The 143,516-nt window shown below is 48.7% G+C and overlaps 1 protein-coding gene and 1 long non-coding RNA gene across 2 annotated transcripts; one reads left to right on the forward strand and one right to left on the reverse strand.

Moving 5' to 3' along the window:
• Positions 1-30,671: 30,671 nt before the first annotated feature.
• VIPR2 (vasoactive intestinal peptide receptor 2) lies at positions 30,672-97,666 on the reverse strand. Its single transcript, XM_026479249.4, has 13 exons — positions 97,502-97,666; positions 95,343-95,442; positions 74,919-75,026; positions 69,961-70,058; positions 49,758-49,855; positions 44,313-44,454; positions 39,384-39,534; positions 38,656-38,716; positions 37,065-37,134; positions 36,411-36,502; positions 33,283-33,412; positions 33,168-33,209; positions 30,672-32,447 (listed from the first exon to the last, which is right to left on the reverse strand). The coding sequence occupies exons 1-13, from the start codon at positions 97,562-97,564 to the stop codon at positions 32,274-32,276; spliced, it is 1,329 nt and encodes a 442-aa protein (XP_026335034.1). The 5' UTR covers positions 97,565-97,666; the 3' UTR covers positions 30,672-32,273.
• Positions 97,667-97,956: 290 nt separating this feature from the next.
• Positions 97,957-112,913, forward strand: LOC130542070 (uncharacterized). The gene is made up of 3 exons (XR_008956362.1): positions 97,957-98,038; positions 111,248-111,348; positions 112,109-112,913. It is a non-coding gene; the product is annotated as an uncharacterized LOC130542070 (long non-coding RNA).
• Positions 112,914-143,516: the final 30,603 nt, after the last annotated feature.

Here is a 143,516-nt window from a genome sequence, read left to right on the forward strand (position 1 = left end):
CATGGTTACAGCTGCTGCTTGACTACCTGGGGAGGGAATCCAAGCACATGACTGGTAACTTTCACAAAGTTTCATCCTTAACTAGTAACACATATGCACTAGTGTGAGTCATAACTATGAGACACAGATGAAAATGATAAGATTCCTGTGGGTCGGATTTTGGCCCAGGAGCCAAGGTTCCCTTAATCTAGAAGTTTTTATATTAATGTCAAGCCTAGATAGCATATTGAACCATTATTTATTGTAGGAAAATGAACCATTAATAATTTATAGTGGGAAGTAAGTCTACCAAACCCCAACTCACCCTTAAAGAATATAAGTTCTCAAGTTGAGAACATAAAATTGCTGAATGCATAGTCCTGTGAATTAGAATTCCAGGAGCTCACATGCTCTGTGTATGTTGTGTGTGTGTGTGAGTATCTGTACATGATTTGGGGATGGCGGTGGAATGACATTGAGGTGGAAATGTAGAAAATGTGGTCAATGTGGGATTAAGAGAAGAAGTCTACTGAAATATTGAAGGAAATTAACCCAAGAGCCAAGAGGAGCTAGGTGTGTGTTCATGTGTGTGTATCTGTGTGTGTGTGTTTTCCCAGCAATGAGGACCCAGAGGAGAGGTTTTACAAGTATTTTTAAGCCGCGTATGTAAAAGAATAGTTGTAGTAGCCAGGGTAACACTCATTAACAAAACTCAAATCCTCAGCTGGCAGCACGGTGAGTCTCCTTCCTCTCGCGTACCCTAAGTAGGTGGGGCTCCCTCCACGAAGTGACTCAGAGCTCCAGGTGTCCTGCATGTTCAAACACTGCATCTCAACATGTGACTTCCAAGGAAAAGGGGGGCAGATCCGGACACATGCCACTGCCGCCCCCAGCCACTGGCCTGCGCCGGTCCCATGGCTCCAAGCCTGGGACACGGTGCACCCGCGAGGGCATCTCACCCGAGTGTCTATTGGCAGCTGGGTTTGTGCTCTCAGGGTGGGAATTCTGAGGAAGGGTGGGCAGCTAAAGACCCGAGACTGTGTTTTCTGTGACAGCTGAAGATGGTCACATTTTACAAATTCCTGATTTATTACTTGTGACTGTTTTCTAGAAACCTAATACTCTAGAGTTTTTACTTATGGTTTCTCAAAAGCACACTATTCATCCTCTTTTTAAAACTGATTTCCAATATGGGGCACCTGGGTAGGTCAGTCGGTTAAGTGTCCAACTCTTGGTTTCGGCTCAGGTCGTGATCTCGGGGTCGTGAGATCGAGCCCCACGGCAGGCTCCGTGCTCAGCAGGGGGTCTGCTGGAGATTCTCTCCCTCTGCCTCTGCCCCTTCTGCTCATGCTCTTCTCTTTCTCCCTCCAAAATAAATAAAGAAATTTAAAAAAAAGTAATTCCGAATATATTTACAAAACCTGGCATTGCTTTAAATATGCCCACTGACCTGCTGCATTACACTCTTGAGAAGAAAGCTAACGGCTTTCCGACTGCGGAAGCGCCACCAGAGCCCGGGGGCGCCAGGTCTCCTGAGCACCGCGCTGGCTCCTTGCCTTCGCTGGCGTGGGACCAACTATGATTCTCTGCCTTTGTTTTCGCTCTCATGCATTACAGAGAGAGCCGTGGGGCAGAGCAGCCCTTGTGCCTTGATCAAGGCTCCCCCAAGACTCAGGGCCTGGCTTTTGGCAGGTTGCTTAACCTCCCAGGTCAGTTCCGGTGATGTGAAAAGCGCAGGAGAACAAGTGCTCTGTTTGAAATTGCTTTTGACCATCTCGGCTGGGAACAGTCCAGGCTTGTGGCTCATGGGCTGCTGGGCTATGCATGCCTCCGTCAACAAGAACCAACGGATCCACCTTATATATTGGGATTCTTATTCTATTTTATTGAACAAAATATCCCACCAGCTTGGAAACCACTGGGGAGGTCATTAAGGGCCCACCCAACTCTGACCTCTGATTCAGAAACGCACTATTCCTTTAGTTAATGCTGTCTCTTCTTCCTGGTTATCGCCCCATCCCCAGAGACTTAAGATCTCCATAATGAATCTCTATGGCTCTTGGGACAAGGATGTGCTGCGGAGTGATGGTGGCATCCCCATACACCCTGACAGCAACCAACCCTACGGGACAGAGAGTATCATGGAAATCCCAAGGGTGGGATGAGTGCACGGACTGCCCCTCTGGGGACATGAAGGGTGGAGCGGTGAGGCAGGGCTGGGGGCTGGGGAGGGAGGGCAGGCATGGCGGTCCTGGAGCCAAGGCGAGGCTCGAGGCTGCTCGTTAAAGGGCTTTGGAATGATTTTATCACGCAGGTGTGGAAGCAAGGGTCAGGCCCTCAGTGCAGTCCACTGGCAAGAAAGCAGTCCCCTTTCGGAAGGAAAGTCTGTGGTGTCATGGAGAAGGGAAGAGTTGTTTCCAGGGAGACAGGTCTTCCGCATGAATTGTGAGCACAAGGTGAAGGTGTACCCCGAATGATGTCTTCCGTCTAAAATGCAGTCAGTTAACCACGAGGGGGATTAAGTTACATACTGCTTTTTTCGTGTCTTCAAAAAATGAAAACTGTTTATTTGTATCTCAGTACTGTGATGGAATCTGAGGGTTTGAAAGAGGAATTTCTGAAATCAGCTGTTGGCTGGTGCCCGGCTCTATGCTGGGGCCAGCGGGCCTGAGCCCTCCCTCGCTGGAGACAGACGTGGGGAGTCGAGCCTGTGGGCCCCCTCCTCTGCACTGGAGCAGGTCCTGGCCCCTGGAAGCTTCTCGTCCCAGGGCACCCAAGTGACTGTCCCAGTGCACCTTCTCCGGTCTCCGCCCTGCAGCCCCCTCATGGTCGCCACCACCACGATCGGCTTGAAAGCTCACGTCCCTGTCCAGGAGAGTCATGCTGAGATTGCACCGTTTGCTGTTTTGCTCACATGTGACAAGAGTCTCCGATGGGCCCATGTGGTTGCTCTGTCTTCAGAAATCAGGCAAAGTCAGAAAATGTCAAATTTCTGAAAGTTGATGGTGAGGGTGTGTCACAGTGTGAAGCATTAGACGCCTCAGGACATCTGCTCCCTCCATTTGAAAGGTTGGGCTTCATAGGACAATAAGAAAGAAGGCCCCAAAGGCCAGGAATATTTTTCAGAAAAAGCATTTGACCAAACACAACATACTTCCATGGTAAGAATGATCAACGAACTAGGTATAGAAGAAGTTTGACTAATAAAGGCCATATATGGAAAGCTCACAGCTAACGTCCCACTGAACGGTGGGGCATCAAGGTCGGGAAGGAGAGAAGGTGCCTACACTCACCACCCTGTTCCACACAGTGCCGGGAGTCCAAGCTGAGCAAGCAGGCAAGACAAGGAAATCAGAGGTATCCAAACTGGAAAAGAAGTAAAGATGATTCTATACGTAAAAACCCTGAGGACTCCTGTTTGAACTGTTGGAACCGATACATGAATCCAGTAAAGTTGTAGGGTACAGCAGTCCGTTGTGTGGTTCTATACCATCGATGGACCACCTGACCAGGAGATTACGGCAACAGTCGCATTTACAATAGCATCCAAAAGACCAAAATACTTAGGAACTGATGTTTTTATTAGAAATGGAAAAAAAATCCTATAATTCATCTGGACCCAGGAAAGACCTGAATAGCTACAGAGAATCTTGAGAAAGAAGAACACAGCTGGAGGCACCACACACCAGATTTCAAAATACATCAACAGCTTCAGGAACGGACAAGGCTTAACTGGCTGAGCTTCTCTTGGAAGAAGCTAGCTACTGCCCCACGCGGGCAATGTGACAGCCACACCGTTTTCTCTGTGCCCCGATCCTCCTAACTCTTGATGAGGGAACGGCTAATCTTCTGGATTTCTGAGAGTTTACATGTTTGTGAGCTATTTTAACCTCCTGCAAGGGATGAAGGGTGGGATCATGTGTCGACCAAGCCTCCCCTTTAGAGCCAAGCCAGCATTTAGGGGAAAGATTCTGATAGCACTTTGCTCTTCGGACCACCCACAGCTAGATGCTGGGCAGAGGAAAGTCACATTGCTCCTGACAAGGCTGCCGGAGTGCCCAGAGCGGGCCCCTGCTGTCCACAGGCCTCCCCATGGGCCACCCGCATCCAGACGGTGCCTGAGGCTACATCTCTGAGCACCTCCAGGCTCGTGGCTCGAGGAGGTTTGAGGGTTAGGGTTAGTCATTCCTGCCTATTAAATCTCCTGGAGGTCTCCATGTCCTGGAACAAGAGAAGTCGCTGGGACTAACGTGGATAGAGAGAGGAAGAGGACACCCGGATGAGTATCTGGTGGTCAGATTCCAATACCGAGATGTCTTCTGTACCAGGGTGAGGATGTCCAAATTCTCAGTGATGGAGACTGTGCCATTGCAGAACATTCTGCCCTGTCTGCACCTGCCCATAGGATTTGGTCCTACATCCTACAGGCCCCTCTCAACTTCTGAGGCCTACCAGCTTTGGGTCAGAGCCGTCACTTTCTGGATCTGTCTTTGATTTCTGGACTCTTGACGTGGGGCTGTGAGCCCGTGCATGGACCCTGGGAGGTGTGTGCTGGTTAGTGTGGTCCGGCTGTGAGGGCGTTTTTCACTCTGGTGTGCCCAGATGGTTTCTGGAAGCAGCGGGCTGGACCCAGGCCCAGGGTGGACCTCCAGGAACAGGCCCCCGAGCTGGGTCCCTCAGAGTGAGATGCGGCTGGTGATCTCTGTGCCAAGCACCGTGCGTTTCCGTGAGTAAACACTTTGTGCCTCACACGCACATGCAGAACACGCAATTTTCAGGGTCTCGAGTGTCACTTCACCTGTTTGAAAGGCAGCATGAGTGTCAGGAGCTGCCAGCAGGGCTGACCGAGCCTTTGCCCACCAGCTTTCTGACTAAAAACTTAGTGGGACAGGCCGACAGCACCCGCCTACAGCGTCTTGCAGGAGGTAGCCAGTGGAAGCAGAGCAGGCCAGTGTGGGCTGCGAGGAGGCAGTGCCACGCGTCCTTCCAACAGTCCGCAGGCCTCAGAAAGGCCTTGGTGGCAGTGGGAACCTGATCTCCTTGGGTGGTGGGGGGGCAGCCTTCTGAAGTTTCGTGGACCCTTTGGCACTAGGGCCAGATGCCTGTGGGGCCAACGTGCTCTGACAGAATGTGTCTGACAGGCTGAGCTGGTTCAAGACCTTAAAGATTATTTTATAAAGAAAATGTCTTGAGAATGCTCCATTTCAAATCTCACCCAAAGAATATGTTAAGAGGTGATGACACCATGCCATTCCTCTGCCCAGGGACTATGGCCCCGAGGAAGACCGGGGTGAAGGGCAGAGACAGGAGGGGTGCCCTGAGATCAGGCTGGCCCTACCTGGAGCTTCTGGACCCGAGAACAGGCCTGTTCCCCTGGGGCTCACAAGCCCTTAGCCAGTCCCTCTGCAGACCAGGGATCCCTCTGCAGACCAGGGATCCCTCTCCCAGGAGGCCGTTCTGAGGCTCTCAAGAAGTGGCCATCTGTTAAGATGATGTAATTCTCTATCCAGTGCCTTGCTACCCAGTCTGGAACAGTGCAGACAGAAAGTTGAATTTAAAGAATGGCTTCTGTGTTTCGGAGTGTCCTCCCGTATGTCCCAGTTTGACCAGGTGGGCAGGGAAGTTGATAATGTTCCTGTTTAATGGGCCGGTAAACCATGCCAGGTTTCGATGATTTGCTGGGGTCGCACAGGTGGTCATGGGCAAGGCCAGGCGGTTAGCCGTACTGACCAAGTTTCCCAGCCAAAGGAGGGAACCCTTGGTCTGAAGGAAACACCTTTTCTTGTTCTTTACTTATTGAAAAAGTCGTGTTTACGAACGAAACCTCATTTGGTTATGCGTTTCCTGAATCACCTTAATGAAGGCGGCCGCAGCCTCCTGCGTTCAGCCAAGCCCTGCCCTGCCCCGCTCAGGAGCGTGCGAGGCGCGAGCCTGCGCCGGGGAGTCCTTAGCCGCCCGTGGAGAGGGACGGTGGCGTGTCAGGGTGACCAGGAGAGGCATCGGTGGCCGGGCCGGCTTTCTGAGAAGATGGGTACCAACCCTGAACACTCTTTTGGGGCCTCAGCTGGAAGAGTTTGTACCCGTCCCTCCCTTCCCTGGGGGTGGTGGTCACGGTGCAGTTTCTCCTGTGACGTCCTGGCCACCTCTGTTCCAGCGACACAGACGTGACATTATTTCACCTTCTAACTGACGAGGAGCATGACACCCCGTTCAGTTCCGCACTCTCTTCTGGGCGTTGGTGACAGGTGAATGCTCTGTGACTTGCTCTGCTCACCCTCCTTCCACCCTCCTTCCTCCGGCCTGTGAGCTTGCAGGGATGGGGGCGGAGGCGTCCTTCGGCTTAGCGAGGCCTTCCTGCACCTCTGTCCCAGAGAGGCTACATGGAAAATGCCGGAGCGTCTTGTGAGACTAACAGAAACATTGGACCACGGCAGCAAATGTGCAAAGCTGTCAGCACAAAACTGACATGTGTTCTAAAGTCTTCCCCTTTTCTCGCTTCTGCCCCTTGAGCCTGAAATATCCTGGGGGTGGTTTTTTCTTTTATTTGGAATGATTTTGTAGTTGCAAATTGCTGGTCCAGAATTTCCAGGTTTCACTTCTGCTGAGTGAAGAACTGCCTTTTGATTTAATTATAGATGGCTTCCATCTTAGAAAGTTAAGGAGAACAGTCACCCCTAATTCCTGCTCTGCAGGAACTGGCAAGAGGGCCAGCTAGGCACGGGGAGGATCTGACCCGGTGAACCAGCTCCCCAGGGCCAGGGGCTGTGGACAGACATCCGGTCAAAGCCTCACCATGGCCTCAGGGGTCACAGGGCTCTGCCGAAACCACAAAACCTGTTAAAAATTTCCCTCATGCATTTCTCTCTCTTGATGAGAAAATTTGGTACAGGGTTCCCGCCACTCCCGTTCAGCTCGGGTGTCCATGATGTCCGAAGGGCCGGCTGGCTGTGCCCCAGGAGCCACAGTCCCGGGAGACCCCTGACAAGGTGGGTGGAGGGTGAGGAAGGCAGGCGTCCATACTCAGACACAGGAGGTATTTGTTCGTATGTGGTCTGAAACACAATTGGGGTCCAGGTATTTACTAGGACTAGATGTGAGTGCTGTCTTGTGAATTTGAGGGGAGATTTCTAATAGGGAGAGAGTCCTGAGTTTGCTGCAGTTCCCATTGCTGTGGATTGAAAGTGCTCCCAAAGTCCTTTGATCTCTGGTTAGCCTCGTGCTTGAAATCATTGGACAGACCTTCCTGTGGGAGGATTTTCTTCCTCTGTATCTGAACCTCAGAAGGAGGTGGCCTTCCAGGGCCGTTGTCCTTGTCCTCCGCACCTGCCAGCACTCAGCCCGGCAGGGCTCTCGTAACGCCTGCCTGCCCTCAAGCCGCTGAGAGCTCCTGAGGGCAGCTGAAGAGAGTGCATCGAGATTTGGCAGCAGGAGAACTCGGGGAGACACTGAAGCATCAGGAACTGAGAAGGGGGACAGTGACAGGAAGATAATTATCTGCACGAGAGGCCAGGTCTTCCTGGGGCCTGGGGTGGGGTGGGGAGGGAGGAGTGGATGGGGCAGGAGCAACAGCAGGGGTGCCCCCCCAGGGTCCAGGGGGCCAGCCGGCTGGAGCCTGGGACTCTAGTGTATGAGGCTGTGTTGCCCAGTTGTGGCCTCAAGTCTGCGGCCTCTCAGTGTTCTTGGGCCAGGTTAAGGGGGCCGGAATGTTCTGTAAGGGCTCCCGCCAAGGGAGCTGCTCAGTGACTTCTGTCCTGGTGTGGAAGCACCGAGGACATTTCCAGCCAGCGGGGCTGTGTCCCTGCAGAGCTCTTTAGGACGGGTCGTGAGTGACACAGGCGCCAGGCTCAGAAGGGCCTTGGGGTGGGGAGGGTGGCATGTGACAGGCAGGTGGGCAACGTGCTCTGGTCCCGCAGTGCTGGATACTTGAAACGAGGCATCTAAACAGTGAAAGCATCGACGAACAGGCAGTCGGACGGTGTCGACCGCACGGAGAGGGTGGACTAGCCTGTGAGTCCCTCCCTGGCGCTTGGAGTGGATGAGACCCCAGATGCTCGGTACACCTCACCCGTTCTGAGGTCTGAAGAGAACGTTGAGCCCTCTCGGGCCGGGAGGCGGGGTTTCTTCAAGAAGGCGTAGCCTCGTTTCAATAGCCAAAGTAGTACATTTGAGTTTCTTACGGACACATAAAGTTGGTCCCCGACCCTTCGTACTTCCCCAGGTGCGGTCAAGGCAGCATGATCTGTCACATGCAGAAGACACCTGTTGACACGCGTCCCCTGAAGGCAGCCCCCGGTGACCCCAGTCTAACCTGGGGCGTCTACGCTTGGGTAAAAGAGAAGGAGGGGTTTCAGGAGGACAAGTCGCGTGTCTAGGTGTGTGAAGGGTTAGGATCGGGATGGGGGGACAGGGTGGGACGGGTGGAGAGCAGCCTGGCAGCTGCAGTTGGAAAGGGGTGCGTGTGGACCGGATGGAGGTCTACTATCGGTCGGTCAGGAAGCCCCATGTTAAGGCGGTCATCCAGAAATGTGGTAGCCCCTAGGATCCTGGACAGGGCTTCCAGTGTCCATTCCGGGGACCAGCAGGGAAGGGTCTTTCATTGTGTGTGGTTCACAGCACGATTTCGTGTTTTCGATCACGTGTGTGTTTCGCACTGGTCACCATAACTTGGTTGTTGTGATACGTTATTTTGTCTTCGGGTCGGCAAGCCTGGCAGCGGGGTCAGCTCACAGTCCTCCGCGCCTACGTGAAGCCGGCGGTTCCCAGGTGTTGCAGCTGGCCTTTTACCAAACCCGCGTCCCCCGCAGTGGGAGGCCGCAGCTAGCTCGGTGAGCCTGTGGCCTGCGTGCGGTGCGTGGATACCCTTGAGCTCCTGCGTCCCCCTGGAAGAGAGTCACCGGCCCCGACCACGAAGCAGAGCCTTTGACCCCAGCACCTGCTCCTCCCGTGGAGCTGCCCCTGGACCCCACGCCGACTCCGGCCGCCACACTCTTGCTCTGCTACGTTCATGGACCCCACGCCGACTCCGGCCGCCGCGCTCTTGCTCTGCTACATTCATTGTCTCACTCCCAGGCAGATCACGAGAGCACCGCCTGGTTCAGCTCCCGGCTGTGCCTGCTTGCTGGCTGGATACTCCTAGGGGTGCAGGCTGCCCTCTCGGAGCTTTGGTTTCTTTGCCTGTAAAATGGGGGTAATAACAACAACTCCAGCACAGGCTGTGGGATGATGAGTGTCTTTCCTGGCACGTAGATGCCCTGGGGGGTGTGACTGTTGATGCTGTCATTCTCGTGGAGCCCAGCGGACGGTGGACGGTGTACACGTGGCTCTATCCCGAGGAGCCGGCAGTCCCTGGGGCTTCGCACTGTCCAGGACCAGCGAGGGAACAGTACGCAGGCTCATGGTCTGCTGTTGTTCTCTTACCCATTCAGCCAATCCAGATAGACGCCTTCTGTTTGCAAGGCTCTGTTGGAGCACTGAGCGCCAGAGAGGGCAGTGGGCGAGCTCGGAAGCACGGGCTTCGCGGCTGGGAGGAGGGCAGTGTGGGTGTGCCCCTGGTTCTATTTACAAACACTGCTTGCTGCTTCCCTGGCCTTGCTTCTGCTCTGGGTCTCTGCTTCTGCTCCAAGGTCTTCCAGGGGCTGTTTTGAGATCCTAGCAGCAGCTTGCCCTCTTCCCACAACAAACTTTTGTCTTGTTTTGGGATGGAAAATTGTTTCATGCCATTCTATATTTCTCTTCACACTGTGATTTATGGCACAAGCTCAAAGCTTTGGATCATCTAGGCTCTTTGTGCATCTCAAGAAAGCTGTTCTCTTGTAAGAAGCCTGCTCTTGCAATAGAAGCCTTGTATTTCAAGACCAAAAGTCTGAGAGAAGATCTGAAAAACTGATTTAGAAACCTAGTTGGCTTTGGTTCTCAGCTTTAAGCAAGCTCCCCATCCCCCAACCCTCCGCTAGCAAATCCCATGACTCACGGTTGCTGTGGGAAAACAAGAAATTTTCAAGGAAAAATAAATTCTCTTGGTCATTTTGTCATCTGTTCCCATAGTGAACGTTTGCACTTTTGTAAAGAACCTTTGCTTTCTCCTAGGTACTTCCTCATCCAAGAATATGAGAATATGTCTCTGTTCTGAATCTTCCTGTCCTGAAATATTCTGCCAGACACCCAGGTTATGGCTCTTGGAGGTAAGCCTTGTTTCTGGGTGAAGTTCAAGCTCTCCTCCACTGGTCAGTGGCCTATGGCCTGGCCTGCAGAGGGCGGGAGCATTTTAGAGGGCAGTGTCATAGCACATGAGAAACACTTGGGTGGCTTCCTAATGATGGAAATTCCCATCTATTCCCTCCATTGTGATATAGTCAGTCTACGATAGGTCCCAGGAACCCACAGTGTTCTCAAATACTGCGGGTGATTCTTATCTTTGACAGATACTAATGTATCTGGTGATGACTGGCCAACCCCAACAGAGCTTGTCACTTATGGAGTTTGCAGACAGCGGAGTCCCAGAAGCTGAGATGTGGAACTAGGTGTAGATGTCGCCAACAGCGGGGATGAGGGGGGACAGCCTATCAGGCTGCAGAGCCGGTAGAGTAAATGGTAGGAAGGGAAGCAGAGATGATGAGGTCACAGTATGGTAGGGTTCTGGAATTTCCTGTCGGTCCCCACAGCTGCTGCGGGGCTCCCGAGCCCTCCTCGATGCTGGATGGCCCATGAGCCACGTTTGAGCTCCTGTCACACCTGGCTGGTGGCTGTCGAGGTTGCTTCTGCCCTTAATCTCCTTGTCCTTTCAGTGAACCTCTTATGAGACCCTGAGCAGGTGTTTATTCCTTGCCACCAAGGTAGCTCCTAACTCAGAAGTGGACTGAATCTTCTCCATCAGATCCTGTGGCTCCAAGTAACAGGATATAACAACTAGAACCCTTCTAGTTTACTTGCCTAGGGAGGTGTACTTATTCATATGGAAAGAAGTCCAGGAGAAGGTGACTGCAGGCCCTGGCTCAGTGATTTGATGACACCAGGGCCAAATCCCCTTAAGGTTTTCATGATTTCCCCCATGTGATCACAAGTGACTGCTCCAATGCTCACGTCCGTGTCTTAGGCAGGAAGAGACAAGGTCAAGGGGGTATTTTGTAGACTGGGTCAACTTCTCTCATTAGCAGATGTGAAGTCAAGGAAATTATTATCAGTGGTGTGGATGGGCCCCTCTAATCAGTAGAAAGACCTCAAAGCAAACACTGAGGTTTCCTTAAAGAAGACCTTCCTCAGGACAGTAGCATGGATATCTTGCTTCAGTGTTCAGTCTGCTGGCCCAGCCTGTGGATTTTTGGACTTGTTGGTCCCCATAATTGCACGAGCTGATTCCTTGAAATACTCCCTCTGCCACTATAGATGGTAAACACAGCAGGTAAGTAAACGGATCGGGTTCTATCTGCTGGTCGACTTGTGCTCTGCAGCTACGACCAGAGGGTCCACACGTTTCTGACTGTTCTGCCATGATTTGAATGACCCAAAGCCAGACCCCCCATGCTGACCCATCTGCAGAGAGGAGATCCCGAGACTCAGCTTCACACGAAGTCACCTCCAACCCTCCAGCCCCACCCTCATTTGTTGAAGTGGCCAAGGATGGAGCAAGATGACGCACACTGAGAGCTGTAGGAACAGCTACTGTAGCCCCTTGGAAGCAAGACAGGCCCCCCTTTCCGATAAACTGCCCTCTGTGGACCTAGAGAGGTCAGACCTGTGGGGCAAAGAGCTGGACTGCTGGCAGCAATGTTATGAAATGCACTGTTCCAGAAAGTGCTCTGTAAGGCCTGTGTTGAGTGATCTCGTGATTATCAACGCAGCCAAAACCCGTGTGAGCAAATTACTTTATAATTAGTAAATTCTGTGTGATCAAAAAATGATTTATAATCCTTAGAATAGGGCACACTAATACCAAAATCAACACCACAAAATCCTAGGAAAAGTACTCAAATAATACTTGAACAGAATAGAAATCACCTACTTCTAGGGCCAAGCTTTCCTGAGATAAGAAGCAAATGGGTTTGGATGGAGAGACGATAGACTGGGGTGGGTTCGGCAGACGCCATTCCCCCAGATCTGGAGTGACAGAGTAACTTAACCCCTTTCCTTTGGACTTTGTAGGGTCCCCAGAGGGTCCACTCACATTGACATTGAGACGCCCTGTTGGGGAAAGTCTGCATCAATCAGGGAAGAGGTGAACAGGGAGGAAGGAAGCCCGTAGGTGATTCTAATGGACCAGTGTGCAGAACCACCCTTCCAACCAAGGTGCCCGATCCTGGATGCTCACCGAAATCCCTGGGGAGCTTTGACGAATTCTGATGCCCAGGCTGAACCTCAGCCCACCTGCCCGGACTAGTGGAGCATGCTAATGCCACAGGCCCCTACCTCTTGTCTCCGCTCACCCTGCTCCGTAGGTGAGAGGGGAGCTGTGTTCTGCTGTGAGCCCTCAGGCTGGTGGACACCCCTCTGTGTCTGGATCTTTGTGGGGAATAAGGGGTTAATTGGTTGGTCCCTCAGGACCCTCCATGGTAGAATCAGCATAAATTCCTTTCTACTCCTGGAAGACAGTTTTCTTGCTATCACATCCCTGATGATGTTATCGTGGGTGTACCAAAGTTTATCGTGATAAGTTGATAAGTGGTTTTCGGCCGGAGAACATAACAATTAAAAATGAAAAGTAAATTAGGGAAAGATATTTAGTTTCAGATAATAGAATCTGAGCAGTATTTCTCAACTTGTCCTCTGAAATTTTCATTAAAATCCTGCTTCAGAAGTCTCTGTCAGTAGGTGGAGTTTAACACGGGTTGGGCTAAGCAATCTGAGTCGTGGCTATCATGCCATCTCGTCCTTGTGTAGGATTGTATGGGTCTTTTGCTCTGGAAACCTTCTGGGGTCTTCTCCCTTATTTGCCGCAGGAACCTTCCTAACTCTCCTGCCAAGTGCACACGTCTGCCAGCCTGTCAGATTCTGAAGGCTCAGTGAGATGAGCCAGGGCAGGGCCTGTCAGGGCGTCGCTGGGGCCCAGTGTTTGAAGGGGCCGGCTCGGATGTAACCATTTATTCACGGACTCCACTGGAGGGTGGATTCCTACCCTTGTTTCCACAAATGGGCTTTAGGGGATCCGCAGTCTCTTAAGCTGTCCCCACCTACGTGTCCCTTTTTCTGGGGATGCCCTGTATAGGTTATGCCTGCCTTGTCTTCATCAGGGATTTCCGTTTCTTACAATGGCGGGTACTGCTGGAAACGTCCTGGCTCGTGACCTTAGAAAGGGAACACAGATCCGAAGGATGCTGATCCTTTCTGAGTCGGGGCAAGGGTGAGTGGGAAGCTGGGGCAGAGGGAGGTATACATGCATAAGGAAAACACAAGGAAACTTCAGAAAAATCATCGCTCCTCCTCCTCAGGACTTACACATTTTCTTTTTTCTCCAAACTTAGGAGAATCTTTTCCACCCAAATCTTCAAATGTTTCTTTTGCTTCAAATATTTAAATGTATAATTAGTTCAACAAATATTAACAGAGTGTCTACTGTGTGTCAGGCACTCTTATAAATGCCAGGGTAAAGAACAAAGTCCCTGCTCTCACGGAACTTGTATTTGGGTGGGTTTACCAACAAAACACAATTCTTTCATGAGTAAACCAGGTAATGAGTAGGAGTCATTTTTTTTGGTAAATGAAGATGATCTCTCTCTCTCTCTTCTTTCCTTGTTTGTTTTCTTTTTTCATTCCCTTTTTCCTCTTCTCTTCTTTTAGAAATTGACTTAAAATCTATTAACTGAACTCTGGGAGAGAACCCTCCTTTAAATCTATGAAGAAAGCTTGAAAAAGCATTGTTTAGCTCTATTTCTTCACCAAGCTGAGGAGTTTTTGAATTGTCTTGAAGTTTCATGACTTTGGTGGCCGGGCTCCAGTCCTGGGAGGGGATCACGCTGTCCTGGGAAAGGAACAGGCCAGGGAGAAGGCCCTGGGGACTGGGCAGTGTTGGTGGTGCCCCAGCCACTGCGGAGCCACATTTCCTTCTGGAATGATCCGGAGGGAACCGCATCCTCAGGACCTGCCCCTTGTTTGGTTGTGAGGGGTCTTTGGGGAAAACACAGACCAAAGCAGACAAACCCTGCAGTAGAGATGCCCCTGCAGGGCTGCGTTTCCCCGAGAACAGCTTATTTCTTGATTGACAGACTGGTGGAGGCTGCCACCTTTCCCCGCGGGGCCGGAATGGGCGCCTGGCCCCCAGCACTGACTGTCACTCAAGGTCAGATTTCGGCTCGTGCTGCCGTTGCGGAGTCGGGAGTGGTTCGCAGCGGTGGAGGCCCCAGCCCTGCGTGGGAACCGAACGCTTCTGTCCGTCTGCTCTCACCGTCTTCACGCTCGGGTGGGTAGGCGGTGTCCTGCCCCGAAGCAGCGACTGGGAGGAGCCCTTGCACGGAGCAGCTCACGTCAGGGCTGCCAGACTCCAGCACGTTCTCACTCCTCTCCCGCGCCGTTCTCTGCTTTCCGGGGAAGAGGCACGCGGGCAGAAATCGCCCTCTCTCATGCTCTAAAGGGGCGTCTGAGAAGCTAGAATTTACGTTTTTTTCAACAAAGATTAATAATCATTAGATGTTTGGGCTGCCTGAGTGGCTCAGTCGGTTAAGCGTCCGGCTCTTGATTTCGGCTCAGGTCATGATCTCAGGGTCCTGGGATTGAGCCCCTGTGTCGGATTCTGGGCTCCGAGTGGAGTCCGCTTGGGATTCTCTCTCCTTCTCTGTCTGCCTCTCCCCTCCTTCCTCTCTTAAAAAAAAAAAAAAAACAACCATTAGACGCCTAAATAGAGAAATAAAGCACGAAGTAATTAAGTCTCCACTCAAAACTGTTTTCCCAGCCTCTCCCATCAGCGAGAAACTGGCCACACTCTCATATTGTCAGAAGACTAAGTAGGTCAGCCGCTGCGTAAAACCAACCCAAGCTTGGTACTGTCCCTCCCCCTGTTGCTGTCCTCAGCTCTCCTAACTACCAGGCTCACTTCAGCTTTACAAGGGACGGGAGGGAGCCCCCAGGGAGAAATAGAGAGGCCCATAGTCCTTCCAGACAGAAGGGCACAGTGCTCAGACGTCCCATCTGTGAAGCCTTTGGGATGCTGGAGCTGCGGAGGACTGGGACATGGACCTCACTGACGCCCCCCAGTTTGCGCCTGCGGGAAAAAGGCCCTCGGGCACCCACAGTGCGAAACTCCCCTCGGAGGCTCAAGGGCCAGCCCTGCTCCAGCCAGCATGTGTCCACTCTCCCTGGTGCTCAGGACGGCCCAAATCCAGGGGCCCCTTCACATCCAAGAGCGCGTGGGCGTGTCTAAGAGGTGTCGTCCATCAGGCACACAAAAACAGTGATAAATGTCTTTTTCCTCAAAGGACCAATTCCTTCCTGGGTGTAAGCCTCCAGCAACTATCCTTGTGCTTCCTGTACCCCTCCCCCGTTTCTCACACCCTGAATTCCCAGAGCCTCCCCACCCTGACCCTGGCGTCTGTGCTCTCCTCCCCATTCTCCCGCTCAGACTCCTGTGCTGTGTACCTGCTTCGTTTCCCCTCCTCTGCCCTTTGTCTTCCTCTACTGCTCACTGAACCCTTGGATCTGCCTGGATTCCCTCTGGGCTGGGCTTTTGGGGGCGGTGGGAGGGGCTGCAACTCCCCCTCTTGTCACAAGTGGGTTCTCCCTCCTCAGTCAAGCTGCTTGGCAATCAGAAAGTTGCTTCATAAGCATAAAAATGAGGCAGGAAAGCTGGTCTATCACGTTAGACACCTCCCTGCTCCACCCACCACCTCCCTGAATTACTTCTTGAATTTGCCTGTGTACTTTGCCAATATATAAATACGGGGATGTTTTAGTGTCATTTATTTTAGGTGTAAATTTAAAAGTGGCACATGGTTGGAATTTCGTGTTAGGTGCCATCTGAGATTCATCTTCCGACGGAGAAATCACCCTATAAATGACCCAGAATTATGTCTGACTTCAACATTGTTCCATCATTTTAATGAAGACTTGCACACTGCTTCATCCTTTTGGTGTATGAATCGTATTTTCTGTCCTTTAATTTCTCTGTCTTAGAAGCAATATTTACTATATCCAATTCTAACTAGTGATTACTTTTAGTTTTTAAAGACATTTTTTAGCCTATGTTTCCCTAAATGGTAGAGTCAATAGTGAAATGCCATCTCTTGAATCCCCTCTGTTGAAGATGTGTTTTGGAGCGCTCTTTCTCCTCTTTGTGCATGTGCTCTCCATCTTTATACTGCTGCTTGGCATTTATAGTAATACCTACTGTATACATGGTTATTGTTGCTATTTTATAGAATCTTACGTGATACAATTCAATATTTTCTTACGTTTGCATTTAACTTTAAAAGCATAGTGTGATTATTTAGATTGTCTCTATTTCAACGGATTTGTTACAGTTTTTTTTAACACCGTCACTTTCTCAGTCTTGAAATTTTCCATTTTCTTCCTTTGTTCAACGGTTGGCATATGTCTTCGTGAACTGTTGAACCCTACATCACGAACTAATGATGTACTATACGTTGGCTAATTGAAAGTAATAAAAAAGAAAGAAAGAAAAGTAAGAGTCTCTGAGTTTATAAATTCTGAATATTCATCTTGTCCAGTTCACGTATGAAAAGGCTTTGGCTGGGAATAAATCTGACATATAGTTTTGCAAAGAAATACGTCAGGCAGGGTAGGCGGTGCTGTATTCTGGAGGAGCTGAGACTTGTAGCAGCATCGCTCCATTGCAAACGGCAAGAACATCACCTCTGGGCAGTGTGTGCTTTACATGATGGGGAATTGCCTGTAAGCCAGACTTCTAGAAGTTTTATTTCCGCTGTGTTCATCGTATTTTTTCCTTGTCATCACAATACCAGTGTCAGGGGACCTCCATCCCCTGCTGGACACGTTCCTGTGCCCCTGACTTGTAGAGCAATCGTGGACCGCACCTGCTGCGCTCTGTTCTGATTTGCCTCTTACCAGCCATCCTCCCTCCCTGGAATGCAGGTGCTTTGCTCTGCGCACGTCTGGGTTCCCGGTGCCGTAAGAGCCCTGCCTGGTGAAGAGAACGCACTTGACACGCGCTAGCTGAAAGCGAGGAAGCATGAATTTCTGAGCATGAATGAATAGTGCCTCCAAGAGTAGCCACCTTAATATCTTGTGTATTTGTTTTTAGTATTTTTAATGTGTTTTTATATGAATGAAGGATTCTATATACAATTTAAGTGCTGTTTTTTTCCCCACTTAACCTCCTAAGCATTATTTTTTATCATTAAAAGGTCACAAACATCCTTGGTCACATGATACCCCAGTAAACGGGCACACTGGGATCTAGCCATTCCTCCCGTTCCAGCCTGTTCTCCCAGTTCTTGCCTTGTGTGCATCTTTGTACATAAAAATTTGCTTAAAACCGGGTTTATTTGCTTAGGATAAGAAGTGAAACTGGTCGAAGTTTGCAAACATTTTTGAAGTTATTTCTGTATTTACTGAAATGCTTTCTTGATATTTTGGACCAGTTTAGTCCTATTAGTAACATTCTATGTGGAATATTACTTATTTATCTTTACAAATTATTGTAAGTATTGGGAAATAAAAGTACATCACTTTACTTTTTTGTGACATTGAACAATTTTCACATATTTAGTAGGTGTTTTTATTTATGCTTTTTCGCTTGGCTTTTTAAGTAACCTGCTCACTTAGTCATGGCTTCTTGGCAGCTTGCTTATTGACTGAACCTTAGGAATATTTACTCCTTTTCATAGTTCTTGCAAATATCTTTCTATATTGTCATTTGTCTCTTAATTTAGCATATTGGGCTTTTTTTTGATATGCGAAACTTTAAAATGTGGTACAATGTAAGAACTTTTGTGGGGTAAGATGCAGCAATTTTCTTTGAGATTAGGAAGAACTTGCTCAACCTGTGATAGAGAAATTCACCTTCATATTCTTTCAGTATTTTTTGGTTTGGTTTGTAGCATATTAATAACTCCTTCATCCATCTGAGATTCATACGTATCTACAATGCGAAGCACTAACACGTGTTTGTTTTTTCTTTTTTGGGTTTAAAAGTGAACTTGGATTTTGTTTTCCTGAGAAGGAACCTCAGGAAGGCCTGGTGGTGTGAGGCATCCTCAGCACCTGGCTGGTGAAGAGCCACGGGAAGGTCTGTGGCCTCCCCAGGGCTCCGGGGAGCAGCACCATTTCCCTCCACCGCGTGGGGCTCTGGCTTGCACTCCCGGGGGGCTGGTGGGGCCTGGAGTTGCAATTTATGGCAACAGGCAGGAGCAGAGCGGAGTGACCAGGTGAGGAGGACATCTGCAGGGACCGGGCAGCTCAACGCACCTGAGGCTCTCTGGTCCAGGCGGCGTCTCTGACTCCGACCGAACAGCTAACACCCGTTCTCAGCAGCAGGGTCGCTGGATCGCTGGAGGGAAACCTTATGGTCAGACAGCGTGGCTGGGAAATATGTGCTTTATTTGACATTGGCGCCAAACCAGATCTGTCTGCCATTTGAGAACAGAATGATCTTAACGGAAAGATCCCATCAAAACAAACCTAGAAACTTTTTCTCTGAGGAAGAACTCTGAAATTTCTGGATTATTTTTCATTCCATACCGGTTGCTATAGCAACGAGTATCTTGTGCTAAGGCAGATAGGAGCCAAAGTGACTTGCTTGAAAAAAATGAGTCACTTTATTTTAAATTAGGTTTTTTTCTCCCCATAGAATTAAATATTTTCAAATGTATTTCCAAGAAAATGAGCCCAAGGCTTGTGTAGTCCTGGCCTAATCAAGTGTGAGCCACCCACCGACAGCCAGACTGGCCAAAGACCCCTGGTGTCTTTCTATGATGGAACCATCCTTATGGGAAATTTTAATGAAAATCTTGAACCGCCCAGAGCCCCATTTTTCCTTCTTAAGAGCGTATGTGAATGTTAGTAAATCTGCCGTCATCATTCCTGAGCCACGCATGCCGGCGGTCACCATGCCCTTTCTCTGCCGCTTGTTTTCCCGGTTGCTTTGAGGAAGGATGGGTTATCACACAGATCCCCCAGGTGCTCCGTGCAGGGGCCCTGCTGGCCTCTCCTCCAGTCTGACCTCCCCAGGGGGACGTGTGTCCTTTCATCAGGCACAGCCGCCCTGTCCGTAAACTCCCAGGTGCCTCCTCTGTGCACCACCAGGTGCAGAACCAGAAGTATCTGTGTGCGCCATGACTGGACCATTTCTGAAGAACTGGTTCAAAACTGCTGGGATCTATCTTATCTGGAAAGATCTAATGGGGATAGTCTTTAGGAAGTCTATTACTAAGTAAACGTTTTCTACCTCTGAGCAGAGGAAAGCGTCCATGCACATTGCACTTCACTGGAAAGAAAAGAAGCAGGAGGCCCTTGGCCAGTTTGTTTTTGTGCATTCTGAAATATCCACCTCATGAGTTTAAATGTCCCAAGGGAGTGTGTCTGAGAGGGGCTAACTTCCAACTTGGGCCAGATCCCTGCATACTTCTGGAGGCAGCTCGCTGGCCTCCACCATCATCCGCAAATTATTATGGGGCAAGTTAACGGGGACCTGCTTTCTGCAGCGACTTTGCTCAGTGTTGAGGATGCAGAGGTGACCGAGACGTCACTCCTGTCTCAAGAACTCAAGAGTATAGCAGAAAAGGGAGACTAGAACATTCATGGTGAAACTTATCAGGTATGAAGGAGGTATGCAGAGGACATCAGGAGGAAGAGTGGCACAGGATAGGGGTAACGACAAACCAGGAAAAGCGAAGAAAGGCTTCCCAGGAGGCCGATTCCAATTTCGAGAGTAACCTGGCATCTCCTTGTGGAGCAAGTGGAGGATGGCATTCTGGCGGGGGCCAGACCAGCTGTGATGGCGCCAGGAGCGTTGGCTGGTCGGTGTGGTGGGAGCAGAGGACACGTGTGAGCCATTTGCAAGACTCCCATGTTCATGGTGGTGGAGGGCTGCTGAATGCGGTAAGAGCTCTGAGAGGTGTGTGGCTGGAGCGGCAGCGTCGTGTCACCTGCATGCTAGGAAGCAATTTCTGTGCCAATCTGGGGACGGGTTAGTGGCTGGCAAGTTCGGCTGAGACCAGTTAGGAGGCTGCTGGTTCAGCCACTCGCAAATAGGCTACAAAGAGAGGAATTCAGAACAGCGTAAAGGAGCCAACAGGGAGAAGCGGTGGGGTAGCAGTGACAAGACACTTGGGTGTATCGGCTGGATGAGGAAGAATGGAGGAGGACTCCAAGGCTTCTCGTTCGACAGGACAGGAGGGATACGAGACGGGGGAAGAAGTTGTTGATCTGTTCTTCTTGTGAAGTGGAAGCAAAATCATTGATTTTTCTAATTTTCTTTGCTAACATTTGTATTTTAAGTTATAAATTTTCCTCCAAGGGTCGCTTTAGTTGCATCCTACAGATTGTGATGCTCTGTGTTTTTGTTTCCATTTAATTCAAAATATTTTGTAATTTTCCTTGTGATTTCTTCTTTCATCTATTTAGACAGATGTGCTGCTCAACTTAATATTTGATGTTTTCTACTTCTTTTTGTTACTGATTTCTACTTTAATTCCACTGTGGTCAGAGAATCTACCGTGCATGATTGCGCTCATTTGAAGTCTACCGAGACTTGCTTTATGGCTGAGCACACGTGCACGGAAAGACATACACTATGCAGCTGTTGGATGAAGTGCTCCACCCACGTGGCTTAGGCCGAGTTGGTTGATATTGTTCAAATTTTCTATATCCTTACTGATTTTTTAAAAGCTTGTTCTATCAATTACAGACAGAGAAATATGCTAAAATCTCCAGTTGTGATTGTGGATTTGTCTATTTCTACTCTTAATTTTGTCCGTTCTGCTTCATGCCTCTTAAAGCTCATTAGGTGCCTGCACACTTAGGGTTGTTTATGTCTTCTTGACCAATCGACTCTTTATCATTATGAAATGGGAAGAAGATGCTGAGTGTGGGCTGGGATGTCAGGGAGGATATCGGATATTTGAGTCTGGACCTCAGGAAGAGACACCGAGCTGTATGCAAAGACACGCGCTCACCTTCGTTGTACTCAAGACCACCTGTGTTAGACGAGCTGGCCTTTTCCTTTTCCAGTTCATTTGATCAAAAAGTGGCTGTCCACATTTCATCCTTGAATACCCTTGCTAGGTGAGTAATTGGATCACATAATTTGTGTTGCCCTAGTGATGGTTTGCTTGGTAGAGTTAATCGCTACCGGGGTGCACAATGGGGTGTTGCAGGTTGGACCATCCGAGAGAGCCGTCTCGGCAGGAAATGACTCAGGTCACACAGGGTTGTTACTTGTTCCATCTGCTTACTTACAGCCGACTCTTTCCTGTACTTTTGATCTTGTTCAGGAATGCTCAGCCTGTATATTCCTGACTCAGTGTACTTCGCGAAAGCACGTGGCACCCACGTTCCTTGCAGTACCCTCTCCTGGCGTGGGCCTTCGTGTCAGAGTCTTCATTCAATGGTCTAAATCACAACTTATTTAACCATCCTTAAATGACCCGACATTTTTATTGTTTTCAATTCTCTGACTTTGATATTAAAAAATAACGTCGTAATAACCATTTTTGTACATAAATCACTATGCACAACTCTGAATATTTAGTTAGGGGAAACCCCTAGAGATAAAATTACTAACTGGAATGAATATTTTAAAGTTATAACAGGTTTCATGTTTATAGAGGAAATAAATACAGGATAATAATATGCTGTATGGTATAATAGCTATATTGCGTTATGGTAATACTATGGTATATAATAAAACCACCAAATATAAAATTTATAGTATCATACTACATAGTATAACATTAATCTCACATCATCACTGAATAGTGCCATTCTTATAGGCAATTAAGGTATCCAATTTTTTTATTTTACTTATGGGGGCCTATAACTTTTTCCTTCTTCTTTTCGTTTTTACAAATTTTTGATCTTTGATTATCTTTGTTTTTTCTGTTAGTCAATTTTCTAAGTGTTGGTATTTTTCTTTTACATATAAGCTCCTCATGGGGAGATTGACATTCCTTCAATTAAGAAACGAGGAATCGCTAACCCTCGTTTAGCTCTTACTAAGTATCAGGCCTGATTCTAGGGCTTTCCATGGTTAACAAGCCCATCTTCTCAGAAGTCATGAGCTGGTCACAGGTCTGGCAGGAGGGAGGGGGTTTGGGGCTCACACCTGGGCGCTCTGCACCCAGGCTGTGCCGCTCACAGGGGCCCCTCATCCATGCACTTGTAGGGCCTCCTCGTCCTTTGTGGGAACTGCTGGAAGCTCTAGCAGTAGTGTCTGCTGGAAAGTGTTCATTTAAACCCCTCTCTGATTAGCTGCCCCTGGAGGGAGGTGGGTCTCGGGGAGGGCTGAGAGTCAGGGAGGCTGTAAGAACTCCTCGGACAGCGGGGGAGTGAACAGGCTTTGGGGACCTGTTAGATTCCCAGTCATTTGAGGGACAAGCTGTGCTTGGAGCCCACCTGAGAAAATCCCAGAGCTTCTGGTCAAACCGTTTCCTTTCTGCCTCCGGATGACTCTTGTTCTCTGGCGTGTGCCTCCCACAGGGTTCATTTGGCTGAGACAGACTCTGCCTAAGGGCCTTTCTGGAAGGGCGTGGAAGGAGAGAGGGAGCTGCAGGATAGGTTTGGCCAACCCCACAAGACGATGTCCCTCCACTTTGTCTTTGGGTGGGACACCAACAGCTCCCGACGCTGAGGCCATGTGCCAGAATGGGGGCTGGGGTGGTAAACATTAACCGGACCCTGCCGGGACCCGGACCCTTGCCCCATCCAAGGGGTAAGGACAGGAGACTGAGGCTTGGATAAAGTTCTCAGGAACTTTATTCAGATGAACTAAGAGTCAAATGCTTCACTTCTCTGGTTCGTTTTATAAATCAAGCATTCTTTCAACTTGCTCTTATATATATTTTTGTGTTTCTTTTTTTAATTTAAATTCAATTAATTAACATATAGTGTATTATTAGTTTCAGAGGTAGAGCTCAATGATTCATCAGTTGCATGTAACACCCAGTGCTCATTACATCACCTGCCCTCCTTAATGCCCACCACCCAGTTACCCCCCCACCCCACCCACCTCCCCTCCAGCAACGCTCAGTTTGTTTCCTATGATTAAGAGTCTCTTATGGTTTGTCTCCCTTTCTGATTTCATCATGTTTTATTTTTCCCAGGTTTGTTTCTTTTAGGAACCAGAATCGTTGTATGTATTGTTCCTTGATGTGCTTGTTGGAGATGTTCTCAGCCGAGCACACTCCTTTTATCCATTCCACATAAATAGCGTCACTGTTGGGGATGCTTCATTCTTCTGCTATAGTTATGCCCACTTTTGTGCACGAAGTTGAGCACAGGGGCTGGGATTTGAGGGGAAGAGTGTCAGTGTGAGTCCTTGGCAGTCTGAGGTGAAGGCGTGTTGACTCGGCATCGAGCAGGTGGGAGGCAGTGCGTGCTGATTCGGGCAGGACGGAGGCTGGACTGTGGATTTCAGACTCACAGGCCGATGGCATCATGTGTGATGGGGACGTGGCTGGTTTTGCTCATGAATCCCTTTAACTTTTGTTTTCCTGGGAAACTCTAGCTCCTTCTGTTCTGAATGAAAGCCTTGCTGGATAGAGTATTCTTGGCTGTAGATTTTTTCCTTTGAGCACTTGGAATTTATCCCTTCTGGCCTGCAAAGCTTCTGCTGAAAAACCCACCAACGGCCTTATGGGGTTTCCCTCGTATGTAACTGCTTTCCTTCCTCTTGCTTCTTTTAAAATTCTCTCTTTATGACTACTTTTGGCCGTCTTATTCGTGTCTTGGTGTGGACCTCTTTGGGTTGGTCTCGTTGGGAGCTCTCTGTGCCTCCTGGATCTGGATTTCTCTTTCCTTCCCCAGATTCAGGAGGTTTTCAGCTATTATTTCTTCAAATAAATCTTCTTCCACCTTTTCTTGCTCTTCTCCTTCTGGGATCCCTACCGTGTGACTGTTATGCTTGACAGTGTGGCTGTGTTCCCTGGGTCTCTTCTCATTTTGCATGTTTTTCCCCCTCTCATCTGCTCAACTTGATTATTTTCCATTACTCTGTCCTCCAGGTGGCTGATCCATTCTTCTCCTTCCTCTTGTTTGTTATTTATTCCAGGTGGTCTATTTTTATTTTCATTTAGTGAGTTCATTATCTCTAATTGGTTCTTTTTTAGGTCTCTTATCTCTTGGTGGAGGGTCTCATGGAGGTCCTGCACTCCTTTCTCAATTCTAGTGAGTAACTTTATGAGCATTACTTTAAATTCACCATCAGACATACTACTTATCTCCATTTTTTTTAGGTCTCTTGCTATGATTTTGCTCTGCTCTTTCATTTGGGACATATTTCTCTGTCTCATTTTGTCTATTGCTGTGTCTGTTTCTATGTGTTAGGACAGTTAGCTACGTCTCCCACACTTGAAAGTAGTGGCTTTATGAAGAAGAGGTCCTGTAGTGCCCTGCAGTGCAATGTCTCCTTTTCACCAGAAAATGGTGCTTCAGGGGTGTCTTGCTGTTGTAGTGGGGCTGTGTTTGCCTTCAGTCCAGCCCGTGATGGCTCTCTGCCTGTTGTGGGCAGTCTGGGGCCTGCGGTGTTAGCGGGCTAGTCCTGGGCTGCCTTGGGCTTGATTTGAGTAAGACCAGGTGCTTGCTAGAGATGAATTAGCACCAAACTGCGGGCACTTTCCCTGTGTTGTCCCCTGGGAAGCTTCTGTTGGTGGGCGGGGCCTGCAGTTAGATGAGCTGCCTGCCCCCACCCCACTGCTGGGGTCACAGTCAGACTGGTGTGTGGTTATCTTCCCCTCTCCCTGGAGCAGGACTCACTTTGGAGTGGAGAGAGACCCCTTGTCTGGGCTGCGTGCACACTGCCAGGCTTGTGTCACTGTTTCACTGCTTCGATGGGATCTTGCCAAGAGCATATTGGAGTGGGTGGATCCGCTTCACGGTGGCCTCTGGTCAACGTCGGGCTGCGGAGAGTCCATTCGCCGGTCTTTGGGTCACTTTCTGGGTCATTTATGCTGATGTGGGTGTTCTCTAGGTGGCCACACCGCAAGAGGTGAGCCCAGGGTCCTCCCACCCTGCCGTCTTCCCAGCAGCCTCTGCTCCCTCTTATATATATATATTTAAAAAGTCTCTCAAGAGACGCTTCCCTGTGTGCTCCGGGCCCCAGGGGCATCTGGAGGTTATTTTCTCTCTCAGCTCCTCTCCCATGGCCCAAAGCAGTCCCCATGGGCCGTCTGGTGCTGGTCACTTCTGTGCCAGGAAAGCATGCCAGAGCTCCCTTCTGAGCTTTCCCCTAGGGCTCAGCGGCTTCCTGGAGTGAGGGGCTCCCTTCTGTGGCAGCCCCAATGGAGCTGCCCCCCCGGGCCTGCCAAACACCCTCCCCAGACAGGCGTGCTCGTGGGAGCAGGAGTCTTCTCCATTGCTCACGGGGGGTTCCTGGGCATCCCCGCTGGCCCAGACCTGGACCAGCCTCAGGCGGGCGGGAGCTCGGCAGTGACGTGCAGTGATGAGGCCTCAGCTACTCTGGCAAACTAGCCCACGCACATGTCTTCACAGGGAGTTTTGTCCACGTGGGGCAAGGGTGTGGTGGAGGGGCTGGGGCCACATTAATGGTTTTGTGAGGGCCCTTGAAATAGGCAGGAGGGCAGCCAGGAGGCCACAGTCGTGCAGGGAAGATGGCTGAGGTCCAGATTACCCAAGAAATTTACTTCAAACCACCACAAACACGTGTTTCTCCAGAGCAGTCCTGACATTCTGAGAGCGGGAGCACCACCTGATCTCCGCTCTGCTCAAGGGTCCCCAGCACAGACTCCGAAAAAGCTGAAGCCTGTCTCCCTTTCTAATTTCCTCTGCTGGGTGTTCACGTCTAGAGAAATCCTGCATGGAATTCATCCTGGCCAGGGCCCCGAAACAGAAGGGAACTGCATGGGGACCCCAGGAAGACCTTAGCGTGACTTGGCCAGTGTGAGACTGGCTGGGTGGCCACAGGAAGACCGGTGTTTTTATTTATTGCTTTATTGGCATCCATCCCCAAACACATTCAAGGCAGCTTGCAATAGCAAGCACACAGTGGGTAGCCGAGAGCAGGGCCACTGTGGTGCCAGCTCTGGGGGCACATTCACTGCGAGGCCTGAGCAAAGGGCATCCACGGACTGTGCGGACCCAGGGTGGAAAGTGTCCCTCTGTTGCAGGGACGTCATCAGGTGAGATGCCAAGCAGTGAGGCCGGTGAGCCAAGGTCCAGGGGGTACGGAGGATGGGGGGTGGCTTTCTGCACCATCCCCAGTAATCTGCTTTGACCCCTGTAGCAGCTGGTAAACAGGCCAGCTGGGCAAATGTGCTCAGATGTGGACACAGGACATGCGTTCCCTTCTTGCGGAATCAGCTGGGAATCCCTGATCATAGGGCCCTTGACGTGCCCCTAGACCCAGCCTCATGCTTTTCCTCAATAGCACCCAGCTTGGCACAAGGGAGCACAGTGCTGTACCCCCAACCACACGGTGCTGTTCTGAGATGGTTCTGGACCAGCCTGCCTTGTGTTTGAGGCATAACTGTCCTGCTCAAATGCTCCTCCTTCCTGTGGGCCTTGACCCCTTGCCCCCCACCCCCACCCCACCGCTGCCTCTGTCTTGACTTCACTGTTCCCGACATTGGCCTGTCATCTGACCTTAAAATTAGTTACTAAACCTGGAGGGTAATTTTCACTGACACACCCCTCCCCTCACAGCCCCGCATACCCTTAATGCCCCAAATAGGATTCTGGGGTTTGACTTCCATAAAAACACATTTTGACATTGCTTACAGAAGCCTGTGTGTATCTAGCTTGACAGCAGGGTGTGGGTCAGGGAGGGTGGTCCCTTTGGGGCCCCAGGTTTGATTGCGGTCTGTTGGACTGGAGAGCACGTGAAGCCCAGAACTGCTCGCTGGGTTTGACTCAGATTCATTCTAGATGCTCTTTGTTCTGGGCTGGATAGAGCTGAGTAGATTTTCATGCACAGATTTCTTTCTTTTTGGTTTCATAGATCGGCGAAAAGCATATTTAGAATCAGTTTGGTTTGGGGTTGTACGAACTCATGTGATCTCCAGGGTCTCTCCACCGTGTCTCTTACGTTGTAAGTGGGTGTGAGATGCCGTTGTGTCAACATAGCAGAGCAGAGGGAGAGCTCCCCCCGCCCCCCGGCCCTCGGACACCCTCCTAAGAAAAACTTCTATAGGACAGGAAAAACTGAAGGCTGCTCATTCTGTAATCCAGACTAATATTTTAAAAAGCAATGTGTTCATTTTATTCTGAAAGTAAAGTAGAGTCAATGGCATGAACGTGGAGGCCTCTGGCCCACAGCGTGCATCACTGCCATATGGGCATCCGGGGACTCCTCTGCGATCCTGGTGTCACCTCGTAGCTAAACTGTCCTGCCTCAGGTGTGGCTTCCCTTCTCTTGGCCTCGCTAGCCGCTGCCCTCCTCCCCGTCCTGCACAGACCAGGCTCACAGATGCTCCACGACACTTCTCTTTCCCCAGCCGTCAGTGCACGCCTAAAACAGCCTCGGCCACGTCATTTCCCAGCTTCAAAAGCCTCGGAAAGCTCCCAGTTTTCCAAAGAAAGCCCCTTCCCCTGCTAGGAGAATCTGGTGCCTGCCCGTCTGACTTCACTCTTACTGCGTTCCTCGACAGCGCTGCGAGCAGCCCCTCAGCAAGCTGCATGAACTATATCCATCCTATTTTTAAGTCACTTCCTCTTATAACTTCCACGTATCCCCTGTAACCGCATTTCCTCAAAACCCTTCTTACCCTTGCTGAACTCTTGTCTTCTGCAGAGCCATGAGCAGTCACACGGTCAGCTGGACAGACGGACAATGGACATGTGGGTAAAGAGGCACAATGCAGACCAGATCCACTTACTGATCCGTGATCCGTGCTTTCATTCCAGGGAAGTGTGACATGTGATCAAAAGCACAGTCTGTGCATCCAAAGGAATTATGAATAGTTCACGTGTTTTCTTACACCACGGAGGCCCTCGTGGGTTCTGGCAGCTCCTGGTCCCCTTTCTCCCTTTGGTTCTTGCTCTCAGCTTGGAGCTGAGCCTGGGCTGTGTCTGTCAACCCCATCCAGGGGAGGGCCTCTCCAGGTCTTCCTCTCTCCCTTCAGCTCCCCATCTCAAAGCCCCAGAGGCTGTCTCACAAGGAGACACTCTCTTTGGAGGGAGGGAAGAGAAGGGTGTGGGAAGCCAGACAGAGCCCTTTCCAGAGGGCAGTGGGGAGGCAGCCAGGAGTGCGCCCACGTGAACGCATTGTATCCAAGCCTCCGTGTGTGTGCTTCATACATACATATAGAAAAACTAGAATTAAGTTTACAGAGATTGTGTCTTACATACACCCAGCTTCCACAGAGCTAATAATAGATAAGGATTTTTTTCACTGCAGGTTGATAGATATGGGAGACCATAATCTACCCATGCTATGTAAAAATCTGCAGAATTATGAGTCACTTTGTAATGAGACTTTAATGTAGTGTGTGTGTTCAAATCAGAAAGGAATTGTAATTATTTATGTTATGACTTGAAAATAACAAAATTTGCATATTCTAGATTCATAATTATAATTATTTAAACCACAAAAGCTTGTGTTTATAGTGTCTTGAGTTGATAGACTGCTGTCTTTGACTTGATGACCTATGCCCTTCAGCACCCGCGAGGGTATGTGTAACCCGAACCTTACAACGAGATAGTGGTCCTACTTGATGTCATGGTTCTGTAATTCATACCCTACTAGTCTACTTCTCCCAGTGTTTCTTCAGCTCTGGGTGTTGAATAGAAGCAGCTTTAGCGAAGGTCCTGCGCTAGCTCAGGGGTCAGTGTCCATGCTACCACCTGCCGCTCAGGGTTCAGTCTTGGGCACCCCGGCAGACGGAGGGGGGCTCTTTCCATTATTGAGGAACCACCTCTGCCCACTCCACCTCCCCAGGAAACCTTTAGAGAGGATGGAGGACGCAAGAGTCTTTCTTCCCACCTTCCAAAGAACACTTTTCTGTATAAAAGATGCCCTAAATCCTTTGTAAGGTCCGCAAGCTAAGCGGTGCCTCTCTAAGTGCTTGTCAGTCGTGACACATCACCCACGGCCTCTGCTGAGTCTCGTCCCCATTTCCCAGGAATAGAGAAGTCAGTCTGTAAAACTGCAGCAGGACCTGTGTTCAGGTGGGGCGGCTGCCAGGAAGGGCAGGGGGCTGGCCATCTGACCGTGATGTCAGGCTCAGCATTAAATCAGAACCAAGGAAGAGGTGTTCATGTCCCTCGTGCCTCGAGGCAGGCAGATTGGGGCGAGGAAGAGAGGCAATGTTGGTGATGCTGGGGTTGGTGGGTGACGAGCCATCACGGCCGTGCCGAGAGGGGGCTGCCCCTGCCCAGAGATGGCTGTGCGTGGCTGCACCCAGCGTTTCCTGTGCTCGGAGCTTGCTCTGTGGGAATACCTGGGCACAAGCATTTGTGAACAAGTCAAACATCTACCCGCAGGGATGGATGGGATAAACCCAATACCCCCGTGCCGTGGACTATCACGCAGTGTTGAGGATAAGGCACATCTGTGGGTAGTCAGGCAAGAGTCACACAGCCTGTCTTCACTAGAGAAGTAAGTTGCAGAAGCTTCTACACAATATGACCTAATTCCCATGAGGAAGAAGAAGAAGAAAGGGAGAAGGGGAGAGAGGTTGTGTAAACATAGAGGAAAATACTGGGAGTATCAGTTACTCATAATATTTAGCTCTAGAAGGGAGAGGGGCAGATGGAAGATGGGATTCAGAGACTTTTCACATTGTTGGCAATATTTGAACTTTTATAACTCCTCTGTATAATTTCTGTAACCTGAAAACCTGGAAAAAGCCCCTTAAACCTACCTTTTTTGATCAGAAAGAGCACGCCCACTGCTGCTGTGGATGGAGACGAGGGTCTTCTTTGGCATGGCTCCGGCACACGCCCCACCTCTGTCCTCCCTGCTCGAGCTACTCCCTTCAGCGTCTGGACCGTGCTCCTCACTGGACCCCTCCACCTGCCCCCAGCTGCCCCCACTGCCGGAGGCCTGGGGCTGAGGCTGTGCGCTGAGCCTCCTCTCCTTCTTGACTCTTGTTCTGCTCGCGGGAGACTCCCCAGAGGCGGGCCTGGCTCTGGAGGATCTTATTTTCGCAGCGTGCTGTGCTCCTTCTGAAGGGAAGCACTGGGGGAGCACGGAGTGTGTCGGACATTGATTTTATCTGCCTGCGGCACACAGCTTTGGGGTCTGCCCGCAGACACACACTCACACGCATGTGTGCACACGTGTGTCTGCCCTGCACAGCTGACAGGTGCTCAGGTTCTGTGGCTGGTCCCCACCGCTAGGGCTGCCAGAGCTGCCTTATGCCACGGTGACCGCTGACCTGGGTGCTCCAAGGAGGACGACCTGGCAGGCGGCCTAAGTGCCCTGGGGAGAGGTGGCTGTTTCCAGTGGCCTTGAAGGTGCCACGTGCCTTCTCCTTTCCCTCCTCGTCCAGCCCCGCTCTACGTGTGGGGAGCTTTCCTCTGATGGTGACGGCACTCAGCTAACGAGTGTGAGTCTGTCCTCAGTTGGGGACCCTAGGACCGCAGGCTTTGCAGGCCAGAGTGAATCTTCCAGCCTCCAGACAGGAAATCGGGTTTTATTGAAGTGCTCACACACAGTGACTTGTGGACATTTCATACACATTTACAACATTTGAAGACGACATGTTGACTCTTCGACCACCTGCTCCTGCTATTAGTAAACATTCACTTTCCCTCCCTCCTTCCTTTTCCCAGGCAAGACAGACCAGTCCACAGCCCCCTGGACATTGGCGCATGCCCGTGAGGAAGACGCATGACTAACGCCCAAGCACACCCCACGGCCCCACGTCAGCCCTGGTCTGGCTCTCCAGTTGGTCATGGGGATCTGGTTACAGTGTCTCATCTGAGGTGGGCGCCCCGGCTCCGGGTGGCCTCTGAACACAGCCGCTCTGCTGTCCCTGTCTGTCCAGGCTTTTGTCACACACCGTGAGCCATAGGACCTGAGCCTGGTGGCTGCCGCTCTGGCCACCCCTGCCCGCCAGACCTGATCCCGCATGCCGGCCAGGTCCTATGATGCCTCAGGACAAAGACATTATGGCCTCCTTTCTGGGGTATCATAAAAGGGTGGGAGAGCAGCTGCATGGGGTTGGGCAGAACCTCTGTCTGTCCCGTGCTGCAGGGCCGGGCCTGGGACAGGGGTGGGCTCTCTCCTCGCTGGCTTCCTGCTGCCTCTGCCGCTGCTCAGCCACTCAGACCTAGCTCCCAAATCTGCAAACATCAAGGGAACTGGGAACTAGGACCGCTGTTGGCCAATGTTGGCCAGAAGCACTCAACACCTTCTTGTATTTTGTTAGGATAATTCTCCATTTAAGCAGAAATGACTTTAAGATTATTTTCATTAAAAGGAGGATAGGTTTCTGCTCCCCCCAGATAAAAGGTCTGGTGTCTTTTTTGCCCTGACGGCCAGGTCCTACAAGCCTGGCCATAGGTCACCCAACCTTCTCCCCCCTCTCGGGGGAGGAGGCCTGAAGTAGTCTCAGGGGGAGACTTCGATGGCTGAGGGGCCCTCATAAAGTGCAGCTGCCCTCGCAGGGTGACATGCCACTCCTGCTATTATCATCTGACACCCTTCTCTGCACTTGTCCTGGTGGACAAGCAGGAAGGGGAGGTCCTGGGGCAGGGCAGGGAGGAAAAGCAGGGGCACCCGGCAGGGGTGGGTTCTGATGCTTTGTGTCCGTGTCCTGCAGACAAGAGGGCCGCCCTAATGAGGACCAGGTGGGGGGGTGCCGGTGCTGGGGGTCACGCAGAGGGAGCGTCCAGCCCCCAGCTCAGGCCTTTGCCGCCCTGCCCAGAACTGGCACTGAGATCAGAAAACCGCCTTGGTTTCCTTCCATGATGGCTGGACCCAAGTTCTGGGCCACTGTACCTCATTTCAGGGATCATTTCTGTCTCCATATTCTCTTTGAAGACGGGTCCATCTACTTGGCCAGACAACATTTTGAGCAAAATTACCTACGTGCTGGAGTTTAACACGAATCAGATCGAAGTCCCAGTCAGCTACAAAGCAACCCCAGCTGCGCGGATGGGATAAGCAGAGACCAGCTCTATCGTGTCACCGCTGAGTCACCCGCCAGGGCACTCCCGCCCGGGGAGGCCCGCCTTCGAGGGCTCTGGGGAGTCTGTCTGCAGGGTGGCGGGCACTAGATGACCGAGGTCTCTGTCTGCAGGAATGACGGGGCGCGGGAGCCTCGGTGGAACTGCAGGGCGCTCTCCGAGCCGTTCCTCGAGACAGACGAGCTGTGGAGCCTGTAGTCCTGGCCGCAGGGCCGGCTGGGGCACAGGCTCCGCCACTTCCTCTTCAGCTCACTCTGCACCTGGGGTGAGGGCAAGGCAACCAGAAGTGGGAGTCTGCAAACATAAACTCAGGGGCAGGGCTCAGGTCTCAGGCCGAGCCCTCTCCTCTAGGGCTTCTGTAAAAACAGAAGGTGTGGCCCGAGCAGCTCCAGGAGACAGATGACAAGGGGGCAGGAGCCAGGCTTTTCCTGAGTCAGGTGGGGACTTGATACTGGGAGCCCACGAAGGAGGTGAAGGGAAGCAGGCTCGGGAAGGGCATTTGAACTGAGGGGGCAGAGGTGCAGGGCAGGATGCATCAGGGGGCTGTTGGCCCCACAGGGTTGGGCGGGTGAGGGCATGTGGGAAATGAGCAGAACAGGGCAGGGCTCAGAGGGACTCCTGCACGTACATCCTGAAGAGCTGTGGGGCGGGAGCTCAGGCAGCAGGGTTCCCATCGGTGTGTCCGCCCCACCCCACTGGGGTCTGCATGGCCCGGTATCCAGGGTTAAGGAGCAAGGCTGTGACCGTGCCGAGTGGCAGGGTCCCTCTCCACCACCTGGCCGGGGAGCTTTCTTGAGCCGGCCTGTGGGAGGGCGACCAACGTTGCTTGGTGTGGAGAGACGGGCTTTGTGAATGGGGCTGGAAGGGACGGCAGCGGGGTTGCCCGGACAGAAGACCTGAGGTCTCCTTCAGGTCGGGGGGAGCACTTTAGGGAATCCCACGTGCGCTGAATGTTCCCCGAGGTCTGACAAAGCACTTACTTCACTGTTGAGGAAACAGTACAGAACGGCCACCACCAGGCCCTGCAAGTGAGAAAGGGCTGTCAGGGGCCACTCACCAACGCGGGGAGAAGGAACCGTCCCTTCCCACACGTACCTGAAACGATCCGATGCACAGCTCAAACAGGATCTGGTATTTGGAGGAGATGCCGATAGGAAACACGGCAAACACCATGTAGTGAACTCCGAACAGCGGGATGAGCAGTAGCGTGGACTTGGTGAGCCTCCTGCGGCACAGAGAGACGCTGAGCGTTGCCAGGCAGCCCGTGGGCTCTGCAGTCTCGCAGGCTGGCCCAGGCCCAGGGCCTCACCGGGCTGAGCCTTGCTTCTCGAAAACTGAAGTAAAACCAACCTCCCCCGGCCCAACGACGCGCAGAATGTGCCAACGCAGTGATAAAAACGACTGTCCCTCGTAAAGCGGCAACGCTCTGACAAGACACCCCGACAGGGTCCCCAGCAGGGCCACTGGTCTGAGGGCTGTGTCCCGTCACCGGCATTGTCAGGGCAGAGGCAAGTCCGACTTTTCGATCATGAGAGCGGACTCAGCGGGTGCAGCCCCTGAGCACAGCGTGTGGCAGCAGGAGGCAACCTGCGCTCGGGGTCCCACGAGCCCTGTGGAGTTGGGTGACCCGGACCAGGTGTAATTGCTCCGCCCATGAGAGTTACTACCCTCCCTGATCAGAAGGCAGCTTTCCTGCCCGTCACATTCTGTGCTCGAAAGTAAAACAGCTGAGCTCACTTCTAGCTTTCTTGCAGCCGTTCTCCCCGCACCCCCAAACAGTCCCCGTTCTCTACACCAGCGCTTCCCAAGCCTCAGCTGTACCAGGACCACCTGGAGGTCCTGTTAGAAGGCAGACCGCTGGCCCCACCTTCAGACTGCTGGATCTGTGGGTCTGGACTGTGTCTATCAGGTTCCTAGAGACGCTGCAGCTGCTGCCTGGGAGCCCCACTTTGAGAACCACTGCTCTGAGCCCGGGACTCTCATTGCTCCACGTTAGAATCATCAGGGAACTTTTAAAACTCCTCAGTCCAGCCGGCCTCCTCACTCCAATTCGATCGGTCCCTGTGGTGGGACCGGTGCTGGTAGCTCGACATCTTCCTGGGTGATTCCAACATGTGGCCTGATTAGACCCTCGCCACTCCGCATGGACGGGAGCATTGGGGTCGTCTGGGGGCTCGTCAGGAAGGAGGATCTTGGCCGCCAGGCTGAGGCAGGCCACACGGTGACGTGTGTGCACGTCCTAAATGAAGATGCGGTAGCCTCTGCAGTGACCTAGCAGCCTCATCCTGAGGGAACCCAGCAAGGAGGCTCCACTCTGTTTGTTCATTGACCCTACTCAACGCTTAGAGAAAGTCACGAATTCTTGACCTATTTTTGAGGCACCCACCTCAAACCTAGCACTCAGAGCCTGGGCTGTAAGTTCTAGAAATGTGTCCATTTCTCCTGATCTCCCTCGCAACAAAAACCATGTCCTGCGGTGTTTACAACAAGTGGGATGTGCCCTGTTTCAGGCAATGTGCGCACACCCCAGAAACCAGGCCGTTTTGCAGCAGGGCACGACCTGCACCTCGTCGGCTAGGAGACCCGTCAGTGAGCATCTCACGGCTGCCCCCACAGACCCAAACATTTAACCTTACAAGCTGCTGCATTTCATATCCCGTTCGGCGCTCACCTGGTGAACTGAGGGTGGGTTGTGTAGGGAGCTGTGCCCTTTAGTTCAGTGCGAGACAGAGAGTCTGCCTGAATTCCCTTATGTACGTCTGGAATCCGCTGTCATGCTCATTTCTAGAGAAGGATTTCTAGTGAGGCTGGACCTCTGGGACCCTGTTGGGGGTACTTATTACTCTTACAAAGATAGTTCCAGAGAAAAGACATCGAGATACAACCAGAAGGCAGCATCACAGACACACTCTGCTTTTTTGGTCATCCTGGAAAAAGGACAGATTCTATTTTCCTACTTAACTTTGTTTCTAAAATAAAAGCATCTATCTCTAAGACGTACTGAATGAACACTCCCAAAGAATCCAAAGAAAAGGTCAGCATGGAAGCTAAACAACACTAGCCGAAAATCAAAACTTGAGTTTGAAAAGCAGCTGAGAGCTGTCCTGTCCCTGAGCTGCAGGTGCGAGTGGGCTCAGGGACCGGCTCAGGTGCTGTTCAGATGGGGTGACACGGTTCTGTCCTTCGTAGTCTGACGTGGAATCCCATCTCTACGTCTGGCCTTCTGTGCAGCCTCCTTTAGTGGACTGAGCAGAGAAAGGGATGCCTTGGGTTTTATGTACCCCAGGGTTCGGTCAGAGGATCTGTGCACCAGACTTCCCCACAACACTTGCTATAGCTGGCGCTAAATGTCTTTCACATATTAACTGTATCAAGCCCTCCTAACCTGAGAGATAATGATTATTACTTCCACTTTACAGATAAGGACCTGAGGCACAGAGCTGTGAAGACACGTCCCCCAGGCCTCCAGCTGGTGTGTAAGCCCAGCACTGGGCTGCTGGCCACGGGCGATGCTGCCTGTCCAGCTGCCAGGTCTACCCCTGGCCGCAGTAAGGGCACCTGCCCAGGGTCACACAACTCCAGGCGACTGTGATTCCACGGCTGGTCTATCTGAACCCCAGGCTCCCACCGGCTGGAACAACCACCCCACACTGAACTAGTTCTAATAATAAAGTTGTGGGCTTTGCTTTTTCTTTATAAATTCTCAACAGAAATTTATAGAATCTTTAGGTTCTTTTATAGTCTTCAGGTCTTCATTAATTAGCTGGATGATTGTGGCGTGGTACTTAACCTCTGTTCTCTTTCCCACTGAATGGATATCTTCATGTAATCATTCAGCCAATAAACACGAATTATTATTAAGTACAAGGCCTGGTGTTAGGTGCCTGCATGAACCATGTGGTCTACGGGGAGAAAGGAAGTAAGCATAAAATACAAATAATGTGGCCAAGGAGGAAAGTCGGATTACAAAACAGGAAAGGGGGCAGAGCACTCCCGTGAGCAAGCTCACTGGAGGATATCCATGCTGAAACGAGGGGAATGGCCGCCATGGCAGCACCCTCCCTTGGAGGAGACACGGCTGCCTTAGCCACAAGCACAGTCCCGCACCCAAAGGAGGCCAACCTGGGCCTTTGCGCACACCCATGTCCTCCCTGACTGTAGGTTTCCAGGCCAAGGCAGGTTAGTGAGGGCAGCTCGGCTCCCAGACCCAAACACATACTCACTTATACTGTGACTGGTCATTGCCGCCGACATCTGGGGACGTCAACTTCTGTAGTAAAATTCGTATGATACTAACAAAAAGGACAAAATTGACCTGCACAAAGAGAGACCACATGTTTGTCTGTGATTTCCCTGCAGGGAGGTGGGTGTGACCGGGATGTCTGTGGCTCAGCCCTGCCTGAATCGCCTCGCCTCGCCTTGTACAGGGCTCCAGGCGCCTCTGTCACAGAAGCGCGGGAGCCCTGCCCAGCATGGGCTGCCCCCAACGTTGGCGCTGACTGTCCCCCGACAGCACCATGTATCTCATGGCCCCAGGCTACAGCAGTAAGTCAATTCTGAGATGGGAGGTGGACAAATGACAACGTGTTCAGCTCCAACATCGTGTGGTGCGTGGCTGTGACTCCCCTGCAGGGTTCCTCCCTGGGCTGGAGAACACGCATCTCTCTCTCCACTCCCTCCCCCTTCACTGAGCCTTCGTCCTGAAGGGGGACCAAGTCTAGGACTGATGGAAGCAGCTGGGCCTCTGCGTGTGGTTCTTCTCTCAGAAGACCGAGTAGAATGGGGCTATTTATATTTCATACAGGGAAGTGGGCTCCCTCTCTTCCCGAGTGTGCAACCCAATGCATAGCTCATGTTTCAATACAGAAATTACTTACTATAATAGATATTAAAATTGGTGTTCGTATAACCCACCAGGGAACACTGTGGTCGTTGGTATCCCAGCAACTGTGGAAAAGAGAGAAGGAAAATCGTGTTACCTCTGACCCATCCACAAACCACGTGCATGAGGACAAGTGCGCTGCCTGTGGACTCACCCCTCGCACGGTGCAGGCAGCACGAAGCCGGCCCCTCCCACTGCATGCACCGTGCACCCGGGTTGTCACAGGGCCCCGCCGGTGGCCCGTGTGTGCTGCTGTAAGAGCAGAGGTGCTCTGCACTTACAGATCCCGATGCAGTCCGTCCCTGTCCAGTGACTCTGTTTCACTTTATTCTTCCTGACGGGACAGTCTGCTAATGGAGAGGCGAGGCGAAAGCAGAACTGCAGAGGTGGGGGAAGGGGAGACCAAGCCCCGGGAAGGCCCATAACTTGGGAATTGCTTTAGCTCATGTTCACTCCAACAGCAACGAAGGGGAATTTTTCTCCTGAAAACTAATTTCCTCTCTCCTCCCAAATGGTTTGTATTTGTATCTTAACCTGTCTTTGGAGTCACTGAGGCAGGCACAGCTAGGAAGGTCTGCCGAGCAGTGTTTTCACTCCTGGTTTCCGGAGTAAGGGCCGTCTCCAGTAGGAAGCTGGGAGAAGGCACCTACAATGTCTCCATGATTTCCCCCATTACCCACACCCCCACAGTGGGGCCCTGCAGCCCCTCCCAGCAAGGGCAGAGACCAGCCCTCGCCTCTGAATCCTAGCTGGTCTTGGCAATAGGGTGTGGAGCGCCTGGAACCTGCAGGATAGAAAGGAGCCTGCCGGCTGGTGCTGTCTCAGACCTGCCAGCCCTTGGCCAACCCAGCAGGTGCCCACAGTGTGTGAGCAAGCCAGGCCGAGGCGGGAAGACTGCCACGTGAGTCAGCCCAAGCTGCCAGCGCACAGAAACACACCCTATGAACTGCAGTCATTCAAGCCACTGAGCCTTAGGGTGGGTTGTTACCAGTGTAGATAACTGGTAGACCCCGAGAGCCTCTATGAAGCACAACATTCATGGTGGGAACTTGGTGCCTGAGTTTGGGACCGTGATCCAGCTGTCTACATAAAGCAGAAGAGCTTTGGACCCTGCTCAGGCTGCATTTTAAGAACCATCTCAGAGAGCTGTACTCCTGTTGGCCATTTTAACCCGGTCCTCAACTGCTCGCCTCTCCGCACCTGGCTCCAGGCAAACAATGCAGGCATCTTGCTTGGTTCCCTTTTGTAAGTACTGCTTCTCCCACCCAAGGTGCTGATCCCTTCTCTGCCTGGTTTATCCGAATCCCAGCTCTGCTGCAGGACCTGGTTCAGTTCCCATCCCTCACATGGATCTTATCCAAATTCTGGCCCCCCGATTGGTGAATCGTGAAGTTCGAGGTCTTCTCCTGTGTGGGGTGTTCAAAGGCTGCCTGTGTAACTCTTTGCGCGGCTGCAGCCACACATGCACAGATCCCTTGCAACCAGACAGTAAGCTTCCTTCTGGCTTCGCAGACTCCACAGTGCCAGCCCTTAGCCAGGATGGCTCGGTCTCATTTTAAAGGCACAGGCACAGACACAGCACTCACCCTGTGTCTTCTAAGGAGAGCCGGGCTGCAGTCCAGGCCCCTATGCAGACGGTGGGGATGCCTGCAGAGAGACAACCGGTTACCCACAACCCCACGCCAGTGAACAGGGGCGCCCACAGGGACACAGGTGTGCACCCGCATTCACAAGGGTCAGCAAGGACGAGGGCTGTCTGAAGGGAGGATCAAGAGGAAATGCTTCATAACACACACAAGTTCACGCTCACGCCTTACAAAGCAGTGGAGGTAAACGTGTGTTTGGAGCTAAAGTTTCACAGGCCTGCAAGGCGTCACTGTGCATCGGGAGCGCTGTTGCCGGGGTGTGGGAGCATGGCAAGGACTGCAAGGGGTGCCCCTCACTGTGACCCTGGGGGTCCCACTGCCTACGCTCCCTCCAGTGCTGGCCGTTGAAGGTCCTGCTAACAGGCGGGTTACCAGGCCCTCCTGATAGAAGGGCTTCCTGTCCTTCTCCATGCCATTTCTTTCTGACTTTCCCACTACAGGGTATGCCCCGGAATGGGAGTCGGTTCCTGGTTCCTACAAATAGGAGGGTGCTGCCTATAGAAAACTCTAGTTGTGCTAGAAAAGCTCTTCCTAATAGGACCAGAAGTGCATCCTACTGGGGTAGCAAAGAGTTTTTCTGAGCTGAAAGGTCTGCATTTATAGGTGAGAGGGGTGGAAATCGGAAACCTGAAGGGGCATCAGGCCTACGCAGGGGAGGGAGTCCTTACCCCATCCAATCAGGAGATAGGCCGCGAAACGTCGGCTGGGGGAGAATATGGCCACGAGGAGGGTGTGGAGGTACAGCCCCTCCGCCAGGAGCCAGTAGAAGTTCGCCATAATGCAATACTGGAAGAACACCAGGCTCGCCTTGCAGCCGACCTGCACGTCAGAGACACAGCAAGAGGGCACGGCCCCATCGGATAAAACAGCCCACGGCGGGCAGAGCGGCTCTGGGACGAGAGGCGTGCACGCGTCTGTGTAAGGACCCAGGACACCACACGGTGCTGTTCGCTGGAGACGCGCACTGGGTTAGGGTGAGGCCCTTGGATCAGAACTCACTGGAAGATAAGCACGGGCAGGAGGCAGCCACACGCAGCCGCCTCTGACAGCAGCGGGCTGTGGGAACGTGGCGGTTACCACGCCTGCCCCCCTCTCCCTGCCGCTCCACTGTCCGTGACCTCATCCTCAGCCCACCCCACTTTCCTTCTCCGGCCTCGCCACCCACTCAGAGAGAGACAGAAAAATATAGGGCACGACAAGAGAAACCGTCAAGCGCGTTATGTCCCCAGGCATTTTGAAAGAGTTTTCACTGGGAGAAACCAGGTAGTATAGAAACAAATATATTTTAGTCTCTCAGACCCCAGCCTCTGAATAAACACGAACTTGAGCCTCTCATCAGCAAGTTTGTGTGAGTGTGCACAGAACTTCACTTCGGTTCTCCTGTATCTTTGCTGCCCCCCCAAGATACATACGTGCACAGGCAGGTATCCAGCCACACGTACCTGTGGGTCGATGCACCTTCACACGCGTGGGTGTGTTTTTATACATGTACGTGACTAGCTGTGTGTAGCTGTGATATATTTGTATACACGTGGACACGCGTACACGTGTGTATTCACACTCATCTATGCAGGTGGGTACACACGTGGGGGTGCCATATACACACGCATGTATGCACTGTATGCACGTATGCTTCTGCCCGTGTGTGTGGATACACCGACGTGCACATGTGGGGGTGGCTGTGCTGACAGGAGATTCACGGCAGCCCTTCCCAGCCGGCGCCCAGGGCGACAGGGGCTTCGCCAGGCAGCCCACGGAACCTGCCCCCCACCGTGCTCGCCGCACTCCCACCCCGACCTTGTTCCAGGTTTCTCTTTCCTAAGTGGGGCGAGGCCGTTTATCTTTCTAAGGTGCTGCACGGTCACCAGGTACCGTTTACTGAGGCCGAGCGCCCGACGCCCGCCGGGCCGGGAGCAAGGCTGGCACGTGGAAGCCGCCCCCTGAATGTCATGACCGGGCACCCTCAGCGGAGAGCGGCACTGACAACACGGCGACGGGAGCGGCACAGCGAACCACGGTGAACCTGTGACTCATCGCCACTCCTCCGAGCACAAAGCGTGTGCTGGGTGTGGGGGGGGTGCTCGTGCCCACCCGACCCTGAGGCTCTGAAGAAGCCACGGCCGCGCCCCGCACACCGCCAGCCGGGCTGCCGGCGGCTCCGACCTTCGGGAAGCCACGCAGCCATGTTTACTGCAATTGTGAAACACACACCCCTTTCGATGCAACACGCTCTGGTGAGTTCCAGCGGACGGAAACGAGAGCAGTGCGCGGAGATAGAGCGGTGTTTGTGGCGCCCGTGTTCGCTGCGACGGTTAGACACATCACGTCGCAGCCACACGCTAGGCCGTCAAACGAACACACCAGTTGGCGTGGAGGAGTCCACGATGTCCTGAAAACGAGGGAGGAAGAGGCAGACATGGCTGTTAAAGGTGACTCCATTTTCTTGGAAAAACTGTGAAAACACCGTCCGTGCGTGTCTTCCCAGCTGTTCCTTCCCCGTCGGCACACTTGGAGGACAGTTCTGGGGTGGGAAGAGCTCTCCGCTGACTTCCCCTTCTGCTGCTGGTTTCCAACTGCATCCCTCAGGGTCGAGAGCATGGCAGGAGCGCCTCCAGGGCCTGCTGCCGAACAGACGGCCCATGGCGGAGGCCCGGGCCCTGGTCTGGGAGCCTCCCACCGCCGCACGCAGCCAGAGTCAAGGGGATCGAGTTCTGTCTTCAGCTGGGGTCTCCTGCTGAGGGTCGGCTCCCAGGCGGCTACCTGGCCGTGCGTTTTCTCTGGACTAGAATATGCTCTTCCAGGGTCAGAGAAAAGCCAACCAGAGCAGTGCAGGGAAAGACACCAAGTGTGCACAGAGCTGGGCGAGGGTGGGGACCCGGGAGTGGGGTGCTGCCCTGTGTGGTGCTGTGACCTGAGACAAGACACTTGGCTTCGAGGCCCACTCACTCCCGGAAAAGAAGAGGAGAGGCTGCCCCCACCTGTAGGCCGTCAAAGGTAACGGGGAACATAGCCCACACCCTGCAGAAACATGAGGTGTTTCCCTAGTCCCTGGAAGACAGAGGCATCTGTAGCTGTTGATTAAAAACAAAAAACCCAGGCTATTTTGCTTCGATGTGCGAGAACACCACGAAGCAGAGGGCCACAGGACTAAGCACCCGAGCCCTCACCGCACGGCCGTGGGAACGCCCGCCTGTGGGCTTCATGTGCCCTGGGTCCGCACCGGTGCCACGTGTAGCTTTGGGCTGGGTGCCGCCCTTCACTGCGGAGCTCACCGGGAATGCCCCCGCCCGAGCCCTCCCTGGGGTGGGCTGCACTCAGGCTCTCTGGGAGTGCTTCGGAAAGACCCCACATGTCCTCTCTTCTGGTCTCAGTGAGAGTAAACCGCCGGTGTCCCAGCCCCTCTTGGGCAGCCAGGAGGAGACACACTGAGCCCAGGGCTCACTGCTACTTCCAGAGTATGTGGGAAGAGGGGGCCAGTGGAAGTGAGACGTCTTCTCTTGAAAGGAAATAGACTTTGTTGAGTTCTTGGCCTCTCCAAATGTCTTGAGACACAGACCCCTGGACCTATTTGGGGGAGATGCCCCCAGCATTCTGCTTGGGAGAATAATGTTGGTTTGATACCCAGCTGAGAACAAAAATGTCCAAAAAATGCAGCTGTAAGAAAAGATGTTTTCTCTGTTGCTCATGCTGAGGTCTGATTGTCTCTCTAACTTACTCAAAACCTTGCCTTCTCTGGGGACAAGAAGAGGGAAGACCTAGTCCTCCTTCTTTCTCTCCTGCCTCCTTTCCTCCTGCCTTCTGTCCTCATCTTCCACGTGTCCCCCCACCCTTCTTTCCTCTGTTGGTACACATCTTGGGGACATCCTGCTGGAGGGGAGCAGCTGGGCCCCCTCCCCTTGACTCCCATGGCTCTGGGGACCGGGCAGGGAGACTGTGCACAGCTCCCTCCTTCTCACACTTCAGTCCTCACACCTGAATCTTCGGCACACGCACCTGCAGTCTGAACCCTGACCGTAGCTCCATTGGGCCCATCGAGCTGTAGGGCTTTCCTCAGCTCTGTGTCCTTGTTCACAAATGGGCAAACTGCTCTTCTGAAGGTCACTGGACACTCACCAACACGGTCCAGCCTGGCACTGGAAGACCCTCAAGAAATGGCTAGGCGAAGCCCCAACTATGGGGTGGGCAGAAGGGTCAGTGATTTCCAGTGTAGGGGCGGGCGGGGCGGGCATGGCAGGGTGCTTGTTCCCCTGGGTCCCTGTCACTCCTCTGCCCCTCAGCGAGGAGCCTGCCAGGTCTTGTCTGTGTGGCTGGAAGCATGGCCCTGGGTTGGATGGCGGGTGTCTGTGGGCCCACCAGGGTCACTAGCCCTTTAATAAGAAGCTAAGGAAGGAGGGTTTCTTTGAGCAGAGGTTTGAGACCCCCTGCACCCCCACCCCGGAGAAGTGAAAGTTTTCTCAGCAAGAGGAGAACCCAGAGTGGCATTGGGGCTCACCCCTCGTCACCCACATGGGAGACTCCCTCATGGGGCAAGAGCCCCAGGGTCTCTGACTTCCCCTTGGGGGTGGGGGTTTGTGTTACTTTTATTACTACAACAAACTCCTGTATTCATCCAGCGCAAGCCTGTCGTGAGCGGATTATCCCCAGAAATCGCTTCCCTGCAGGCCTATGAAACAGCTGAGGTTCTGTGGTGTTCTGGAAGGCTTTACTATCGTCCAACTGAATTAACTCAAGTCTGTTCAGGCCAGAGCCGCAGTGCCAGCGCGTGACTCCGTCCGCCTGGAGCTCCGGCGGAGAGCAGCCCGCATCCCGGCTCCTGCGGAGACCGGCCGCCCTCAGAGGCCACGGTCAGGTCAAGAGCCCACACGAACCGCAGCCCGGACGGCTGCCAAAGGTCCTGCGGACGCTGTAGCCTGACACGGCGGCAGGGAAAGACCGGGGAGAGTGAGCTGCATGTCGGAGGCGCGGTCAATGTGCGAAACGAACGGAGCACTCCAGGGCCCCTCATGCCACCGGCACAGCCCGGGTGAAGAGCGGCTCCGGCAGCGCCTTCGTAAGAACAATTAGCACGGCTTTTCCTCGTGTCAGAGAGCTGGGCCCACCACAGTCACAGACAGGCAGCGGGGCTCGTTCGCCGCACAGGGGTTTCCTCCCAGCGATCCGCGGGGGCGTCTGTTACCCATAATCTGGGCGATCTGGGGTGAGACGGCGGCATTGTGCACCTCCATCCATGTCAGGACTTTTCAGCCCAGAGCTGCTGCCGCCGATCACTGGGGCAGCGTCCTCGTGTGGCTCTGGCTCTGCCTGGGGTCAGGCCTCAGGGCCCATGACCTCCCAGCCCCTGGAGGCCCTGGGACACCACCCCGGTCTCACCTGCCAACGTGGGCCCGCTGTGAGCCCCAGCCTCTTGACCAGGCCCCTCTGCTCCTCAGGCCTGAGCCTTGCCCTTAGCCCCGTGCACTGGCTGTTGGTCTTCATCCCGGCGCGAGGTGGGGAGAGACGGACGGCCGGGAACGGTAAGCAGGGAGGTGCACGGGGCTGCAGTTCACACGGGCCACCCTCCCTCCGTGAGAGGACCCTGCTCGCAGGGACAGCCTTACCCAGGAGGAGGGCTGGTCGGGGCAGTGCAGCGTGCCCGAGCGGGAGTACAGCACGTCGTCCTTGACCAGCACCGAGACGGCTCGGAGGATGAAGGAGAGGAACAGGTTCAGGTGGATGTAGTTCCTGGTGCAGTGCAGCTTCCTGCGGCGGGGAGAGGGAGGGGTGAGAGGTGGAGGGCGGGGGAGGCAGGGATGACGGATGGGGGAAGGGATGGGGTGAGGTGGGGTGGAGTGGGGGTGGGGAGAGTCAGGGGTGAGAGGTGGGGGAGGAAGGAATGAGAAGGGGAGGGGGCGGGGGGAGACCGGCTGGGGTGGGAGGAGGGATGAACACTTTAATAACGGGATTTAATCTTCGGGCTTTCTTCTTTTTTTATGGAAGTTACTATTCCTTACTCTATATTTAGGATGTTTTCAGGTTTGCATAATGATAACTGTTTTTTGTAGGTAAACCTTTTCCTTTATTTCTGTCTCCTCAGGTTGGAGTCCTGGAACAGGATTTCAGGGTAAGAGTGTAAAGCAAACGACGCTGACTTCCGAGTCTGCAACGGCGTGTGCCCACTTCACAGATGTGAAGACTGAACATCTTTGCAGCAAATTTCCTACAAGACCCATGTCAAATGATCTGCCTTTGACCTTAACTTCATGTGACATCTTGCTTCACTAAAAAGTGCTCGGAGCATTTTGTCTCTAATTCGCTTGTACCACTTAAATTCTGGAGAAGACTTGACTGGTATTTGATTGGACTTGGACCTTTAATTCAGAGCCATCAGGAAACAAGCTCTTCCTCACCAGTGAATGCTAGCTCTTAAAGTTTCGACAAAGTTAGAAAATGTTGACGGACAGTAAAACACATACTGCAGGAGACTTCCACGAGAGGACTCGCAGAGGTAGCTTATCTGACTGCCTCTACGCAAGGGGCCAGCGTGATTTCGACAGCTGCCTAAGGGCTCTGGAGAGCGGCCAGAGCACCGAGACCCCGGCAAGAAGAAGGGCCCCGAGATGTGCCTTCCCTCCACCTTCCTCCTTGGTCTCCTCTTGTGAGGCCACTACTCACACAAGGTGTGCAGTGCTGGGCGGGAGGCTGAGGGACGAAGCCAAAGCAGGGGCTTCGAGAGTGAAATGTCGCTGTGTGACAATGACCGGAATTCAGGGACTGCAAGAGTAGAGGGACACCCGGGCTTTCTCTGAAACCCGTGAAGAGCTGGGACGTAGGAACTATGACGAATCAGAAATAAGCCAAACTTCCCTAGGCCTGAAACACAGCCTCAAGTCAGCTCAACCCCTGCCAGGCTCAGGGTGGTCAGACCATCTTGCCGGAAAACTTAAATCCTCTCTATCATAAGATATTCGCTCAAAGCCTCTAATATTGAATTATTTGTAATTTCAATAATAAATTATTAGGGATGCCAGGAACAGGAGCAAATGATCAAATGCAATTTAAAAAACCCCAGAGAATAGAAAGAGATTCAGATACTGGAATTTTAAGATACAGACTATCTTACTCAGATTAATATATTCAAGAAAATTGATGAAGAGGTGGAGAATTTTATTAAAGAAAGAAATTGATTACAAAAATCAAATGGAAAGTTGAAAACTCAAAAAGAACCCTGAAATTAACAATTAAACTGGCTGAGTCTAACATTAGATACAATAAACGAGAGTATTATGAAATAGAAAACAGATCAGAAGAATACGGATAGACTTTAGTATAGAGAAACAAAATAATGCAAAGTGATGTAGGAAAGATGTTAGGATTTGAAGCCAATGGCCAAGAAAGAATTCTCTAGACGTCTTTGGTGCAAAAAGGTGATTTTATTAAAGCATGGGGACAGGACCTGCGGGCAGAGATGTGCACTGGTGGGCCATATGCTTGGAGGATGATTGCTAACATGTATCTTGAGGGGTTTGCAGATAAAAGAAGTATCCAAAGTAATTTCTATACATTCAAGTAGACTCAGGATCCTGGGTGTTGGGCTAAGATTGCCTTTGCCGTTAGCAAAGTGTTAACATCCAGGCATCCCTAGAGGAATGTCACTGCCTGTTTCAAGGACTTGTCAATGGGCTGTAGGTGGTAAGGAAATTTAGTAATTTTTCTTCTGCCCTGGTTTCCCACATCAGGAAGTATAGAAACAGAGCAGGAAATACATGGGGAGTGGTGAAAACACGGCTGAACACGTGAGAATGGAGTTTCAGAAGGAAAGGAGAGACAATAAGGTAGAAGCGACATTTAGAGAATACTAGCTAAGAATTTTTGGAAATGAATAAAATAATGAGATTAAAGAAATGCCATTAACCCCAAGAAGGACCAAGACAAAGCAAACCCCATCAAGTCACATGATAGTGTCACTGCTGAAAACCAAAGACAACTAAAAAAACTTCTAAGCACCCCAAGAAAAAAGACACCTTCCTTCAGTGGAACAGTGGTGAGACCGGCCACTGACTTTTTTTTTTTAAGATTTTATTTATTTATTTATTTATTTATTTATTTATTTATGAGAGAGAGAGAGAGAGAGAGAGAGAGAGAAAGAGAAAGAGTACAAGCCAGGGAGAGAGGCAGAGGGAGCAGGAGAAGCAGACTCCCGGAAGAAGGAGACTGAGCAGGGAGCCTCATGCGGGGCTTGATCCCAGGACCCTGGGATCATGACCTGGGTCGAAGGCAGACGCTTAACCCACTGAACCACCCCGGCGCCTCAGGCCACTGACTTTTAAAAAGAAAAATGATGTTCATTTTTAGTGCGATGAAAGAAAAACTGCCAACAAAGAATCCAATATTCTCAAAAATATCCTCAAATGAGGCAAAATTAGGATGACTTCAGATGACCAAAAACCATGAGCCTTCATTGTCAGTAGGTCTGTGCTGAAGGAAATCCCACAGGGGGTCTTCATGCAGAAGGAAGACGACCCGATGGAGACACGGGAGGAAGGGAGGGCCTTGGGAAAGATGAACACATGGCATCTCCAAGTAACCACTGACGGTCAAGACAGCTGTAACCCTTATGGCCTGAAAACAGACGTAGGGTTAAAGTGCAGAACAACACCACCAAAGGCATGAGGGGGTAAATGGAATAAAAATGTTGTCACGTCTTGGATTGACTGGGAAGTAGTAAAAATAGTGACTGGAGTTTAACTCCTACGAGACAAGGACGTGTTGCAATTTTGGGAGATGCCTAGAAGAAGAACAGAATGTGTAACTGACAATCTGAAAGGGGAAGAATGGAATAATAAAAGGAAACATGACGTGAGTGTGAAAGCCTGCCCCCTCCCCAGGAAGGCGGTGTCTGCCCCCTCCCCAGGAAGGCGGTGTCTGCCCCCTCCCCAGGAAGGCGGTGTCTGTCCCCACGCGGGCCTCTTCCCACTGCTCCTCACGGTGCCTGCATGCTCACCTCTCAAACACCTCTTCTCTTCTCTCTGCTTTCTCCTTCTCACTCTCTCCCGCCCATGTCTTTCCCCTGAGTGGGGTTTGGGATTTATGGCGGTCACTCAGACGTAAGCACACACTCACTCCAGCTAGCAAGCCATCCAAATAAATTATGTTCGCTGAGTTTCTGAGCTATGCCCTTCATCACTCAGTGCTCGTTGTAAAATCTCACTTCCCAGCATGGATCAGTGCAGGACGACGGACGGAGCTGGAACCGTGGCTTCTGGAAAAGGCACGCTGGAATCTCTGCTCCTTCCTGGCCGCTGGATACGGACACCAATTCCCAAAGGTGAGAATGTGAACGGAGGAAAGGAAAGGTGTGGGTGGTGGCGAATCGGGGCTCGGTTCTCTCCAGCTCCGCGAGCTGTGGTGTGGGGCGCCTCTCCGGGTTGCCCTGCTCTAACTAATACGGGGACAGGAATGGCGCTGACAGGAACGGGGCTGCTGTAGGGACCAGGTTCATAAACCCCTATAAAGTGTGCAGTGCGGAATGTGCTGTTAGCAATCCTGGGCTTGTGGGGACCGGAGCTGTGTTGTCAGGCACCCAGACATCAAAGATGGTGGCGGCAAGGACCGCCCAGCGAGCCCCACGCAAAACCAGGTGGTGTGTTTGTGGTCCAAGTCTATGCTGAGATTTGGACCTGGTCTAAGGGACGAGTTGCTCTGTTCCTCTGTGTGTAAAATAGGAATGTGGTTACTTCATGCTTTCTTAGCTACGGGGCTATTATGGACAGTAGATGTCTCATGATTGTAAAACGTTGTTTTCCGGGAGGAATATCCAGGACGATGGAGAAGTTATTTTCAGGATATGGCGTTTGGAATTGACTCTTGTGGCATCAGACACACAAGCAACAGCTGATGGACGGAGGCAGGAAGGTTAGTGTCTCTGTGGCCCCAGAGGAAGGCAGACCCGCAAACCGCACCCCAGCATGGGCACTGTTTCCAGCAGCCAGGACACACCGAAGCACGGCAGAATGACATCACCGCGGGCATGTCCTTTTTTAACCCCGTGTCACCAGTAGGTGACTAAGGACGTGTGCGTATGGAAGGAAAGCATTTGAGATTCTCTCACAGACCAACATGCACATTTGCAATAATTCCCAAATGCCATTAGCCTGCTAATTAACTATATCCTGCATCGCAAATCTGAGATAAAATGCTGATGTCAAGAACATGGACTGTTCAATATGGGGGCTCTTTAAAAATAAGCCGAAATTTTTCTAGTTCAAGTTACCCTGTGCCAGTTTACCTCCCTAAATTTTTCCTTTATTTTTCCCTCTTCAACAATTGGAAGATTTAAAAATACATAGAAAAATACAGAACGTAGTAGAATAGAATAGGCATTAACGTTGCCCCAGAGCTTCTGCTCTTTTCTTCTCAGAAGTAGAATATGACGGACTGCCCTCACATCTTCCAAAGTACAGTTCTGCGTTACAGACTCTGCCGTACCCTTTCTGAGGGTTCCCACCCTCCTGATGGAGTTGAGATGCCTGGAATGACGTATAACTATTACATTTGAGGGTGTTCTCATCAGCACCTACACTTTGCAGATCACAGGGAGGGTAAGTAATTTGTCTAAGGTCACACAGCAACTAAGAGACTGACCTGGGATTTGAACCCAGGCAGTCTGGCTCCTGCCTTCTACCCTTGAACACATCATAGTGTCTCCTAACACTCTTAACGCCAATGCCCAGAATGTAGGGGCTTTCTGAACGGCAAGGGCAAGACCACTTTGCTTCTGTATTTTCAAGGGGTTTGCATAATGGCTGAGTATTTAGTAAAGAGCAGTTGAACTGAATTCTTATCCAAAGTCAGTATTATCTCTTTACCTAAGAGTATTTAAACAAAAATGTAACCATTAGCACCATATTTCACGCTGGCATTCTCCAAGGGAGTTTTATTGGTTTAAGACAGAGAGAGAGAGGGTTTGGAGACAGTGAGTTTCTTTCCTCCTCTGACGGGCCTACGTGGCTTAAATGGACAATTTCTGGTCTCAGACTGCAGAATTGCTCATTTCTGACACTTACCTGAAGAGGCAAAGAATTATGCTTCCGGTTGTCAGGGAAACCAGAGAGACACTGTAGCCCAGCGTGTAAATGGCCTTCACCAGAACGTAAAACGTAATCTGCAAAGAGGGAACGAAACAGCTGTGAGCCTTCGCTGGCCAGCACTGGACGAAGCAATGCTTCCCTTCACGCGGGGCCCTCGCTGCCCGTCTCGGGGCGCACCAGACAGCATCGGCCCACCTCCATTCTGAACCCAAACATTTTATTCCCCTCGTTAAACGCCCACCTATCTCCTTACAGTTCATTCTGAATGACTTTGCGTGGAGCAGGGAGAGGGAGGACCTGAGGGTGTCCCCAAGTTCGCTGTCTGATCACTATTCTGCTGCTGAAACCAGAGGGGGCTTGGGGGGTGCTTCCCATGAGAGAGCCCCAGAAACCACAGGGACTGGCTGGTTTTGCGAATATGCCCTGACCTAACTGGGTTTATGTTGCACTGGGGCCCAAGAAGAGTGAGGACCCAGGGGACATTCCGCACTGGCTCTGATTTCTCCATAGTCCTGTTCATGCCAGCTTAGTGCCAACTCTAGAGAGGGGGTGGTGCCCACCAGGGATGCACCGAGCCGATCCCTGCCCTGGGGTCAGGGAGCAAACACAGATCCAGGCTGGGGTGGGAGGGGCGGCCCGGCGAGACCCTTGCTCCTGGAGCTTCCTGGGGCTTGGCAGCGTCCGCAGGTCAGTGGACCCTGCTAGCTGGTCCACACCCACCGCCCAGCCCCAGTGTTGTTCTTTACCATTAAGGTGATGCCCTTTTGAGGAGCGCTTCCCCTCTGCATATTACCCTTACTATTGAAGGCTTGATATGGGTAATGATGTAGTTCAGAAGTAAACTGCAAAATCTGGAAAAAATGAGTTTCTAGTTAATATTTAAGGAGAAAATGAAATTAATTGGTATAGCTTCTCAAATAGTTCGGGCAATTAAGGTTAGCATGAAGCTTGACCTAGCAAGCTAATGTATTAATCTGATTTCAGAAGGATTTTTCCTTGTTGAACCTCAAGGCCCTGTTGTCATTCTTTTTAGCTCAAGAAGAGAGGAGATGTCATGCTGACATTCTGAAAACGTCCTTGAAAACTCTAATTTTAAACCTTTGTCCATAGTCTATGTTCTGTTCTGAGTGAGGGATTATAAATAGGACTAGGGCACCCTGAGTGCTTTTCGCCATCTCGTCTTGTGATCAGAACTCACGTTAAATGACTGGGACAGGCAGTACTTCACACCTACCGAACGCGTAGAGAACAGCACAATAATCTATATTTATATCTAATGAGCATGTTCAGATACCTAACGTGCACACGGCATGTAACATGCATCATACACGTCACAACAGATAGTACCCGTAATACTCCTACCGACAACCGCCGGCCAGAAGCACAGCCAAGCAAGACCGCGGGGAGACCCCGTCGCCGCCTCCCTGGCGCCCCGTGACGCCTGCACAGGGCACGGGCACGCGGGGACCCGCGTGTGCACCGTTCCGACCTTTCTGATGACCCCTCTTCTGCGCCTCGACTGCATGTAACTTCGACCGTCCCATCGACGGTGACATTTACTGCCCAGTGTCTGCTTCACCATCTTTAGTCCCTCTGCCTAATTTTACCACTGCTTTAAACAGTCTCTGCTGGGTTCCCATGTTTGTTTATTGATTTTTGCTTACGTCCTTTCTTGATTCTCAGTGCTTTTTCCTGGCTCAGTTTTTTCCCCTGAAGCACATCCCCTGGGCATTTTTAATGAGGGCTTGCTGATTGTGGACCTGTCAGTTTGTTTTGCTGAGATGTCTCTTTCCCTTGCATTTCTGAGTGGACAGTCCTCTTCTCCGAGCCCTGGGAAGGCATCTTCTGTCCGCCCTGAGGCTCTTGCGTGTGTGTGTGGGCCACGGGTCCTTGGTCTGTGGCATCTTCTGGCATCAACACACTGCCTGGCCGTGGGGTTCTCCACGCGTGTGGGACGCTCAGGGTCTCCGAACGCAGGATGGGTGCCTCGCTGAGCTGTCCCCCACTGCATCTCCTCCGGCCAAGCCTGCAGTCACACTGACCTCCTGCCCCCCCAGAGCTGTGCTGTCGCCCGCCCTCCCCTCTCCCTGCTGCAGCCGGTCCTGTGTTCTTGGTGCCCACACTCCCCAACACAGAACCCTGTACCACGTCTGAGCTCCTGTGTAATGTATCTTCTTGACTTTCATTTCTAGGTCTATTTTTTCCCAGATAAGGTCTGGTTAGAGCATCTTGTTCCAGGTTTATATTTTTAATTTCCAGTTTTATAAAAAAAACATTTCAAATGCACTTATTTGCATTCTACGCCTGATAACTCCATTATCCGAAGTTTTGAGGATGTAATCTGTTTGTCCTCTGCTGACTTCCACTCACAGTGGCTTTTTCTTTGTGTGGTTTGTGCATTTGGCATATAAGCTTGTCTTCGGAGTGGACCTATGGAAATCTGTAAGGTCTGGCCAAGACGCTTCCTTCCAGGAGCACCTGTGTTCGCTTCTGCCAGGTACCCCCTCCCCCTGTCCCATTCAGGACGCCTTACACGAATGTCTCAGCTCAGGGCTGCCATCCCACGCGCAAGACACAAATGGGAAAACCCAACCTGCAGGGGGCATGCCTGCGGTGACGGGTTTTTAGGTTTTCCTCCTGGAAAGCAAACGCGGGTAAGAAAACGTTCCCTGTTACCTCCGTGGTCAGAGTTTGGTCTAGCGCTGACCTCCAGTCGCCCAGCACCATCCACACCTGCATGCCGCTCATCCCAGCTCTTCATAAAGAGCCAGCAGCTGCCCCGGGAACCAGCCGTCCCTGCTGCCTGGCACCTGATTCTCAGCTCTTTTACTGAGATTTTTTATTTTCTTGAAATCTCCACTGTGCATTTTAAAGCAACACTGTTATACTCTATTTAGCATTTTTGAGTGATTTGTACTGGGAATTTTTTACCTCCAATTTCTTATAGAAGATTTTTATTTCTTGCTAAACACATTTGGTATTACTGGTTAATTTAATTCATTCTGCTCAACACATTTGCTGAGCATTTAATTGGAACCAGACACTGAGCAAGGCGCCTTGGGACTAGGATGAGTGAGAGAAGGGGTCCGCCCACGAAGAGCTCACAGACGTATTTTCACCCCTGGACTGACTGTCCCAGGAGACAAAGCATGAGCTGGAAATTGAGATAGGTATGAATTAAAACATTCTTTCTGTGTTCACTTAAAAAAAAAAAGTTCACATTTCAGTTTATATTACTTTGCTTAAAGCTGGTTTAGATTTTACATATCTCATGTTTTCAATCATTTAAGAGGGCTTAATCTGGTTATTTGCAAATTGCCTGTGTTAGGGGCTTTGCACAGCAGAGCCCACTCCTGGCCGAGCTAGAAACCTCAAACGAAAGGCAGCACCGGGGAAGTCTTACCAGAACAGAAGGCAAGACAGCCGCAGAACAACGGAGCAACGCCAGAACCGAGGCTAACGACCACAGAGTTACGTGCAGTGCTCCACAGACAGGAAACTTTCTCACAGCCAACTTTTAAGAGAATGAGGCAAATCACAAGAGAACAGTCTGGGGGCTCTGCTGGAGGAGGTCAGATGAACAACTTTGGGGTTTTCCTGCGTACATCTAATCTCCTGTATCACTACCTATGTGGACAGAACTGAAGAATAAGAATTAATGTTTAGAACATGAGCCCTAAAGAACTGGGTGGAGTTTTCCATCTTTGACGCAAGTTTAAATCTATTTTCAGTACAAGGGGCTAAAACCAGCTTCACGGCTTCAAGAACGGCACGGCGGGTCTACACGGCGCTTTTGTCTCTAGGCGCCAGGACCTTCCCAGGCACTGTCTCCCAATCTAGCTTCCTTCCCCAGGGTCCCAGTTAGGCCCTGTGCCTCAGACCCCTTAGAGAGTGCCCAGTCCCACTGAGGGTCTTCAGAGCAAATGCTTGGTGCTGGGGGTCTCTGCGATCCTTGGCCTATCTCTGCCGTGAATACTGCATGTAATCTGCATGATTTCCAGCTGCTCGTAAGTGATCTCCAGACCCACACTCACACCCAACTTTACCCAAGGCCCTGGGCTCCCTCTAGTCCCCGAAGGGAGTTCCGCCAATAAGAAGGACACCTTCAATGTTAGAAAGATTATTCACAAGAGGACAGAGGGAAAGCTTTACCCTTTCACTCTAGATCCAGAGAAGACAGATGAAAGCAGTCGTATGAGCTCCCAAGTGTGCACTGATAAATTAGAATTCACCATATATAAAAAATAGCAACAAAAAGCACAGTTATATTGCCCAACACATTACAGGGAATCATCAAATATTTGTGGGATGAATGAATGATTGCAATTGGCAGAGAAGAGAGCATAGGTAAATAGAACAGACACAAATAATCAGAGAGATATAAAATCCTGTTTTTAAAGCTCATGGGACATAATGTGTATGATTGTAAAATTGAAAAGAGCAATGAAAATAATGGATATCCAACTTTTTTCTTAAATACACTCTTAAAGAATAAAATTAGAACTAGAAAAATAGTAATGCATTTGAAAAATTTTAAATGGGAGCCTTTCATAATAAATGTGTCACATTATAATCAGAGGCATAATTACACCCTTAAATGCCTTTGTTAATAAGTAACAAGATAAAGCATCTACTACAGAAGCTAGAAAAAGAAGAAAACACGCCAAGTAAAGCAGGAAGGGAATCGTGAGAGAAGCAAGACGGAGTCTGGGGACCAGGGCTCCCTAGGAGACAAGCCCACGAGGCCATGAGCTTTTGAGTTTTTATTTGACATAAATATGAAATGCCTAGAACAGCGAGTACTCCACAAATACTTGATGACAGAAGTAAATTAGGAAATGGTCAGATTTATAACAAACCACAGGATAGTTTTTTCTCTATAGGCCAAAATGATAGATACATTTGCCAAGTATCAAGAGGAGAAAAATAATGAGAAACAAATAGTTAAATTGTATTTCACACACACACTCACATGGCTTAATTAAGGTACTAAACTCCGTGCTAACAAAGTCAGAATTTTAAGGAAACAGACAATATTCTGAGAGTGTAACAATGATCACAACAGCTTTGAGAAAAACCTAAAAATATCAATAACCAGTGAAGAAATTGTTAAAAGTTGGCACAACAAATCTGTAAAAACACCAGTCCTTCCACCAGGTGACTTCAGTCTTATCGACGGCAAATTGTCCCTGGGATATAGAAATCATTCCCGAGCATAGTAACAAACAGGAGGAGCGTAACATTTTAGTTAGGAAACTACGGTAAACCAGACAATATACTGAAACAATAAAAATGAACAAAAATCATAGAGTAATTTCACTTACATCTACGGAAGGAAAAACCACAAATAACCACGCTCTCCCTCCTTCCGTTGTGGCCTTGGCCACACCTCACTGGCCGACTGCGCCCCATGTCTCAGCCGCCCGCCCTGCCATCCCGCCACTCAGGATGGGCCATGAGGTTCCTCTGTGTCTGTTGGGGCCTCTAGCCACCAGCCCTCTCGGGGCCCCTCAGCATCATTCCCTCTTTGTCCCTTACCTCCTTCCCCAAATTTTGATGGGTGTCCATCTGGGCTCCTGCTCTCCCCACTCTACACAACCTCTCTGCAGGGTCTCAGCTGCCACACACACTGATGACTCGGAGATCAGAACGCCAGTCTCTACCTCTCCAGCACCTTCAGGCATTCTGTCCCCTGGCCTTCTAGAACTTTCCACCTATGCATTTCTAGGCATCTCATGCTCAGCATGCTTGAAACCTAATGCATAAAGATACCCTTTTTCTATGGTACTTGGCCTTAAATCTGGCCCTCCTACATCCGCACCCCATTTCCTGACACCACCATGCACTGAATGTCACAACACAAGAAATTCAGTGTCATCTCTGTGTACTGTCTGCCACGCACACCCCCAAGCAGTCAGCAAACCCTACGGTGCAGGGAGGGTCAGTCTTCCTCTGAGCTTGCTTCCTCCCCAACTGTGAGGCACATGCCCTCTGTGTCCTGTCCATCCCATGGGCACTGCTCCTGGTGCCCACAGAGCCGGCTTCCACACCAGCGGTTTTCAAGCCTGGATACAGGTGAGAACTGCCTGTGCCCAGGTGCTGCTTGATAACATCGTGGTCCCACCAGGACCTGGTCCTGGTGGGGCCACGATGTTATGACCCATACCAGCAGTTCTCCCAGTGTGACCCCCAGACCAGCAGTAACAGCATCACTTGGGAACTTGTCCCAGCTCTCCGACCCCACCGGTCCCTGCCTGCCCCAGAGCCAGAGCCTGCAGTGATTCTGATGTGGCTTGTTCCAGAACCTCTGATCTACGCGGCAGACAGGGTTAAAATGGACACGTGACCTTTCTTGTGCCTGCTTCAAACCCTCCACACTGAGGGCTTCAGAGGGGAGGGGGTGGGGGACTGGGATGGGCCGGTGATGGGTAGTAAGGAGGGCACGTATTGCATGGAGCACTGGGTGTTACATGCAACTAATGAATCATGGAACTTTACATCAAAAACCAGGGATGTACTGTATGGCGACTAACATAACATAATAAAAAATTATTATAAAAAAATAAGTAATTAAAAAATAATAAATAAAAAAATAAAAATAAAAGTAAAACCCTCCACAGAGTGCTTGGCTTGTGAGCAAAGCTGTGTGCCATAAGGAGGTGCTTATGGTCCTCCTCACACTTGAGGCCCCTAAAACAAGACGGCGGCGTCCACTTGCTCCCTCAGTGCCGTCCGCACACGTGTCTTAGCATTTCCATCCTTATTCTCCTACCACCGCTCAGCATTCTTATCAGGGGTCCTTCCTCTGGGGAGCCGCCCTCCAGGCTCTGTCCTGCCCTCACGGGGCACACTGCGGTGGCTGGAGCTCCATGAGAGCAGGCACCAATCTTGTCCCCTCTCCACCCAGCCCCCAGTGGGCTGCTGGTGACCGGAGATGGCAAAGCTCGACAGTCTTCAAATCTCTCCTTACCGTCATCTGATCTTCAAACCGAGGTGAAACAGGCGGCTAGCGTGATGTTCTCTGTCTAGCAGAAAGGGAAGCCACCGTTTAAGGGCAGTGGGTAAGGGGGAAGCAAAACCAAGCGCTCGAGGGATCCCGGTTTGGATCCCTGGAGCTATGTCATGTCTCTGACTTGCCCGTCAACGGGAAAGACAATAGCAACACCACTCCCTTTGGTTAAGGACTTTTTCCTTAACACTTGACGGGGAAGCTGACAGTAGAAGGCGCTGAGCTTTGGGGCTTTCCCTGAGGGTTCCCACAGGAGCGTCTGGGGGTTTTGTCGGGGTGAATGGAGAACTCATAAAAACAGCAGGCAGATTGGCCTGAAGTGACTGTGCGTGGGGACTCCAGGGCACAGGGGCCCAGAGCTGCTGGTTCCTCTGACGAGGCCATCCTCCCCTGGCCTAGTGGGAACAGACTTCTTCCAGAACAAGGTTATGTCTCTCGGGGGCTTTGATCTCTCAGATCCTGCTTCCTGCACCTCTTCCACATTTTCCTACGACTGTGGAGGGGTCAGGCCCGCTCAGTTGCAGTTCTGCTCCCCGAAGGCCTCTGTTCACAGGGCATTGAGAGGAGAGCAAGGATGGTGCCTCTGTTTCTGTCTGTGGACAAAATGGTATTGCTCCAGGAAAATAACCTCTACATTATTAAAACCCTGCCACCCCAAGACAAGGCTGAACCCTAAAAACCCAGTCAGATCGTGGATCTAGCCACTGTGGGTCCATCGGGTGGGTTAACTGACTTTGTTTTTCCTCCAGTGAATAGACGTAATGGATTTCCTACTCTTAGCTGCAGCCACAGTCCTGGAACAGAAGAGCCTGGGCTGGTGCAGAGCGAGAGCCGGGGGTCAGGGACCTCGTGAGGGTTGTGACCGTGTCTGTGGCAGCTGTGCCACAGCAGCTGAGGGTGCAGGGCCCCGGCTTGCCACCCTAGGAGTGCCAGGTGGTCAGCAACAAGGGGGCATCTCATTTAAAGAGATCTCAAGTGAGGGGGATAGATGTCTGTCGCTCCAGGAACCTGTGATCTCATTTTCCCTCATAAACAAGCATTCGCTTTTACATGTAATTTGGTATCTTTAATGTTGTGTTCTTTCCCCCTTGGACAGGTCCTGCCAAGCACGGCCTTCACAGGGTGGAGGGAAAATGCCTGGAGGGGGAGCCTGGCCAGTGGAGGCATTTGCTCCCAAGCAATGAAGTCGTGATGCTTTCCTACACAGAAAGGGCTGTCAGTACTCCTCAGGTCCTGAGTGCCACAGCACCGGGTGACCAGATGCCCGAGTTCCACGCCCTTCAGCAGGAGGACAGGACAACCCTGGGTCCCCTGCGGGTACAGAGCCATGTGTTCACATGTTTGAGGCCGATTTACCTGGGAAAGACTTTCAGCACCACCATCACGAATCAGGAAGTAAGACAGAACAGTCCAGGACCACTTCTCCTTTTCAGTACTTCTGAGAAACCAACATGGCCCCTGAGGCCCTGGAGGGGCAGGTGGTGGGGATCCTCTCTCTGAGTCACTTCTGAGTTGGGCAGGCAAGCTCTATGCTCAGCTTTCAGTTGGTGGTCCTGCCTGGGAGGTGGTGATGTCCCAGAAAGAGGCCAGGCTGGCCCTTCCCTGCCAGCCCGTCATGGAGGACTGCTTCCTGACCCGCCCAGCAAGTGTGTCGGACAAGGTGATGCCTACGTCCTCTTCTCACTTTCCGTGAGCGTACGTCTGTGCTGGAGCTGCAACGCAGGCAGAACCCTTCTCAGGGAACACTGAGGGCCCAGACAATGTTTTCCAAACACTGAGTCATAACTAGGGTGACCACACACTCCAATTTGCCCAGGCCAGGCCCGCATCTGGTGTCCGGAGTCATTATTAATAGCTCCTCCTTTCTCTCTCAAGAGGCCAGGTTTGGCTGACATAGGATACAGGCACCCTATTATAACCCATTAGCAGGTTATGCAATCAATTCAGCGGGCAGCAACCAACATTTAAAGAAGAGTAGCACAGAAAATGTGGTTTTGTGAAATGTGTGTGCTGGATTGCAGTGTGAAATGGATTTCCAGCTGTGCACTTTAACCGAAGGCTTTGCAAGACTGTTGGCTAGACCAGAGACTCCTGACTCAGCCCAGCACAGTCTTAGAAGCTTTCTGGTAAAAGCCGTGCCCGCCTATCACCTCTCCCTTCAGCAAACTCAAGAGACAGACACTCAGCGGTGTTCTCCTCTGACCCTACGGATGCCTTCATCACATGCACCACTGTCTGGAAAACAATGGCTTCTCCCAGAACCTTCTTAGTAGTGGTTCACCTGCTTATCAACAAGTGCCCTTTGCATCAGGGGCAGGAAAAAACACCACGGAAGCTCAGATAGCTTCTGTCTTAGGATGGTTCCCACTTGAATGAGAAGACACAGCTCCTGTCCTCAGGGTGCATGGAGTCCTGTTGGGTAAACAAGAGCAAAACACACCTGGAAAATGGACGAGGAAGTGCTAACCTGCATTTCTAAATCGGAATTCAGACTGAACGGCCAAGGCATGAGCAGGGGCAAGAAGAGCTGGGTGGTGGGAGCTGGTGGAGGAAGGGGAAGGAGAGCTGGTCCAGGCTGGAGGGGTTGGGGTGGGGGCCGCTGGCCAGTAGGAGCAGGGGCATCTGGCCCCTAAGAGACAACACCAGCACTGGTGACACCAACTCTGCTTCTCCCCGACTCCAGGACTTGCGCAGTCCATCTCCCCCTACGGCAGCAGGCAAGGGTTGAGGGCTGTGCTTGCTTCACGCTGCAGGACATGCTGGAGTGTGAAGCCCAGTCTGGGGGCCTTCACCTTGGGGAGGCTTCTGGGGCTGTGGCAGATTTCGGGAGCCCGTGGCCCAGTAGCCCTCTGTCAGATTACAAGGAGGCACATGTTCTCTCCGTAAAAAGTGGAAGCCTGAGGCTTTCGTGTTTTATTTATTTATTTATTTGTTTGAGGGGGAGGGGCAGAGGGTGAGAGAGAGAGAATCCCAAGCAGACTCCCTGCTGAGCTCAGAACCCAGTGGTGGGCTTGGTCCCATGACCCTAAGATCACAAACTGAGCCAAAACGAAGGGTCCGACGCCTAACCGACTGCACACCTAGATGCCCCAAGGCTTTGTTTGTTTTAAAACAAATGTGTTAGAGATCGTTATAAACCACCACTTGTCTATGGGGAATGTGGTCCAAGGTTCCTCTTATTTCCCAAGTGCACGGCAAGACATCAGAACCCTGTCTCAAGACGCAAGACGAGGCTCACAATCCCGTCGTAAAACGGAGCAAGTCGAAGTCCTCTGCTTGCTAGTTACTGGCCGTATCTTTGAAGACCGAGCTTTTCTTCTACAGCCGCTCTGCTCTGGGGACTGTAGCAGGACTCGAAACCACGGCGGAGTGTTCTCCAGTTTACAAGATGTCACACAAAATTCATCCACTTCTCCCAACAGCCTTGGGAAGGAAGCAGACTGAAAATGACCATCATGCTCCCGTCAACAGACAAAGAACTGCAGCCCCAGGAGGGGAGAAGCCAGTTTAAGGACACGGGGCCTCAAGCTGTGAAGCCGAGACTCCAGCCCCGACCCCACGGTGTCATCCCCCTGATGAGAGACCACAGTTACTCTTCAAGAGGAATTAGTTCTGCATGTAAAGAGCTTGGAAGTGGCCACTTCATCCTGATAACGAATGAAAGTCTGAACAAACTGAAAAATCAACCAGTCTTTTTGGATCTGCAAGACAGGGGAGGACACAGGACCAGCGGCTGCCCCACAGCTGGAGGACAGATCGGTGGTCACAGGGAGACCCCTTGCCAGGGCAGAGTCACGAGACTTACTACTGACTCAGCTGCAGCGGTCGAGACAGCCTGGCGTTGGAGGGTGTGGGCAAATGGGTAAGTGGAGCAGAACAGATCCCAGACAGAGACCCACATAAGTGCCGGCCCTGACATTTGACGAAGGAGCAGAGGCAGTTCAGTGGGGGAACAAAGTCTCCCCGTCACATGTGGCCAGAGCCAGTGGACATCCCCGTGCAAAACAGGAATCGAGACTCGGACCTCACAGCTGCACAGAAATTAATGCAGAGTGGATCACAGATCCGAACGTAAAACGCAAACCTAGGAAACTCCCGCTAGATGTCAGAGGAGAGAACCGAGATGACCCCGGGTGTGGGGATGCCTTCGCAGACACAGCAGCAGAGACACGGTCCGTGAGAGAGATAGTCGGTGCGCCGGACGCATTAAAACTAAACTCCTGCTCTGCGAACGACCACGTCAGACAGTGAGCAGCAGACAAGCCCGGGCCGGAGCTGCACCTGGTGAAGGGCTGTCACTCAAAACACATGAAAAACTTTCGAAACTCAACTGTAAGAAAAGAAACAACCCCATTTAAAAACAGGGGCCAAACACCTTCCTAGATGCCTCACCGAAGACCATGTACAGATGGCGGGTGAGCTCACGGAGGGCTGCCCTGCGGGAGGGCACGGGCGTGGTACCCGTGGGACTGCCACCAACGCCCACGGCACACGGGACACCAGCTCTCCCTCCGGCTCAGGCCTACGTGCCACGAACACACGAGACAGCAGCTCGTCCCTCTGTGTCTGCTTCTCCCGGCCAGAAATGATGACCACGACCGTGCTGTGTCTCACGGCTTATTGCGGGATTAAACGAGACAGTCCACACAGAGCTTAGGAAACGCTCTTAGTAAGCGGTTCATGTGACTTGGTTTGATTTTATAATACATGAAAGAGGTTTTAAAGACTATTAACCCAATGACCCAAGTCCTCCTTATTCAGGTGAAGAAATACTCTTCGAGCTTCTCTGCACACGTGCTGCATTCACAGAGAAACTCAGACACGCGGACAGTGGTCTCCTCTTCCCCACCCAGCCCAGACCGGCATCGCAGTGGCAGGGGAGGGGGCCAGGCAGGAGCCCCAAGCCAGAGCCCCCCTGTGGTGCTTCCAGCGGTCAGAGACACACCCCAGGCTGCAGAGGAAGTGGGGGAGCCCTGAGCTGTACATTAGGGGCCCCTCTAGTCGGGGATGCTTCACTTTCCGAGTCAACGGGAGACAGGCACTGGTTCTGCCTGTAGCCATCGGAGACATTTGGGCATTTGGGACAGGTGGGCTCCACAGGTCAGAGGGCACAGGAAGGCACGGCCGACAGCTCTGCGCTGGTGATCGAGGAGCTGCCGCGTGCGTGTGTGCGTGCATGCGTGTGAGACCAGCACCCCACACCCTCCTCTCCTCTGTGAAGTCACCGGCTCTCCTGAGGAGCAGACACCTGGGAAACGCCTCTTGAGAGCTCAGATGCCTTGCGGAGGGGGGGTGACGTCCAAGATGGTCTGAGACGCTTATCTGAATAAAGGCCGCTTTCCCAGAGAAACTCTGTGTTGTTATTTCGCTCGGAGCCGCGGCAATAACGGCAATGTGTTTGCAGCTTCTTCAAGCACGGCTGCAGGCGTGACATTTTAAGGAGGAGAGGCTCCGGGGGGAGGGGCGCCACGTCACTCAGCATGCAGGGCCGCCCCTTAGTTTAAGTCACTACATGGAACGTTCCTTTGTTGGTGTGGAGGGCTCAGAGGGGAAAAAAGACTTTCTTTTCAAATCTAAATACGACATTTCTGAGATAAACAGCCATAGGTATTTCGGAGCACTTGATCCCGCTGAGACCTGGATGTCATTGTGAGAAACATCAGACGAGCCCAGCAGACAGCCGTTTACAAAATCACAGGCCTGTATTCTTCAGAAACACAAGAGAAAGACTGAGGAATGTTCCAGATTGGAAACCACTGAAGAGTCATGACGAGCTTGTACCAGGACGCTGACGGGATTGGGGCCCAGACGGCAGGTGCGGTGACAGCAAAACGTTACACTCCCTAAACTGAGTAACAGTGCCCAGGTTACAGCAGAGAATATCCTCACTTTCAAAAAACACACCCTCACGTTTTAAGAGGAGAAAGGGAGTGTGTACGCAGCTGGCGGTGGGTGGCCACGTGCCCACACACCCGCAGCTCGCCGGGTCGCAGGCAGCGCCGCGGCCGTGGCGAGACTCTGCCTGGAGAATCGGGCTGGAGACGTGCGTGTCCCCTGCACCCTTCGAGCACAAAGGGCACCACAGAGACACAGTGTGACAGTTGGGTTTCTTCACTGTCCCGACAACGTCCAGGGTTAGAAGGCAAATATAACTGAGAAATGATTTGACAAACTTGGCATAAATTTAAGTGGTTTTTTTTTTTGGACTAAAATTAGATTTTATTAGAATACAAAAGTAAAATATGCTTACTTCTGAGAAAGTCGTAAATATAACAAAGAGATTTTTTAAAGGGAGAACACAGCTATTACAAGGACCTCCCAGTTCCGAGGAGCTTCTGTCCTTTGTCAGCGGCTCTCGAGGCTCTCTAGCCCATGTCTAGCCACGAATCCCTCAAAGCACACCCGGTGACTGACTGTCAGCAGGGGACTTTGTCAGAACTTTGTCTTCCTTTTGCTGGGTCTCTGACAGAGCCCTCTAGTCCCCAGTAAAACAAATATTGCTAGTTTCCAACCTTTCCTCAATTATTTCAATTAGTCCCCAAATTTGCACATCAAATGGAGAAACTAGTCGGACTACTCCGTGAATAGCCTGGCTGTTCCCCAACCCGCCAGAAGACCAGTGCCTTCCCTCCTGTCCCCACCTGAAGGCCCGGCCAGGGCAGCCAGCATCCCCAGCCTTGCAGACTGCCTGCTGCCTGAGCTCCAAATGCCTGTCTCCCCGGGCAAGGCTGCTCACAGACAAGCCCAAGGAAAGGAGGGCATCAGGGAGTCAGACCCTTCTCAAGAGCACCATTCTGGCTCGAGGCCAGTCTGGTGCTGTTCAAACTTCTGCGGGGCCCCAGCCTGCAGCCCCGAGTTTTGCCCGATGTGCCCAGGTCTGTGGACACACCCAGTCTGCACCATTGTTTGACCAGAAACAGAGGCCCTGCACTCACCAGAGCAGGGCCCTGGGCTCACGGTGGAGCCTTCCCACCCCTGTGAGACTCCATGGGTCTCCTTCCCCAGTGACAGTTTTTTCTTTATATTTCCTTCTAAACTCCTCATCCAGATTCTTCTTTGGCTTTGGAAAGACTCATTCCTTTATTGGGCAAGTACCACACATCATTGTCAGAGGTTCAGCTAAAACTAGCATAAAAAGAGCTAATGACTGTGCCTGTCTCAGGAATCTTCTGAATCATGTCTCTGTTCACGGTCAGCTGAGTCGGCTGGCTCATGTGAGCTCAGGCTCTGCCACCACGGGCAGCACGGTGTCGTGTGCTCTGGTTACGGCTTTCTGACCCAGGCTTCCTGCCGACGTTGTCCCCTCCATGTCCTAGCTGCATCTCTGAGCCCGGTCTTGTCGGCACCTGCCTCGCTGTCCAGCTCCCAGTGTCACCCACTGCTGATGAGCTGTCCCCCTGTGCGGGACTCAGGTGCCCCTCAACACCACAGTGGGAAGCTCCCTCCTGCCACCTGATGTGAGACGAGGCAGACACAGCCCTTGGAGCTGGTTCAGAAGCTGGACCAAACGGGCAACCGTAACAGAAGCAAACACGGGGTGGGGATGCCCCAGACCTCGGGTTAGCGGGCAGAGCCGGGGGCGCACACTTTACCACGTTCAGGGCTCTAATCCCGGCTCTGCGTCCCACAGGCAGCTGCTCAGCACATCTCTGAGGGACCCCTCCCTGAGCAGTGGGACAGCAGCAGGCTCGCAGAGTCCTCGTGAGGACCGAGTGAAATGCCAAAGTGCACTGGACGCGGTTGCACTGCAGACACCACGGTGGCTGAGATCTCCGTTGTCGGGCTGGGGAACCTTGAGGAGGCCACACCAGCAGTTAGGCAGAAAGAGTTACTGGTGTGTCTGAAAGCTGAGAGGAGAGTGCAAAAATATTTTTAGGAATATGGCATAATATGGAAGAAATGTGTCCACTTGATGCATGGGGAGGCTGAGATGCCAGACAGTTCTCTTGGCTAAATTTAGCTGAAGCACTCTTTATTTAAGAACCGTGTTAGCAAATATATAATATAGGAGACACATGGAGTGCACAGCCTTGCACGTCCACTGCACACAGGATTCCGGTGTCGCTAGGGGGCTGTCCTCTGGCGGGACAGGGGCACAGCTGGAGGGCAGAGTCACACATGGCGACTGAGACATGGTCAAGGGCGCGGGTGCTGGCCTGGGTCCTTGTACATTCACCTGGAAAACTCCTGATACTCAGGGAGGGGAGGCACCTCTGACCCCACAGACACTTGTGGTGGCTAAATTTCTAGGTGTTTCCATGTTTCCCCAGCTCTCAGCATCCCTGGGAGATGGGATGGGAAACTAAGGCAGGGAGCCTGGCTTGAGGGAGTGCCCTGCACTGGAGCCTCAAGACAGCCTTCACTGCAGGAAAAACGCCAAGAGACTGGTCTGCTCAGCGGAGCCCTGGGGTAGGGGGCCAGGCCTGGAGGGATGGACCACCAGGCAGATGACTCCAGGTAGAATGACCCCTATTGGCCGTCCCGCCGGAGGCTGAGAACATGACGCTAGGACAGCCTCTTCAGCCCAGGAGACCCTCAGCTCCCATGAGTGGGGACACCCACGTGCTGCTTGGAAGGCTGGGGCATGGGAAAGGACAGAGGGCAGCTCCTGGTGTGACCCCTGTGGGCCCCTGGCTGTGCTCCTTAAATCCCCTTAATGGGAGGAAGCACTTCATGCGATGATTCAAAGATCAAAGGCCGGAGAGGAAAATGCTCGTACACCAAGGCACACGTCCAAAGGGGGCTTTGGTGGGAGAGGGTCATAGACAAGGAAGATTGGACACGGAAACCAGGACCTGGTGACAGAGTCTGAGCCAAGCCCTCCAGCTGCATGGTCTCACTGCGGCTTGTGAGACCCAGAACATAAAGGCCCAGACCACCGCCAAAGCCCCCTGTGACCCTCGGGCTGCCCTGGTCCAGAGCGAGAAGCAGCTTCACCATAGTGCTTCCCGCCATCATCTCAGAGGTCTCTGGGGTCTTCGGACACTGATTCCTTCACGGGACTCCCCATTCCTGACTTCATTTTTTCTTTTGAGTCACTCACCACACATAGCCAAGCCTGTGGCTTTGTGGAGGCTAATTTTTTTCTGGAATTTAATTAATTCTGAAACCAACCAAGTTTGCACACACAACAGCCAGAGCAGGGTCTGGCTGTGTGAGAGCAGGAAATCCAATTAAAATCATACAACCGGGCGGACAGTGAGCTGCTGATGAGATGAGGAATGACATCGCAAGCAGTTCACTGGGCTCACCTCCAGCGCCGCCCGAGGAGACCCAGCTGGGGCCGCGAACCCGCCGGGCCCTCTGTGCGTCCGCCACGCCGCGTGGTTCTCGTCTTCCACAGGATTCCTTAAACAACCAAGTATTCAGAGTATGTGAATGGTGGAAACGGCAATCAGGAAGAAGACTTACTCACTTTGGTTTTGTGCCGTCATTCTCTTCACATCCACACGTTGAAATATTTTGACTTTCTAATCCATTAGTAGGGAATATGCATTCGTGATATTTGTAGAATCTCTGAAATGTTTAATTAAGAAGAAAAATAGCTCTTCAGACTGGATGGAAAAGCATCAGAAAAGCAGAGACACTGCTTCACGCAGGCAGGGCTTAGTCACACGCCCTTCTGAGAGCCTGAAGAGTTTCCATCGGTTTTCCTGGGAATGCCACCTACAGAGTGATCCAGGGGAAACGCAGGGAAGGAGCTGCCGGCTTTGACTTGTCAAGCGTGCCAACGTTGCCTCAAATGTCCGCTCTCAGGACCTGCCCACGACCACAGTGGGTTCATGACAGCAGGACAGGCTTACAACACCGGGATTCCCAAGAAACGACTGTGGAACGAATGAATGAGGATGGGCCTACCCTCGAATAAATGCTACTGGGAGCTCTGGGGACATGCTGCTCCCACCCCACACAGGCCTCTAGGATGCCTGCAGACAGTGGAACGAGAGGTGTGGGGGGGTGAACGTGGGTGTCGGAGCCCTGCCCCCTCACCCCCGACCACAGAGGCCCAGGACTGTCCTGGTCCCTGGGGCCTGTCTTCTTGCCCCTGAAACGGGCTGACGGCATCCGTAAGGGTCACCTGGGAGGCAGACGTCATGTGGCAGGTTGCCCTGAAGCCACTCCTGGGGTCCTGATCACTGTGAAGAAGGGCAATCACCATTCCTGGTCAGAATGTAGGGTCCGCAGAACGGGGCCTGTGAACTCTTCCTCCTACAGAAATAGTCCTGAAGCTGGGAATAGATTCTGAACCAGTTCAAGTCTTATTCTTAGAAAGCCAACAGGATGGTCTCCTGGTTTGGTCATATCAAATACCGAAACAGCAGTTTGGGACTGGTCTAGAACCTGAAATCCACAGGTATCTTCCCATGAAAACGTGCTCCGAATTCGACATGCGCAGGTCACCAACCCTGGGCTCCACCCTGGAGTCTCAGCAGCCGCGATCGTGGCACCAACCCTCCGTCTTCCAGCTGGGGCAGCTCAGGGGCCGCCGGAGCCGTCAGCCCCAGTGTTCAGGGCTCTCTACCACCGTGGGTGTCCTGCCCGAGAGGGGACTCGCGAGAGGCTGGCATCTCACTGGGCCTTCTTGCAGAGTCCAGTCCACACAAGAAGAACGACATGAACTCTCATCTGCCGTGTAGGGCAGCCCCCGGCCAGTGTGCAAAGCCCTGTGTGGTGAGACTCCAAAACCAGCAGGCTGAGGCTCTGATCCGGAGACGGAGGAAAGACCAGAGGCAGGCGAGAAGGCAGAGGGACGGAGAGGGCGTTCTGTGGGTTAGATTCTGAAAACGTGTCCTTGACTGACGCCCTGGGCACTGCTCTGCATCTGTGCTTCCCTGGCCACAGCCTGGCTGAGGGTGTCAACCACCCTGTGTGTCCTTTGGGACGTGCAGGACGGAGTGCAGCCGCACACGTTCCCTGAGTGCCAGGTGCGCACAGGCCCCAAGGGGCTCCCCACTGGCCAGAGAGAATGCAGGCCCACCCCAGGCTTCACTTGGAGCTCAGGTGACTGCACCCTGAGGGGGAAGGTGAATACAACTGACAGAAAAGCTGAGTCTCAATGACTGCACAACAGAAACAGAGCCGGGCCTCTGACCACGTCCTGTCACACCCGAACCTCAGTGTTTCCATCTGCAGGGTGGGCTATCACCAAGACTAAGTAAGACAGGGCTGGGGAACATGGGGAATGTTAGTCAAAGGGTAAAAACTTCCAGTTATAAGAGGAATAAAGTCTGTGTCTCACCAAAAAAAGAAAAAAAAATAGGTAAATATGTGAGGCGATGGATAATTAGCTTGATTGAGGGAATCATTTTACAACACACGTATATACACACATCAAAACCTCACTCTGCATACGGGCATGCCGTGTAGACACTGTGGGTTTGTTCCACACCCCTGCAGTAAAGCAAATATTGCAATTAAGGGAGTCAAGCGAGTGGTTTGGTTTCCTAATGCTTGTGAGAGTTATGCATACACCATACTGTAGTTTCCGGATGTACAACAGCATTGTGTCTAAAAAAATGACGTACGTACCTTACTTAAAAATACTTCATCGTTAAACAATGCTAAACATCACCTGAGCTTTCAGTGCGTCTAACCACTGATCACAGATCGCTGTAACGAATAAGCACGAAAATCTAAGGAATATTGTCAGAATTAGCAAAACGTGACACAGACGAAGTAAGCAAATATTGTTGGATAAATGTCCCCCACGGGCAGTGCAGCGTTGCCACAACCTCCAATCTGTAAAAACAGTGTCGCCAAGTGCGGTAAAGCGAGGTAGGCCTGTACCTTAAATACAGACAATGTTCGTATGTCAATCAACCGCAACAGAAAAAGACCACGTGAGACGATAGTGGTAACGGACGTGGCTCACAGTATGCACTGGACCCCACCACCATCGTGCTCACTGTTGGCCAGACGTCAGGAAACCTACCTTCGATTAGTGAGATACTGGCTAAAATGCAAGGTACTTCCTTTTCTAGGGTTTAATAATTCGGTGGTAAAAGAATTGGCTTTATACCATAAATCTTAGTGAGGAGAGCAAAGACAGTCCCTCTATAAAAAAGAACGCGAAAGATGTGTTAATCCCCCAGGAAAATGGGTCTGACAGTGACATCGGTACCAGTGTCACTGGTGGTGGGATGGCAGGGCCTAGGGCTGGTGGGAAGTGAGACCAATGTGCACGAGTAGCTAGGTGTTCCCCAAGTTCTTTAAAAGGGGCTCGAGTAGGTTCCCACACAGCAGGTATTTGCAGGGGACGGGTGCAAGAAACACACCTGACTTCAGGTGTATACAGCATTCACCTGTCGTTAATATGGCGTTGGGGGTGAAGGAACGCAGCCCAAAGGGAGGACGGCGACCTGGTTTTCTGGTGGTAAACAAAGCGAAACCACAATCATACAATGTTGCAGGGTGAACGTGCAGGAGGCTGAGCAGAACTGAGCAGACTTGATTTGACACATCATTTAAACAATCACATTCCCATTTTGAACACACCTCCGTGGCCTCCCTACACCACGCCGGCCAACAGTGCAGCCCTAGCCATCAGTGGAGCCCCCAACACGCCCTGGGCACTGTCGGCCAGGGATGCACTCAGTCTCTCAGTTTGCACACACGCTCCAGTGTTAGTCCCGTCTCCTGCTGCTGGCTCACAGCTAAAAACATGACTGCATGGCTTCTGGACCGCCCGCTTTGTGGCAAAGTCCTAAACAGGCCAAAGAAACCTGTCGGCGGAATGGATGCCCGTTAAAGCTCATTTCAGGCAGCAGAGCCACTCAGACAACCGGAAGGCGAAGAGAATGAGGCTTTCCTGCCTCCAAAGTGGCAGAACCATGAAATGACGCCAAATTCTGGGCACAGATCTGAAATAGGGACTTTGCCCAATTTGGCCATTAAGCAGCTCAGCTCTTCGGAGGAAAGGAAATGCACGTAATTCTCATCAGGCAGCACACTGACGCTGTCCGTGCGCACTTCCAGGAAAGGGACTAGAAAGTGCGAGATCACGCGGGGGCCCTTACATTGTTCCAGAAAAGGGACTAGAAAGTGCGAGATCACGCGGGGGCCCTTACCTTGCTCCAGAAAAGGGACTAGAAAGTGCGGGATCACGCGGGGGCCCTTACCTTGCTCCAGAAAAGGGACTAGAGAGTGCGGGAATTGCGTGAGGACCCTTACCTTGCTCTCGTCCTCGGCGCCATTATAGCCGCATGCATCTATGAAGTCTGGAAACATCTCTGACCACCCATCACTCGTGCAGTTTTTGCTTATGTTTCCTGGAAGATCAAGTGTAGGCGTTAGGCCTGCAGGCCCACAACTGCTGGCCTTAGTAGTGATGTGCGGCTTGCAGGGGCATGGCCCCGCATGCTTCCTCTCTCTGGTCGGTGAGGAGCTGAGTCTCAACCCATTCAGCCACTTCACGCTGTGTGCGTTCACCCCCAGCCCCCCCGGGCTCCCTACCCACAGAACCGGGTTTTGCAGGGCCTCAGTAGCTCGCGGGAAAGCTTCTGTGTCATGAGGCCCAGGTGCAGTGGTAATGGCTATAATGGCCTGTGTTGTTATTATTAAGGAGCACAATGAAAATTAACAGACTCCTCTTCTGTCCAGAGGGAGACAGTGATCGCCAGATCCCAACCATTCCAGAGCCTGCTATCCTATTCCATCGTGTTCTGTGCCAGCTCCTTCGCTCGGCTGCCCTGGGCATGGCCAGCACGCACAGGCAGGCAGCACGGGTCAGTGACATCGGAGGAGGAGACTGTGGGTATAAGATTTAAACTGCATGAAATACAGGCAGTTTCAACCTTATAGCACTGTCTGTTTTTGTTTGTTTTTTGTTTTTTGTTTTGCTCCTAATTAACGTAAACATGCGTGTTGAACTCAGGAATGCAATGTTCCCTCTACTTAGAAGAACGTGTCAGGGCGCCCGGGTGGCTCAGTCAGTCAAGCCTCCCACTCTTGGTTTCAGCTCCGGTCATGATCCCGGGGTCATGGGATCGAGCCCCACGTTGGGCTCTGCACTCCATGTGGGGTCTGCTTGAGATTCTCTCCCTCTGCTCCTCCCCCACCACGTTCCTTCTCTCTCTCCAATAAATAAATAAACAACAACAACAACAAAGTGGCCTCAGTCGGTGACCACAGTAGGCGCTGAATGGTGATGAGTGACCTGAGGTGGGGGCTCTGTTGACCTGTGATGGAGCTGGGACTTGCAGTGGGGGGCTTCGGGAAGCTCAGGCCTGGGAAGGCACTTCCTGCCCTTGGCGCTGGGAGGCTCAGCAGCTGACCACCCACCAAGCTTCCTCCCTGACTCACAGCCCCTGAGGCTGTCAGAATAGCAGATATTTTCACTCACATCTTCTCTCTGCTTGGGACCGACACTGTGAGCAGACTTGGTGGGCACTACTGTTCCCACTTTACACATGAGACTGAGACTCAGTAACACGCCCAAGGTTCCGTAACGCCTGAGTGGCGGAAACAGGTTTTCTCACTCAAAAACCCTTTATGTTTTCTACACAGGTGGCCTACATGACTGATTAATCAAACAAAATCAAGAGAAGGCGTGTTCACGTTGAGGTGATAACATGCGTAAGCGATTCTTGGCGTGCTGTGTGGAGGCGGCAGGAGGGCCCAGACCCTGACCCTGCTGGCAAGAAAGTGGGGTTAGGGGCTCAGCAAAGCCACCGGCGGCATCACGTAGGCTTGCCCTGCCACCCTCCAACATGCCGTCCCCTGCATTTTTCTGATTTCAGGCCCCAAACCTCCTCCTGCTCTAGCCCCAGGGGGAGACTGGGGGCAGCTGGAGGGCAAGGACCACAGCTGGTAGTGGAGGTAAGACAAAGTCCTGAAAGGGACAAGGCTTGGGGAGGTGAGAGAGGGCCCAGGGAGGAGAGAGAGGGCCCAGGGAGGAGAGAGAGGGACTGGGGAGGTGAGAGAGGGGCTGGGGAGGTGAGAGAGGGACTGGGGAGGTGAGGGGGGGGCCAGGGAGGTGAGAGAGGGACTGGGGAGGTGAGAGAGGGGCTGGGGAGCTGAGAGAGGGGCCGGGAAGGTGGGAGTGGGCCCAGGGAGGTGAGACAGGGCCCAGGGAGGAGAGAGAGGGACTGGGGAGGTGAGAGAGGGGCTGGGGAGCTGAGAGAGGGACTGGGGAGGTGAGGGGGGGCCCAGGGAGGTGTTGGGGTTCTGGGGAGGTGAGGGGGGACCTTGGAGGTGATGGGGAGGGGAGGCCTGGTTGGTGAAAGCAGGACCAAGGAAGAAAAGACAGCTTTAGGACTCAGGAGCCTGGACCCTGTTCTCCCTCCTCGGTGAGAGGAATCTCTTCCCACCCTGACTTTGTGAGCCCTCCTCTACCTGTGGGACCATCTGCTCTATGGGAACCCTCACCACTTTGTGGGGACCCCCCATCTTCGTGAACTCTCTCTGCTGTAGCCCTAAATTCAGCCGCAGTGCCTGGGGGCCCTCTGTTGACAGGTTCCTCTCTCCTCTGTTCCCCAAGGCTGATTACGGGCTTCCAGTCCTTTGCTCATTGAGTGTAAATCTGAGTGTGGCTGTTAGGAGGGTCCTTGGTTGTGCCCTGAGGCAGGAAGGCTGGGCGTGCCTGCACTGCACGGAGCAGTGTGTCCTTCGGGGCGTGGAGGCCCCTGCCCTCCAGACAACCCAGTCCGAGTGAGAGCAGCTCCATGTGTGAGCTCTGTGTCGAAGGCATTGTGTTAGGCAAGCTCCACAGCCCTCTGCAGAGGGTCTGACTCCAACGCCCAGCTCATTTTGGGACTTGCTCACGTCCTTGCAGGACAAGTTCGCATGGCCAGAACTCAGAGCCCAGGCTGCTTGGCTACGGGGCATGTGCTCTGGACCATTTTGTCCAGATGCAGGGCACATCCACCCTCCATGCTACGCTTGAAGGCACCCGCGGCACCCCGAGGTGCTCTTCAGAACAACCCTCCCTCCTCTCCGAGCCTGCCCTGCTCCTTCACCTGACCGCTTCCCGCTGGGACTCCTCGGTGCTGCACCGAGTCCCCAGAGCTTTGCTGCCACACTGGAGGCAGAGCCCTTGCCTGCCTGTGGGGGTGGACTTGCACCCCATACCCTAGCACAGCTCAGAGGGGCCTCCCCAGCATGAAGACAGCAGAGAGCAAGGTGCTGGCTGCCATGACCACATGCACGGCTCTCCGGAGAGGCCCCCAGCTTCCCACTTACTGGAGGTATGAGAACCCAGTAAAGAAAACAACTTTTTATAAAAACACAGATCTATTTCTTGAACATTTGGGTCTGTGGACCAAATGATCACATGTCACTCTACGGCCTGGCGCTCCCCACAGGTCACTGGGAGGAGCGACTACCATATTTGTAAAAGCTTTCTGTAAACTGGAAAGTACCTCACAGACTCAAGCCCTGCTGGTTCTTCATTGTATTTCAAGACCACCCATTTATCTCTGCCAAATTTCACCTTTGGGGCCTCAGCCCATTGTTATCTGATGCCTGTGGGCCCCGGCCCCAGCCCTACTCCACCCCCACCTCTGGACTATGTCCACGTTTCTCTGAGTAATTACACGAGCATTCTAAGCATTCCCTGTGGACAGCAGTTTGTCAACAGTCTGTGTAAGTACCTCCCGGTTCACACTTTTGTGACCAAACAAGTGGATGCGTGTCCACCTGAGATCGTCCAGCCATGATACGCAGATTTAGGGCAACTCCAGCAGACTTCCCAGTGGTGGAGACGCTCCCCGCGATAGCACGGCCGTGTCATGTTCCCTGCTTGGACAAGAAAGCATCAAGCATCTAACCCAAGACATCCCCAAAGGAGAGGGTGCACAGTGATTCTAAGCAGAGCCAGATGCTGAGCCGACCTGGGCGCTGCGTGCCCCTGATGGCTCCTGTCTGGCACAGGCTGGGTGCTCACAGCAGATGGCCCAGGAGCCAGAGCTCTTGCGTTTGTCTGTGGGAAACCCCCGGCTGCCCCCGGAAGCATTCAGAGCCCAGCCATCTGATTCGGGGTAGCCTAGGTCTATGCTAGTTCATTTGGGATTTCTGGGAGAATATTACAGCCCAAACCATTTGGTAGAAATGTTATTGATGGGACAGGATATTTTTTAAAGTTCAGATTCTCCAAAATGATTTAGTTTTTCTGAGCTGAAGATGACCAATGATGCTTATGCAGGCGTGACCAGTCTGCTCAGACAGCTTCACTGACTAACTCACGGAGAACAAGTCTCACCGTGCAAGTCACAAGGATGAAACAAAACCTTTTCCTTTTGAGTCCCCTTTCTCTCCATCCCGATCTGAGCCACAGCATTCTGCTTGGGGCACTACAACAGTTGTAGCTCTCAGAGTTTTTACCCCGTAACGTTGGCTCAAGAAGAAAATAAGTTCTCTACAGTACTCCAAAGTACCATGCCTCTCCGACTTCCAGATGTATCTTCTCTCTTCTATTTTTCCAGACAGATTTCTTCATGTTATAAGAATCTGGATTATTTACAACAACACAAAAGACAACACAGCAGAGCCACCTCCTGGGAACGAGCCAAGAGAAGGAGCAGTGCTGTGCAGAGAGCAGACACAGGACAGGTGGCACACCCCCGCCCCGGCCAGCCCCTTCTGACCCCGGACACAGAGACTGTGGGTCCTCGGGCCTCATGGAGCTAGTTCAGAAAGTGGGGGCTGGGAGCTGAGGAGAGTCAGTCCAATGAGCAAGACGTTTCCTGTGCACGAGAAGCTGCGTCTGGACTCCAGGGGAGGCTGGCCGCTGTCCCCGAGCATCGGGGCTCCTCAAAACCTCTGGGGATGCTCTCTGGGGGCTCCTGGGCAGCCACACACGGCAGGGAAGCGTGGTTATGTTCTCGGTGCCTAAAGCCACGGCCCTCGTGTCTGTTGCCACCTCCCCCCATTTTGGAGCTCAGGCCCCATCTGTCACGTATCAGGCTCATGCGTCCACGCTTGCCTAAGACCTGCTCTCCCCGGTGTTTGGTTTCAGGTGGCTGAGCCAGCAAGAAGCCTCTCCTCCTCCTGCTCCCAAAGCCAGCTCAGCACACGATGGCACAGCTGTTCACTGACTCACTTCGTAAAGGAAACCAATAAGCCTGCTTGTGGCCTTGAGGGGAAGCGAGCCCACAGCCTCTGCAGGAGCTTAGGCATAATGCTGACCGTACCTGGTTTGCTGTAAAAATTGCTGAACACTTTAGGACAGGGCACTGTGACGGTCTCGCCTATATCCGCCGGTCGCCAGCAGGTGATGTTGTCCCAGACACCAGTGCAGGCTGGAGGGAGAGAGAAAGTGTGAGAAGGACTTACGCGCACAAGGGAAGCTCAGGGGTTGCAGCTTGCGGGAAGCCCAGGCTGACAGGAGCACATCTGCTTAAAAGCTTTGCAAGTAGATAGCCCAGTACTTAGATGGTTATCTTGCAAATTACTTTTTTTTGTGGAACAAGTTTGCACCAACAATGTTATTGAGAATATTCTTAGCTTGTGTGCTCATTTGAACCAGGTTTGGAGAAATAACCAGATGTGTGGCAGAAATAACTGAGTGTTCCGCTGTGTACCGTGCTGCTGAATTTTCTTGAACGGCGAGTTATTCTTCCGCTGATGTGCGTGCCCCGGCGTGATCACATGGGTACGACCTGGGGTGGTGTAAGTCCTGAAGGCTTGGGGTCCCCGGGATGCACATACACTTACTTGTGCTTTCAGGGCATCTGACTTCAAGGGTAATTTGCAAGTTTGAGTATTTGATCTGTTTACTTGATTTTAACAGTTAAGATGGCATCTAAGTGATGAAATCTCAGGTTACCTCATGCAGTTATCAGATAGCCTAGTCTGCATAATGTTATAGCTGAAGCTATTTTCCAGCTCTCTTACAGGGTCTCAGCACCCACCCCACCCTGTGCAAGGCCTACCTTGTGTCCGTCATCCCAGATGGAAGGCAGTGACCCCGCACACAGACCGTGATGGAACCCACACTCGAACCCAGGGCTTTATACTGCAAGCCCAAGGTACTGCTACTGCATTTTGTGACCTCTAAGGTGCTGTATTTCGTTTAAACTTCGGTATCGGAGGAGCCATGGGCCAGCCTCGGTAGAAGCAACGAGCCGCAGCCCGAGCCCCCAGCCCGAGCGGCAGCTGCACGCAGACACCAGCGGTATCTGCAGTCTTGGTGTGACCACCGCAGGGTTTTACTTCAACGACGCGGATGCCTCTGATAAAGTGGGCATAAGTCAAGTTTCGCAGGTGAAAATGCTTTCTAAAGGTTTTAAAATAAAAATGAAAATATATTTATTCTAAAACTTCAATTACATGCCAACGATTAAATGAATGCATAAATTCATACCATGTTAACATTCTTACATATTTAAAGAAATACTGCTTTTGAAGAAATATCCAGAGCAAGTCATGAAGTACAAGTGAGTGACGCTTCTCCAGGTATGCACCTCGGCAGCAGAGCCCAGGCCAGGGAGGGGCCCCGCGGTGACAGCACACGTGACACTGTCCCACGTCAGCGCAGGAGACAGGTGGGTGCTGAGGCTTGGACGAGACCCACCAGGGCCAGGGTTTCCAACAGAGAGCCACCAAGGGGCCGGTAAAGGTGCCCAGGTCTCCAGAGAAACACAAGCGGAGGCTGAGACTCTCACCGACGGGAAAGCAGCGCGTTCTGAGCGCCGGCCATTGGTTTTTGTGACGGTTCAGCTGTCTTCACCACAAAAATGATAATTTCTGCTTTAATGACGAACCCTTAATGGAGACATATTAAACCCACAGGTTTGTTTCAGTCAATCTTCGTATTACAGCAGGATTTGATTCAAGTCCCTAGAGTCCCATGGATCACCGTTTCCATCGTCGGCAAGCCTTCCCTTTATTTGTGCGTTTCCTGGACCCACAGATAGTGGTCGTGCAGGACTCAGAGGCTACTCAGAGGTTACTCAAGGGTAACCAGCCTTCCTGCTGGCGGTCCAGCAGGGAGAGCAGTATGCCCGGCCCAGCGGTGTGTGTGGATATGTGGCGAGTCTGAGGGCAGGAGACAGCCAATCAGGAGTCCATAAGCTCCTCCCTTCCACTTTCCAAATCCCACGAAAATGACATCAAGACGTTTGAAAGGGCAGCACCCAGAGATGGCAGTAAACTCGGATGATAGAAAGCATTCATCTGTGCTAAGTAATGAGGGAGAGCAGAGGGAGACACTGCCAGGCCTGCAGAAGCGTGAAGAGCGAGAGGCCGGCGACGCTTGCCCACCGGAAGGGCTCTGGACACAGGGCGCCGAGCACGGGCTGGACAGAATGCCAGAGCACCTGGTCAAACTTGAATTCTGAGCACTGAGACCTCCCTCCTGCTTCCCTTGCCAGGTTCTCCTGGAGGCTGAGCGTAGGCCCCTAACCAGAACAGAAGCCTTGGGAGGCCCCAGACCAGCCAGGCCAACTGAGGCAGGAGGACGGAGCACCCAGGAGGAGATGCTGTAAGAAAGAAACAGCACTTTGTGATGACCTCACGTACCCGCTCGTCTTGAGAGTAATTTGTTGTTCTGGTACGAAGTGTGATGCGTACTTACTGATACATGGAAAATGAAGGAACAGAAAAATCAGGCACTTGTCGTGGCAGGAAAGCATCAAGTTATACAAGAAAGGAAACAGTGATTGTTGTATGGACAACCGTGACCTAATACTGTAAGCCAACAGCTGTGCCGTGACTCTGCTGGAGGGCAGACCGGAGGAGGGACCAAAGCGTGACCGGCAGGGGCCATGCTGATGAAAGACCAGTATGAGCAAGGACATCACGTTGGGGAGAGAAGGCTAGTCTGAGAAGCGGTGAGCAGTCTAGGTCGTCTAAGACTACGTGGTCCGGTGAGGCAATCAGGCCTGCGGGAGGAATTTGGTTTTGTTATGCCCTGGCAGCAACCCTCGGTATCTAAGACAGTGATAACGAGGTCCAGAGTCGGTCTGGGAGGAGAAAAAGCTTGTTCATATCGACAGACGCTGAAAAGTTAGCTGACAAAATTTAGCAGCCATTCCTAATTTTTAAACTCCAAGCAAGAACATAATATAATGAGAGTGCTCTAACATCACAAAGACCATTTGTTTAAAATAGCAAGTATGATTAGAAATGATTAAACACAGTGGGCAACAAAGTCAGGAACCCGACTGGACCCTTGCTATCACTGCTGTCACTCAACGGAAGCCAGAACTCTTAGCTAAAACAGTAGTAAAAGCAAACGAACCAAGTGGGATACATTGATATAAAACCGGGAAAAAGTCCTCGCACCGCATTTCCAATATGGCAGCCACTAGCGACATGTGGCCATTTCAACTGAAATCTAAATTAATGAAAACTAAGCACAGTAACAATGCAGTTCCTCGGTTGCAGTAACCGCGCGTGGTCTGTGGCGATGCCAGCACGGCTCCGACCGCGGCACCTCACCATCGCAGAGGCTCTCGCGGACGGCACCCCCCGGCCTGAGCTAACACACCCCACACACAGTAACTAACAAGACACTCTCATGAATCACCACGGAGGAAGAGAGAAAATCACACCAACCGTCGTCACTGCGCCAAGACCGAGGGTAAACCAGCCCAGACGGGTGAGACTTTCTCCCCGTGGCGGTTTATCAGCTAAAAATGCCCATATAAATTATCTAAGATGTTTTATGAATAAATATAAGTGAGAACTTTTTGGTAAAAAATGTACTTTTCACTTATCACACAAATATTTTCTATCTTTCAAAACCCACCAAGAAGATGGAGGAGAAACCCTCTTATTTAAATGGTGGTTAGTAGCTTGGTGAATTGAAAAGCCAGAAAAAAATGCCTTAAACGTCTGTTAATTTAAACACAGAAGTGTGTGTTTATTGCTTAAACTTGGAACATAAAGCAAGAGGCTTTCCCTTGCGTGTGGACTTGCTGACTGGGCCTCTCGGGGCTTCTCCGCTGCACACAAGCTGTGTCTCGGATTCCCACTTGGAGAGTCTGGGCGTGTGCTGACAGGCTCCGGCCAGGCTAGATGTCCAGAGCGACCCGGGCCCATTCTCACCTCCAGCTCGACAGCTGCTCGGCGGCAACTTGCTTTTCCTAGTTTTCCCAAAGCGCTCACTAGTTTTCTGGGAGCTTGCACACTGTTTGAGCAGTTGGCCTTGGGAGGCATCGGTGTGTTACACAGTCTCCCAGAGGCTGCGGGAGGGGCGACAGGTGGGGTGGGCAGGGAGAGCCCTCTCCGGGAGCCTGGCCAAGCTGCCTGGAGTGAACCTGCCAATTTCAAGGGAAGAGTAAGTACGGGTGCCCAGCGTAAACAACACCCCAGGCTCAGAAAACCCAGCCTTCTGCGTGTGCGGCCTGCAGACCTTCCCTAAACCCACGGCACTGTCAGCACACACAGGACCCCGATGAATAGGGTCCAGGAAAGGCTACTCTGGGAACTTGCTCCTATGAATGTACCGGAAATATGGGCGCAGAGGACAGAACTCTGAGGGAAGCAGCGGTCATTCGACCTCCTTGAGCTCATCTTGTCAGAGGGGGGAGCCTCACCAACTGGGGAGGAATCTGCCATAAGTAAAAGGAAACTAATCCCCTTGTACCCGGTTTTCTCTCCAAAATATTTCCAGGCAAGGCAGAACTCTCACAGACGCCACTGCATGTGTTGTTCTGGGTTCTGGGTTTTGTTCTCAGTATCTCAATGACATAAACAGCAAATAATTCTCGGGCAAAGCACAACACGAACCTCGTTCCTTCCATGTTACACTTTCTGTAGGAGAGAGATTTGTGAACGGCGAGCTTCCCCCTCACGGCCCTGACCCTGCAGTCCACGGTGAGGCTCACTGGTCCAGAGCCGGCACCACAACACGTGCTCATCTCTGCTTGTCACTGCTCTCACCTGGAAGGCCGCTGGCCTCACTGGCCCTCACAGGACCTCAGGTGATACGCTCCCATCCCTTCCGTCTTCCGTGTTCAAGACACTTCGTGATGGCAGCCCTGCACGGAGCCAGAGGCATGTACCCGAGTCCAGGTTCCTCCTTTAGCCTCAAGAGTGACGGCGAGAACTCCCCCCATACCTCTGCATGCGGACAGCGGGGCGACTCTCAGTGCTCACGTAGCAAACGTCCGGCTTGTGTTTCAGGCAAGGCTGTGACCACCGAGATGCTGCCCTGTCTGTGTGAGGATCCCGGGGTCCCGCGGGCAGCGGCCAGGCCCAGACCCGTGACAGGGAGGGAGGGACCCGGCTCCTGCAGCCCGGCCTGTGGAGAGGCTGGGAGACCTGCCTCGGGCGTCCTCGCCATCTGGATCTCCTGGCTCTCCATAGGAGCAGGTGAGGGGGAAGAGGACGGAGAGAAAACCGCTTCTGGCACTGAAGTGTCAGGCTGGGCAGGATTTGGCAGTGGGCCTCCCTCCACATTTAAGAGTAAATATTACCAATAACTTCCTCCGTTCAAAAGCTTAATCTAAGTTTAAAGTCACAAGTGGCAAAGCTTCTCCCAGAACCAGCAGGGAAGCCGAGAGTGCCCGGGAGGTCCGCCCAGAGCCACCTCAGGTGCTGACAAAGGAGCCTTTCTTCTTCCCTGCCTGCTCCTGAGGAGCGCTCAGCCAGGCCCCTGGGAGGTCAGTGCCTCCCAAGGGCAGCTCCTGCAGGACGGTAACAGCCAGAGTCCTGAAGAAAGCCGAGTACTGTCGCACAAGAGGGGTTTCCATGGCTTGGGCGCGAAGGGATAACTACTAGATACCCTCGTACTGGTTTCCAGGAGCCGCACGTGAAACTCAGATGCGCCACGTCCGTCTCGGTGAAGACGCCAAAGCCACAGTTGGCTGCAGCAAGACAGAGCCCGGCCGGGAGAGCCCCGCACACGCCTGCCTGTCCTCCCTGCTGACCCCTGTCTCTGTCGTGCAGGTGGCTTGAGAGTTCAGTGGGGGCGTCTTCACGTGAATAAGGAGATGGAAGGGGGTGGATGGGAGACACTGAGAAGTAACTGCTATTTAGCGGCAGGAGGAGAAAGTGTGAAGGCCTCCAACTTGGATCGGCTCAGCTCTACAGGCCTCCCTCCGTCCACGGTGAAAACACACCATCGAGTCCAAGGACCTTCATTATAGACGAGTTTTAATTTACTTTTTTTTTTCTTTAACCTTGCTCAAGAAAGACCAGAAAAACCACACATCTAGCTCTGTGCGTGAGCACGTGCCCACCCTTTCCAGACGTCCGCTTCTCCCTCTGCAAAGTGCCGGTGAGATCCCCGTCAGCAACGGAGCAGACAACTTTGAGCCGCCAGTGAGCCCTGGACAGGTGGGGGTGGCACTTCACGTTCTCCCGAGGATGCCGGAGCGCCTGGCATCTCAGCGCTGAGGGGACCCCTCACTTGTTGCTCCTCCTCTGCCCCTCCGTGAGCCCAGGAGCTCTGCCCAACCAGCCCCCTCAGATGGGACCATGAAAAGAGATGGTGCCAGAGTAATAATGCTGATCGTGGCCAACTGACAGAAATACCACCTCCTATGGGCCAGGCCCTGCCCTCAGCACTTTGGATACAAGAACTCATTTAATCCCCAGAACGCGAAGGCCACTGGTGCGTATCTCACAGAGGACGAGGCCGGCCCAGGAGCCCGATTTCATGGCCTGTGTGTTGCCCCAACCCCTGGCCCTCACAGCCTCTAGGGTGATTCACCCAGCGTGGCTGGGGTGGAGACGCCAGGCCACCCAGCCTTGGAAGCAGCAGCCCGTGAAGCAGCTGTTGTGCTTGGGGTCCCTGGAAGTGCCAGGCAGGCGGGCCCAGCCTCTGGTCACACTGGGGCCTCTGCAGGGGCTGCCCCCTGTGGGGCCGGAGCTGGGTCCCAGCCCATCGCAGGTGGAGGGTGGGGGGCTCGGCGTCACAGAGGCCCCTGTGGCCTGTGTTTTGGTTTGGGGTCCCTGGACATCTCCGAATAGGAAGAAGCACTCGAACAACGCTAACTCCCTTTGCCATCGCCTTCCTCAGCCCCTTAAAATAAGCACCAGTGCTCTGCCAGGGAGAAAAGGAAGTGGGGAGCGCGACGATTCACAGGGTCAGCCGGGCGATTGTTCTAAAGACAGCAGAGTTTCCGAGTTGGGAAGAAACTACAGCTCATCAGTCAAACACTCTGCAAACGGGAGGTCCTGCCTCAGGAGGCTGCGAGATTGTCTCAGGTCGTGAGACCCTCTGGAAACACGTCCAAGCCCTCGCCAAATCCCGCTGCCCCGCCATCTGCCCACTCGGAACTTCTCATTACTTACAGTGACAATAAAAGCACCTGCACCGAGATATGTCTTTAAAATTCTGCATGTTTTCCCAAGTGTTCATTCTCAAATAACGAAAGCGACACCGCCCACGGGACGCACATTTCCACGCCGCATCGGCTCACCCAAGAGGAGCACGGAGACGTTGCCCCAGGAAACCTCTAGTGCGGCCGGCCGCACATGCAGGGAAACCCACGATTGCTACATTTATTATATTGTGTGCCAACATGTCTGTGCCAGATCCAGTCTGAAAGAGCGCGGTCCCTTCACGCCTGCTCCGTGGGCAGGTCTGTGTCCCTGGAGGAGACGCAGGCTGTGCCCCTCGAGTTTCTGACCATGCTGGGCTCAGGCATAGTCTGGTTTCTCCATCCGATGTGTCTCGCTCCACGTAGGCTCACGCTGAGCCAGCGGCCTACAGCGGGTGGAGGCTGGGAGGGCAAGGTGGGCAGGGAGACTTCCTCAGCGGCTCGGGTGGGGATCTGCCCACACTCCCTCTGGGGCTTGCGGAACTCAGAGCTGACCTCTTCAGAGGCACTGGTGGTCTTCCCACAACTTCTCTTGGCTGTGCAACTAGACAGGCCTCTGTCTCCCAGCCACAGCCCCCGATCCCCGCATGGCCCCTGCTCTGTGGGCGGCTCCGGGGCAGAGGACAAGGACGAAGTCAGAAATGAGAGATGAGGTCTTGGCCGGTGCCCTGACGGGAACTGATCTCAGAGGCCCCGAAAATGCCTCTGAAGCAGTTACTCCCTTCTATTTCACACGGCTCCTGATTTTTATTACTTGAAGGCAAGGACCCCCGCCTGGCGCTCTGTGTTCTTGTAGGAGAAGAATGAACCAGATAAAAACTGAGACAGGAGCAACACAGAGCAGGTATTCTCACCACACTGTCTGCCACCAGGAAGGTCTGGATGGTGGGAACTGTATTCTCAGTCTCTCCCATTGAATTAAGAACCAGAGGAGCCCGACAGGTGTAGCTCTGCTACCACCTAGGACTTGGGCATGGATCCTCGGAGCTCTAAACTTCTAATTTAATGGTCTTTAAACAAATGAATTATCTTCATTTTGGTCATCAAAGCCATTGACCTGTTTCCCATTTCCAGCCCCCCTCCATGCCTGTTATCAAATTAAAGAACTAAATGCTCGACGGAACGTCTCACCAACTGAGTTGGAAAAAACCCCTTTTACACGAGCTTTGTCTGTGACCCAGCCATTTGTTCTGACCTGAAACCCCAGACAAGCCGACCGCTGCCCAACCCCTACCTGCTGGCCCTAAAGAGCTGGCCCCAGGGCCATGCTGCAGACGGGCTTCCTGAGGGGACCCTGGCTTACCCTTCGCCTCCAGGTGCTCACAAACAGGTGAACACACAAGCAGTCTTTGCGGGCCCCAGAGCCAGGATGACTCTGTGGCCAGAGTTCTCCCCTCACTCTAGATGCAGACACTGGTGGACACCCAGTATTCAAAAGGCCAGACGTGGACCTTCTGATTTCTCCCAGTGGTGGTCAGCACAACTGAAGCAACTCTCTAACCTCGAGGCTTCAGTTCACTGTAATATTTGTCACATGTCCTATGGTCAAAGTTGGGCTACTTCTAATTTCTGCTCTCAGCCCCAAGTCTGCTCTTGGAGCTTTCCTGGAGCAGTTACAACTGGCAGAACTTAATATTCTCTTCCCTACCTTGCTTTGACTTTCTGCTCAGAGACCACCCCAAAATACTGCCATTCCTGCACACGCAGGCCATGGTTTTCTGGTGGCCTGAGCTGAGCACACAGCATAAGAAGGACCCCAGGGTCTCTGTTTCCTGAGCTCAGCGTGCATGGGGTTGAGACATGGATGTTGTGCCCCGGCAGCTGCCAGGAGCTGCTGCCCAGAGAGCCAGGTTCTCCGCCTCAGCGGTTACTGTGAACAAGACTCCCCACTGAAGCCAGTGAGGCTCTCTGGGGAGCTGCGTGGTGACAGTGAGCAGGGTCACTGTGAACCCCTCCAGAACACACTCACATGCCTCAATTTTCCTGCCGGTCCCACCCTTGGCTTTGAGTTTCCTCTTTGGGTACCTTTGTAGGCTACCTGTTCTGGCGGCCAGTTACTAACCTCCTGTTACTCCAAGAACCCCAGGTAATCTGAACGTGAACAGTGACGATCAAATCCCACCAGATGAGGGGTTCCTTCTTCCTGTTGTTCTAAAGATGTGTATTTACATCATTTGTTCTTAAAATATTTACTGGTGAGATAAGGCCAGCTACATCCATGCATTCACTGAGCTGGGGATGGTGCCAAATACGGCGTTAAAAATGCTGCAATCAGGAACGATGAAACTAATGGCTGTTGGCAGAAGCAGAGCAGAAAGGAGCCTTTTTGGGGGAGATACGCAACAGTGACACATCAGAACTAACAACGTGCTCTTCTCGGACACGTTCGTGCGGGTGAAAGACAAGCGCATGCTGGAAGGTGTTGCTGGAAGGCTCTGCAAGACAAGCTCATAGAACACGCCTGGGGCGTCGTGACAACCGAGTTGTCCGCGGGGCAGAAACCAAACAAAGCACTGTCCCATCATAAACTGCGCTTCCCCTGACGTAGAGCAGCCTGTGGCTGAGAGGACCCAGGCCCTCTTAGCGCCCACAGTGATGAGTACTCACTTCTTCAACCAGTGTTTACTGAGCACCTACTATGCCCGAGGCTGCACTGTCACGGGTTACCTGTGCCGGGAGCTCCTCCTGCCAGCGAGCACGGAGGAAGATGAACTACGCCAACAGAGACACCAACTGGCGGCTGGCTCTTCCGCGTTCCCCCGACTCGTACACGGGTCCCCGAGAGAAACAACTAAGTAGGCCCGGACCGAGGCCCCGGGACCATGCTGCTTCCTCAGGGCGCCTGTGAGACACCCGGGCAGCGGGAAACCCAGGTCCCGCAGCGGACCTGGGACTCCAGAGATGTTTAGGGTGCTGCAAGGACTACTTTACAGGCAATGCCAGGGAGCCCCAATATTCTGCCCAATTAGGGTGCTGCATGCAGTAATCCCCGGTCAGTAGCCGGGAGGTGAGCCACAACTAGGGTCTGCAAATACCATTTGCTGGGACATCGCCCCTGGATGGCACTTTGAAAATGGATCGCTTTGAAATTTTGCATCTGGAAGCAAGAAAGTTTCATTTGGGACGGCAGGACAGGCGGATTCCACCGGTGAGAGTCATATTCTGGGACCTGAACTCACATGAAACCAAGACTCAAAATCCAGAATTAATCTCTTCTCAAAAAAGAGATCCAGTCTGAACCTATGTATTTAAAAAAACATGTCAAACCCAATAAATCCCAAACATCAAAACATCTTCCAAGTGGGCCTGAGCATATCTGATGCCTGAGCGTGGGGTTCCTGGCCAGCCCTGCTGCCCAAGGGTCCACTGCCAATCCCTCAGAGGCAGGAGTGGCATCCACACCCCTCCCCAGACAGCCGTGCACGCGGCCGGCCTTGGGAAGCCTGTGTAGGCCCTAAAACGGTGTCCATTTAGGAAAACTGATGAATGCACTGAATTGTGTGCAACGTGCTTCTGCCTTTCCCCACTGACATGTTTGCTGCTGTGACCTTCCATGTGACCTCCTCTGTTTCTTCTTCTTTTTCTAAAGATTTTATTTCCGTATTTTTTTAGGGGGGAATACATGGTGGGGGAGGGCAGAGGGAGAGAGAGAGAGAGAATCCTGAGCAGACTCCCCATTGAGTGCAGAGCCCAACGTGGGGCTTGATCTTACGACCCTGAGACCATGACCTGAGCCAAAACCAAGAGTTGGACGCTTCACCGACCGAGCCATCCAGGCGCCCCAAAAACCCTGTTTCCTTAAATGTTCAAAGTTTTCAAAAGCCTTCCACCCAATGTCTGTGACAACTTGGGGCCATGTGAATGCCCGGGTGGGGCCGAGCGGCAGAGGCTCATGTGCTGGGACTCAAAGCTGAGGGACCTGCCATGTTTTCCCAGGATAATCTTCCATTGATTTATGATCAGGACTTGGGTGACTTCCCAGCATCATTCCAGGACATAGATCTACCAGTGTTATGATGAGTGTGACAAATCGTGGTCATACAGCCCAGCAGAAGTGCTGCAGAGTGTGACCCCGTGCGTGAGAACCACCCAAGCGCAGAAACACCCGGCCCTGCGCTTCTGGGCCAAGGGCATCTCCGGCTCCCTCTGAGACCCGCCCCTGTGGGAGGCCCTCCTGGGCGTGGTGGGAGGCACGGCTGCGACCAAGGTCTGCAGGACAAGAGGACGGGGGTGGCACAGTCACCCAGGGCCCCAAGAGGGTCCACCCGTCAATGCCCTGGGCCCTGGTTCTAGTGACCTCCCCAGCCCCCGTCCACCCAGGAGTGCAGCTTCCTGGGTCCCAAGCACAGAGCCCTCTCCAACCTCCTTCTGCCCTCCCTGCCCTCCTCTTCCTTCAGGTCTGCCCTTGGGCTCACCTCCTCCCGCCTGCAGGGCCTTGTGACAAAAACAGTCCCTCCGCCCCCCCTCTCCCCGCTCTAAGGCTCTGTGTCCCTGCAGTGTGTTCGGAAGCCAGGAGGCTGTCTTGTCTGGATCTTCTAGTGCCCCGGAGCACTGAGCCCAGGGTCTCGCAGGATCAAGTGGAAGTGCTGGGGGAAGTGCCTGGCCTCACCCCTGCTGTCTTCTCAAATAGGCCTCTAGGCCTTCTCAAATAGGTCCTGCTGCAGGAAGGACAGAGCTGCAAAGAAGTCACAGATTTGAAAAGCTGTATTAATACTGCCCTGGGATGGGAGGAAGGTGCCTTTGTCAGTAGCTCTCGGGCTCCCGGACCACTGCTGACTGCAGTCACAGTCAGTCTGACACCAGGGGGGTGCAGACGTCTGAGAATGATCTGGGCCACCGATTTATCGTCCCCGACTGAGTGGTCTCCACCTGCAGATAAACCACGGCTGCCTGTGACGGGTCCGTGTTCACACACAGAAAAGCAGAGAACTGACTCGACCCCACCAGGGGCCAGAAGTACAAAGTACCCGTCACGGTCCTGTCCTGACACTTCAAAACTGTCGCCGTAGGCCTGAGGAAAGGAAATGCTGGCCTCACAAAGGGGACAGTAAACGAATGAAAACCCTAACCCAAAGAGGTAGTTTAGGCTGAGCGTGCTGACAATTAAAAACGAACGTGCAAGAGAGATTAGGCACCGTCTCAGCTAAGAGACGGTGGACTGTCAAAGGGTCTTCCCTTCCCTTTGAAGCAGACATTAAAGAGGAAGGAAGTCCTTTTCTAAAGCATCTCTCCTCTAAGGTACCAAATACGCCTTCGTACAAAGAGTATTTGCGTACAAGTCCGGGGACCTGGGCTCTGTCTGCCACCAACTGGGATGAGATGCTTGGAACGCTCTCTCGAATTTCTGTACTTCGATGCGTCTTGACGGGGTGGCTGATGACTACTTTCCAGATGAAGACGGCGGGCTCCCCTAACAAGAGCCGTGTGCACATCTCCCTCCCTTGTCCTGAGACAGGACCCTCACCACCGTTCAGGGGCACGACACACTGGGTGCCTTCCCTCTGCCCTCGGCGCTGTGTGGGGTGTGCCGTCTGTGCCCGTCAGGAAGGGTCCCTCCAGCAGAGGCCCGTGTGCCAAGAAGCTGAGGAACCCGAGACGGGACCCCACGCCTAACGTGTGTGAGGGCCTGTGCTCTCTGTCATGACAAAAGCAATACCAAGGTATTGTGAGAGGAGCTGGAGGGGAGACCGCAGGGCTTGGCCAGGTGGGAGTGAATCCATCCCGGGGCTGAGCACAGGACACATGAGGCCAAAAGGAAACCAAGCCCAGGTCACTGAGCAGAACGGCTGTGCAGAGAAGTTTATAGTAAAGCACCACGGTTCTGATCCCCGATCAGCGTACGGTCAAAAAGCACCCATGTTTCTTGGTCATTTTCCCGTCCATCCTGTTTCTGCCTTATCTCGGAGGAAAGATAACCTAAGTTCTCAGGCATCTTCCTATCACTGGTTCTGGCTCCAAGTAAACGGATGTTGTTGTATGTTCACATTCCCTGGTTCCCCTCAGAAATCCTACTGTCTCTCGACTCCAAGCCCTGTTATCCCTGCTCACCCACAGCATTGCCACTGAGGATGTGATTTGGGGTTCCCAGGGGTTGATCATGCCCCGACCAACTTCTCTTCACGCCTTTCTTCCTGGCATACACTTAACAAAAACATGCTACAAAAGTTAATGAGAGAAACAGCTGATGCATCAGCAAATGACAACAGCACAGCCTCATTTCACTCACCCTGTGCTACAGGCGAACACTCAAAACCAGAGGCTCTGGCTACGGAGCATTTCGAGGCAGTCCCTGGAACTGGTGCTTGACCCAGAGAACTCCAGACAGTGGTACAGCGCATATCTCCAAGTCCTTGCCAGGAAGGGCTGCAACCTGCCCAAGCAACCGAAAACAGGCAAGGCCGAAGGCCAGCAGGAAGGTGAGGGGGTCACGTGGCAGCGGTACCTCCCTCCACCCGGGAGCACCAGCCCCACACCCACATTGGCCGGGGAGCCCGGGAAGAGAGCGTGGCTGTGTCTGCCGTGTGGTGTGCACACAGCACAGGCGCGGGGCTCGGAGCCTCCACAGAGCGCTCCCATGCCAGGGGAGGGGGCCCCAGAGACGGCAGGCTGGAGGAGCTCCGGCCTGCAAACACAGCACAGGAGATCACAAAACATGGGTGGAACGAGAACCTGTGCACCAGGGCTCATCCAGAGAAGAGACCCGATTCCCACCGACCACGCCCCCACTGCGGTGAGAATCCGGGGGGAGAGGAGATCTGAGCTAAGGGGGAGCACACAAAACAAAGGGGCAGGAGCAGTGGAGATGGTCAGCCAGCCACGGAGCTGAGTCTTGGGGTCACAGGCACCAGAGGCCTGGCCGGTCTTAGAAGAAAGGACAGAGAAGCTAACTTGGTCCAAATCAGGGCAACGTGAGTCCACTTCAAAGTTCCTGTGATTTAACAGAGTGTCAGCTTACAGCTTTCTCCTTCCAAACAAGACCAACCCTATCTGATCTGCCCTATCTGCTAGAAACGGATTTCTTGTTTATGATTCCTGGTAGGCACCTAAACACAAAAATTTAATGCAGGGTACAATATATTTTCAGTAGATTCATTTTCTGTAAAAAGTAAATTTTAAGTCATTACTTTCAGAAAACTCGATAAATAATTATTGGTTATTTAAATATCCAAGGCTACTAGCTGATTTTAAGGAGTTTAGAATTAGGAGAAATCTAGTTTAAAAAAAAAAAAAAGACCCAGTCCTAAGGGAAAAAGCAGATCAAGCTATTCAACTTATCGGCCCACGGAGATGTTTGGACTAGAACAAGGGCCTACTTACATCAGAAGAAAGTGAAAGGGAAGAAGCAGGCCTCTGGCATCACCCTGACGCCAGAAGGGAGCTGCCCACTCCTTGGCTGTGCCGCCGACTTCCAGAGCGGCTCCCTTCAGACCCACGTGAGCAGAAGACGGTGGGTACTCTGTTTACGCCTCGACGTGCGTGTCTGCCGAGGACCAGGAATAGAAAGCTATCAACACAGTGCTGGCTCTCCAAGAGCTCACGCTCTGCAGGGAGAAGGATGGTCTCCGAGCGGATGAGTGTGCGGCCGTGGGGCTCTGCACGTGCCGCGGCGGCGGGATCAGCCACCCCGACTGGCTGGGCATCCAAGAAGCGTTTGCAGAAGAGGAGCCGTCTTCCCACTTGAGGGAACCCCTTCATGAAACTATCTAGTTCCCTCTGTGATGAGAAGGATGTAAAATGGGATGTAATCTTCTGTTTTATGTGACACAGCCATCACAGAAATAAGAAAGTTGTGAAAATGGTGCTATTTGGTGATATGACTTCATGATCCGTGGCTTGAAGCCCACCCTCGAATGCTGGTGAGCAAATGTAGTCCCTAGAGCGTGGCTTGTAGGCTACCTCAAAGCCCAGGAGCCTGGGGCAGACTAAGGAAATATGCAGAATACCACACGGCTCTTAACAGAATATTTAAACCAATAAAGAATCGTCTCCAAATGCACTGCTGAAGTTAAAAACAAAAAAGGAAGACAAAGTGCAGACCGGAGCGTAGGGCATATGGTACTTAGCTTCCATTTGTAGAAAGAGAAGGGAGGAGGGTGTGTGTGTACCCTGGGCGTGCATCACGGGGGGACGTGAGAGACGGTCTCCAGGGAGGGGACTGGAGGTCTGCAGGGGGAAGTATCCGTCATCAGAGACGTGTTTGAACGGCTCTTTCCCGTGTGCATATGTACCATTTAATCTTTAATGTGAAAATTTTCATTAATGCGTTCAGCAAAAGCTTACTCAGTATCTTGCTAAATACCAAGTGCTGTGTAAGACCCGGGGCTGTGATGGGAACAAAATGCCGTCTCCCCCTGATGAACACGACACGGGACAGGGAGCTGTGGTCACCACAGTCATGCTGTGGAGAATCAGGAGGAATCCAGCCCCACCGAGAAGCCGCCGTCCTGGAGCTGGAGGCAGCTCTCCTGGGCGGGTCTTGGGAAGAGGCGCTGACAGCTTTGCTCCAGACTCTTTGAGGACGTCTGTGGAAGAGGCTGTTGGACAGTGACAGTGCTTTCCTCTGGGCTGAGAGTAAATGAGATAGCATCTTTCTCTGGAGCAAAGGCTGGGCAGGAGTGCCAGCAGCCTCCTTGTGACACTGGGGGCTCCTCAGCCGTCACACAGACTGCCGTGGGCACTGAATCACGTGGCCGTTCTGCATGGCTCCCCTGCGACGTGGGAAGAGGGAGCTATGTGAACATGGCCCCCAGGCTGTCTGTGTGCCAGGAGCAATCAAGTCTGCCTCTGACCCACGGTCCCGAGTTTTTGGCAGGCACCTATGAAACCGTGCGAGCTAACTTGTCAGCTTGCAAGTGGGGGGAATCCAAACCCTTCACAGCTCTTGACAACAGATCGAAGTCAAAGAAAAGGAAGTTTTTCAGTCTCGCACCTCCCATGGCCCTGGTCCTAAGCTAACACTCGCCACGGTACCCGCTTCAGCTGTGCACCTTAATGGGACAGCTCAGAGTGTGGAGCTATCAAGAAAATACAGGTCCCACCTCTGCCCTGCCCACGGGCCACAGACCCTCCAGATCTAGGCGTAAGTAATACGAAGTCACGTAAAAGTTCCCTCCACTCTGTGCACAGGCAGGAAAACCGGGCAAAGCCTGAGTGGCTGACTCACCCCCCGCCCCATGCAGGTCAGCACAGGCCACCACTAGGGAACGGTGCCGGATTTTAGCTATATTTTTAGGCATCGGTGGCCTCAGAGCGCCTCATACCTCTATTAGTAGGATTAAGTTACTCTTATCGAAGAATCAATATTAATGACAAAGCTATAAATACCTCCTAAGCTTTTCTTTCTTACACAGTGAATTCTTTAAAAGGGTTTAGAATTGAAATTGTCTTTTGTCTGGATATATGCATTGGCATTTGTTCTAGATTCAGCACATAATAAAAAGAACTCCTCATCAGGTTTACATGCATTACCTCACTAAATTGAAAACTAGTTTTTCCTTGTTTCTGTTTTCACCCCAACTTCTTAATCCTACAGAATTTAAAAGTAGACACCACAGACCCTCTCACTTAGTTGCATGAAGCAAATGTGCACTCTCCTCTCATCCGGTCAGAGTGCCTTCACTTCTGCTTCTGGTTTTCCTCATCTGCAGTATCTTTATTCTGCTAACTTACTACTATTTATATCTCTGGCATTTGAACCATGCATATTTCAAAGAGTAAAAAGAAAAAAAAAGGGAATTTAGAACACAAGTTGTCCCTCGTTACAGAAAGCTGATGGGTGGCCAGGCTAAGACAGTCACATGGCCACGTTCCTTCTGAAGGGCAGCTGGCCTGTCAGCAGCTCCTCCTGCAAAGTCAAAGGTGAAATGAGTCACATGCAGATATTTTTGCTATCGAGCTAATGTTAATACAAAGAGCCTTCAATATAAGAAAATGTCCAGGACTGATACTTGTCATTGCAGGAAAACCAAGTGACATCTTTATCTACCACTCCAAAAAAAGGAAGATCTTTTACACCCTTCATCCAAAACTACCATGTTCTTTCCGCTCAAGCTGACGTCAAGGGGAACCAGTGATTTTCAGACTCTGCTCTTAGATACTGCCGTCCAGCCGTCTGATGTGGGTCTTGTACAGATCACCCCTGAGAAACTCTGAACTGAGGCAGGAGGTACCTGTGAAGGAGACCCTACTGAATATTCAAGATGTCCTGACCCATCCTTGTACTATGAGGTGCAGTCCGATGATGGGGACAGGCCTGAGCGGTGCAGCCATCACGGAGAGAACAATCCGGCAGCTCACAGGCAATGTCTGCCTGTCCCGCGGGAGGTCTGCCTGTCTCCCACAAAACTTTTTTTTAAAAGAACTAGGTGTAAACTTTTAAGAAATTGGAATATTTTAGGTAAAGTTTGCATTTCTGATATTCTCTGAAAATAGGAAGCTGGGCAATTTGGCACGTGCATTTCCGCACAGTAACAACCAAGGGTTGTAGGTAGCAGCTGGCACTCACAGTCCCCAGCACCCCCACTGCCCTGTGTGTCGCCCCTGCCCAGCCACAAGGCCATCAGCTCTCCCTCAGGCCAACACCTTATCCTCATGAGGGGTTGGCCAGGGACTAGGGGTGAGACCTGTGCCTTTGGAACAGAGTAAAACTAAAGGGACATTGTTTTGAATGAACTAATGCCACACTCCATCTATGTGAGATAACCAGTAATAAAGAATCTTTTAGGTATATGTATAAAAGCCCCTGATTGTGGTGATCATAACATCCCATCTCATAATGGCAGAAAACTTAACTTCCCTGAACTAGTCCCATTTCTCATCACACAGCACCTGTCAGGTGAGTCACAGGCACTAGCTTACAGATGCGCCTCCACCCTGCTCTGTCCACTATCCAGCCAACCCCAGGCCAACTGTGAGGGGTTTCCTCTGAGGGCAAGTCATGAGCCACATGCTATTTTTTCACTGTTAAGTGTGCCCGGCTGCCACTGAAATAGTGCCAGTGTTCTATCTGTTAACAACGTGTTCTTAATGGACATAGGAATAAAGAGCGACAAGAAGGAAGCACTAAGTATCCCAGGAACTTTTCCTTAAAACATCAGTTGTGAGAGGGGCAAGGGGAAGGGGAGCAGTCGCCCAGGCGCAGGCTAGGGACAGGTGCGCCGTTCGTGAGGAATCCAACAGTCATAAAACTGAGTACAGCTTGGCCTGCTGTTTCATTATGACCACGTGCCCGCAATGTCAACGGCAATCTTCCTCCCTCCAATTTGGGAGTGTCTGTGTGTGTCCACGGCTTGCGGCAGAGGGCCTGGGAAGTAGGTCTTGAAGAAGGCAGCAGGACTTGGAAGTGTTAGGCCCCACGGAGCCCCCGAATGCCCCGTGAACACTGCAAGGTGAACCCGTATAAAGAAGTGGCTCTGCTCACTGCTGCTCCAGGAGAACAATTAATGCCAGTGAGTGAAGGCCATTTGTGGGCAGCCTCAGAACACGTCAATGACTTGACCACGCAGTAATGGCATGAGGGGTACAATTCCCAATCCCCAGGAGTCTTCAGGTGGCCAAGGGTCACCTACTGAGGATGTAGCAGACAGCATGCTGGCCCACCCGTCTCCGTGCAGGAGGTCTCGTGGACGGTGCTGCTGGGACCTGGGTTCACTGGCCACTCACCAGCTGATTCTGAAGTCTGGCTCCTCTCTGCATTTATTTTTCCTAAATCTCTTCATTTTCACTGAAGAGAACAGACCTTGGTGGCCATGACGGTTGTTTTGTCTTGAGGCCCTGGCTGGCAGCCTGCGTCCCGTCTTCCCTCACACCCGGCTTATTAATGGTCAGCACGTGGCTTCGCACAGGAGCGACGCTCGGTCCACCTTAGCTGTGGAGCCGAGCTTCTTCACTGGCCTTTCTCTGGTCAGAGCTCTATCAGACCGTTGGGAAGAGGCGGCTCGGGACAGCGTATGCATTACAAAAATCACAGATCTTTAAGGCTGGAGGAATCCTGGAGTCAGAGACCTCATTTTCAGCTGAGGAAGTGGAGGCTCCACAGGGGACTGGAAAGGGCACAGAATGCCTATTTTGGTAGCGGTCTGAAGCTGGCCTGTCTAGCGTGGGAGCCACCGGCTGCTGTGAGAACCTGAAACGTGGTGGGTCCACTGGAAGGGCAAATCAAACGCTGGGTTTCTAAGACTTAGTATAAAAAAATTCAAAATTTCTAATCAATATTTTATATTGATTACAAGTTGAAATGATAATGATTTGGATATTTTTGGATAAAGTATATTAAAATTAATCTCACTTTTTTTTCACTTTTTTAATGGGGCAACTAGAATATTAAAAATTATCTATGTGGTTCACATACTATTTCTTCTGGGCAGCGCTGGTCTAGAAAAAAGGCTATGTGGGTAACTTCTGGTCTCAAGGCCCTCTGCAGGACACTGAACTGTTTTAACACGTAGTCTTACTTTGATTTTAACTTTTGTCTTGAAAATGAGTGGAGATAAAAGACAAAAGGTTTTTGCTACTGTTATAATTTGGGTGTTATCATAGAGCCTTCTGAATTTATAGACTTGTGAATGTGCGTAGCTGGAGTGATTGGTCCCAGCATGTGCTCTTTGAACTGGAGAAAATAAAATGAGCAAATTCACTGTATTCACAATAGGTCTGTCTTCAGGAAAAACAAATGTCTCATTTCCCTGTTTGATTTCTGATGTTTCTACCATTCTTTTTTTAAAAGATTTATGTATGTATGTATGTATGTATTTATCAGAGAAAGGGGGAGAGAGAGAGAGAGAGAGCACAAGCAGGGCAGCAGCAGGCAGAGGGAGAAGCACGCTCCCGCTGAGCAAGGAGCCCGACGCGGAACTCGATCCCAGGACCCTGAGATCATGACCTGAGCCGAAGGTCTCAGATGCGTAACTGACTGAGCCACCCGGGTGTCACCATTTCCACCATTCTTAACTGGACTAAAAGCATCTGTGATGTGACTAAAATTTTTAAATACAAGAAATCAGATAAGCACTCATTCCATGATAACAGAGTTGCTTTTGCAAAGCATAAGAATGCCCATGAAATCATTTTAGTAACTGTTGCTATTATGTCGAACCATGAATACTGTTACTGTTAAGGATTAAGGATTTCTTTTAAAAGGGTTATTATGGGAAGGATTCCCCGGCCCCCAATATTCATATGAGTTTTACCAGCAGTTCATTAAAAAACAATGGAAACAGACTTTTTTTTTTTTTTTGAAGATGCAGGTGACGTTAAAACATCAATTTTTAGAGTGAAGCATGGACTATTTGCCTGCCAGCGTATCCAGCTGAGACCGTTGTACTCACCAAGCTGCTACCTTACCTTTGTATTTTTCTGTTTGAGTCCTTAAAAGCTCTGCACATTTTGTCTCTTCCTCCTGTATTTCCAGATGAAAGCGACATTCTGGGTGAACACCGTTCACCTGGTCAAGGTTTAAAAAAAACAGAAGTAACTAAAAATTTCACCGTAAGAGGAAAGTCAAACAACACTTTTACAAAACAAAACAAAACAAAACAGCTCATGGCTCTAAACTGCTTCCCAAATAACACTCACTTAAAAGCAATCACATTCATATTTTTAGCATGGTTATTTAAAAAAATTACTTTGTAAAGGACCTTCAACACAAATATAAACCTAATAGAATATTTTTTTTTGAGCAGGAAAACAACTTACTAACATAATACATTGTATGTTGTTAGTACTAATTTGGCAGCAATCGAGTTTTTTAATCCAATGATCTTTCAATATTTGACTCTTCCATTTCATAGCCCTTGATTTAATTAAAGTACATACATGTCCACTCATAAGACTATTAATGACCACATGCTATTCCCAGACGCCAGCACGCCTCATCTAAGGACAGCCTCTGCACTCACTGAACAGAGCTCTAATAGGATAACTTTATTTGTAGAGCCTGCAGGTCACATCTGAAACTTTAGAATTTGGTACGAAGAAGATTTTACAAAGATTAGAGGGGTAAGTTGGGAAAGGAGGAGAGGGAGGGGTATTATCACTATGGCCGCCACTAAGCTAGAGGTGGGGGATCTGTCCTAGGAACTAAAGCTGCCCCACAGACAGTGATGAATATTGCCTATTATGTGTGCAAAAGACAGAACTGCACCTTTCAGTCTTAGAAGAAAAAGTCTCTGATCTCTGTTTTTATGAAAATCCAACGTTCTCTTTTTTTATTTCTCCCCACCCCAAGTACTCGTACTGCAGGCTGGAGCTGCACACCCCCTCCCGTGTCTGAACAAAATTTTACTTTTACTGTAAGACAATCATACTCTGGGTATATTATCAAAATGTTCAATTAGGGCTCTCACCAGAAATAAAGTTTCTAAACAGAATTAAAAGAAGTAAAGGCTGGTACTTTTGCCACATTTACCTTCATTTTTAAAAAGACACAAAGTTCCTCCCCCTCAGCTCATTACTAGCCAACCACCAACTGTAGAAACTCCTGGTTTCAAACAGAACGCGCTTGTCAATGGCCTTCAAATTTCAGAATTAGGAAAATTATGTTGACTTAAAAAATGTTCGTCAAGGTATAAAAAGACACTATGGTTCCTGACATTCTTGTAGCATGCAGAGCAATGGCTGACTTTGGGACATCTAGAAATCAGAGCTGTATTCGCTAGAATAATTCCTGGTCCTTCTAAGAAACTAGCTCTTTCAAAGCATTAAAACTACTAACAAGGGTCTTCTTAAACCCCCCTTCCTCTGAGGGAGGACAGACCTGGTAACCTTCATACCAGACAAGGGAGCTTTGTAGGTTCTCAGCCCCTAGATACGGAGACAACCTCCCCACACAGCCCTGCCCGCGGCTTCACGACCTCGGCCGCAATCCGTACAAACGAGCAAGCCCGGCTTCGCTGGGGGAGGGAAGCAAGAAACCGGGTTGACGATTCCCTTCGAATATACGGCAGAACTCTTAGAGAACGCAGCCGTGCGGCCCCCGACAAACCACGGCCCCGGTGTCATTTGCTCCGGTGCCCACAGAACCGGAGTCTCCCCGGAGCGCACGCAGACCGGGCACGAGCACCAGGAAGCGGCGGCAGGGGTACTCAGTGACACGGCCAACTCCGGACTCCCGCGGGCACCTGAAGCCCGCGCAGGTGGCCGCAGCCCTGTCCCGCCTGGAAGAAGCGGCCGAGACCAGCTCCTCTCTGACCAGCGTCTTGGAGGAAACGGAATCCTGCTTCTAGCAAATCCCGGGCGGCGGACGGGACCGACACATGCGCCTCCCTGCCCGAGTCCTAGCTCTGACCCGCGGGGAAGGGTCCCGGAGCTCCCCAGACGACCTCGTCCCCGACCCCGTTCCCGACCCCGGACCGGACCCCGGCCGGCGAGGGTCCCCGGGCCCGCCCCGTGCCCCGCGCCTGCACGCGGGAGGGACGCGCAGCCGGCGCGAGCCGCGCTCCTCTCCCCGGAGGGAGGACGCGTGCCGAGGCGCAGGCAGAGCAGGGGTCGCAGGACGCACTCACGGGGGCGAGCAGCCAGCCGCAGCAGGTCAGCAGCGTGGGCGGCAGCAGCGCGGGCGCCCTCATCCCGGCTCCGCCGATGCCAACATGGGCCGAGCCGCGGGCGCGCACCCCCGACTCCGGCCCCGCGCCCCCAGCTCCGGCGGTCGCAGCGCCGTGCGCCCTGCAGCTGCCGCGGGGCTGCTGGAGCGCGTGGGCCGGCCGCCTGGTTCCCCGCGGGCCGCCGGCCCTGGCTGCACCCCGCGTCCGGCGGCTCCGCCCCCCGCGCCCGCGGCCCCGCCCCGCGCCCCTTCCTCCCCACGGTCCCCCACTCTCCCTTGGCTTTCCTCCCTGCGCCCCCAGCTCCTCTCCTCCCAGCTCCGCGCACTCTACCCTTGGCCCCAGGCGCTTCCTCCCGCACACCCGCGCCCCCGCCCCGCGCCCCCTCCTGCGCCCCCGCCCCGCGTCCCCGCCCCGCGCCCCCTCCTGCGCCATACCGCCCTGCTCCAGCCTTACCCCGCGCCTTCAGCGGCTGGAGGAACAGTGAGGAGCTGAGCACAGGTAGGCGGAGGGCTTGCACTGCCCGCCAGACTCCAAGTGGAGAGGTCAGGGGAAGAGCGACTTGGGAGTGACCCTCTGGGAACAGGGAAATAGGACTTAAGGCGTGAACCCCCATGGGTTTGCACCTACTTATGTCCTCTTTGTTAAATAATAAGCTAAGGACGCCCAAGAAAATGTCAAGAAACGCAGTTAGGGTGGGTGTGCTGCCTTCGAAGCTGGTGGGGTTGGGTTGGGGCAACTGGGTTAGAGTGCATTGGGGTGTGGGCCGACTCCCCGTGGCGGCGTGTCCTGCCTGAGTCAAACCAGGAAAGCCATTCTGTCCTCCAGACTGGCATCTGCAGGGGGGCCTGAGACTGAAATGGGCATTTCCGAAGCATCCTGTCAGCTGTTAACATCCCAAAGGGTTATTTTAGCATTAGAGCTGGTTGCTATCCAGCAAATGGAAAAAGCACCTAGAAATGAAAAATGAAACAGGTAATTTTTGTTGTGATTTTAACTTTCCGTGTGAAAATAATTTCAAACTTATACAAAAGTTAGAATAAGAAGAGTACAAAGAGTATCCTTTTACCCTTTACTTAGATTCAGCTATTAAAGTTTTACCTCATTGGCTTTTTATCATTTGTGTCCTCTCTGACCACTCTAAACCCTCACCCCATGTATCGATTAATATCTATCAGTCCTTTATCTATCATCTGTCTACCTGTCTGTCTATCATCTATCATTCTCTCTGGTGGGGAGCAGTATTAGAGGCCAAGATTCAGATGGCTCTAGGGGTGCAGCGTGGGGTCTAGAAACTTATTGACCCTGGGTCCAACTTGATAAAGATTCCTTTACTCACTATTCAACTCTGGACAAGTCAATGGACTTCTCTGAGCTATATTTCCATTTGTAGATGAGAATGATGATACCAGCCTTCCACCAAGGAGGTGGCTATAAGAATCAAGGTCATTAATGCATGCATGTTTTATTGTTAGGGCCCCCACTCTAAACATTACTACAGTGGGTTCAGGGCAAGACACAAGGTGTCTTCCCGTGTAGGAGTTCATATGATAAGAAGTAAGTGTGACCGTAATGAGACACAGGCTAATGCGAGAAGGAGGAGCTGGCTTCCTCTGGGAGGCTCTGTAGGAGTAGACGCCTTCATGTGACAGGTTAAGAAGAATGGTTATGAGTGAGAGATCAAGGATGGAGAGAGGAAGCATTTCAGAAGCACCAAGGAACAATGAGTGTGCCGAGAGCATCAGAGACATCAAGAAGTATGGCCAATTTGGGAGGCTTGAGAACCTGAAAGATCGTCTTGACCCAGTGGAGGACAGAATCTGTATTGTATGAGAGTCAGAAGTATATGCCCTGCAGGTGGAAAGCACAACAAAATGTTCTTTAATTCTGACTGTTCTTACCTCGTTTGAATTCCCACTATGTTGGGATGGGCGGTACCGTCTGTTTTGGGTAAATCTCCACTCTCCCAGGAATTTTCCTACTTGCCTTGCAGGGGGGCCTCTGTGTTCTCAGGGCTGGAGGAAGGGTTCCTCTGTGGGTGCCTGATATGGTAGACCAGTGGCCTTGTTTCTGGGCCTCTGGCACTGGCCTTGCTGAGGTGTGGTAGGCCCTGATTGTGCTGTGCTGACATCTTGCAGAAGCCTTGGTCCCTGCCCTGGGCTCTGGTCACAAGGCCCCACTGCTGCCTCCTGCTCCCTGAGACCTCTTCTGACCACACTCGCCCTCTGCACCTGCACCTGCCTATGATCTGAGGTGCCTGGGAGGGTGTGGGAAGTGTGGGACACTTTTCAGCTGTCCTCCCCACCTCCTGCCTGGACACCCCTTCTGCCAGCACCCCCTTGCCCGCACAGCACACACTTCCCGGCACTGCTTTTGCTGGTGGCTTCCCTGCGTTTTCCTGGCTCAGCTCTGAGTGGACAGAACCAAATCTCCCATGGTGGAAGCCGAGCAGATTAGAAGCTCAGAAACCTATTGATTTAGTGAAGGGAAGCCTTAGGGCTTTGTGGTTAGAAGAGAGTGAAATTGCTCAAAACTAAATACTTTCCTAAAGAGAAAAGTAAGCTTTGAATACACATGACTCTGAAGTCCTTCTGGTCCTTCTGCCGGAACTAGATGAGTAACTCCGGGGACCACATCTGCTAGCGTAGAGGGTCCTGCCCGCATCCCATGCGGCCACTGTTAATTTGTACCTATGAGGAAACTCACCATTTGCTGTATCCCAATTTATGTGTCATATAAAAGCCTGAATGCCAGAATTCAATAAAACCTGTACTTTTTCTTCCCTCCTAAAAAAAGCCTGGGGGTATTGGGGAACACTTTGTCATTTGCGCACTCCCACCTGTGTGTTGGGGGATCAGCAGGTGCTCACAGGAACGCTCTTCTGGACCTGAACGCTGGCCTTGCACCTCAGGGGTACAGCACATCTCTTGTGGCTGTGTTCTGAGTTCCCACGGGCACATAGCGGCCTGGCCCCTTGGCGCCCCAATACTCAGGGAACCCCGGAGCACAGATGCTCAGTGCATCGTGTCACATAAGACTGCATTAGTTTCCCCGGCTATGGAGTAGAATTCCTAATATGTGTGTGGCCTACTTCTCAAAAATCAAATATGAGCCATGGAGAGCATTCACGAGCATTTTGAAAAGTATATGGATGTGAAGTCCTGCCTTACGGTTGTGCCTCTGAGCCTCACTTCCGGCTCCGGCTTCCTGGGAGGACAGACACAATGCAGGCTCTGGCCCCAGGATGGGGCATCTGGGCTGCTAGTCTGCCCTTGCCGTTTCCGGCCCTTCCTATTTTCAACCGTGACCAACCTGTCCAATGAGATGGATTCGTTCGAGTAGATTCCTCTTATGCCTGTGGCTTTGTGAGAGTCTGGCAGTCCTCGGTCCTTTTCTGGTGAGAATCTCTTTTTCCAGATAGCAAAGGCCCAGTGCTGTGGAATAGCCAAACTCTCAGCTGCTTAATTTAAAAGGTCTCACGACCCTCCCCCCTCCAGCCCAGTCCTGTACCCGGACCCTGAGCCTGGGGTTGGGAGCTGGGCACAGCACGGCAGAGCGGGAGCCTTCTCTCCCTCTGCCTTGCCTCCACACCCCTTCACCACTGCAGCCCGGGCGTCCTCCAGGTCAGAGGGAGGGTGGGAAGAGTCGGAAAGCCCTACTTACTGGCACAGCACGGGCTGCTTTTGTGAGATCCGCAGGCCTCCCCTGCTCCCGCAGTCCTGGAGAGCCTTCAGGATGCCTCTCAGGACGCCTGCAGCTTCCACAGGTTTCCCTTCTGCTGGGATTATCTTTCCTCTGCAGACTGTCCTCCTGAAAGAAAGATTTTGAAGACGGTCCGTGGGAATCCAGAGCTGGCTCATGAGAATAAAAATGCACCCTTTGTTTTTGCCAGGTGGAGGCAGCCAGCCAGGTGCAGCCTCACCGTCAGGCTTCCCCAGCATCACAGTCACTCCTGTTTCCTTCACAGGACACAGCCAAGCTCCCCAAATGGATCTTGGGGGCTTCACTTGGGTTGAGGAAGGGGAAGCACGCCCTGGCTCCCTGGTGGGGAAGGGAAGTGTTGGGCACAGTGGGGTCTCTCCTCTAAGTCCTGCCCTGCTGGCCTCCTTCTCTGACTCAACTTGGAGCAGAACCTTTGGGGTCACTCCCTTGGCAGACCTCTGTTGATGGTCTAGCACCTCACTCTGGAATGCGGGGTACTTGGTCATACCTTTTTAGCCTTTGGGTTTAAATGCTGACATAACCGGCTGAGTCGCCTTTGATGTTCTTTGACATAGCTCTAGGCTGAGCCTGGCCCAGGGGCCTTCAGAAGCATCTGGAGAGGGGTCTGTCATTTGGGAATCCCCAGAGTAAAGGAAGCAGGGTGGTGGTGTGTAAGATGCGTCTGGAAAGGTGTGGTTTGTAAAAAGAGTGCGTTCTTTCAAGCAGTTACATGCTCACAGTAAAACTGAGTGGGAAGGACAGAGTCCCCATGTCCCCTCACCCTTCCACCCAGTGTTCTTTTTTTCCTTTAAAATTATTTTTATTGAATCATAAATGTACAACAGCTTCTTAACTCTACACATGCACTTATATTTTCTAAAAGGAAAGACGTTATGTCTTATTATGCCATGATCCTGGCTAATAGTGTTTCAAAACTTTGAGAAAAAGCTTTAAAAATGTTTCACGTGTCACCTGAAACATACAAATTTAGCATTGTCAAAGAAGGAATGCTTCTACACTCTTACAAAGATCACTAGAAAGAAACAACAATTAAAAAGCAAAGGAACTGTCTCAAAGGCATTTTAAGAAAAATAACCCTTCCTTCACAGTAAGGTAATGTTATGAATCCAGTGCATTCACAGAACGGCTCTCTGCTTCTGCTCTGGTGTCGTCTGCCATAGCACTGGGCACTTACGCATGACCGAGATACCCCGAGCTGTTCTGTTACCTCTGGGTCTCATCCTCTCCTGTGCATACAGTGAGAGAAGCTTAGTATCGGCTTCTCCCTGCATAACCCCCACTTCCTCCACTGCTGCTGGGACCCTGGTTTCCTCCACCGTATGGTCTCCCCATATTCCTGCTACCATCAAAGCTTCCACTCTTCATTGGACCATCTGTAGAAGGTTGCTGGTTATAGTTTCCAAAATCATTGTAATTCCCACTTCCATCATTTCCTCCTCCAAGGTTGTCAAAATACACCTAATGTGGGGCTCAAACTCACAACCGCAAGATCAATAGTCACCCGACTTAGCCAGCCAGGCACCCCGGTTTTCTCTTTATTAACATCTTATGCTATTGAGGGACATCACTGAAACTGATTAGCCAACGTTATGATTAACTAACGTCTGTAGTTTACTGTCTCCATAGTTTTGCCTTTTGCAGAATGTCACAGTTGGAATTATACGGTGTGTAGTCTTTTTAGGTTGGTTTTTTTCACGTACCACCATGCATCTAAGGTTCCTCCATGTTTTTTTGAAGCTTGGTAGCTCATTTCTTTTTAGCGCAGAATAACATTCAATTGTCTGACTGTAGCACAGTTTATCCAATCACCTATTGAAGGCCATCTTTGTTGCCTCCAAGTTTTAGCAATCTGAGTAAATGAATATTTATAAGTAGATGTTTTGTGTAGACATAAGTTTTCAACTCATTCAGGTAAATATCTAGGGGTATAATTGTTGGATCATATGGTAAGGGTATGTTTAGTTTTGTATGAAACTGCCAAACTCTTCCCAAGTGGCTGCACTATTTTGCATTCTCACCAGCAGTGAATGAGAGTTCCAGTTTCTCCACATACTGGACAGTGTTTGGCATTGTCAGTGTTCCAGCTGTGGGCCATTCTAAGAGGTGTGTAATGGTATCTCATTGTTTTACTTTGTATTTCCCTGAGGACATACAACGAAGAGCATCTTTTTGTATGCTTATTTGCCATCTGTATATCTTCTTTGGTAAAGTGTCTGTTTTGGATATTTTGCCGGTTTAAAAAAATGTGTTGTTTGTTTTCTTACTGTTGAGTTTGAAAAGTTTTTTGTACATTTTTGTATCTAGTCCTTTATCAGATAGGTGGTTTGCAAACATTTTCTCCTAGTTTGTGGTTTGTCTTCTTAGTTTCTTAATGTGTCTTTCACAGAGCAAAAGTCTTTAATTTTAATAAAGTCCCACTCACCAATTTTTTTTTTTTTGGATTGTGCTTTCGGTGTTGTGTCTAAAAAGTCACCACCAAACTCAAGGTCATCTAGATTTTCTCATATGTTATCTTATAGGGGTTTTATAGTTTTACATTAACTTAGGCCTATGATTCATTCTGAGTTACTTTTTGTGAAAGGTGTAAGATGTGTGTCTAGACTCAGTTTTCTGCATGTGGGTGCAGTCGTTCCAGCACTATTCGATGGAAAGACTGTCCCTTCTTTATGAATTGCTTTTGCTCCTTTGTCAAAGATCAGTTGACTATATTTGCCTGGATCTATTTCTGGTTTCTCATTCTATCCCCCTGATATATTTGTCTAGTCTTTTAACTGTCTTGTCTTTTAATGTATTCTTTCAACACTGTCTTGATAACTGTAGCTTTGTAATAAGTCTTGAAGTCTTGCTACACTTGTATTAGTCCTTTGACTTGGTTCTTCTTTAATACTGTGTTGGCTATGTGGGATCTTTTGCCTCCATATAAATGTTAAAATCAGTTTGTCCATATCTACAAAATAACTTGCTGGGATTTTGATTGGGATTGTATTGAATCTATAGATTAACTGGGGGAAGAACTGACCTTTTGACAGTACAGAATCTTTTTATCCACAAACATGGACTATCTCCCCATTTATTTATTTCTCCTTTGATTTCATTCATCAGAATTTTGTTGTTTTTCTCACATAGACCTGGTACATATTTTGTTTGATTTAAAGCTAAGTATTTCAGGGTTTTTTGGTGTTAATGTAAACAGTAAGTTCATCTTCCAGTTGTTCATTATCAGTATATAAGAAAGCAATTGGCCTTCGTATATTAACCTTGTATCCTGCAACTTTGCTATAATCACCAATTGGTTGTAGGAGTTTTTTTGTATTGTTAATTCTTTGGGATTTTCAACATAAACAATGATGTCATTTGTGAACAAAGACAGTTTTATTTCTTCATTCCCAGTCTATGTATGTTTTTTTTTTCTTTTTCTTGTCTTATTTCATTAGCTAAAACTTCCAGTATGATGTTGAATAAGAATGGTGAAAGGGGACATCCATGCCTGCCTGATTTTAGCAGGGAAGTATATAGTTTCTCACCACTAAGTATGATATTAACTGTAGGGCTTTCCCCTCCCCGATGTTCTTTTATAAATTGAGGAAGGTCCCCTCAAATCCTACTTTCTTGAGAATTTTTATCATGAATAGGTGGTAGCTTTTGTCAAATGCTTTTTCTACATCTATTTTATGTAATCACATGATTTTTCTTCTTTAGCTTGTTGATGTGATAGATTATATTAATTGATTTTTAAATGTTGAACCAGTTTTGCATACCTGGAATAAATCCCACGAGTTTGTGCTGTGTAATTATTTTTATAAATTGTTGGATTTAGTTTGCTAATATATTGTTGAGTATTTTTATATCTATGATCATGAGAGATATTGGTCTGTAGTTTTCTTTACTCACAATGTCCTTGTCCAGTTTTGGTATTAGAGTAATGCTGGCCTCATAGAGCCAGTTGGGAGTAGTCCCTCTACTTCTATCTTCTGGCAGAGATTGTAGAGAATTTGTATAATTTCTCCCTTAAATGTTAGGTGAAATTCACCAGTAAACCTATCTGGGCCCAGTATTTTCTGTTTGGGAAGGTTATTAAGTATTGATTTAATTCCTTTCATAGATATAGGCTTATCCAGATTTTCTATTTCTCTTTGTGTGAGTTTTAGTAAATTGTGTCCTTCAAAGAATTAGTTCATCTTACCTAAGGTATTGAATTCGTGGACATAAAATCATTCCTAATATTCTTTTATTATCCTTTTAATAGTGATCAGTAGTGATGACCCCTCTTTCATTTCTGATATTAATAATTTGAGTTTTCTCTTTTTTATTCTTGGTTAACTTGCCTAGAAGTTTATCAATTTTATTGATCTTTGCAAAGAACCAGCTCTGAGTTTCATTGATTTTTCTCTAATGTTTTCCTGTTTTCCATTTCATTGACTTTTGCTCTAATTCTTTATTTTATTATGCTTACTTTGGACTTAATTTGCTTTTTTCCCTCTAATTTCCTAAAGTGAAAGCTTAGATGACTGACTTTTTATCTTTCATCTTCTCTAATGTATGCATTCAATGCTATAAATTTCCCTCTAAGCACTGTTTTTTCTGTATCCCACAGATTTTGATTAGTTGGATTCAAGTCCATGTTCAAATAAAACTATCCCGTAAAAGAGAGCACATCCCTGTGTATATGTAGTGACAAGACAGTCAAAGAGCAGGAAAAGAAAAACCACTGAACTCAGCTTCTCTGGATTTACAACCCAGCTGGGACTGGCATTGCTTTCTCTCAGGCCTTAAAGTCCCCATCTGTGAAATAAGGAAGTTGGCCAAGATAATCTCTCAAGCCCTCCTCTGGTTCTAACACTTTGAGACTTTAATATGTCTTTGGGGAATCTGTTAATGTATGGAAATATCTTGTTGAGTAAATTTTTCTTTAAGGTGAACAAAACGTGAAAAAACCCCCACAGAATACCACTTTATAGGTAGGACAAGTATCTTATAACAGAGTATCCCCAATAAATCCTTCTTTATAATTCGTCATTCAATTTATGTGTCCCTAGTTATCACAAAATGCACTATTCTCTTAGTATTTTGAGCAAATTGTTATCTGTTACATCAACTAGGAATTTAAAAAAACCAAGATTTTGTTTTACCTTCAGTTATTCCTTCTCTAACAATCTTCTTTATGGAGACCCAAGTTTCTAACCTATACCATTTTCATTTTTTCTGAAGAATTTCTTTTAATATTTCTGGCAAGGCAAGTCTACATGCAATAAATTCCCTCAGTTATATTTGCCTAAGAAAGTATTTATTTCTCCTTCACTTGTGAAGGTTAATTTTGATGGATATAGAATACTATATTGGTAGGTTTTTTCCATTAGCACGCTAAAACATTTCACTCCTTTTCTTTTTGCTTGCATGGTTTCTGGAGAGAAGTTGAAATCAATTCTTTTTTTTTTTTTCTTTCTTTCTCCTCTATATGTTTATTTCAAGATTTTGTCTGTTCTTAAATTTCTGCAATTTGAATATGGGTACTTCCACTCATTAGAGAATAAAGCCCAAGCTCCTTACGGCAACACTAAGGCTCTTCAGGACATGGCCTTCAATACCTCTTCAGGCTTAGGGAGACGTATGGTGCAATGTGGAGAGTGTGGGTTTCAGAGTTAGATGCTAGACTTTACCTCTCCTGCTGGCTTGCTGAGTGTTCTAGGATTAACTATTTAAGGTTTCTGAGTGTCAGCTTCCTGAGTGTGCTATGAAAGGAAAGAAGTCACGCTCACCTTCCTTGTGAGAGAGAGGCACAGAAGGAGAGGGAGAGAGAGAATCTTAAGCAGGCTTCATACCCAGTGCAGAGCCCAATGTGGGGCTTTCACAACGCTGAGATCATGACCTGAGCCAAAATGAAGAGTTGGACCTTACCTGACTGAGCTACCCGGGTGCCCCCTCCCTTCCTTATAGTCTGTTACTTTTATTTCACCTAGCCTTTCTCCCTCACACCCCCTCCCATCAAGGAGACTGAACATTCACTAGGGCTGTGGGCTGCATGTGTCTCCTTTGCCCCCACTTCATCCTGTGTCTAGGTGTAGATTTTTTTGGTACTTATTCTGCTTGGTATTCTCTGAACTTCCTGGATTTTGGTCCCCACCATTAATTTTGGAAAATTCTTAGTCATTATTTTTTTCAAGTATTTCTCCTCTTTATTTCTCTTTTTCCTTTTCTTTGTTTCCCCACTATGTGTACGTTACAGCTTCCGGAATTGTGCCACAGTTCTTAAACATTTTGTTCCGTTTTTTTCATTCTTTTCTCTCATTGCATTACAGTTCTGGAAGTTTCTATGGACATTTCCTCAAGTTCACTGATTCTTCCCTCAGTCATGCCCAGTCTACTGATAAACCCATCAATGCATTCATTTCTGTTAAGATTGTTCTAATTTTCTAGCATGTCCTTTTGACTCTGTCTTAGAATATCCACTCTCTGCTTACACTATCTGTGTGCTCTTTTATGTTGTTCACTTTTCCCCTTAAAATCCTTAACATATTAATCATAGTTATTTTAATTTCTATGTCTAATAATTGCAACATTTCCGCCATATCTGAGTCTGTTTCTAATGCTTGTTTTGCCTCTTCAAACTGTGATTTTTGTCTTTTAGTGTGCTTTGTAATTTTTTATTAGAAGTTGAACATGATGTGGTGGGTAAAAGGAACTGAGGTGAACAGGCTTTTGGTATTAGTTTTTATGTTTATCTGGCCAGGAGTTAGGTTGTATTTGCTTTTAGCTGTAACCATAGATATTGCAGGCTACAATTTCCTCTAGTTTCCTTATTATTTTCTGCTCTGTTGTCTTTGGATTTTTTAGAGACTTCTCAGATAAGATCTGAGATGTGCTGTTCTTTCAGTGTCTTTCCCTGTAGTTACACAGGAATCATACTGATGTGCAGTGGTGAGGTGGGGCAAGGGAGGGCTTCTGTAGTCCTAGTGTTGGTCTCAGTCTTTTGGTGAGTCTATGTCTCCAGACCACGAACTTCTACTCTAGAACTTCTCGGTTTTTTCTTCCCCTTAAGTGGGACAGAATGGCTAGAGTAGGCTGCAGTTGAGTGTTTCCCTTTCCTCTGGGTCGATTAGGCTCTGATAAGACAACAGCAGGTTAAGGTTAACTAGTTCCCCCTGAGGCAGGTCTTACTAAGATTAGAGTGCTCTTGTGTATTTAAAAATGGGCTCGTTTCTACCCTTCCCCCCCCTGCTGGAAGCATGAAAGGCTTTTTCTCTGATACTCACTGTGAGAACCTGGCCCACTCGTGGAGGTAAGTCATAAAACTGTGAGGCCCCCTAGGCCTGGGTCCTCCTGCAGATTCTAACTTGCAGATTTATCCATAGTGAATTCATCAGTTAATCAGTTGCAGCCTAGGGTCTCTCACCCCCACACTGGTTCCTGCAAAGGTTTCTGCTTCTGGGATTCTGCTCCGATGAGCTGTGATTCTCTGCATTCTCAACCTCCAATTCTGGGAGCAGTGGTTTGTTTTCTGACCTCAATTCTGTGATGAATCTAAGATAAGTTTTTATTTTCAGTTTATTGAGCTTTTTCTTCTTGAGAAGACAGGAGTGATGCCTTCCAAGTTCCTCACGTGCTGAATTAGAAATTAGAAGTCTATTGAAAGCTGTTTTCTTAAAAAAAAAAAAAAAAAAAAAACAGAAACAACAAGCCAGAGGTAGGGTGGAATGTAGCATATTTTTATACATGTACTGGATTACTTTTAAAAGTATTTTCCAGAGTATACATCAGATGGACTCTAATATTTACTCAATATGTGGTTAAGTTCAGGGAGAATAATTCAGCTGATTAACTGATCAGCACGTTAGCTGATAAATCAATGACAAGATTGTCTGTACTTTTTAAAACCAGGAAAGCCTCAGTAGTTATAACCTTAATATTTTACATGCCAGGCTGACTTTACAGAGCTGATAAATTCAACCCAAAAGGCTGAAGATTAACAGCTTGGAGAGCAGAGTGACCTCCACTCGATGATGCCTTTTACATCTGCTGCACTCACTCCATTTGGTCTAGAATCCTTGGAACTAGTTCAGGCTGTGCATTATTCCAGCAAAAGTGAAGGGGAAAAACAGAGCAAACATTTCAACACACCTTCTAACTCTGTTTGGCTTCTACAGCCCACGCTCTGCAATCCTGCTCTGCGTTCCTCTTGTCTCTTGATATAAATTATCCCTAAATGGTGGAGTCGTTGCTTCAAAGCAGCTGCCTGCTCACATCCGAGGTGACACTAATGGCTGCTTTAACTTCCAGCAGTGAGCGCAGAGGGCACAGCCCAAGATCTCAGGCGTGGCCCCTCCTTGTCGTGTCCTTTTCTGCTCATACCTCTCCCAGGTCGCTCTCAAACAAAACAGTTTCTTCCACATTAAGCTAGAATCTCCCAGTGCTTCATCTCTTCCCTGGCTTTTCAAAAACCTCACAAATGGCATTTAGTGGTTTAGATGCCTGACTTACATGTATTTCTGTTCTAAGGGACCAAAGCAGCCAGCAAATAATTTTTTTTATTATGTTCTGTTACTCACCATACAGTACTTCATTAGTTTTTGTTGTAGTGTTCCATGCTTCATTGTTTGCGTATAATACCCAGTGCTCCATGCAATACGTGCCCTCCTTACTACCCATCACTGGACTATCCCAATCCCCCACCCCCTTCCCCTCTGAAACCCTCACTTTGCTTTCCAGAGTCCAGAGTTTCTCATGGTTCATCTACCCCTCTGATTCATTTTTCCCTTCCTTCTCCTCCAGTCCCATCCCTGTTGATGCAAATGGTGGGTATTTATCCTTTCTGATGGCCGAGTAATATTCCATTGTATATATGGAGCACATCTTCTTTATTCATTCATCTGTTGAAGGGCATCTCGGCTCCTTCCACAGTTTAGCTATTGTGGACAATGCTGCTATGAACATTGGGGTGCATATGGCTCTTCTTTTCACTATGTCTGTGTCTTTGGGGTAAATACCCAGTAGTGCAATTGGTGAATCATAGGGTAGCTGTATTTTTAATTTTTTAAGGGAACTCCACACTGTTTTCCAGAGTGGCTGCACCAACTTGCATTCCCACCAACAATGTAGGAGGGATCCCCTTTCTCCACATCCTCTCCAACATTTGTTGTTTTTTGCCTTGTCCATTTTTGCCATTCTAACTGGTGTAAGGTGGTATCTCAACGTAGTTTTGATTTGAATTTCCCTGATGGCTAATGATGTTGAATCAAATAAAAAAATGGGCAGAAGATATGAACAGACACGTTTCCAACGAAGACATATGAATGGCTAACAGACGCATGAAAAAATGTTCAACATCATTAGCCAGCAAAGGATTTAATGCCATTTATACCCAGGAAGGTGAATCCAGGGGGCAGGGCAAGCCTTTCAGATGCATGATGTCCTTACAGGTAAAACTTGTTCTGGATGCTTCCCCTCCCCCAGCCCTCACTTCCTCACCCCGCACCTCAAGGTTCCACCCTGTGAGACCGGGCTCTGCTTCCCACTGTCCTCCACAATCCCGAGCTGACTGTGAGCTGTTGGAGCGTGCAAAACTTGCCTCAGACTAGTGCTGTCTCTGGGTGGTGCTGCCCCCGCTTGGGTGTATGGAACAGAGAAGGGTTTCCGATTGTCAGCTCCTGGACACTGAGCGCCAGTGAGACCAGGTACAAAGTATCCCGCCATGCACACAGCAGTTCTTTACCACAAAGAACTCCCCTGACCAGACTGTCAACAAAATGGCTTGGGACTACCTGCTCAGTTAGAACATAGGCGGTGTGTTTCTAGGGTGATGATGGTGTGGGCTGAGTGAGGGGTGTCAGAGGTTTTGAGGCCCGTCTCACATGTTCTTTACAAAGGCAGCCGCGGCCACAGCGTGAAGAGAAGTTACATGCACAGGGAACTCTGCATGATTACCAAAGTCAGGATCTGAAAGACTGTGTTGCCTTTCAAAATGTGCCTGTTTGTGTCTGTTTTTTTTTTTAGGGAGAAGAGAAGAAAATGAACAAATTTGAAGGAAAACAAAATAAAGATCTCCTGTTTCTAACCACATATTCAGCAGAAATGAGAATTAAGAAGTCAAATTGGTAAATGGAACTTAATTTAAAAGTTTTCTTCTAAGATGAATGGGGAAGGATCATTAATGACTCCAGTGCCCTTGAATAATGATAATGTCCCCCAGGAGCAGTGGACGGACCACATGACAGTGAGGGGTTCTCTATGCTCACCTTTTATAACACAAAGCCAGAGGGGTTAGTGGAAATACCAAACAGTTCTGCCCGCCCTTTTATGACAGTAGTGGTGAGTAACCTCCGTCCTTCAGTCTCCCTCATACTTTTCATCTATTCTGTTGGTCATTTCTGTAATTCCACATGTGCTTTGGAAAGGGGGTGAGGGCACAGGAGCCAGTGTACGGGTTTTGCGCTGAGCACAGAGCGCTCCCGAGTGTTGCGCCATGCTGCCTGAGGTGAGGCTTCCCCAGACGTCACCTAATAGCAGCTGAGGAAAACTTCTCTCTCTGACTCAGGCACCCGATTGCACTTCTTAACCTGTGGTAGCTGAGGGAAAAGAGCCTCGGGAACCTAGGTTTTGCCAAAGCCCTGCCACACGACCCTGCATGATCATTTTACTTTTTGGGACACAAGTTTTCTCATTTGTAAAATGAGTTAGTGAACAAGCTAATAGACTATTCTGACTACATCTAAACTCTGAAAGCAAGCTACACTGATACTTAAAAATTAGCTGCATTTTCATATTTATTGCGGTCTTTGAAAGAGCAAAATGAAATGAAGCTTTTTACCTACTCTGCTGCCAGAGCTAGAACTGATTCCCTTTCTTATATATTAGGCATCTGTAGAAGACAAAAGCTCAGGACCGTTTTCACACCTGGAACCAGTGAAAGCAGTCTGTTATTGTGGTTGGTCTTACCCTCGCCTGCAAGCCAGTGTCCGTTCTTTATCCGAAAGAGAAAAGCATCGCGGTGGCCATTCACTTACCCAAAGATGACCTTTCCAGGAGAATCGCTGCACGGCAAATGCCAACGGCAGGAAAGCTGGTGAATGCCTCTGCAGCCCGGCTGGGGGCCCGCTCAGGTCTGCCTTCTCCGTGTTAACTGGATCTGAAGCTTGCTTATCTGACTCTCTGGTAGCTAAGTTCAAAGCAGTTTAGAAACTTTGAGTCAAGTTTATAAACAATCATAACAAATTAGAGGAGCATATGTTAAATTTTAAAAAATGACACAGGAACTAAAAGACAATGCTGGTGGGGTGTCATTGTACGTAGGTGACAATATGGGATAGTCTCGAAGGCATGGCTGAAGAACCGAGAAAACGTTATGCGCATGGTACGTTTAGAAAGCTGAGAAGTGAGAACATTTTTTTTAAAAATGTGGTTAAGATGCCCTCAAACTGTATGTCAGGATTTAAATATAGATGTTGGGTGGGGAGCGGGAGCTTTATATTGGATAGTAGGGGAGGGTCGTGCAGAAAAGTGGGGAGTGAGCCATGAAGAGCGGGAAGAAGATGAGGACATAGACGATCTGAGGGTAAATTTGTCAACTTTGACTTCAATTTTTTGCTGTGACTTTACTCTCAATTGAGCTAGTTTTGTGATTGTTAATTTTATACACTAAAATGCAGAGCTCTAATCTGGGTCTTTTGTATTTTTTTCTGTTTCTGTGTACTTTTGCTAATGCTTCTAAGGAATTACTTTATAAACAAAAATAAAAGTCATTTTTGAAATTTTTAGTGGAACAATATATACCTGCAGAAATGCATCTTCTTGGGTTTAGTTTCTTACTTAGCTTCTACCTATATCAAGTTTCATAAATATTTGCACGTTTGTTAGTGCGTCTGCCGTGCCGAGCACCAAGCCGGGTCCTAGGAAATACGAATAGCCAGGGGCCTGTCTCTGCCTTTTAGGGACGGGCGCCTTGGGGCCTAGCTCAGCCTTCTAGGAGAAGACATGCAGGGACACACTTGTATATACACAACATGCCGCATTGAGAAGATGGACAATTTTATCCCTCGTTTTCGTGCTGAGATTTTCAGAAGATGTTGGGACATCCCGTTTCCATCTGACACAATGTTCTTCAGTCCCAAATTGTAGGAAACAGGGACTTGCATGTTTTCACTGGAAGAGGGTCAAAGAATAAAAGTGTCAGAAGGCAAGACTTATCTTCCAGGTATTTAATTATTCCCTTAGTGACAAATTTGGAGCTTAAAAATATCAGATGAGGGGACGCCTGGGTGGCTCAGTCGGTTAAGAGACTGCCTTCAGCTCAGGTCATGATCCTGGAGTCCCAGGATCAAGCCCTGCATCAGGCTCCCTGCTCAGTGGGGAGTCTGTTCTGCCTCTGCCCCCCCCCCCACCGTGCTCTCTCTCAAATAAATAAATAAAATCTTAAAAAAAATATTAGATGAAAAATTTCCTGCACAAATGGGCAAGAGAGCAAACACGAGCTTTTTAGGCAAGAAGCGCCTGGTGGAGTGTTTTCCAGAACCACCTCTGTCTCCTGCCTTCTCCAGCTCATGCTGATCCTGCCAGGTGCCTGCAAGGCTTTACCTCCAGAAATACACAAGTTTCTGGATTCAACTAAATGGTGCACATGTCTGTTTTTTGAAGCACCTTTTCCCTCTTTACTCTCAAAAGCTGAGCCATACGTTGCACACACTGTGTATTACATATGTATGCCCCAGTGGAACCAGCTAGAACATTTCCAGAAACCAGGGGGCTCCGTGGCACCCCGTCCCGGCTGTCCTGTCTCACCACCCAGCACGGTTGTGTCAAAGCTACAATGTGGCCACAAGTAGAACACTGGTTGGGCCTGGTCTGAATGACTGTCCGGTACCGAGACCACAGCTGGAGCCCGGGTCACTCATGTTGATGTTTCATCACATGCTGATGTGTCTAGAGCTGTCTGTTTTATGGCTTCACCTCTCAGTTGGGTTGTAAACTTGTCAGGTTTGGGTCATGACCCACATTTCTGTCCCCCCTGTGGTACCAGGTAGAGGCTTCAATATGGCCATGTTTGCTGTGAGTTAATCTGCAACATTCCACCACCTACCAGCCCGTCTTCAGATGATCACACAAGATGGAAAACCCAATTGTCCAACCGACTCTTCACTAATGAGGAGGTATTAACCCAGGATGTGTGAAGGACATTGCTGAGAACCCACAGGGCTTACCGTCTGCAGGGGAGGACAGACGCCCGATGATTGCAGGAAACCCACAAACTAGCCCGTTACACAGAATGAACAGCTAGCGAGGTGAGTAGATAATAAAACGAGTATTGAGCTTTAACTCAAATGCTTTATGGTCAATACAACAGCTAAATGCATCAACTTGGACGCCTTGTGACTGCAGAAAGGGAAGATTTGTTAATCCACAAATCAGCCCATATTTCTCCTGAAAAATGTTCCTTCTTATAATTGAGAGCACTTTAGCTGATTACTTAAAATGTTTCATCCTTCAAACAGGTCATATCCTGCTTTAATTTTCTTTATGGAGTGTACTGTCCTTCCAGCTTGTTGAATATGTTTGAGAGGATTAAAAATAGAATGTGGAGAAATTGGAAGAGTTCCTGAAAAAGCAAAATGCAGAGAGGATGATTAAATTGCCCTTGTGTTGATTTTCCCACGCCGTCCATAGCAGGCAGGCAGTCTGGGGAAAGGTAATTTGTTTTCTCGCTCCAGAGACACTGTGTGGGTGGCTGTAGTGGGATTATTCGAGGTTGGTGGACTCCCTGATTCTGTCACCTGTCCCAGGTCCCCCCGGGAATTCTGCAGCAGCACCACCAGATAACTAGTCCCTGGGCCGAGGGGCCGCCACGGTGCAGACCCCCGCCGGCTGATGAGTGAGGTGCTTTCGGGAGAGCACAGGATTCCAGACAGATGTCCCTGGCCCCGTGCCGCCCGCTCGCCTGACTGTGGGGGCATGGGGCCTGGAGGACAGTCACGACTCTCCAAGGTTTCATCTTCTCTGCTGTTGCCGTCTGTGACTGGCAGGTGGCAGCTTCTGGGAAGGCTGTGTTGAATGGATTTGAAGACCCCTCAAGGACTACGCTGAGTTACCAATTTCTGCTCTGGGCAAGAAGGAGCGGCAGCATGCGTGCTCAAAGATGTCGTTCACGGGGACTTTTGAGGCCAGCATCTCAGCTCCGGGCAGGTGCAGAGCAGGGCAGCACCCTTCCGAGAGGGGACCGTCCTCCCCAGCCACCTGCTGCCTCTCCCAGGCCACCTCCCTCAGGCCCCGCCTGAGAGCCAGAAAGTCAGGCATAAACCCCATACACCCTATCAAGTAAATGTTATTAATATTTCTGTTCTAGTGACAAGGAAACTGAGAAGAGAGTAAGAAACTCAGAAATTAGGCGGTGGGGCCTAATATAGAGTCCCAATCACCTCATTTCAGGGACTATGACTCCCATGCCTACCTCACACTCCCTCCTTGTTTTAAGATGTCTCTTTTCTGGGGCTCAGAAAGGCAGGAGCCGGCAATCTAACACGGTGCCCACTGGACCTCTGCCCTCTGACAGACCAGAGGGAAGCTGGGGGCGGGAGAGGAGCTGACCCTGACACCCAACAGGCTCATCCAGCCACTTTTGGGTAAATGTGGAACAGACTAACTGTGGAGCGAGCTGCCCAGCAAGGGCCAAGCCTGGGGCCTCCCTGCCAGGCCCTGGTCTCGTCTATTCTAGGGGACAGAGAATCCCAGGACTCCACATTCAAGTCCTTGCCTGGTCATCAGAGAAGAAAACCTCAATTATCCAGAGACCATATTATACTTTAGAACACATGTCATTTGTTCATCTAGAGACAAGGTCCAGCCCAGCCTGCTACAAATACCATAAACCTGTTTTCTTTCTTTCTTTCTTTCTTTCTTTCTTTCTTTCTTTCTTTCTTTCTTTCTTTCTTCTTTCTTTTTTTGTAGATTTTATTTATTTATTTGACAGAGAAAGAGGCAGTGAGAGAGGGAGCACAAGCAATGGGAGTGGGAGAGAGAGAAGCAGGCTTCCCGCTGAGCAGGGAGCCCGATGTGGGGCTCGATCCCAGAACGCTGGGATCATGACCTTAGCTGAAGGCAGATGCTTGAGGACTGAGCCCCCAGGCGCCCCCATAAACCTGTTTTCTTTCCTTCCTCCCTCCCTTCTTTCCTTTCCCCCTTCCCCTCTTCCCTCCCCCTTCCTTCCTTCCTTCCTTCCTTCCTTCCTTCCTTCCTTCCTTCCTTCCTTCCTTCCCTTGAAGAAAAGGCCTATTTTAAAAAAGAACCATTGATTTCATGGGCACCCAAATGGATGAACCAACCTGTGGCAAGCCCCTTAATTTCAGGAAAGGGAATCAGAGTAAATTAAAGGTAGATTTAGGAGATTAAAGAAGTCCATTAAAAACGGGTTAATATGGCCTTTATTAATGCAGTTTTGCGGCTTCACATTCTCTTCCCTTTGAGTAAAAAATATTTCTTTCAATATTTCCATTTCCTGACAGTTCTTTATGAACAGAAGCAGGTAATGGTTTACACTGACGTCCATTTGGGGAAAGACTAAGATCTCTAACATTTAACTTTTTGGATTCTTTTCAATCAGTTGGTGGATTTTCTCTTATATTTTAGACATTTCACATGACTTCAAGGGACAGTGAAAATGCTACAAAACTGAAAGCCTATCAAAATACTCCTTGAAGAAAACAGCAGGCACCATTTCTTAGCAGCACGTTCGTGGCTCCATCAGTGGGGATTACAGCTTTCTTTCCACATCACAAGTAACTACGCAGCAAAGTCTGAGCAAGGGTTTAACTGGGAGGTGCTGAAGTGCTAGCAGGGCAGTGGGGACCAGAGACAGGGAACAGAAGGTCATTTACAAGGACATCGCTGCTGTCGACAAGTGGGGCTCAGTCCTGCTGGGCATATCTGGGAGGTGTTAGAGAGCGCACCTCACAACCGTCTCATCCAGGGGTGTGGACGCCGAGCACTCGCCTTCTAGGTCCCACGGGCCACTGGTGCTCCTGGGGCAGGGACTCCCCCAGAGTCCCAAGTGAAGCCTTAGAATGGCTTGAGGCAGGCATGCCCGGGAGAGGTGCATGCTGAGGGCGTGTGGTGGGACCCCATGGTGTTTCCTATCTAGCATGTGCTCAGAGCATCAGGATTGTTTCTACGTTACATTTGAAAATCAAAATAGATTCTTTTTTCCCGTTAGCACTTTTCTTTCATCACAAATCTGGTGTTTAAAACTAAAATGAAGTGGAGACATTCACTCAGGTGTTTCAGAAAGTACCTCTGGACTCCTGATGTAAGAAATTAACTGATTTCTGTTCAGATGAAATCCTTTCCTGAATGTCTCATTTACTGGGGGATAGTCGGCCTTTTTTCTCCCCTTTGGGGTCTTATTCTCTTCAGAGCCCCTTCAGTTTCACACAACAAGGTTAAACTGTTAGGACTCAGTGAAGACCTTCTCCCAAGATCAAGTTTTATTTACTTCCAGTAGAGAGAGACATTTTGCAAAGAAATTATTATTATTTTCTATTTGAGCTTGCAGCCAAGCTCAGTTCAGACACTAAACGCATGCTATACGCAGCACAGGGCCCTCCTTGTGGAATGTCTGGCAAGGAGAGGGGCCGAGGGGAAAAGACTAAGACGTGGAAGCAACTGTTCTGGAAGTTACATCTTTCCGGCCAATATCTACAAGACGTTTGGGCAGCTGGACTGTGCAGGAATGTGGCTGTTGGCCCTAGGAGATTTATCGTTGTCTATTCCTGGCATTGTCACATCCTCGGAGACATTTTGGAGAAACATCTACTAACTGAAACCAGTCTGATGCTAAGCCTGGTACTTAAGTATGATTTTCTAGTAGTGGAGATGGGTTTGCACCAGCCAAAAATAGTCCTCCACTTTGCCCTTCTTATGGCATTGGTTATCACACGGGTGTCAGGGAGAGTCATTTATACAGGTTTCTTCTGGAAGACTATAATGCACGGGGTCGGCAGTAGGAAATCAGCAAGTTGGCACTGCGTTGGCAGCAGAACATAGTTTTCGACCAGAGCATCAGCCTGGGTTTATCCCCAACACTATCTGGTCCCTGCGTGTGATCTTGCTGAGCTTTCTTAACCTTTAGAAGGCAGAAGACGTCCTTAGCAGCTCCTTGAAGATGATAATAGTGTCACGGACACAGGTTAATGTGAAGATTAAATGAGATGAAACACACAGAAAATCTAGAATGGGTCCAGGCACAGTGCAAGCACCCAGTAGGCATTAGCTGCTCCTGGTGGTAGTGTTTCTTCTGCTGCTGGCATGGTTCAGTTTCCCCTGAAGGCTCTTTGTCTCCACCTTTGTTCTTGCCCCTGTTCATCTCTTCCCTGCGGGCCAGCCAGCCTGGTCTTCCCTGCACTGACCCCCGACTCTCTCAGAGCACTTCCCTTTCCCTGTCCTCTTCCCCAAGATCCCTCGACTGGGCAAGCTTCAATCTCACAAAGCATTAAGCTGGTAATGGGTGGTCAGGTGACCTTCTACTTCTGGCTTATGTATCAGCCTCCAAGGGTTTAACCCAAAGGAGTGAGTAAAACAAGCAAACAAATAAATAAAGCTACTGAGGGACAGAGGAGGCTAGCCCTCCCATCCCTGCGAATGTGTTTTTCAAATGTTCCCCTTGGTCTTGGTATCCCTCTCGTACTAACCAGCCCACTTGCATCCAGCCGGCTTCTACTGAACAGCAAGCGCCTCAAGCCTAAAGGCCACATGTCCTCCCCGGCTGCGTGCCATGCCGCTCCACCCCTTTGCTCTACAGACTGAAGGACTTTGCTGGAATTGGCGCCTCATGTCCGAGGGATTGTCAGCAAGTCACTTTGCCTCTCTGGGCCTTTTTAATGAAAGAAGAGGTTTGAGTCTTGGCATTTCCCCTCTTCCTGCATAACTAGGAGTCACTGGAAAGCACTATCATCCCGGAGCCCTGCTCTATGCCAGAAGGTCCTGCACACAAAGCCAAAGAAAATGGCTCTGAATCTCCTGGGTGGACTGACAGGCACAGCCAGGGTTTATAATTTTATGTTCCAGACAGAAGAAAGTCTAGTTTCTTAACATTTGCAGATTTTCCATCCAAGAATGCAGGGAAGTCTCCATTTATTCCAGGGTCAGTCGTGGGCACAATTTTGAAGCAGGTCGTTGGGACTTCTTGTGTTTCTTTCCTTGCTTTTTCCTCTCTGAGCTGTCCGGGACCCCAGGTGCACACTTCACTGTCTGAGGGCCCTCGATCCAAGGCATGCTGTCCCTGAGGGAAGCCGGTCTGCCCATTTCACTTCCCCTCTCCCTTCTTTGGGTGTCCTGCCAAAACTCATCTGTCCTGTATCTTATTTTTTTTTAGAAAACTGTGACCGGCTTGCAAACCCTCTGCAAAAGCAATCATTGCTGAGGTACAAACATCTGATAATGCTTAATACTATAATTTCTGATTAAGCCTCAACTGGCATGGGCCTCAGTGATTGAAAATTCCTCTGTGTTCTTTTTTCTTACCATGTTAATGTAAAGGTAATAGACACAGATATAATTCTCAGGGGAACTTAGTATTAAACAAGTTGTGTCTGTTTTAAAAATATGACCATAAATTCTCCATGTTTTTCCCATTAAGAAGTGAGATCTATGTTTCCTCCCCTTTAATCTGAGCAGGCTGTAGCTGCTGTGACCAAGTAAAGTTAGTGGGAGTGACAGATGTGACCTCTAGGGCTGGGTAATAAAATGCCATGCAGTTTCTGTCTGGTGTCCCCTGTGAGCACGTTTCCTCTTGGGGCCCAGCTGCCATGCTGTGAGAACCTCGAGCCACATGGAAATCCAGCTCCGGTGCTAAATATGTGAATTAAGAAATCTCCCAATGGTTTCAGCCCACAGACTTTCAAGTCAACCCAAATGCTTGAGTCTTCCCATTGAGGTCCTTCCAGACAGGATGAGCTGAGACCAGTCATACATGCTACACCCTGTCCACAGTCTGAGCCACAGAATGGCTGAGCAAAATAAAGTGCTTTGTATCACTAAGTTTGGGATAGTTACTCAGCAAAAGATAACTGAAACCTAAGTCCAAACTTGAATCATGACTAAAGCAAGTCATCCTTAAACCTAACCATTGGAAAATTTTACATTTCCTAGAAGGAACCCATCTATCATTTCTCATGGAATCATTGATTTCTAGAGTCTGGGACATGCCAGTTATGAAATAAAAACTTGAAGAAATCATAAAGCAAATATCCTAAAATCTAACAGACTAAGGGGGTTTAAAAACAGACTTTTACAAAAAAAAAAAAAAAAAAGTGGCTTATATTTACCCAGAGGTGAAACTTGGGTAACAAGGCTAGAAGATTAAAACAATGGGGGGAACATCGGGGTAGAGGTCCCAGAAGCTGCACATTGGGGGTGATTCGGCTGGGAGACAGACTTCAGAGAATTGGTCCAGCCAAGGCACTAAGCAGTAAACAACAAACAACAAGCCCGAGGGGGGAAAATCAGTATTGAATGTTGCAGCGACATAGTATTTAGAACTTTTTTAAACAAAAATTCAATTTTTAACAAAAAATTTGTGAGATACGCGAAGAAATAGGAAAGTGTGACCCATACACAAAGGTAATAAAACAGGCAATAGAAACCACCTCGGAAGGGGCCCAGATGGTCGACTTAGCAAAGACTTCAATGCAGCTATTATAAAGATGTTCAAAGAACTAAATGAAACCATGCCTAAAGAATTCAAGGAAGACATTACAACGTCTCCTTAAATAAGGAATATGAACAAAGAGAGAAATTATTGGAAAGGATGAAATAAACATTCTGGAGATGAAATTACAATAACCCAAATGAAAGCTTTAGTAGTGAGTCTCAATTGTAGATCTGAGCTGGCAGAAAAATGAATCAGCACCCTTGACGAAAGGTCAGTAGAGATTATATAACTTCAGAAGAGGGGGGAGATGAAGAAAAATAAACAGAGCTGCAGAGAAATCGGGGCTCCATGCACCATCATGCATGCAATGAGATTACCAGAGGAGAAGAGAGAGAAAGGAGATGAGAAAATATTTAAAGAAATACTAACTGACAACTTTCCAAACAGGATGAAAAGTATTAATCTACTCATCCAAAAAAATTAAAGGAAATGGAAGAAGGATAAAAGCCAAGGGACCCGCACCCAGAGACATCACAGCCAGAATATTGACAACCAAAGGCAACAAAATCTTGAAAGCAGTTAGAGAAAAATGACTTATCATGAACAAGGGAACCCCAGTAAGATTACTAGCTGACTTCTCTCAGAAACAATAGAGGCCAGAAGGAAACATGCTGGCATATTCAAAGTGTGGAAACTAAAACAAAGTCCAGTAAAACTATCTTTCAAAAATGAAGTCAGGATAAAGACATTGTTGGATAAACAAAAACTGAGAGAATTTTTTGCAATAAGTTCTTCAGGCTGAAAATGAGTGATAGTGGATAGTATTTTAAATCCGTATGTGCAAAAGGAGAACTAAAAAAGATAATTATATAGGAAAATACAAAATACGGTAACATTGCATAGTTCTTCTCTATGTTTCTTTCGATTGATTAAAAATAATTGCATAAAATAATATGAGTATATTATTATATTTTTGAGCCAATAACATACTGAAATGTAATCTACTGGACGTTAGCTGTACATTGGACTGTGGGGGAGTATGTAGGACAATGCTGTATTGGAGTAAGGAAAAGACACCAAACCACAGCTCCAATCTGCAGGAAGAACTTAAGAAAACCAAAAAGAATAAACAAAAAGGTTCATATGACCAACTCTACAGATATGTACTTGTATTTCTTTCTTTTCTCAGCTTCAATAAAAAGACATACGATTATATAAAGAAATAATCACTAAAATGTATTGCTGGACTCGTACCATATGCATATAATATATATAACACTAATAATCACAAAAAAGAAAAGAATGAAGCTATATAGGAAAAAAGTTTCTGTATTTCATTAGAATAAATTCAGTATAAATTAAGATAAATCTGAAGTAGATTTATCATCATACATCTGATGAGTTATGACGTATATTGTAAGCCCTAGAGGAATCACTAAGAAAAGAACACAAAAATTGTGTTTTAAAAAATAAAGGAATTGACGGGCGCCTGGGTGCTCAGGCAGTTAAGCGTCTGACTCTTGATTTCAGCTCAGGTCATGATCTCAGGTTGTGATAGCGAGCCCCACGTCAAGCTCCACCCTGGATGTGGAATCTTCTTGAGATTATCTCTCTCCCTCTCCCTCAACCCCTCCCCCCTTAAAAAATAAATAAAAGAATTGAAATGTCACTTAATGCAAAAGAAGGCAATAAAGGAAGAATATATGAACAAAAAATATGACATATAAAAACAAAATGGCAGATATAAATCCAACAATATTAATGATAGCATCAAAATTGAATAATCCATTGGAAAGGCAGAAATTGTCAAATCAGATAAAAAAACAAGATCCAATCATATGATACCCATAGGAGACACACGTTAGATTGAAAAATACAAATAGGTTACAAGTAAAAGAATGGTTGAAAATACACCACCCAAGGAATATAAAAGAACTGGAGTAGCTCTAACAACATCAGACAAAACAGACTTTAAAACAAACAAAAAGTTTACTAGAGATAAGGAGAGATGTTGCGTAATGATTAAAGTGTCAATCACCAAGGAAGACACCTATCAACAGATCTCCGAAATACATTATATAAAAAGATAGAATTGAAGGAAGAAATAGACAATTCAAGTATAATAGTTGGAGACTTCAGTATTCCACATTCAACACTGGATGGCACATCCTGGCAGAAGAGCAAGAGGGAAATAGAAGATTGGAACAACGTTGTAAATCAACTACTCCTGATAGACGTCTGTAGAATATTCTACCTAACTGCGGCAGAATCCATCTTCTTCTCAAATGAACATGGAACATTCTCCAGGTTAGACCATACGCCAGGCCATAAAACAAGCCTCGATAAATTTAAAGTGATAGAATTATACAAAACATCTTTTCCAACTACAATGGCATTAAATTAGAAATTAATAACAGAAGGAAATTTGAGAAATACCCAGATGTGTAGAAATGAAAGAAGATACTTCTAAACAACCAATGCATCAAGAAAGAAGTCATAAGGGAAATAAGAAATTCTTTGAGACAAATGAAAATGAAAACACAAGATACCAAAACTTATGACAGGTAAAATACGTCTTAGAGGAAAATTTATTTATTTATTTATTTATTTATTTATTTATTTATTTTTTAAAGATTTTATTTATTTATGTGACAGAGAGACAGCCAGCGAGAGAGGGAACACAGCAGGCGAGTGAGAGAGGAAGAAGCAGGCTCCTAGCCGAGGAGCCCGATGTGGGACTCGATCCCGGAACGCCGGGATCACGCCCTGAGCCGAAGGCAGACGCTTTAACGACTGCGCTACCCAGGCGCCCCTTAGAGGAAAATTTATAGCTGCAAATGCCTGTTTGAAAAACAAAGAAAGATCACAAATCCATAACCTGGCCTTCCACCTTACGACAGAGAAAAGAAGAGGAAATAAATGCAAAGGAAGTGGAAGGAAGGAGAGGATAAAGATCAGGACAGCAGCACAGCAGTCAAGAAAATAACAAAACCAAGAGTCAGGCCTTTGAAAAGAGCAACAATGTGACAAACCTTCAGGGGGACTGACTGAGACAAAAAGGAGGAAGACTCAGGTTACTGCGGTTAAGATGAATGACCTTTCAGAAATAAAAGGTAGTACAGGGGAGTACCAAGAGCAAATGTATGCCAACAAACTGAATACTCCAGATGAGGTGGACAAGTTCCTAGAAAGACGAAAAGTATCGCAAGGGACTCAGTGAGGGTTCTGGGAAGATGGCGGAGTACGGAGCTCCAGGAATCTGTCTGTCCACACAGACAGCAATTGCACGGACAGGATTTGTCTGACGTAACTAGTTTAGAACTCTGGAGCTTATTGAAGGCTTGAACATTTTTCTGTTTTTCCCCTTCTGGGGGCCTGACATTAAAGACTAGGACATTCAAAAACAACTGCAGGGGCGCCTGGGTGGCACAGTTGTTAAGCATCTGCCTTCAGCTCAGGGCGTGATCCCGGCGTTCTGGAATCAAGCCCCACATCAGGCTCCTCCGCTGGGAGCCTGCTTCTTCCTCTCCCACTCCCCCTGCTTGTGTTCCCTCTCTCACTGGCTGTCTCTATCTCTGTCAAATAAATAAAAAAAATCTTTAAAAAAAATCAAAAAAACAAAAACAACTGCATATATAGGGAAAAACTAGAACGTGGCGGTGCATGCCCAGGGAAAGGTGTAGGCTCAGAAATCATCTGAGAAGATCTCAGTTTTATGCCTCAGGCTTATCACCTGATGATGATGGCAGATACACCGGAACCACAATTTAAAACAACTATCTTAAAGATGCTCGAAGAACTAAAGAAGATGTGGAGAAAGTCAAGATCTTCCCCCTTCTATTCAACATTGTATTTGAGATTCTAACCAGAGCAGTTGGGCAAGAAAAGGGAATAAAAGGCCTTCAGAATGGAAAGGAAGATGTAAAACCATCCTTATTTGTAGATGACATGATCTTGTATATATAATATTCTAGGAAATCCATGAAAACTATTATAACTAATAAAGATGTTCAGCTAGGTTGCAGGATATTAGATAATGCGATTGATGTAAAAAATAAATCATATTTTTATAACTAGCAACAAAAATCCAAAAATGAATTTAAGAAAACAATTCCCCTTCATCATCACCATAGCATCGCAAAGAATAAAATACTTAGGTAAAAATTTAACAAAAAAGTGCAACACTTGTACAGTGAAAACTAAAACACATTTAAAAATGTTTAAAGACCTAAATAAATGGGAAGATATGTAATGTTAATATATTAGAACACTTAATATAATTAAGATGACTATACTTCAGAAATGATCTATAGATAAGGCAATCCTTATAAAAATTTCAGTTGCTTTTTTTGGGCAGAAATTGAAAAACTGAGGGGAGGGGGTGGGGGAATGAGATGGGCTGGTGATGGGTGGTAAGGAGGGCACGGATTGCATGGTGCACTGGGTGTTATACGCAACTAATGAATCATCGAACTTTACATAAAAAACCAGGGATGTACTGTATGGCGACTAACATAATAAAAAATATTATTATAATAAAAAAAAATTGAAAAACTGATTTTAAAGTTCATATGGAATGCAAGAGATCAAGAGTTGCCAAAATAATCTTTTAAAAAGGAGAACAATGCGGGAGAATTCAAAAACTTACTAAAACTACAGTAATCAAGACAGTGTGAATTTGGCATAAGGGTAGATATCAATATCGGTGATACCTAGTTGTCACAGAACGATTTGTTCAAAAGATTATTCTTTCCCTATTGAATTTTCTTGACATCTTGTCAAAAAGAAATTGACTTTAAATGTAAGGGTTTATTTTTGGACTCCCAATTCTGTTTCACCGGTACATGTTGTGGAGTGCATGTTTGTGTCCTTCCCAAATCCATATGTTGAAACTGTAACTCCCGGTGGGATGGTCTTAGGAGGTAGGGATTTGGGAGGTGATATGGGTTAGTGACTTGTTTTCACGCTGCCCTTGTAAGCGACCAAAGTGCAAGGGACTCAGTTCATTTGGTGCAGCCTAAGAAGGCAACTCAGGGAAAACGGTGGAATCGTACTCAGGGACCCCATGCTTTGAGTGTCTTCTTCCAAATTTTCTAAGTCCTCTTCTGTGCTTCAGGCAGGTGCCCTGAGCCCAGAGCAGGACCCACATGGCTCCTGGTCCTCACCTTCCCCTTCAAGTCACTCTCTAACTTATTACCACATCCTCTTCCCCCGACTCCAAAATACAAACCCACCTCTACCCTGCGTTGACCAGAGGCTGAGGATGTCTGAAATTTGAGTTTGTGGGTCTTGCTGGGTCCCTGAGGCCAGGCCTGGTTCCTGGGATGTGACCTGTTCAGCAGATCACTCCTGTACGCTTCCTTTTATTTTCTTGATTTGACATAAACGTGAACGCCCCATATTGATTCATCTTCTGTACTCCAAATGTACAATTAAACACACAAATGCCCACTGGCTTGCCAATAAAACCCGAAGCCAGCCTACCCATCCCATAAACTTTTAGACAAAGGCAATGTGAATAATTTGAAGCTATTGCCAGAGACCCAGTGACAAGAGCTCAGCTGGCAGCTTGAGTAGTTTTATGGGATAGAATCTTATTAGGGAAATACCACTAGTATTTGTTGATGTGGCCCTGTGAGTAATTATAGAAACTATTTTGTCTCAGTAAAATCTCAGTTCCCCTGTGACACAGGAATTCTGAGTAGATGGAAGGACCTCATTTCTGAAGACCAGTCATTAGTCCCAACACATCTAGTCACTGCCCTGCCATTCACAAGTTGTGCTTCTACCCAAGGAGCCTCCGTTGCCCAGGCAACCTGCGCTCCAGCATCCACGTGTTCACTGTTCCCTCTTCCACCCTACCTGGGATCATTTCTTACTCTGATGTTACTTCCATCTGATAAGGTTGTCATTGATGTTTCTTTTAAATTCTTTTTCCCCCCAATCATGGAAATAATAAATGTTCACTGCAGAAAACTTGGTAGACACAAAGAAAATTAAAATTTCCTAAACTTCCATCTTTCTGAGATCATCTCTGTAATGTTTTGATCTATATTTTCCCCATCTTTTCATATATACATTCACTATTTATTCAATGTGCATATAATTGTTAGGTGCTCATTATGTGTAAAGGACAATCTGAAGGTGTGGAAAACGCAATCAAGTTCCTCAAAGGGCTAAAAAAATCTAACTGAAAGACATCATGTTCCTGTATTCTTTCATTTTTCACGCATTTATTAGTATCCTTTAGGTGAGTGTCCTCAAGTAGCTCAGAGTTTGGGGTGATGGTGGATGTAGCAATAGGATAATGAGATTGTGAGTCTGTGTAACAATTATGTTACAAAAGCACGTTTCAATGAATTCTTTGTCCTGTAGGCATACTGCTTTATAGTGTTAAACTGTAGTCTAAGGTAATCTTGCAAGAGCTGTCACATGGCCAAATGTTATTAACTGCCAAATAGATGATAAACATAGTATTTAATTAGAGCTGAGACTGGGATTTTTAACAAGGGCTTCCAGGAAGTGAAGAGGCAGAAATTGCCAGGTAAACAAGGAAAATTAAATGGTAAATGCATCATGATATTTTGTTTAAATGTAAATAACCCTAGGAAGAACTATGAAGTTATTGGTCACTAACCCCTTCTTAGGGTTTATTAAACCACCTAAAAAAGGCTCCAGCTGGTATCTTTGATAGGTTGGAATGGATGATCAAGAGTGAGGGACAGCTGGGAAGGTGGGGTTTCTGGGGAGTGGGAGTTTGAGGCGAGGGGGAGAAACACAAGGAGGACTTGGGATGCTGAGACCCCTGGGTCAGCCTTACCTAAATGTTTGTTCCAAGGAGTTTGCCTAACAATATAAGGCTGTGAAACAACAAATCAGTGTTTAAAAAATTCCTGAAAACTTTATTTTGGTGAACAGTTTGTCCATCTGGGCAAGCAGCTTTCCAATTTATAGGTCGTTCACTTAGACAAAAAACAGGATTCCTTTCAAGATCCTTGCTTTGCTGCGGACATGACTCCTAAAGTAGCATAAAATAAAATTCCTCAGTCTCAATCAGTTCTCAGCCTCGGAGGGTGCACCTTAAACCACTGAAGTATAGACAAAATAGTTTCTATAATTACTAACAAGGTCACATGACCCCTGCTCTGACATCCCGCCTCTGAAGCAGTGTGCTGTCTCCTGCTTCTGTCCGGCAGTCCCTTCACTGCACGGAGTCTGATTCACTGTGGCTTGTTCACCAGATTTCTTGTGGTAATTTAGAGAGTTGACACTTGACAATCCTCAAGTTCTCAATCGCCTTCTTGTCATGACCTAATACCCTTGACTCAGAAGTAAGGAGCCCGACAATGAAATAAGTCTGGCAATAAGCCTGAACTCCCAAATGTTGAGTCAATTGGCCTCACTTCTTAGGAATCTTTTTACTACCCGATCAGATTTTAAACTCTCTTCATTGTAGACCCTTGTATCTTTACTAACACTACTACATCTGTCTCTTTCTCCTCCTTAACACTTTTTCTTGTGTGTCTATAAAGAGGACACCCATAGGGAGAGGATGGACATACACCTGATAAAATCTGGCAAGAACTGATGAGTTCAGATTTTCAGACTGGAATTCTTTGGGCAGAATTAACCTTGGCCACCCTTTCAAGCCCTATAATTGCTTTCCTTCAGCTTATTTTATATTCCTAGGATCTGCTTTGTTTAGTTTTGTCTTCCTACAGATGATGGTTGGCCCCAGTTGATGATGACTGGATGTTGCTCTGGGTCCAGGGTCAAAGAGTTACAAACAAATTCTTACTCATGATTGCAGTTCTTACAGGTTGTCACAGACTTAATTCACACCTCTTCTGGGCAAGACCCCTGCTTCTTACATGTATTCATGCTCCAACCCCTTTCTTCATAGTGGTGCTATTTCACCATGGATAATTTATCTATTTATTTTTTAAATAATTTTTTATTATGTTATGTTAGTCACCATACAGTATATCCTTAGTTTTTGATGTAGTGTTCCATGCTTCATTATTTGCGTATAACACCCAGTGCTCCATGCAATATGTGCCATGGATAATTTATGATTACAGAGATCAATTTGGGAAATGTTCAATCTAAACAAAATTGTTCATTTGAGCATTGCCTTAGAACAAAAACAGAGCAAAATCCTACACATCCATGAGTCAATATTTCCTGATGGATAAAGGAAGATTTTAACAGAAATACGAATTTTGAAATGCTTCCTTAAAATTTCTTTTGGATCTCCCAAATCACAACTTGAGCATAAATGCTGTTATCTAACTATTTCTCCTTACCAGTCCCATACTTTCATTAAAGAAATTGGCAAAGTGCAAAGTCTTCCCACTTACTCAGAAATGTCATTATTCCCATCAACCTCAATCATTAATAAAAGTAGGTGGAGCTGAGAGCATTTTTAAACTCAAAGAGGCCACACTGTCTGGCATGCCTGCACTTCTCTCGACAACAGTGTCTCTTCCAGCTCTCATGACCGTGAGCAGTACTCCCTCCAGCACTCAGAATCACCTCACAAAGCATAAATAAACAGTACTGGTTTTACAGACGACAGGTGGACTTGCTCCTGGTTTCTCTCTGTTTGGGTTGCCACCACTGGGGGGCTCTCCATCCTTCACCTGCCCCTCAATTCATGAGGCTCCAAATCTGCCCTGCATCCAGTCCTAACTCCTCAGGTCTTTCCAAATTTCGCCCATTTTTAATACAGAACAATTTAGCTCTGCTCTTGCTTCCTTGCCCCCAATTCCTACATCTATCCCTCCCCAGTCAACACACTTGAGGACGCTGGCACCCGGGACCTGCCACTCGTTAGAATTATATAAGGTAGTGCTTATGAAGGGATTTTAACCTGTCTGGCACAGAGTAAGTTGAATAAATGCAAGTTGTTGTGGTTAGGCCGTGTCATTAGCCAAAAAAAAAAAAAAAAAAAAAAAAGTATTTTAATAAAGTAATTCTGGGATCTGGGGGATGGCAAATACATTTTCCCCCGGAAGTTCAACAAGTCATGTGGTCCACTGGGGAGGGGACTACCTGCTCTGCATACAGATGCCTTGGAGGCACTGTTTATGCACCCTTGGGGGTGGGGCAGCGCTTTGAAGGACAGTGAGGACACACCCATGTGGGGAAAACTGTCCCTGTGCTCAGCGTGTAGTAACCAATTTTAGCCACTTTCACATCTAGGCATTTTATGGAGTTAGTAAAATAGAAAATACTGCAGGATAAATGGGCCAAAAGGGCACCTTTAATATTTTTAAATAACTCTTCTTTCCTGCCCATTTGGCATAAATTTCAGTTGGTTTTCTTTAAGGTTTGCTAATCCTAGGAACTTCCTAAGGCACTCATTGTTGAATCCCCAAGCACATGGGGATTTGTTTAAAGGTAAGGAAACTTAGCAATCCTATGAAACTTAACAATAATGACAATAATACTGCCTGTTTCTTAACTAAAGAAATCGCCATATTAAGCTCTTCTACAATGTCTCACTGTCAGGGGATAGAGTTCAAATTTAGATTTGAGAACAAAGGAAAAACAAAGCTAAAACCAACTTATGTGCTGTTCTTGTGTTTACTCTGAAAAAAACTAAAAACAGAGAAGAGGGAAATTTCTGTTGAGTTGAAAAAATTAACACTTAATTTTTAAAATTTTAATGTGGGGAGAACAGTTAACATGAGATCTGCCCTCAACAAACTTTTAAGTGCACAATATATTGTTACCAACTACAGGTACAATGTTGTATAGCAAAGCAAACAAACAAAGAAAAACTTGTTTTTACTAAAAGGAAAACTATGGTTAAAACACAAAATAGAGACATAGTTAACATAAATTCAATGAAGGAATGGGGCCTAATATGATATTTTGTTTTGTTAACCCAGGGCCTCTTGTTCTCCCATTGTTTAAAAGAAATAACCCATAAAGTCTCAAATATAGCACTGGAAAGCACGGAGAACACTTTCACAGGAGCGAAAGACTTTGGTTGAAGGTGAGACCACCCAAGGAATCTCTTTGGCACTGAACTCCATCTTTAGAACAGACATACTCTGATCACCAGTAAATTTTCACTTGAATAACACTAGAATTATAATCAGATGGAAATTAAGAGAACCAACACTCTATATTTAAACCACATGGTCTGAAGTGAAATGAGAACAGACCTCCTGACAGATCTATGTTAGGAGAGTGGAATGGAATACAAGGGTTTCACCTAACCAAATTCAGAAGGAAAAGCATCTGGGCTATAATTCAGACTCTGGCTTTCTCTCCAGCACTGTTTATACCTGTAACTTCCAACGTTTTTCCTTCTTTGTTGACATGCTGTGGCTAGAGGCATTCAGGCTAGTGTCCTCTGAAAAGGGGTTCTAAGAGGAACACATTGAGCAAATATTGATTTGGTTGTTGTTGGTGGTGGTTTTTTTTTTGTTTGTTTGTTTTTGTTTTTTTTTTTTTGAAGAGGGAGAGAGGTGGCAGGGAGGGGCAGAAGGAGAGGGAGAAGCAATCAGGGTCCACACTGGGTATGGCGGGGAGGTTGATCTCACGATACTGAGATCATGACCTGAGCCAAAATCAAGAGTTGGATGCTTAACCAACTGAGCCACCTGGGTGCCCTAGATTTCATTTTGAAATAAGATTTTCCCAAAGTTCTCATTTGCTTTTGAATTTTTCCAGGCATAGCTGATTTAGACCTGAATTACTATTTCTTACCTATGCTCCGCTATGCCATCTCATGGGTAATGGAGACCATGAAACATATATCAAACTCAAAAGAAAGCTATTGTTACAATTCTTTCCACTTTTCACCTTTTTGCAGTTCTTGCAGGGGCTATATGCCCATGGGATTTGCCATTGGCTGATTAGTTGAGTCTCTCAGAAGACCAGGAGGATGGATTGTCCTCTGAGTTCATCAGGTCATCTTGCATTTTAGTCCATGACACTCCCCTCCCTATGGGGACTCTTCTCTTCTGTTTTGCCCTTCTCTCTAGAGACTTCAACATTACTTTCTCTGTTAGCTCTTTATCTCAGGCTGTTAGTGTGCTTAAATCATTTATGCACCAGGAGGAAAAAATAAGAAAGCAAACGAGTGCAAAACATTCTGCAGATTTCTCAACCTTTCTCCTTAGCTTCTCAGCAAAGCTCTCTAAAGAAGAACTAGAGCTCACTGTCTTTGCACCTCCGCACATGTGCCCTTCCCAGTGACATTAGCAAGCAATGAAACTGCCAGCACAATCCATGTGACCTCTACTCTGCAGGTGCCTGTGGTCAGTCTTGGTCAATCAGGCTTCTTGGTGGCCTTTGGCACGCAGGACAGCACTGCTGGAGGCTCCCCTCTGTGGATTTAGTTTTCGTTCATTGAGGCTGGTATAACCACAATATCATGGGCTACGTGGCTTAAACAACACACACTGATTTCTCACTGTCTGGAGGCCAGAAAGTCCAAGGTCCTGTCTGGAGAGGGCCTGCTTCCTGGTTCATAGGTAGTCATCTTCTAGCTGTGTCCTCACATGGCAGAAGCAACCAGAGCTCTCTGGGGTCCTTTGTATAAGAGCACTAACCCCACTCACGAGGGCTCGTCCTCATGACCAAACACCTTCTAAAGGTCCCATCTCCAAATACCACCACACTGGGGACTAGAGTTCAACATACAGATTTTGGGGTGAAGGGCAGAAACACTCCATCTACAGCAGCTTCTTTCGCTGTTCCCTCCTGATTCTCACCCTTCATTCTGGACCAGATCATGTCCCTGTGGCCTCCTTTCCCACTGGTGTCTCCTACAGAGTCAGTTCCAGCATTCTCTCCTCTTCTCTTATTCTAAACTAGTTCCATACAGATCTCTTCCCCTGTGCTTCTTTGAACCATATGTGTATTACATTATAACACTATCATACTACAATATGATTCCCCCCCAAATTAAGCCCTTTGATTTGAGTTACTTGAGGGGAGGTACTGTGTCACGTCTCCAGGTCAGTGGTAGCTCAGGACCTGGTTGGCTGGCGCAAGAATGAATTTTATGCACTCCTAGGATTTTAGTGATCATTTACATCTCAGTGATTTTGAAATCTGCGTCTCAGCTCACACTTCCCACCTGAACTTCAGACCAGCACCCAGCTGTTTGGCAGAGAGGTGATATGTGTCATGATCGGGGCCAGAGACTCTGGAGCCCAGTGGCCTGTGTTCAGGGTGCTTGGACACACCCCCTATCTTTCCCAGTCTTTTGATCTGAACGACGAGGATAATAACAGTACCCAGTGAGGTTTTGGCTGTGAAGATGATGTATTGCCTGGCAGGGACTGTGATCTGTTACCTGTGATCGCTTTTATTCTCACGGGAATATTCCAGCCCTAACTTACCCTAAACTGATCCCTCATCTCTGTTAGTGGCACTACAGTCTGGGAGCCACTTGAACAATCACAAATCCATCCCTATTTCCCTTCCGCTGCAGACAGCACCAAGCACTCCCAGCCCTGCCTCTCCAACGTGTCTCCGATCTTTCCCTCTATCTTCACTGCCTCCGCCGACCCCAGCCTGACCACTAACTCAACTCACTGCGTAATTAGTGGGTCTCCTTGCTCTTGCTTCTCAGCTTCCGATCCACTCTCCACACAGCCACCAAGAAGCACTTCAGAAACAAAGTTCCGGTCCTGCAGTTCCTGCCACCGCTCCACTTACAATTCTACAGCAGCCTTTAATCACTTTCAGGATAAAATCCAAACTCAGTGCAGCACTTAGGGGTCCTTGCCACCAGGCCCCGCCTTTCTCTTGAGCGTCAGGCTTCGTGAGTCCCTGTTGCATGTTTTACAATGCAGCAATGTGCCCTTGCCTGCCCAGCAGACACAATTTATCCTTCGAAATCTGTAGATTCAGGTTGTAACCTGAGAAGGAGTTGATTAGCTCACCATCCAAGACAGACTTACTCAGCACTCTCCGTGAACTAGGTCTACACCATATATACTCTTCTCTTCTTGGATTTGTAACGCCGTGTAACTAACCTCCCTACTATTTTCAGCTCCCTTGAGGTCAGCTCCATACATAAATCCTCTTTTTACATCTAGGATTCAACATAGTACTTAGAGAACATAGAAGGTACTTATAATGATTTTTGAATTTATTCATGAAAACACTGAAATTAATACTGCTCAGAAAATTAAGCCATTTTCTGTTGTGTTAGGTTGCATTTACCTTTCCTCTCTATTTTAGTTTCCAGTGCTTCACTTAGTGAGAGGGGAAATATTCTTGTGAGTCTGGAGACCCCTGCAAATGGAAGGAAAATGTGGAAGTCCCTGGTATCTTTTAGAAGGATGCGAAGGAGGAAGCTGGGGCCTTCTCCATTTGGAAGAAGTCTTCCCCTCTCCCACACTCTGATCTCCCTGGTCCTCTCGGTCTCAGAAGGCCGAACGGCAGCCAGTGAGGCCTGCAGCAGAGGGAAGCTCTCTGGAAGCAGCGGCTGGGTTAGCATGGAAGCGGCGTGCGGGAGGCGTGAAGGATCGGATGCGAAGGTGGTGTGCGTGCCCCTCGCAGTGCGTCAGCAAGCACCTGGTTGAATGCCCACGCGCATGGGATCTGGGGGATGGTTCTGTCTGGTAGCTACACTCTCAATTAAATTCCAGTAGCATGAAAGAGGGGGAGAATTTTGATGGACACGGATTCTGTCTCAACTTACAGCTTTTGTTGGATTTGTTGAAGAAGTGGGCAGTGGCTTTAAGATAGGGTGTTCATGCTTGCCTCAAAACACAGGGCTTTTCATAATAAAGTTCAAAATTAGGTTCCCATACAAAATAAGTGAACACTTTCATATTTTTGTATGCTTGTCCAAAATAACATAATAAAAAATTATTTAAAAAATAAACTTAGTACAAAGCTACAGCAAAAAAAAAAAAAAATCCATGAAAATCACTGTCATCTCTGCTATATCCTTCATAAAGACACACACTACAACACAGAGGTCCACATGTCTAGGTGTGTTAATTGTAATGCAGTCATTGAGGAGGAAGAGAATGTGCTAATTATCAAAATGATAGAATTGTCTTATGTTCATGTGATGATTTCCAAAATAGGCCCTTTCACACAAACCAGTCTTTTTCATATTTTTTATGATAACAAACTTTCCACTTCTTCCTAATGAATTTTAATTTTTTGAAGTGTGTATAAGCAACTTTTCCATGAAAACTTTTTACCATATTTTACATGGGGAGTTGGCTTTCTTCTGGCTCCATGTTTCAAAGTTATCTCTAATAATTAAAGATTATGCTTCAAAGCAAAATTTAAAAGCAGTATAAATTTATAAGAATTTATAGTAAAGTAAAATTTATAAGAAAAATTTATAAGAAAGTAAAATTTATAAAGTAAAATTTATAAACATTCTCTCTCTGCATCTCTAATGCTAGCTTTCGCCTCATGAAATTTCCTTCTTAAAAAAAATAAAAATTTTGTAGCAAATACTTTTTCCATCCTAACAAAGTAATGACAAAACCCGTTGGAGGGATAGAAAAAGTGTTTAAATCATCATAATTTTCCTCTGCATCAAAATTCCTGGTTTGGTTTCTAACTCCCCCAAGGCAATAGGTTCCACCGACAAGTTTCCTTCATCATTTTTCAGCTATAACAGATTCCTCTGAGCAGTTTTTTCCATACCAAGATCTGAAAGTCTTTTATCTTGGTTCTCAAACTCTGACAAGCTTGTTAATACAGAGCACACTAGAATAAAGTGAGTTAGGCTATAATTCATGCCTTGCCTCAGTTCTTGAACAACTTTAATTCTCAGAATAATTAAATATTTACCAGGTTTATTCTTTGTCTGTAACTTACAGTCGTTTTGACTTGTTCTCAAGGACCTTTCCAATCACATATCTATCACATATGGTCTCATAGTCACAATTCCCCAGTATTCTCCAACCAGAGTCCTGCTGTTTGCACTGTCAGCCTGGTCAGCTTCAGGAATATATCTTTAATTTTTTTTTACGTCTGCTTATTGCTGCATTCATTCCTTTTTGCATATGTAAATCCTATCGAGCTTTCTGGTAAACCTTAAATTCTTCTAATCTTACTAACCCTTCAAGTGACTTACAGGAGTCTAGTTCCCTCCCGTGAGTTTTAGCCGCATGATTATAGCGCTGGTTTGGTACTTACCAAGTGCTGTCTCATATTAGATGTCCTTTTCATTAATGCATGTGGATAAGTAACAAGTAACAGGAAACAGTAGAGGCTTGAACAAGGCAGACCTTTATTTGTCTGTAACATTCCAGAAGTCCAGAAGTGGTCAGTTCAACATTGATGTGATGATCCACGGAGTCGGGGATCCAGGCCCTTTCCATTTTGTTGTCTTGTCTTGTAGGACTTCCATTGCCAAGGTCATGTCATTACTCAAGGTGGCTCAAAGGAGCCCCCGTCATTGTGTCTTCGTTCCAGAAAGCAGTATGGCAGAGGTGAAGGAAGTCGTGCCCTTGTCTTTAAGGACACTGTGTGGAAATCACACATACATCCCACCGAGCAGACATCACTCAAGCATACGTAGCTATCACAAGGGCTTGAAAACTTTAGGTGGCCATATGCTCAGGAAAAAACATCCAGATGTTCTGTTCCTGCAAATGAAGGGGCAAATGGATCTTGGCTGTCTCTGGTATAAAGGGCTAGGTCTGTTTCGTTTTTCACCACAGCTGTGTGGTTAACGCAGATCTTATATCGAATTAAATTACCATATAATATATTTAGGAGTTTCCTGAGTTAAATTTAAAAGTTGTTTTGGGGGAATATTCCACTTTTGTCTGTGGTAGACTAGTTAATTCAGGAAAAGCCTACTGATGATGACAACTAGAAAAGCTGCACAAAGATAAAAACATTCACTGGAAGGGCTGAAGAAGCCACTAAAGATATGGGGCCAAGATTGGGGAAAAGAAGAAAATCCAGAGATGCTTTTTTATGGATGTATTTACTGATTCCTGAAAAGGCAAAGGCAAATGAGAGACTGAGAAGCTTAACAGAGCTTTTCAGGGGAAAAGGGATGAAAACTGGGATCGAGGGTCTGCCAAGAACACTAGGGACCTGATGAACCAAGGGTTTACCAGGACAAAAGAAAGTCAGAAATAAACCAGCCCTTGCAAGGCTGAAGCCAGGTTCAAATCCTCTGAATCCTTAGAAATAGGTTAAGGTGATCAGGAATTGCCAATGCTTGTAGCCTAGCTGAGTGTTAAAAATAAACAAAGTTCTGAAGAGATATAATTTCTTCCTGGGCCTTGAATGTTCTATTTTTTTTCATGTAAACTATACATCCATAAATTCATAAAAATAATTTGTTTTAAGGACACAAGTAATATGGTTGAAAAAAATAAAAGAAATAATAGACAATAGATACAGGTCCACAAGTTCAGAGGAATTATCAGAAGACTTTAAAATAACCACGTTTAATAAAATGAAGATAATAAAATACAAGACTGATATTTTGGCAGAGAAATAGAGATAAAACATAAGAACCAAATGGAAATTCTAGAACTAAAAAGTACCATAACACAAATTAAGAACTCAACGGTTGAGATTAATAGAGACAGAGCTAAGGAGACAATCAGTGGAATTAGAAGATATTACAGAAGAAAGTATGTAGAATGAAGAGTGAAGAAAATAAAAGGTGGAGTGTAGAAGAAAGAGAGTCAGAGGCATAGAGGAGACAGTGATAAAACCCATCGTGGCTATCATTGTAATTTCAGAAGATGAAGGGAGAGAGAGTGAAGCAGAAATAATATCTGAAGAAATACTACTGCTGGGAACTTTCAAATATACTGAAAGATATTAAATTTCACATTCAAGAGTCACTATGAATCCCCAACAAAACCACATTTGAACACATCATAGTATAACCTGCCAAACATAATAACAAAGAGAAAGACTTTCAAGCAGCCAAAGGGAAAAACAATTATTAAATGGAATAATAATTAGAAGATACTTTACCTTTCAGAAGAAGAGTCCAGAAGAAAATAGAATGCTAAATGGTAAGAAAATTAAAATGTCAAGTTGGAATTTTATATTCAGTGAAAATATTCTTCAATAGTAATGACATAAAACAATTAAAACATTTTTTTCCATGAAATCTCTTTTTTATTATTTTAGCCGAGTTACATCTTTGTGGTATACTTGAACGAGTGCCCAGCTGAGCATCACGTAGCCTCCAAAACCCTGGATGGTGTCAGCAAAAGTTAGTTGCACACCCACTATGTGTCAGCCGTTGTCTAAGAAGCCCTGCGGAATGCACAGAGATGAGGTCTCTGGTCTCTGCCTCATGACTGGGCGGGACATTGCCCTTTCTTTTATTTTTTATTTTTTTATTTATTTTTTATTATATTATGTTAGTCACCATACAGTACATCCCTGGTTTTTGATGTAAAGTTCCATGACTCATTAGTTGCGTATAACACCCAGTGCACCATGCAGTACGTGCCCTCCTTACTACCCATCACCGGTCTATCCCATCCCCCCACCCCCCTCCCCTCTGAGGCCCACAGTTTGTTTCTCAGAGTCCATAACAATTAAAACATTTTTGACAGACAAAACTGAGAAATTTTGTAACAAGAAGGGCTAGTTCGCTAAAGGAAATATGTAAAGTCTGCTTAAATATTTTAAGCAGAACGGTGATACTAGATGACAGAATCTCAGAAGTTCAGGGAGGAATAAAGAATAAAGAAAACAGTGAACATGTGTGGTAATGCTGAACGAACATGGACTTTATAAAATAAAAACCATGACAACAGCAATAATGCCTGGGGGAGCTCAAAATACATGTAGTATAAATAGCATATGATGTTTGAGGTGGCAAATGAAGTAGAACTTGTTCTAAGTCCCTTGAATTTTTAAGAAAGAGATAAAACACTAATTTAAATTTGAATTCTCTGGTAAGAGATACATGTAGTCATCTCAAGTATAACCAGAAAGAGAATAATAATAGAATATATAACTACCAAGCTAGTAGTTAAAAGGAAAAAAGGAAAGAATGAAAAGTTAATCAAACGAAATGTGAATAGAGACAAAGAAGAATGTAGAACATAAAAACCAAATAGAAAGCAGTAAGTTGGCAGATTTCCACTGAAATATATCAATAATTACATTACATGTAAATGAAATACATGCTTAATGATGTCAAAGATTAAGCCCCCAAATTTATATGCTGCTTCTGAGATACACATAAAATATAAAGATATAACAAATTGAAAGTAAAAGGATGGAAAAAATACTCTACGCAAACATAAATCAAAAAATTAGGGGACCCTGGGTGGCTCAGTCATTAAGCATCTGCCTTCGGCTCAGGGCATGATCCCAGAGTCCTGGGATCAAGCCCCGCGTTGGGCTTCCTGCTCTGCTGGGAGCCTGCTTCTTCCTCTCCCGCTCCCCCTGCCTGTGTTCCCTCTCTCACTGGCTGTCTCTTTCTCTGTCAAATAAATAGATAAAATCTTTTAAAAAAATTATGTAGCTATGTATCAATGTAGACTTTAAGATAAAAAGTACAATTCACTGGAAGCTCTAGTAATGCTAAATACATATGCTGCAAATAAACAGTGTTAAAATATATAAAGAAAAAAGTAGAAAAAACTAAAATACAGCAACAACAACAACAACAACAACAAAAACCCAAAAGACCTGTAGGAATAATGGGAGATTTTCATGCACTTCTCTCAGTACCTGATAGAAGGAGCAATCTAAAAATATTGGAATATAGTTAAATGAATTAGGTTGCTTGATCAATGTGTTTGGGGAAAATAATCCCCCAAACATCAAAATACATATTTTTATCAAGTACATATGGAACAAAATTGGCATGCCATAGAGCATGCTGAATAGATTTTGAAGAATTGAAATCAGATGAAATATCTTTTTAGATGAAATATTTTTCTGATTACAGTATTATTAAGTTAGAATAAAAGAAGGAAAGAACATAACTAGAAAATTTCTTTGTGTTTAGAAATTAAAAATACATTTCTGCACTAACGAATATTTATTGGCTTCAACAAATTACTTTAATTTTTAATATGTAATATGTAATTGTGGCTATTTATTTATTTTTTATTGCAATATTCATTTTATTGTGGTGGTCTAGAACTGAACCTGAAATAGGCTACATTTTTAATAGGTTTCTTATCTTTTAGAGAACCATGCTGAAATAATTATGAATGAAATTATTTAGCGACCGGACTGTATTTCACAATCATCCAGTAGGATGTGTAGGAAGACAGGTAAAACTAGACTGGCTCTCTACAAGATTGGCTGATAATTACTGAAAAAGGTGATATGGAGATTATTTTCTCTTCTTTTGTATGTTTCTCAAAATATCTATTATAGCAGATATATAAATATATTTTAAATAACTTACAGTCAAAACAAGTCAAAAGATAAATTAGAAAATATTTGGAATTGAAAAAAAGTGAAAATACTATATATCAAAACTTGTCATATGCATAATCAAATGAGCATATTAAAAACTTTGAAAAATGAACTGATATTGTAATTACCACCCATATAAGGTGAGACAAAATTTTTAGTTTGAACCTAACAAGGTTGATTGCCTGATAGAACAAATATCAGTGTTCCCCAGAGGATTTTAAGTATCCATACTCTCATAATATAATAGACTAAATGCTGAAGATACCATCCAAAATTCCTCAAAATTCCACAAATCAGAAAATATGTCCAATTCTCAATGAAATTGATAATCAATAGATGCCAGCCTTGAGATGATTCAGATGTTGGAATTATGAGAAAGACTTTGAAACAGGTAAACATGGTCTGTGAACACTTCTGAAATGACAGACATACAGAAATTCTCAGCAAAGAAGTAAAACTTTAAAAAATAGGATACTTTGGAGCTGAAAAATATCTAAAATAACAATAGTAAAATAATAATGATAATAATAAAAAATAACCTTATTGGATAGGCTTAATAGCAGAATGGAGATAACAAAAGAAAGAGACCGTGAACTTGAAGAAAGAACAATGGAATTTATCCCATCTGAAAGACAGAGAGAACAATAAGGAAAAAATTTTGAGAGCCTGAGGTACCTGTTGGACAATATCAAAAAGTATGATATTTATGTGGTTGGGGTCTCCAAAGAATAGAGAGACTGAGGATATTATGTTTGAAAACTTGATGTTAGGTGAAAGACATAGCTACAGACTGAAGAATTTCAGTGAACTTCAACCAAGTTAAACTAAAACCAAAGAAACAGACAAATAAATTGTACCCAGATATGCCATAATTAAATTGTTAAAAAACAAAGATAAAGAAAACCTTGAAAGCAGCTGAGAAAAATTATATCTTACACATAGAGGAATGACAATTCGAGGGACTGGATTTCTCATCAGAAACCATGGAAGTGAAGACAGGGGAACAACATTTTTAAAGTGCTGAAAAGAAGCACTGTTGTTGCAGACCAAACGTCGTTTCTAATATTTAAAAAGGTCTTCACAGCAAGAAGGGATTTTGCAGTTTGGGGAACGTAAGTGGTGAGAGGAGGAAGATCCCCAGGCGCTCCGTGTCAGCGATTCTAAGTCAAAGGTTTCTGGTACGAGGGAAACAAAGTCCGCAGCAAGCATTTCCAGATGTGCTGCAGGGCATGTGTTCTGGAATCGGTCCCCTTCCCCGCGTGGGCAGACGACGTTGGGAGGGGCTTTCTAACACTCATTTCCTACTTACAGGTCCCTACCTTAAATTATATGATCAGGGATCCTGAGCTTTCATCCCGCATTTAGGAAAAATGTCTCAAAAGCAAGTGGCCTGGGTAAAGCCACTACACCAACTGCTGTTTTCACAACTTGAAGATACAACTGAATTGTGTGTGTGGTAAAACTGTTCAATTTTATTGAAAGAATGAAAGTAGGTAGACACAGCAGAAAACGCAGGTGAATATCTTCCAGACCTTGACAGCAAAATATTTCTTTTTTTAAAAATTTCTTTTTATTTTTAAAAAGATTTTATTTATTTATTTGACAGAGAGCATGCTAAGTGATCGTGTGTGCAAGGTGGCGGCGAGGGGGAGGGACAGAGAGCAGGGGGGGAGGGAGAGAACCTCAAGCAGACTCCAAACTGAGCGCGGAGCCTGATGGGGGCTCCATCTCACGACCCTGAATCCTGACCTGAGCTGAACCAAGAGCCCGTCGCTTAACCAACTGCACCAACCAGGCGCCCCAACAGCGAACGACTTCTTGAATGACCCACATTCAAGTGTTGCTGATAGTGTAAAATCACATCACCTTAAAGAAACTGGAAACACTACAAAACGGGAGCAGATATGTGCAAAATGTAACTGATAAATACTTAGTATCTATAACTCAAAGAACCGTTATGAATCCATAAGGAAAGGACCGAATAAAATTTTAAATGTAGCACACACTTCATAGAAAATGAAATTCATAACCAACAAATATAAGAAGAGGGCTCAAGATATCAGTGATCAGGAAAATGCAAACCGCGATCACACTGAGATGCCGTCTTACTCGTATTCAAGGAGAAAATGTGATGAAGTCCGATAACGCCAAGGTGGGAGGAGATGTGGATGGGCAGGGTCTCACACGCATGCCGGTGTAGTGAGAACAGCGGCTTTGGAAGGCAGCGTGACCTTATGTTGTGAATCGGAACATTCGTATTTCTTGTGACCCAAGGGCAACACTTGCCCTTGCACATCAAAAGACGTAAATAAGAATGTGTCGCATCACAGCAAAAATCTGGAAACAATTCAAATGACTACCAACAGGAAAATGAATAAATTGTAATATATTCAAACAATAAATTGTATGATAGCACCTCACATGAAAAATCACAGCTACATGCAGCTGTACGTATGAGTTTTAGTAATTTAATGTTGGGTGTCAATGAAAATCCCCAAAGAATTAAAAAAACAACTAAAACTGAAGCCACGTGCTTTTTAGGGACATGCGTGTAAGACAGTAATATATGTACCGAAAAGAGGAGAGACACGAGGTACCAGCCACAAAGACAAGTGTGGGTGGGGGTGAGTGGTATTTAGGCTGAGGCGATAATTTTCTAATGTCCTAGTTTTTATTTTGGGTAGTGTGTGGTAGTAGTAAGTTATTTAAATAAATTAATCTTAAATAATAGTAAGAGTATACCTGAAACTGGTTTCAATTTGAAGAAAATAAACAGGAAATGACCATGTGATTAAAGCAATTGAGCAGAAGGAAGTTCATCAAAAAGTAGGAAAAGAGTGAGAAACAGAAAAATATAAGACAGACAGTCTGAGATGAGTATCCAGGGGCTGTTCTGCTGTTTTGCCGAGGACCAGGCCTGAGAAGGATCTGCTCTGGGCAAATTCCAGAGAAGCAATTTTTCTAAAGCAAGTTTGTCTCCTTTTAGGGGGATCTAACCCTAAACACTCCACCACTAGGGGTGTATGTGCTTCCCAACCTCCGAGCCAGGGGGTACTTGAAATCCTTCAGCTTACAAGTTCTCATTTTGGCCACTTGCCCAGGGGTGCGATTTCCAGGGACCAGGAAATGGTATTTTAAAAATGTATTTCCTGGAAACTTTTATAAGGTAATAAATCAATAGGAAAGGTCACCCCGCCCTATTCCTTCTCACCACTTCTGTAATAAACACAAGTTTCCATTAATATTTCAAGTGAAAAT

Source organism: Ursus arctos, unplaced genomic scaffold, assembly GCF_023065955.2.
Source record: "Ursus arctos isolate Adak ecotype North America unplaced genomic scaffold, UrsArc2.0 scaffold_3, whole genome shotgun sequence".
NCBI lineage: Eukaryota > Metazoa > Chordata > Mammalia > Carnivora > Ursidae > Ursus > Ursus arctos.

What these genes read in the sequence shown, in the direction of transcription:
- VIPR2 (XM_026479249.4), bottom strand. Translation starts at nt 97,564, where the DNA reads ATGAGGGCGCCCGCGCTGCTGCCGCCCACGCTGCTGACCTGCTGCGGC. An exon ending in TCAAACAGAAAAATACAAAG is followed by an intron (nt 75,027 to 95,342) that starts GTAAGGTAGCAG and finishes CTCTCCCTCCAG; the next exon opens with CCTGCACTGGTGTCTGGGAC. An exon ending in ACTGTTTCCTCAACAGTGAA is followed by an intron (nt 32,448 to 33,167) that starts GTAAGTGCTTTG and finishes CCCTCACCCCAG; the next exon opens with GTGCAGAGTGAGCTGAAGAG.